At 51.2% G+C, this 140,980-nt stretch overlaps 6 protein-coding genes across 14 annotated transcripts; 3 read left to right on the top strand and 3 right to left on the bottom strand.

Moving 5' to 3' along the window:
* Nucleotides 1–4,735: 4,735 nt before the first annotated feature.
* Nucleotides 4,736–5,818, top strand: LOC308229680 (4-galactosyl-N-acetylglucosaminide 3-alpha-L-fucosyltransferase FUT6-like; the record flags this gene model as incomplete). Its single annotated transcript, XM_080633863.1, has 1 exon — nt 4,736–5,818. The coding sequence occupies one exon, from the start codon at nt 4,736–4,738 to the stop codon at nt 5,816–5,818; it is 1,083 nt and encodes a 360-aa protein (XP_080489989.1).
* A 10,066-nt stretch (nt 5,819–15,884) lies between these two features.
* NRTN (neurturin) lies at nt 15,885–17,965 on the bottom strand (the record flags this gene model as incomplete). The annotated part of the gene is made up of 2 exons (XM_080634232.1): nt 17,710–17,965; nt 15,885–16,333 (listed from the first exon to the last, which is right to left on the bottom strand). Exons 1-2 carry the CDS (start codon nt 17,939–17,941, stop codon nt 15,885–15,887), a joined length of 681 nt encoding a protein of 226 aa, XP_080490358.1. The 5' UTR covers nt 17,942–17,965.
* Nucleotides 17,966–67,950: 49,985 nt separating this feature from the next.
* DUS3L (dihydrouridine synthase 3 like) lies at nt 67,951–74,505 on the top strand (the record flags this gene model as incomplete). The annotated part of the gene is made up of 13 exons (XM_080634218.1): nt 67,951–68,000; nt 68,121–68,409; nt 69,061–69,645; nt 70,137–70,178; nt 70,276–70,428; nt 70,704–70,820; nt 71,159–71,224; nt 71,301–71,411; nt 71,843–71,939; nt 72,425–72,500; nt 72,772–72,960; nt 73,039–73,167; nt 74,433–74,505. The coding sequence occupies 13 exons, from the start codon at nt 67,951–67,953 to the stop codon at nt 74,503–74,505; spliced, it is 1,977 nt and encodes a 658-aa protein (XP_080490344.1).
* Nucleotides 74,506–75,876: 1,371 nt separating this feature from the next.
* On the bottom strand, nt 75,877–85,116 carry TIMM44 (translocase of inner mitochondrial membrane 44; the record flags this gene model as incomplete). 2 transcript variants are annotated; one of them, XM_080634147.1, is made up of 13 exons in its annotated part: nt 75,877–77,137; nt 77,900–78,010; nt 78,479–78,568; nt 78,984–79,034; nt 79,626–79,750; nt 80,205–80,297; nt 81,308–81,393; nt 81,794–81,933; nt 82,593–82,742; nt 82,894–82,974; nt 83,407–83,577; nt 84,069–84,176; nt 85,087–85,116. In XM_080634147.1, the coding sequence occupies 13 exons, from the start codon at nt 85,114–85,116 to the stop codon at nt 77,018–77,020; spliced, it is 1,356 nt and encodes a 451-aa protein (XP_080490273.1). In that variant the 3' UTR covers nt 75,877–77,017. The 2 variants fall into 2 exon arrangements, with proteins under 2 accessions (XP_080490273.1, XP_080490274.1); XM_080634148.1 differs by lacking the exon at nt 85,087–85,116 and adding an exon at nt 84,655–85,008.
* A 1,234-nt stretch (nt 85,117–86,350) lies between these two features.
* Nucleotides 86,351–110,601, bottom strand: HNRNPM (heterogeneous nuclear ribonucleoprotein M). 8 transcript variants are annotated; one of them, XM_080633790.1, is made up of 13 exons: nt 110,457–110,601; nt 98,548–98,665; nt 95,984–96,181; nt 95,698–95,851; nt 94,667–94,716; nt 94,213–94,273; nt 92,161–92,262; nt 91,547–91,591; nt 91,106–91,180; nt 90,650–90,748; nt 87,907–88,688; nt 87,598–87,649; nt 86,351–86,819 (listed from the first exon to the last, which is right to left on the bottom strand). In XM_080633790.1, the coding sequence occupies exons 1-13, from the start codon at nt 110,594–110,596 to the stop codon at nt 86,656–86,658; spliced, it is 2,040 nt and encodes a 679-aa protein (XP_080489916.1). In that variant the 5' UTR covers nt 110,597–110,601; the 3' UTR covers nt 86,351–86,655. The 8 variants fall into 8 exon arrangements, with proteins under 8 accessions (XP_080489916.1, XP_080489917.1, XP_080489918.1 ...); XM_080633791.1 differs by having other exon boundaries at nt 92,161–92,259; XM_080633792.1 differs by having other exon boundaries at nt 98,572–98,665.
* An 11,403-nt stretch (nt 110,602–122,004) lies between these two features.
* LMNB2 (lamin B2) lies at nt 122,005–138,075 on the top strand (the record flags this gene model as incomplete). The annotated part of the gene is made up of 12 exons (XM_080633836.1): nt 122,005–122,205; nt 129,391–129,527; nt 130,930–131,086; nt 131,745–131,870; nt 132,678–132,848; nt 133,247–133,372; nt 134,071–134,291; nt 135,070–135,361; nt 135,859–135,966; nt 136,822–136,941; nt 137,236–137,337; nt 138,034–138,075. 12 exons carry the CDS (start codon nt 122,005–122,007, stop codon nt 138,073–138,075), a joined length of 1,803 nt encoding a protein of 600 aa, XP_080489962.1.
* Nucleotides 138,076–140,980: the final 2,905 nt, after the last annotated feature.

Below are 140,980 nucleotides of genomic sequence, written 5' to 3'. Positions count from 1 at the left end.
GGTCTAAACACTGTCCCATTATCATCGGTACTGCGCACACCTCAGCATGATTTTAGCCTACGCCAAACAGCATCTAGGCATGGCCCAAGGATAGCTCAGGGTAGAGAGCATTCCCAGCAAAAGCCCTGGATGTGGCTTCATGAGAGGCAGTGGGGATGGGAGTCACGATGGGCCACAGCCTCAGGGACAAAACCCAGACTCTGGCCCATTTATTTAGTGATACAGATGAACCCAGTGTGTGCAAACCCATCGTTGTGAACTAACTGCTCTTGGTGACCTCTTTGAAGGTGAATGGCCTCATCCCTGGGTGAGCAATGTCTGCCCCATTGGCTCAGGGAGTTCAGCGCTTGCATTTTCCTGTGCTCAGCTGGGTGAGAGCTCAGCATCCGAAGCTCCACCATCACATTATCCCCCTGGGTCAGCAAGTGCAGTTACCAGGAAGCTTCTCCAGACCAGCATTATTTGTCTTCAGATGCGGGGATTACTGAGACTATTCATCATAAAACAGGAAATCCTCCTGACAACTGCATTTGGTCCTGCCAAGCCTGTTACCTGAATGGCTTCTTTGTTCCATCCATGCTACAATCTCACATCACCTTCTGGACTAAGCAATCAGTCACCAAATGTCACATGTGCCACTGGAAAGAGTTCTCAACCCACAGCTTTGTGACTCTCCCACAGCTTCCCCACCCTTGCCCATTTGTTTCATTCACATTGCTTCCCCTTGCTAAGCTTACATCCCTTATGATCCTAGTTTCCAGCGGCACAAGTCTTGAATATTCCACCTGCCTGAAGCCTCTTCTCTGGTGCTTCAGGATCCTTCAACTTAGGGCTTCTCATGGTGCTGGGAAACTCAAATCTTCTCTTTTCTTCCCTACAGCTTTGAGTAAAATTGCATCTGGAGACATCTGGGCATGCAGGGTCTTCATTTGTGCTGCTGCCTGCATGGAAAGGGCAAGAAATCACAGCTTCTCAAGTATGGAGTTCGTAGGCAGAGCACTTGAATGTATAGGACCTCCTCAGGCCCAGGTGAGGAGCTGTGGGACCTCAGGCTGCCTGGATCATCCCAAGGCGAGCAAACCATGAGTTATGGCCCCCATCCCTCATGCCATGGTTCATTTTGCTGCTTTCACCTGTGCTGGAGCGCTCCCAAGTCTGCGGGAGGCACCAGGACACACTTGATGTGAGCTCCAGCTCTGGCCCAGGAGCTGGACACTTCTGCTGGTAGAAGGCCTAGAAATGTAAAATCTTCCACCCCATATTGCCCATGTGCATCCCTCTTGCTCACCCAAAACACCCTAAACTTATCCCGAAACTCTTTCTGTGAATTTAATTCCAGACCAGAAATAGATCAATTCATATTTACAGCTGAACCTATTTAAGCCCCATGATAACACACGAGTTTTTTATATCCCAGCCAAGTGCAGCCAAGATGCAAGATCAGTTCACTCTGGCCATGGCAAACAAGCAACTTCTCCATGTCTACTGTGTTGTACAACGCCTGTTCACCTGGGCTGGAGACCCTCCACAGCGTGGTCTGCGGTACCGGACACAGGAGGGACCCCCAGAGGGTCTTGCTCAAGTGCTCATCTACTCTGAAGCTCATGGTGATTGCTGGAGTCACCAGTCCCAAGATGTGCTTTAGCTTGAGATGCTGGAAAGGTGACAAGCAGATGTGGCCGGGTATGGGGATGGAGGTGGCTGTGCCATGAAGCCCATTATCTAGCAGGGGGATTTGCAGACCTGATTCCTCTGCTCCATACCAGCTTTGCCCGTCCTTCCTGGAGCTGTCCTCCTGCAACAAAAGGTGGAGAAGAAAGGATATCACAAGCAAATCCTGCCATTGAGACTGACAAAGGAAACAGCCTGGTGCTTGTGTAGAGGTGTTTGCAGTGGGAAGGTACACTTTAACGCAAACAACATCTGAGCTGCTTTATTTGACCACTCCTTAACTGGTCAGAGGATCCCGTCGTGCTTTTATTACAGCTTTTATCACTGGGTAACATGTTTCTAGCTGCAGTGACTGGCACACACAACTCAAGCCACAAAGGAACACGCCACTGATCCCTCCCTGTGCCTGTGCTATCCGTCCTGCCCTTCTTTTCCTGGTTGTATCATCCACTTCAGGGCTCATCATCACAGCGCACCTTCTCACCAGGACCAAGCACAGAGGTGAGCTGCAATATTCCTTGTTTTATTGATCATTATTTGAGGAGGAACCTGGCTGGGCTGCAAGAGAGAGGGAGAGGGTCTGTGCACATCTGTGTTCACCTCTGGTTGTAGGGGGGCATTGCTTTCCTCTGTTTTCTTCTCATGTTTGTCACCAGATGGTGACTGGTGCTGCACCCACCAGGTTTTGATGGGAATCCTGTTGTTTTGGGGAACTTTACAGCTACCTGTAAGACCATGGTGGAGTTCAGGCTGGTGCTACCTGGGTTTCCTTGACCTTAGGTCAACGTTGGCATGCAATCAAGACTGTCCTATTAGTCCTCATTACTAGAAAAGCAGCAAGACCTGGGCTTTGGGACAGAGAACAGCCCCGTGCTCTTAAGAGACCACAGCAAGTGGATCAGTAAAAGCTATGGGGTGTTGCAGACCTGAAAGCCCATGACTATTATCTGGCATAGAGGAATAGCCAGCACGATGTTGGTGATAAAAGCACTGGTTGTTGGTGCTGGGACAGCTGGTTGTTGGTTGTTGACAACTGGTTGTTGGTTGCCTGGGGGCAGCTGGAGGGGTGGTGCTCATATAGGTGCTTGCTGTACTGAGAAGGCTGTGGCTGCTCTTTATAGGGAGACAAACGCACAGCGGCAACCAAGGCTAGTGACAAACAACTGATACAGAGAAGTGGGTTGGAAACGTTCAGTGAGGTCATCGACTAAAATACAAGGAAACACGTCCAGCACCAGCCTGCACAGCAGAATGGCTTACACATAGCTGTGAATCTGTGGCATCCCTGTGTGACACACCAAAATCCATGGGTCTGTTGGCCCATTCTTCTGGTTTGTGTCATCTTTCTGGGGATCCCCTTGGGGCCTTTTCCTTGATGTGCCCTGCACATGTTGTTCTGAGGCTGACGTTTTGTTCTGGTTCTCCACGTTCTCAGCATTGCCCGTGTCCCACAGCCCATGCGAAGGCCAGATTCTGCCCCAGTGCTCCCATTGTCCTGCTGGGCTGGGCTCGGAGGCAGGGGCATGCAACTGGATGTGTGCTGGGGGCCCCTTGGTGGATTCTTTGGAGGGGTCTGTCACTCTTGGGTGCGTTCTGACTTCTCCAATGCCCACCTCCCGTTTGGTCCCCTCTGCCTTCATGAAGTTTCTGCCTGCCACAGGCATGGCAAAGTGGGGACAGCACCCTGGCCATTTTATATCTATGGGTTTATGGCTATATGGTTTTAATCTCTATAGATTTATAACTATATATGTATATATATGTATAGAGCTATGCACATATGGAAGAATATCTAAACCAGTGCGTCTGTGTTTGAATTAAAAATGCACAAAATTTGTACACATCTTTATATATACTTCTCTATATTCCTTTATGTATACGTGTATATATTCCTTTATGCATACTCCTATATATTCTATATATAGAAGTATATATTCTATTATTGTATAGAAGCATATAGAAGTATATGTTTTATATATTGTATAGAAGTTCAAAATATGCATTAATATACATTTTTATACATGAGAATTTCCTAGTCCAAAAGAGGTAGGCAGCCAATCACAGAACCGCTTCTCAGTCCAAAGGAAGCAGGCAGCCAATCACAGCCTGAGCCCATGTGGGTATGAGGGGTTTACGAACTGGGGGGCAGCCAATCAGAGACCAGTATGGTGTTTGCAGGCAGCTCCCTGCTGTCCTAAAATGGTGGCCAAACCAAGATGGCGGGCCCCTGTGGGTGGAGCCATGTCTGATGGGGGCGTGGCCGTTCCTGCGGCCAATCACAAACGAGCACATGGCCGGTGGGCGGGGTCTGTGCTCCACACCTCGAGGTGCCTCGGCTCCTCCAGGGCATGGTGGGGAGCAGGGCTTGAGGGGGCAATGGCGTCAGCCCCGGGCTCAGCGCGCCCCATGCAAGGCGCCCCACACGCCTCTGCCTGCAGGTCCATGGACATCGGGCGTTCCCGCTATCCCGGTGCCTCCAGCCCTGCTGAGCCGCGTGTCCGGAGCCGCCTCCCCCCCAGGCGCACTCATGGTGTCCTCAACATAAAAAGGACATGGAACTGTTGGAACAAGTCCAGAGGAGGCCACGGGGATGATCAGGGGCTGGAGCACCTCCTGTATGAAGACAGGCTGAGAAAGTTGGGGCTGTTCAGGCTGGAGAAGAGAAGGCTGCGTGGAGACCTCAGAGCAGCTTCCAGTGTCTGAAGGGGGGCTATAGGGATGCTGGGGAGGGACTCTTCATCAGGGACTGTAGTGATAGGACAAGGGGTAACGGGTTCAAACTGAAACAGGGGAAGTTTAGATTGGATCTAAGGAAGAAATTCTTTACTGTGAGGGTGCTAAGGCACTGGAATGGGTTGCCCAGGGAGGCTGTGAATGCTCCATCCTTGGCGGTGTTCAAGGCCAGGTTGGATGAGGCCTTGGGTGGCATGGTTTAGTGTGAGGTATCCCTGCCCATGGCAGGGGGGTTGGAACTTGATGATCTTAAGGTCCTTTCCAACCAAACCATTCTATGATTCTATTCTATGATTCTATGGTCTTGTCCGTGGTGTTTGCAGGTCCATTCATGGAGCTGCTGGAAGGGAAGAAGATCTCCTGCAAGAAACTCCTCATCTTCCTGCTCTTCTGTTTCGCCTTTGGATCCTGTCTCTTGGTTTCTCTTCATCAGTTGACGACTTCCATGCCAGAACACTACAATCCCTCTGAAGAGATCTCCTATGTGGGGAATACCAGCATCCCACTGGTGGGCGGACACAGGGTGACCATCCTGCTCTGGAAGTGGCCCTTTGGGCAGCGCTTTGACTTCGCAAACTGCACGATGTTCTACAGCACCCCCAACTGCCACATCACCATCAACCGCAGATGGTTCCAGGAGGCCGATGCTGTGATAATGCACCACAGGGATGTGTGCAGGAACCCGAAGGAGCTCTTCCAGATCCCCAGACTCCCATCCCAGCGCTGGATCTGGTTCAACTTGGAGTCTCCAAGTCACTCGCCAAACTTACGCACCATGGACAACCTCTTCAACCTGACTATGTCTTACCGTAGAGACTCAGACATCTTCACCCCTTATGGAGAGCTGCAGCTCCTTAGCCAACCCCAGCCCTTTAACATCACACCCAAGACCAAGCTGGTGGCTTGGGTAGTCAGCAACTGGAGAGCTGACTCCCACCGGGTAAAGTACTACAAGGAGCTGAAGAAACACATCAACATAGATGTGTATGGATGGTATCATTTGCCCCTGCCCCAGGAGAAGCTCCTTCCCACTATATCCCAGTACAACTTCTACCTGGCTTTTGAGAACTCACAACATGAAGACTACATCACCGAGAAGCTCTGGAGGAACGCCTTGTCCTCTGGCACCGTCCCTGTTGTCCTGGGGCCTCCTCGAGAAAACTACGAGCGCTTCTTGCCCCCTGACTCCTTCATCCATGTCGATGACTTTGCCAGCGCCGCGGACCTGGCGCAGTACCTGCAGGAGCTGAGCAGGGATCCTGAGAGGTACCAGCGCTACTTCCAATGGCGCAAGTGGCTGAGCCCCGTGGAGGGGGCTAGCTGGTCTCTGCACCTCTGCAAAGCTTGTCACTACTTGCAGACAACAGAGGCCAGGTACCGGGTTGTGACCCATCTGTCTAAGTGGTTTGTGTAGCTGCTGTTTGCTCAGCTCACTCCGACCCTTTTGTCCTTGCTGGCAGGTTGCAATTTCACAAGATGATTGAACTTTTGTGAAAATAGAAGGACAAGAAGAGGTTTGAAACGACCAAGGACAAGGAAGCAATAAGGTGTTCGTATGTCTTTGTCTTACTGGAGAATAGGCTGTCAGGTAGAGTAGTACATTTGATTTTTGCTCATTTATTAGTTACCTGAACAAATTGTTGCGCTGGCTGTGGCTTGGTCTTTGGAGAAGTTCACCTATAGAGACTGCAAGCAAACAGCTCTCATCAGCTTCACAGGCTGGAGAGCCAACGCAAGTGACCGAGAAGGGGAGGGGAGATAGCAAATACCTATCGCAGACACGTTTTGAGGACTTTGTACTGTGCAAAGGTGCAGCTCGAAGGGGTGGCCACACCACGAGGCTGCCGTGCTGCAGGAGGAACTGCTCATGCTCCTCTCCCTGAGCCCCACAGCCCCAGTCCTGCCCTTGCTCTGCCTCGGGCTCTCCCTGGCTGCCTTTGGGGTGCTGCATCAGGATGCTGCATTAGGATGCTAAAGGGACAGAAAACAACTCCATTTCTTTCACAAGGCTGGTTTTGGGCAGGTTACAATCCAGCGTGGGGTTAAGGAGGGGTCTGATAACAGCAGACTGGTGCAGGAAAGCTGTGAGGGGACAAGGGTGCCTCTGAAAGAACCTTGAGCTTTAGTGCCTGTGGCAAAGAGATGCTCAGGACCAGCACATGATGAACCACCTCCTCCTCTGTGCCTCCAACATCACAACTCCTGGCAGCGGCTGATGCCTCCAGGCCACGCATTTGAAAACCAGGGAATAATTGGCCTTTATTGAGCTTTCTGCTGCTGTTCAGGTCCTATCTCTGGAAAATGCTTCCTTTTCAGGTTGAGGAGCCCCACTGCATGGAGGCAGCGGACACGGCTGTGCCCTTCCAGGCTCCCTGCCCATACCTCTGGACATGCACTTTGTTTTCCTGCCTGCTACTGAGCCCTGAGCTGAGCTTTTCAAAGGTCTGTCCTGACCCCAGGATGTTTCCATGAGGAAAATCAGCTGGGAGCCCAGCAGTGCTCACAGAGATGTGATTGTTTTCTCCATCGGCAGCACTGAACAAACATTTCCAATGAATTCCCTGTGCGTTTCCTCCTGCAGTCACTTGGTGGGAGAAGGACCATCAGCAAGACCTTGTCTTTAGCACCCTTATTTTCATGAGCAGCCTTTGCCACCTCCATTTTTGCAGATCGTTTGGATACATCGATCAGCAGAAGCCTAACAATAAATCCTGCACTGAAATGCAAACCTTTATCCCTCCCATCATTTCCCTGTCTAGATGGGACCTTCCTGAGGCTGTTTAGTTTTTTGAAGAGCCCTTCCTGGACCTTAGCGAATCCCTTTGGAAAATCAGGTAGAAAGAGGCCGCATCTTCCTTGGCCGTGTGCTTGCTGCTGCTTCAAGGAAGAGCAATGGATTTGTGAGGCATTGATTTTTATTGCCAATAATTGCCCCTGCTTTGTCTGCCTGCAGACACACACCTCTTTCCCTTTAGGGTGTAGCTCCTGGCATCTCATCAACTGACCCTGGTGTTCTTCCCATCTTTAAAGCCAGCTCAGTTCAGAGCAGGTAGAGAAATTTAGGACTTGAACACTGCTGATATGGATGTGGACAGGGGTTAAATAATATCCTTTGGTCTAGGACATCCCCAAGCTGCAAAAACTGGGGGGAAAAGAAGCATCTCCAAAGCGTACACAAGGGAGCCATGAAGCATGGCTGAAGCCTGCCCAACCAGCCCAGGCTCAGAAGCCTCACCATGGAGATGGACCCCATCAGAACTGGCACTGGTGGTGTTTTCTGGGAATGCCACACTTCGGTGACAGCACACGCTGGGAACAAGGAAACGCCAATGGTTTTGTGCCGTTTTGCTGGGAAGAGGCTGGAGTAGGGAAGGGAAGGGATTGAGCTCAAAGCAGATGCTGGGGGCTTGTCAGGGGAGAACAAAGAGCAATTAAATGTGGAAATCTTCTGTTGAGGCCAACCTGAAACCTGATGTAATTCACGTGCAGGGGGTGGGGAGGAGCCAGATGGAAGCTCGGGGCAGCTTTTCAGTGGAAAGAAATGCCTTTCCAAGCTTGAAACGCTCCCCGGTGGAAACGGTCACGGGCAGCCCCTGGCTAGGGAGGGTTTGCTCTCAAGCAGAACGAGTACTTCTGCAAAGCAGAGCACTTTCCATGGCTGGTGACACACACCTTAGAGCAGTGGCCAGCCTCAAGGTGCCCGTGTGCTGGGACGCAGATGGAGGAGGTGTTGAGTAGCAGGAGGTCACCTGAAAAAGACCTGGGCTCTTTAGCATGGGGGACCACAGGGATCGGGCTTGACACATGCATTTGGTAGACATCTTGCATGGCTGAGAGGGCCAGTTCTCCCCAGACTGGGCTATTTACCCTTGTGGAAAACCCCTTTGCCAACTACAGGGAAAGTCAAACAGAATTTATCCATCCTTGCTAATGCCTCCTGCTGCGGCTGTGGCCCTTTGGGAGCACCCGCTTGGTGAAACAGCTGCAAGAAATCCCCAGTTTTCCCTTGCCACTCTCCCAAACCCCGTTCCTTTTGCTTCCAAGACCTGGGTTAATGTAACACCTATTAAAAAGAGATTAATCCTATAGGATTTTGGACTCTCAACTGGGGAGTGGCAGCACCAGCATTGCTGACTCTCCTTTTGCACTTTGGGCTATTTTGGCAGGTGAAGGCCAGACAGGTTCATCGCCTTATCCCTCTCTGGGATCCAAGACCTGTTTGAGGACCTGGGGAAGCAGCAGGGACCCTGAGGCCAGCCAGTCTTTGAGGGGGCAGATTTATGTCTATTGACCTTATCCTCATCCCCCTAAATTGTTCTGCAACCTTCGAAAGGGTGACCAAAAGATGAGGTTTAGTTCTGCTGAAGCATTCAGGGCTGGGGTGTTTGGAGCTTGCACCCAGACAGGCTTCAGCCATGGTCCTTGAGGAGGGGACATGGGGTTGGCAGGACAAAAATCATGGGATCATAGAATGGTTTGGCTTAGAAAGGACCTTAAGATCATTTAGTTCCAGCTCCCCGTGCCTGCAAGAAGTTGCAAGGAGAGCAGAAACACAGATTGATGGGTCCTTTTACAGTCCAGTTGCAGCTCTGTCCAGTGCTGGGAAAGGTCCTCTCCTGCAGTCAGTGCTAACAGGTCCAAAACTGAAGCCTGTGAATCTCACATTCAAGCTTCCCCTCGGTGCAGCCGTGTCCTGGGGAAGGGCTGTGGGTGACGGGGAGCCCCACACAGGCTGATTTCGTTAGGAGATGGGAAAGCTGACACCGCACTTGGGAAACTCTGTAAGGGGGGGGACTCGATCAAGGGAAACATCTGGATGGCTGCGCCGCGGGGGCCCGGCGCTGGGAGACCGTGCTGGGAAGTCACAATCTGGCTTTTGGGGCTTGCTGCCTCCTTGATGAAGTGGGTTTCCCCCTCCGCACCCGGTTGGAGGTACCGGCACAAGGAGTTGCTTCAGTGCCTTGCAGTGAAGATGTGAAAACACCCCAATTGACCCCGAATCTCTCCTCTTTTTCCCTAAAGGTGGTAGGAGGCAGGCTGAAGCGTTCCCAGCTAATGCTTTTGGGTCCAAAAAGCAGAGAAGGGGAGATCTTGATGAGATGATGATCAGATGACGGGGCATTTCCCCAAGAGGTGAGAGAAAGGCTGCTCCTCATGGGAAATCAGTGCGATAATAACTTGAAAATGGAGGGTTTGGAGCAGTGTCGGACTTCAGCTCTGCAGAGAGAGCTCTGCAGTGGGGAGCCAAGAGGAGAGGCAGAGCTGGGGACAAACAAATCCTCACCAAGCCTGGCTCAGCAGAACTTTGCACTTTGGGAAGGGAGGAGGCAATGCTCAGATACACCAAAACCCTGAAAATAGCAGCTGGAGCCTTGCAAGCTTCAGATCTCCATCATCCATCCCTGCGTTTGTCCTTCTGGGTGTGTGAAGGTGCCTGAACCAGCCCTGTAAACTCCATGATTTCCAGCTTTCCTGAGCCTGCAGGCAGATACCCCTGTGCTTCGGAAACCTGCTCCTAGTTTTGTCCAGGGAGGCAGGGAGAGGGAACATGGGGCTGTCACAGAGCTCCTGCCTTCCCTCATGGCAAAACCCCACAGCAGCTGAAGCAACAACTATTATTTGGTAGTGATATAAGGAGAGAAATCGTAGAATGATAGAATAGTTAGGGTTGGAAAGGACCTTAGGATCATCTAGTTCCAAATCATCATCTTTATGGGGATGGGTTTGGGTCTTTTTAAGACTTGCAAACCCCACACTTTTATCTTCACTTTTATTTCATGTTTTCCTCTTTGAAGCCAGGCTGGGTTTATTTTCCCCCTGTTTTTACTGGGAGGCAATTCCGAGCAGCGCAAGCGGAGCGCTGAGGTTGAGCGCTCTCAGCATCCTATTTCCTACTTGTTACTTTTTCCATTTGAAAACCAAACACATGAAGACAGGACGTCATTGGAGAGCTGGGATTTGTAAAGCTGGGGCTTTAAAGCAAGAACCAGAAAATCTCCCATTTACACTGTGAAAACCGACAACATGCACCTCATCTCCAAGAAATTGCACCCAAAATCAGCCCCAGCCCAGCCCAGCTTCACGCTGTTGTTTCCTTTCTGGCTTTTTTCCCCTTGCTCTTGGAGGAGTCAGATTTTCCAAGCATTAAAGCTTCACTTTGTCCTCTTTTTCTCCCTTCTGTTTTTTTGGGACAGGCTGGCAGGAGGATCGCAGCGTTCTCTGGAGCGCACCCGGACGTGTGCGTGCGCGCCCGCGGAGATTTATGAGTCTCAAAAGATGCTTCCTAAACTATTTACAAAGTGGAGCTTCAAGCGTGAAGGTTTGACTCAGCCACGAAGGCTGTCAGGCCTCCGGGTGGGCAGGAGAAGGGAATATAAACAGACCTTTCTTTTCATTCTCCAAAACCCCCCACCAGGAACCTTTGTGGGTCCAAAGTGGTCTAGCTACAAGCACAGGAGTTTGTGCCCACCCTCACCATGGGCTTTAGGGAGTTTCAAGCCTATTTTTCAGTGAAAAAAGAACTAAAAATCATCTTTTTCTGGACAGATTGGGGTGGGATGGCAGTGATTTTAAAGGACAGGCATTCCCCTGTCAGGGACACTGATGCTCTGCACCTTAAATGCCATAATGTGCCTTAAATGAGAGTAATGTGCCTTAAGTTATAATGGCATAATTATAGTAGGTGCTAATTTGGGGTAATTGTGTTCAGTGGGGTCAAATGGGGGGGTCGTGTGTGTTAACTGGAGGTAACCCATGTTAACTGGGGGGTAGCACACGTTAAAAGGGGGAAATGCACATTTAAAGGGGTCAGCGCCTGTTAAATGGGGTTAATCTGTGCTAAAATGGGGCTTCAACAGCAGGTCCCCTTTGGCTTTCATCCTCTGGGGAGCTACTGGAAACCAGTAGCAGGGAGAAGGAGCTGCGGTGGGACCGGAGCGCGTGCAGCCGCTGGGCCCAGCGCTTCCATTTTCCACTTTGAAACACGTTTGTGTCCTGAACTTGGCCAGGCTTTCAAATTGCAGCCTTTCATCCAACCCGAAACATCGTCCACCATCATCATCCTAACGGGAAGAGCAACAAACCCCCGGCCAATGCTGCTGCCGCCTTTGAGGTGTTTTCCATGTCAAATAAAATATGTGTCTAACCTCAGCACCACTTCCAGAGGAGCAACTGAGGCTTTTTGTTTCTGGCTGACCTTATCAAAACCTTGCAATTTCTTTCTTTTTATTTTTCCCTTGTTTTTTTTAATGTGATTTGGCCAGAATTGGCGTTGTCTTTGAGCCGCCCTCACTGGAAGCACCTTCACAAGAAGGGGTAACACAGCCCCATGCAGGCAATGACCCAGATCATTGGTTTCATCAATATAGTTTTGCAACAGATGAAAATGGAAGAAATGGAGCTGTTTGCAGATGTGCAGGGAGGTTCCTAAAGGAAACTGGAACATAAAGCCAAGATCCTGCCATCCTTCAGCCTGCCACAGGGACCTCCTCTGATCTCCCATTTCCATCCCCATGTTGAGGCCATAACATCACCATCGCTTACCCATCAGTGAAAGACAATACATGGCAAGAAATCAATATAATCCTCCTTTAATTTTCACTGTCGTGAGTACGTAACAGCATCACACCCGCGTTTATGGTTGCTTAGAAAAAATACCATCAGACTGCTTTTCTTCTCCCCCCAATGTTCAGAATAAATGGTAAAAACGTCATAAATGTAAACTGCACTTGGCACCACTGGATCAATAAATAAAGTTAAAAAACAAAGAAGAGAGAGAAAGACAGAGCGCGTTACGTAGATGGCACGCTATGGGATCTAAATAAATAACATAAGTTACTTCCAATAAATAGAGAGTATCGAAAATATAGATGCATTGCATCAACCTCTGCAGATGGTCGGTCAGACCCGACAATACCAGAAGGGAAACGGGTTTATCCGGATGGTGCCGAGCGGAGCTGCGGGCTGGGCCGTGTGCTCCTGCCCGGCTGTGAAACCGGGTTCCTTTTTGTCCTGTTTTTTTCCTTATTTTCCTTTTTTTCTCCCCCTTTTTCATCCCCCCCCCCCCCCCCCATCTCTTGGGCCTCACATTGAAGGCTACGCCTTGTTGAACCGAGAAGGAAAACATGTGGTAGCCCTATTTACCAAGGGAAGAAGGCTGAGGTTTTCAATCCCGCTTGATAAATTGGGAAAGTGATTTCTTCCCAGCAAGTCTCTGGACCTGTTTAAATAAGGAACATTCCCTTTGCAAGTGCTTCCATGGAGTGGAAACAATGATGTTAGACCCGTTTCCCCCCTCACAGATACCAAATCGGGAGTGAGACCATGTCAGCAAATGGGATCCCAATGGATGCGAGTGACGGGTGGATCTGAGCCAGAGCCGGAGCCCCGGCTCCCCGGCCGCTCCCGACACCGGCCAGCGTTACACAAACACAGGCTGTACATAGAGCAATGTGTATAGTAAAACACAATGAGACATCCCATAACTCACTGTCGCAGAGCCGGGATAACACAACACTCGTATTTTGCGCTGTCACAACCATGGGAAGAGTTTTAAACATCTCCTCGTGTTTCCAAACCTCCCGATTTTTCCAGCCCTGTGAAGCCCCCCTCATCGCTTGCGGGGTGATGCCACCGCGAACAGCAAAGCTGCAGCAACACAGAGGCAAGCTGCAAAAAACCCAACCTAAAACCCACCCTATGCGGATGCTGCACCCTGTTTATTATTATTAACATTAAATAACGCATGGGATGAGGAGGAAGGAGCCAGATGCGATTTTGTTGTAGCTTTGAGTAGGGAATTTTCCGTCCTTTTTTGCCCTTTCTGCATTGTAGGCATTCTTCCGGACAGCTCCAGCTCCCATTACAGCGGAGAGGGCTGTAGAAATGGAAAGCATTAGGGAAATATCAGCCTTTCAATTGGAACCACATTTCCATGCCCAGGCGGCAACGATGCGGCACGGGATGAGCAGCACTCCTGCAGCGGAGCCGCAGCAGCTCCACGTGGAGGATGGACCTCAATGAGATGCACGATAGAAGACACACAAAGTAAAAGCCACCCTTTGGCCACGGCTGTGATGCCCCAGCTAACCCCAAGACCTGGACAGGGAGTTTTGCAGTTACAAATCCCAGCTGCATCCCGAATCCCAGCTGCATCCCAAACCCAAACATGCAGGCACAGCCGCGGATGTCAGGCGCTTCCCCTGTTCTTCTGGTGCTCAGCTGCTGGTGGGTGAAAGGAAAAAGGAGGAAAGATAGATGAATTGGAGCTATCTGTGTTGGTTTGCAACACACACATTGCACTGGGGGGTTCCCAGTGTGCCTCTTTCTTTGGGGTGCGAGCTGCATTTGCACTGGGTCCCTGATCCCTTTGCCTTTGATCCCTGCAAATCGGGGCACCCTAAATGATATTGCCAAAAACCATTTCCCAAGCCAGCATTTCCCAAGCAAAGGCTCCAAAATCTCCCAGCCACCTCCTTGTGCTCCGGGTAAGGAAACTCCAGGCAGCCGGGCTGCAAACCCTGCTCCCGCAGCACCGGGCCCTGCTTTGCTTCTGCAACACCTTCCCTTGCTTTGTTGCTCTAGTTCCTTTGGGGGGTTTATTTCCTGCTGCAACAGAACTAATTTTAGTTTTATAGTAGTGAGAACTGGAGAGCACCCAAGCCCTTGAGAGCGCCGTCAGGATTAGTACATTTGGGTGCATTTATTCTGTTGAAGTCAATAATGAGCCAACGGCTGTCCCCATCCTGCTCCCACTGCTCCTTGGGCCAGCTTCTTCCTTTCCCTGCAAGCCCTGTGGTGCACACTCTCCCTTGCCGTGCTGCAGCACAGCACCTGCGGCATGGACCATGTTTGTCTGCTCTCAGCAGCGGTTGCATCCCCGTGGTGCAGAATCACCAGCCCTTGTTGGTTCACCAGCACGGATGCTCCCCATGCCTGCGGCTGCCTTCTCCCTTCCCCAGCAGGCAAACGCTGTGTCAGGGAGCCCAGGCTGTTTTCCCAGGGATGCTGGGTGCGTGGCCAGCCCTGCTGAAGGATGCTGTTTATGTTGCCTCACTACATCCTGGCTCTGCTCAGCCAAGAGCTGCGTTGGGATGAAAAAGCAAGATCAAACCCACCAGCCCGGCCCTTTGCGGAGGCTGGGATCACAGGGGGAGCTGTCTCCCATCCCACTCTGCTCCCTCGGCTGCTGTGGTCACCTATATGAGGACTCCTCCTCATCACTACTGCGCTGGGATGGAGGCAGATGGGCTATTTGGTCCCATTTAGCCGGATGGAGGAGCTGGGACGCTGCTGCGACCAGGGGGTGGCAAGCGGAGCCCTTTTCCCTCATGTTGGTTAATGCCCAGGACATGACACCAATATTCTCCTTCTGTTTATGATTTGCTTTTTCTGGGAAGAGGGCCAAGGGGAGAAAGCCCATCAATCCCAGGCAGCAAATATAGCCTGCCCGAGGACGCCAAAGTCTGCGGTCTCATTTATTTCTCCGCAGAGTAAACACGAGTGACACTGCTGTAAATGCGAACCGGAGCCAAACCCCGGGATGAGCCCCCTCTCCCGCAGGATTCCAGCCCCACTGATGGGCAATACTCACACGCCATAGCCGGGAGAGCCCAGTCCGGCTCTGGGTGATGCCGAACCAGGGATGCTCCTGCACCGGCGGCCTCTCGAGGCTCTGTCACCGGCAGGGTGGTGGCTGGGCTCCAGCCCTGCTGCCCGGGCTGGGGCGCGAGGTTAATCCAGTTACTTCAGATCAGTGTGAGCTTTAAAAAGACAAGCCCAGGGCTGTGGTGTGGAGGTGATGGCGAAGGGGGCATCGGTGGGGAGCAGAGCCAGAGCCTTCCCCTTGAGCATCAGCCAGTGCCAGGGCATCTCTGACCCCAAACACAGGGATCCAGGGAGACAAAACTGCCCCTGTGAGTGCAGGGACCGGCAGGGCTCAGCCCCGTCCTGGGGCAGCACGGGCACACACAGCCATCTAATGCACCCCGTAACACACAATGGGCACGCAGCACACCCCGACCAGCACCACACACCACCAGCATCATGCCATATGCAGCAACACCCTGTGAACAAACACACTGCCTGGTGTGCCCCATCACCTCTGCCATGTGTGGGGGACACCCGCTCTGCAACACCCCCTCTGCCTGTAACACAACCTCTACGTGTGACACGCAACGCGCCCAGTGTCGAACGTGCCCTGCGTGTGTTGAGCACCCCCCGTCACCCTCCGGGGAGGCTGACAAGGACCCCATGGCCACCACCGGGGTGGGACAACAGCCGCAAGCAGCCATCACCGCTCCAACAACCGCAGCCTTCACCAGCACCCACAGCCACGTCTCTAGTCCTGTGCGGTACCAAGGGACACACCAGCAGCTCAGTCTCTCCTCCTTGTGCCCGGTCCCTCTGCCCGGTGACCAGCGAGGTTTCGGGGCCGGGGCATCACCTCTCCCGCCTGTTCCTTACGAGGGGACCCCGACCCTTCACACGCAGCCGCACTCCTTGGCCGAGAGCTCATTGACGGTGTAGTAGCGGTTGTAGGCGTCCAGGAAGGAGACGTCGTCGTCGTAAGCCAGCGGCCGGCAGCAGGGTCGCGCCCGGACCTTCTCCTTCTTGATCCTCCTCTTGCTCCTCATGCTCTTCAGCGAGAGGTCGTAGCTGCGCACGGCCGCCTCGCAGGTGCCGCTGCAGTAGCGGAACAGCACCGTCTCGTCCGACTCGTAGCCCAGCCCCAGCTCGCTGACGCTCACCTCCAGCTCCTTCAACGCGCAGGGTTTGTGGCGAGCGCGGGCGCGCTTGCGGCGGCTGCCGGCGCGCGGGAACAGCGGCAGCTCGTGCCCGCCCGAGTTCATGGCCTGGCTGTAGCGCTCCACCAGCGCCGAGATCAGCTGCCGGATCTCCCCCTCCGTGTAGCTCTCCAGCAGGCTGCTGTCTGCAAGGGAACGGGTGCGCGTCAGTGGGTGCCCCCCCGGCAGCGCAGGGGATGCTCCATAGGATGGAGGTGGCTTAGGGCACCTGGGCATGCCCAGGAGGCTCTCAGGGCCATGGGTTAGTGGTGGCCTTGGCAGAGCTGGGGAACGGTTGGACCGGATGCTCTTAAAGGTCTTTTCCAACCTGGTTCATTCTATGGTTCAATGGAGGTGGCCTGGGGCAGGTGGATGTTGTCCACACGGGAGGTCCCCAGGGCAGTGCCCATCTCCTGTGCTGGTTCCCAGTGGCCGTCTTGAGGTGTGCATGAGGTGCCCCAAGGCTTTAAAACCCAAACCCCAAACCCTGAGGCCGGAGCTCCCCCATGGCCTTGGGAGCCCCAGAATGAAAAACGCCAAACTCCTTCCTCTCCTTTCCCTTTTCTTGCCTTATTTTCTTGTTTCCTCCCTACCAGCTCTCCCCTGACTGGAGCTCTCCCAAACAGCCCCTTCCACTCCCAGCACAACACAGAATGGTTTGGGTTGGAAAGGACCTTAAAGCTCATGCAGTTCCAACCCCTGCCACGGGCAGGGACACCTTCCACTGGAGCAGCTTGCTCCAGGCCCCTGTGTCCAACCTGGCCTTGAACACTGCCAGGGATGGAGCAGCCACAATGATTCTGGGGACTTTTACTCCTCTTCCTTGCTAAAAATCAGCCAAAGTGTTTCCCTATGGCCTGGGTGGAAGATCTGCCTCTCCCAACGTGCAGACTGTCCCCAGCCACCACTGGCAGCATCCAAATCCTTTTATCCAAACCCTAAAGCTGGGGTTGGTCCAGCTCAGCTCCAGGGGAGGTGCGGGAAGGATGGAGGAAAGTGCAATTTAACAACTTGTCATCGATTCCCACGTTTCAGCCCCAAAAGAAATTGTTCTGGTTTGGAATGGGAACAGACACGCTGGGATGCTGAGCCGGCTGCCAGCACCGAGGGGTGAAGCTGCTGCCTCCCCGTGGAGCGGAGCCGTCCCCCTTGTGTTCAGCTCCCGTTTGACATGGAGCATGTGTCAAAATAGCACAGAAATACAGAAAAAACCCTAAAAATTAAAGAAGATAAAAAGCCTTTTTGTGCTAAAGAAGCAGCTTCTTTGCATTAAGACGAGCTGTTCGCATGCTCACGGTTTGGTGCCCAGCGCCTGCACTGCAGGACCCCCTCGCTGCATCCCAAGCTCCTCCTTAACCATGCATAAAGGGGTGTGCAGAAGCAAGAGCAGGGAAAGAAACCAGGGAATAAACCCTCTGGAGCTCTGTTTGTGAGCTGGAAGCGTGTCCCAATGGGAGTCTGGGGCCGGATGCTGTGGGATCAGGAGGGACAGTGGCCCCGGCACAGAGGCGCAGCAGCTTACACTGGGCGAGCAGCGAGCTGTGGCGTTGCAGGGCCCGTGGGGATCTCCGGGGAGCCACCGGCAGCGAGGAGGAGGAGGAGGATGAGGAGGAGGATGATGCCCGTGAGGAAGACGGCGAGGAAGGCAAGGGGCTGTATTTCCGGCTTCCGTTGAACATGTCTCTACAAACTAAAATGGATAACATGGAACTGAGGAGCATCGATGCAATGGCTGCAAACTTCCATACCTTCATCTTAGAGCAAGTCAGAACATTGAAACTCTGCAAAACAGGCAAAACAAATATCCTTATTACGTGGCCTTCACCCATGGCCCCCTCTTCCCGCCCCGCATCCCCACGGCTTGGACTGGATGACCATCTCCCATGGTAACACCAGCATCCCCTTGGCTCCATCTCGTCCCCTCTGCCCTCCTGAGACTGGAGCAGTGTTGATGTAGGGAAACTGAGGCATGGAGATAGGGCTGCGCTGCAGAGGGGGAATTGGCCACAGCAGGTGAGGGTGGCCTGGGGCCAGTGGTGGCAAAAGGACAAGGGGTGTCCTCAGCCAAGCCATGCAGCCTGGCCAAGTAGGTCGATCTCTAGTGGAAGGTGTTGGAACTGGATGAGCTTTAAGGTCCCTTCCAACCCAAGCCATTCCATGGTATCCACCTCCCCTCACTCCAGCCAAGTTTCTTCACACCGGGGGCTGGTATCACAATGGAAGGCTGCGAGTAAAGGACGGACAAACTCAAGTCACCCCAGCCCATGACACCTCTTTGCCTCGCACATCCCCTCCTTGGGACGTGGTGAGCAGTGTAAGAAGCCCCAGCTCCATTGTCCTTCCTCCTCCTCGCAGAGCCCCAGTGTGCTTTGGTGTCCCTGCCATCCTCTAGAACCCAGATGCTCAACCAAAGCTCAAATCCCTCCCCGCTGGCACAGGGACACGGCAGCTCCATCCAACCCAGCCAAAATCATGACAACCTCAGGAAAGAGTGAATGGGATGCCTGGAGCATCCCAGCACAGCTGCAAGGCTTCTGGTGGGACCTCAGCCATGCAGAGCATCCAGTGCAGCCCAGCCTGGTTTCCTAAAGCATAAAGGAACCCCACTGGCATTTCCCTCACAGGCAAAGTTCACCCTTACCTTGTGCCATTCCATTTCCTCCATCCAAAGCAGGTTGGATCTGGTGGGATTTTACAACTGACCTTGCAGCCAGGCAGGGCAGCAGGGAATTGGGTCCGTGCTCCCATCAATGGGCTGTCAGGCATTAAATCCCCGTCAAAGATGCTCTGGAAGCTGCACCGACTTGCAGCTGCCTCCTGGCCCCTTGTTTGATTCCAGCTCCTTACAAACTCCAAACATTTCTCCTTTTCAAATAAATTTTCCACCAGGGAAAAAAACCCAAAAAAAGCGGCCCCGGTTCAGCAATTTTTTGCCAAACAGAATTTACCAACGGGGAAAAAAATGTTTATTTCCAAATGGAATTTGACAGGTTCCTGCTCTTGAAGAACACAAGGAGGGCTGGGAACGCCGCCTCCTTGCCAGCAAGCCTTTCTTTGACAGGATGCAGCTAATTGCACATTAGCTAGCAGTGATTATCTGCCCTGTAGGTTACAAGGTAATTGTAGAACCCAGCCAGAGCCTAAATATTTTCAACGGGGCTATAAACAATGCCAAGCTAGGAAAAGAATAGTTTCACCATATAAGGAGGTCAGACCATGCGATCCCGCCGGGAACACGGCAGCGGAGCTGGGGGAGATAAGCACCGGCAGCACCAGGTCAGAGCCTGCAGCCGGCTCGCGGGGAGCATCAGGAGCACCAGGAAGGGGCTGGGATGCTCCCGTCCCCGTCTCCTCCTGCAGAGCCAAGGTGGAGCTGGTCACCCCATCCAGGTGCGAGGAGGGCGATGGAGGCGCTGGGTGTGTTGGCACCTACATCCATCATTGTGATGAGATGGGCTCTTATTCAGAAGCTCTTCCCTGTGAGGGTGCTGAGGCGCTGGCCCAGGGTGCCCAGAGAAGCTGTGGCTGCCCCATCCCTGGCAGTGTCCAAGGCCAGGTTGGACACAGGGGCTTGGAGCAAGCTGCTCCAGTGGAAGGTGTCCCTGCCTGTGGCAGGGGTTGGAGCTGGATGAGCTTTAAAGGTCCCTTCCAACCCAAACCAGGCTGGGATTCTGTGATTCTATGAATTGAGTGCCTTAAGTTCAGATTTCTCCTCTGAGATAAGAGCAGGAGCAGGGAAAAGGCACTAAAAATGCTCACCAGAATCAAACGGTTCCCAGCAATGCAGAGGGGGTGGGTGCCAAAAGGTGAAGGTCGAGGAAGCTGCAGTTTGCTCTTGGAGACCTGGTGACAGTTCAGGAATGAAGGACTCGAGAAGGAGCAGCAGCCCCAGGTGATGCAGATGCAGGGGTTTGGGCAGTGGGAAGGGACCCGCTTGCAGTGATGTTAGATGGGAGGACAAGCAGCTTTTGGCAGCTGATGTTTGGCCATTCTGGGAGGCGAATACCGTGGTGGACAACCAGGATGGGATCACACATGGCCTAGACCTTCATCGTCACCTCCTGAGCTGCTCACAGCTGCATTGGGGAGGGAAGGGCTGTGACCTTCAACCCATCCACCTGCGAAAGTGCCTCTGGCTCATTGCAAGCCCATAAAATGTCAGCAGAGCGGTTTCAGCCCTGCTGCACATCCCATAAAAGAGGCTGCTATTCCAGCAGCCAGGCAGCCTGGCCTCCACCCATCGCCAGTGACCTTTCAGAAGGCTGAAATCCCAGCTCCAGCACTCAAAACAGCATCAAAACCCCAACATTCCAGGCTTTGCCTTTGGTTCCTCCTGCTCTAAAAAGCCTCGGACCACGTGTGCCAACCTGCAGTGAGAGCTGAAGGTCGGGCTGAGGGGAAAGGAAAAACACACACAAAGAGAGGAATCGGAGCCGTGACTCAGCCGGGGTGGTGCTGGAGCTGCCCTCTCCCATCTTTCTGGTTTCCACATAGCTCAAACCTGCCCCCAGTGATCATAAATGGTCACATGGGGACTGAGGCACGGGGCACAGGTTGCTGCCAACACATCCTGGGATGGACCAAGGGATTCTCCCCAGCTCCATGAAAGGCCGAAGTCTCCATCACCTGCCCCGCTCTCATCCCTACCTAGAGCTCGCTGCTTCCCAAGCAGAGGAGAAACCACTCCATGCCCTGGAGAACTGGAAATCCTAGGGAAAAGGAACCAAAGCAGCACGGCCAATTCCTGTTGCTTAGTCTGGAGGGAGCAAATTGATTGTCTTGGTTTCCCCCGCTGCTGCAGACCCCTCCATGCTCCTCTCAGCTTTCCTTTCAAAGGGGATCCAATGAATCCACCCCACGGCCCTAAGGAAACTCTTCCAAGCCTCACTTTTCAGCAGAAATCCCATTAAATAAACTCAAACCAATCCAGTCTTGTTTCCGGTTGGAGTTTCCTTCAGCGCCCAACTGTCGGCATTTCCACTGCTTTTTCCTGCTAAATCCAAATGCAGGGACCCCTTCCCTGCGGATGCGTTACCTTTGCTCACAAACCAAGAGCATTTGGGGCTTCTCGGACTTCCCTCACTTCTCACACTCTCAGTTTTTCTCATTGCTCTTTTCTAACCCATTCCTGATGCTTCAAGCAGGGTTTGCTCCCAGTATCCACTGACTTGAAGCCTCAGCTCCTTGAGTCATGGGATGAGGAGGGGAAAGCAGAGATTTCTCTTTCGTACCCTTCTTGCTGGAGGGAGAAGGAGGAGATGAGAAAACTCAGCCCTGATGCATCAAAGCCCAGGGACCAAGAGAACCCAAAGGACATTATATTCTAAGTAAGTGTGCCATAAATTTGCAGCAGATTCATGCTTCCGGGCACTGATTTATTACTTTCAAGCACTTGGTCTCAGCCACGCTGTGCAACAATGGATGAGGCCATGGAGTGGCCGAGGGGCTTTTGGCACCACAAAGCAATTGGAAAGACGAAGGCCTTGACGGGACATCAGAGAGAGCTTCCACCTGCCACACACTGTTTATTTGAGTGCCTTACATGGGAGCCAAGCTGCTTTGAAATCCCGGCTCCTCATGACTCATCCCACTGGAATTAAACAATTTCCATCCAGGCTCATGGGGAAGCAGCTCCAGAGGCTGCTGCAAAGTGGCTCCTCCAGCTCAAAGCCCACTCCGAGGACAGTCGGAGGGGACAGGGATGGTGGAAAGCACCCAAGCAGGGCTCATTGCAAGCTCTGGTGGGAGTTGAGCCCCCCGAAGAGCATCAGTGTGTTTGACACCCCCAAGCAGGGTTGATGCTGCACTGCAGGTACCAGTCTGCAGCAGGATGCCCCGGGGTCAAACCAGCTCCAAAATGGCAAAACTGGCCCCAAAGTGAGGAGTGCTGAAAGGGAAAAGCAGCCCCAAACCCGGGTCTGAGCTGAGCTGGGGTTTGCTGCGTAAGGGGGGTTAAACTCCACAATGTCCCCTCTCCAGCTCTGCTCCAGGGGTGATTCCTGGGACGCTCAGAGCCGCAATCTCAGTGCAGGCATTCCCTTGGCTGGCGACACAGGGCAGCAGCAACCACGTCCCCGCTGGCGGCTCTCCCACAGCCTCGTGCTTTGAACGCCAAGAGCGCTGATGGCCAATGGCACATCCCGCAGCCCTGCAGCCTCTGCTCATCCCTGCCCCTCCTTCTTCCCCTTCCCCAGCTCTTCCCGCTCCCCCATAAGCAAAACCAGAGCCGCGCACAGGACACATGGTTCTGCTTTGCCTAAGTGAAAACCAGCCCAAGATGAGAAACTCCAAAGCTCTTCCCTCAGCCCCGGTCCTCTCCCAAAAGAGCCCACCACAAACAAGCCAGACCCCGATCCCTGGGCCACGGCCACAGCCTGGATCCTCTGGGAATTCCTCTTGGGGTGACCACCAAACCCTATCCCGATGAGGAAACGGAGCCGGTCCCGGCCCCATGGGATGGTGGAGGGGGAGAAGGGGCCATGGTGGGGTGGGGGGGGGAGCATCCGCATTCCCGGGATGCGGGGAGCCCCTCGGCTGACACGCCAGCCCACGGGAAGCTGCGCCGTTCCCACGCTGACATGACATTTACATTCGGGCTGAATTACGGCGCCTTGGGTTTACGTCTCCGCAAACAGCTTTGGGGGGAGAAGAGACCCCCCCAAAACCAAAGCACAGCCCCAGCACCGCGAGGGAAATGAGGAGAGAAATCAGATTTGGTGGCTTTGCCACAGCCGGGATGCTGCGTCCCAACGTGAGCTGCAGGGCTGGGGTGCAGCTCTCCAGCCTGAGAGCCGAGCCCCCATCAGATGGAGCAGCCCCCATCCATATCCCCTCCATTTCCCTCATTTCAGGCTCCAGGGAGTTAAAGCAGCTCAAAGGGAGATGGCACCAGGAGGTGGCAGGGATTCAACACATCCCACATCCCAAGGCACCTCCAGGGATGTGCCTCACTGAAGGGCATCATCTTCTCCCCATGGGCTGGGAGTGAGCAAGCACGAGACCCCTGGCAGCCCCCACAGCATGGCCAGTGCCCCGTGCCAAGGAGGAGATGCCCTTTCCTGTGTCCCACGTTCCATACCCCATGCCCCGTGTTCCTGAGCTCCCGGTGCCAACAGGAACTGAGAGGCTTTGGGAGCTCTTCCAGGAGGGGATGGAGCAGAGGGGGATGAAAACCTGATTTGTGCCACGGCCAAGGGGCACCTTGAAGAGCCACCCCTGCACGGCAAGGGAAAGCATCTCACTGCACTGAGCTGCACTGGCTTGGACGGGCAGGAGAGGCCAAACTCACCAGGTTGGAAAACCCATCACCAACACCGTATAAATCACCTGGCACCATCCCAGTGCTCCCAGCCCAGAAACCCCATCTCCAGACCCATTCTGGGGATGGAGCCCTCACAAGCCGGATGCCAGGATGGTACTGACCGCTCTCACCATCTCCTGTCCCTCCCATGGGGTTCCTGCTCTCACCATCCAGCGCGTGCCCTGGCACGGCGTGCGGCTGCGGGGAGGCCATCGGCCCCGTGGGATGCATCCACGCTCTGGGAAGCAGCACCAGCTCCTTGGATTCCTTCCCCAAGGGTCCTGCCCGGGCTTCCATGCCATTAACAAACAGGGAAGAAGCAGGGAGCTCCCATGGGATGAATCCCACTGCAGACGCAGCCCCGAGTCCTGCGGGTGCCCGCGCTTGGATCAGCTCAGCCCTGGCTGGGTTCAGCTGATCCCTGTGAGGGCACATAAAGATCATGATGTCCTCATCTCCCACCCCTGCTGCTCGCTCCGTGGCTCGCCGGGCCAGGGCAGAGGCAGAAACGCAGCTGCAATATCAATCAGCAGCAAAGGACAAGGAGAAAGCAGTTTCAATGCAGCACGACTCTCACTGCAGCGCTCAGGGACACAGAGAGGTGCCTGCCTGGGGGTCTGAGGACACCAGGACATAACCAGCACCCCCAGCACCCCACAGACAACCATTTAAACCATCAAAGTGCCATAGAATCACAAACGGTTTGGGTTGGAAGGGACCTTAAAGCTCATCCAGTTCCATGGGCAGGGACACCTTCCATGGAGCAGGTTGCTCCAAGCCCCTGTGTCCAACCTGGCCTTGAACACTGCCAGGGATGGGGCAGCCACAGTGATTTTGGGATCTTTATTCCTCTTCCTTGCTAAGAATCAGCCGTGATGTTTAAATCAGGCTGGACACGGGTGGTGTGATCCCAGCTCCGGTCCTCAGTGTGTCCCTGTTGACCCTGGCAAGGGCAGCAAGGCCACAGCAACCCAGCCACCTTTGTAAGCTGATTCAATCAGCTTTAAGCAGCAGCAAGAGCCGCCCTTTGTGATAAGAGATGAGTAATCAGAGATAAATGATGATCAAATGCTTCAGGTGGTATCACTCAGCACATCAGCTGGAGCAGAGCAGGGCTTGCGGCTGGAACAGGGAACGAGGGGGAAATACAAACGTCAAACCCAACCCCACTGATGCAGTGATGGGCAGAGAAAATACAAGTGGATCATTCAAAATCACACTAAATCCAGGAGGGTTTTGTAGCCCAGGGCATAAAAACCCCACAAGCAGATCCCCACCAGTGCTGGGCACCCATGGGTGCTGCTGTGCCCGCATTGTGCGCTACCCAGCACTGTTCCTCCAGCCCTAAGTTCCCCCCTCATGCCAAAACCTGATGTCTGGATGTCAGTTCCTATTTTCCCTCGGTGACAAAGCACCCCCCGTGCACTAAATCACTGCACGATGCCAAAAAGGGCTGGTTTGTTGGAGGAAACCAATTACTGTGGCTTGTTTGGACAATCCCAGTGCCTCGGGAAACAGGGCTGAAAGCTTTCATTTTGGCAGCGGGATGGAGCCCAGGCCCCAGATGTGCTCTTCTCTGGGCTGGTTTCAACACCGCTGGTATCTGTGAGCTGCCGCAGGGGTAAAACCTCCTTCAATGCATCCAGGAGGGAAAATACAACAGAGGAAGGAGGGCAATAGGGCCCTAAAGGCATCGTCTCCTCCCGCTTGGGCCACTTTTGCCTTCCCTGGTTTGTAGTTTTCCTTCTCTGTGGATTTGGCTGGCATCACGGCATGCTCGGCCCCTCCAGATCCCTAAGGGATGTCACTGGGCCGCAGCGTGCCTCAGTTTCCCCTTTGCAAATACACCCTGGGAGCACGATGGCCCTTGAAGACTCCATGTGTTAATTCCCTATTTTCCCAGGGTGCCCGTGGGAGCAGAGAGGCCACCTCCGGCTTTTCCATGTGTCTCCAGTGGGCTGGCATGGTCCTTTCATTCCTGCTCTCATCCCTAAAGAAACAGATCCTGCCCTAACCCAGCATCCCTGCGAGCAGGACAGGTCGAGCCAGAAACGAGCCATGCCAGGGGCAGACAGGGGAGTTACAGCCCCTGGATGCTCCATGAGGGATGAGCACCCTCCACATCCCTCAACAGGCTCCATCTGCATCCCTCAACAGGATCCCGAGCAAGAACCGCCCGTGATGCTGATGCCACCTCCAGCCCAGCAGTGGGAATTCCTCCCTATCTTCCCTCCTTTTGTCCCTCTCTATATGTCTTTAATTCCTTTCTGCACAGAAGGAGCTGCCTTGTCGAGGCGCCCGCCGGGGATTACAGCGCTTTTCTAAGGGCAGAGAGACCCAAGAGATGTTTGCAAATCCAATTTGCACTAAACCCTTCCAGTGGGATTTGGACGGTGCACAGACTAATATCCCATTTAGCATTTACTGTCCGACTCCAGCAGCAACTGCCGACATCTTGAACCACTTAGGGCTGCTCCAGAGAGAACAGATGAGGAATTCCTGCTGAGACAGCTACGGAGATGGGCTGGGAATGGAGATTTTGGGTGGAGAAAGTTCCAAACTGAGAGATACTTGGGATAAAGAGGGCTGGAGATGATGGGAATTGCTGGAGGCAGCAGGTCAGCATCACTTGCACCTTTGCATGCAGAGATGCTGCTATGGTGATGCAGCATCACACCAATGGACATGTTCCCTGAGCTTTCCCATCCAACCTGCTTGGGATGCCCTCAGGGACCGGAGGCTTTCCACATGGAAGAGCCACACAGCTTCCAAACCAGCAAAGCTTTGCCACCTGATGGCAATCAGGAGAGCTGTGGTGACACTGACCTTCCCATCCCGCTGCCATCTCCTATGGCTCCAGCTCAGATCTGATCGAGCTATAGATGAGAGTCTGGGATCATTTATCCCACCCCGAGCTGATGCCGTGGTGCTCTCCGTGCTGCTGTAAAACACTGTTTGCAGCCACACAGCTCTTACAGAGGGGCTGGCATCGGCAGCCAGGTCCCCGTCCCTGCCCATCACCAGGCAGGGACAATCCCTTACACCCTGCCAGTGTCCCCAGGCTATCAGAGAGCCCTGGCACAGTGATGCCACCTCTCCTCCATCACCCATGGCACACGCAGCCCATCCTGCTGCAGCTTCTGAGCCGGCATTTGGGGATGGAAAAGATCAATTGTTCTGGAATCTGTTCTTGGAGACAGGCAGGGGCCAGACCCCTCTCTCCTCCCACCAGTCCTCTGCCATGCAGATCCTATCAAGGCCAGGTTGGACACAGGGGCTTGGAGCAAGCTGCTCCAGTGGAAGGGGTCCCTGCCCGTGGCAGGGGTTGGAACTGGAGGAGCTTTAAGGTCCCTTCCAACCCAAACCATTCCATGACACCACAAGCAATGCTTTTGCAGGGCACAGCCCCTCATGCCCACACTCTGCCCATTCTAAGAGGATGCTCTTGCCACCCAAATCCCGGCTGAATCCTTCCAGCCTCTCCTTTCCCCCCTCAAAACCTCCCTTGGGCACTAAACAGGCGCCTATGTCCCCTGGTTCGGGGCCATGGGGTGATGCCTCCAGCCCCAGCCCTGCCCTGCAGAGCATTGCTGCCAGCAGCCGCCTCCTGCATCCTCCCGCCACGTGCGGCAGCTCCGCCGCTGGCACCATCGCTCCCAGACGGCTCCATGGAGCTGCTAAGCCTCAAGAATGTGCTCTTTAACAACCAGCACCACTTCAGAGAGCAGCTGCCCTGCGAAACGGAAGGCGAGCCTCTGCCCTGGGACACTCAGAAGATGCTCTGGTTCATACCCAAGGTTTCAGCTGGCTTTGGCACAAGGGCACAGCATCCCTGCCTGCCCTGGGGAAGGCAGCAGAGAGGGAAAACCCCAAAAGGCCACTCCAGCACCTTGCTGGGACCATCCCCTGCCTGTTCCTCCCAGCACCGGAGCTGCCCATGGACCACAACCACTAGGATGGACCCTAAGGATTCCAGAGGTGGTTTGCAGCCCTGTGGCACAGGGACAAGCTGCCCCTGCTCTGCTCCAGGAGCACAGCGTGAGGCTGCCCAGGGCAGCAACACTGGGGGCTCTGCCCCGTTTTATGGGGCCAAGAGGTCCTCTGCCTTCACCAAGTCCAACAGCCCCTGTGTTTGACAGGGGAGGGTCAAGGAGCAACAAGAGCAGCAGTAAATGCACCTCATGCATGCAGGGAGCGTGGCAGCCAGCTCCACCTGAGCACAGCCAAACCCAACAGGATTAAAGGCAAAAAGACCACCGCAAGCTGTGTAGAAACCCATGGCCAGCCCTTCCCAACCCCCCCAAATCCCCCAAATCCTCACCTATTTGCTTGGTTTTAAATAGGCTTTGAAACTTGGCCTTCATTTGGGACCCATTTTTCACCCTGGGAAGGACTAGGGTGGGCTTACAACAGCTCACCCCTCCACTGCAGCCTGAGAAAACACAGATCAAGGGCAAATCAAAGGGCTCCCTAAAGCCCAGAGCCCTCCTACAGCCAGCTCCACAAGCCTGGACCCTGCTCAGCGCCGAGCATCACCCAGGAGAGCTCACAGATGGCAGATCTAAGATCTAGAGGTGGTGGAGGCTCCATCCCTCCAGACATTCCAGGCCAGGCTGGATGTGGTTCTGGGCAACCTGGTCTAGATAAAGATGTCCCTGTTCATTGCAGGGGGTTGGACTGGATGAGCTTTGAAGGCCCCTTCCAACCCAAACCATTCCGTGATTCCACGATCCCATGGGATTTAGCTGCAAGAAAAGCTGGTGAAATAGAGAAAACTGCAACTCCTGCTTTGGATTATTGCAGCCTGGGAGTGATGCTAAAGGAGGAACTGCCCCTCCTGGGCCATGTGCTGCATGGGGATGTCAGCCCCTCAGCCCTGCCTCCCTCCCGGCAGCCTCCATCCATCCCCTTACATGCTCGGTTTGGACCAAGTTCAAAGGAAACCTTTTCTGCTGGAATCAGAACAGAATGTGGTTCCATCCGAATCAAAACCCTCCAGGAAAGCAGGGCTGATGTGACTGACATTGCTGATTAGGGGAGCGACGCGCAGTGATGCGGCTGCACAAGGAAATGGTTTCTCCTCATCGTCCCACAACAACGCGGTGGCAAAGAGATTGTTTCAATTTAGCTCTTTGGATGTCGAGTTACAAAGTGAGCCCGGTTTGGGTTTCATGGGGAAAAAGCAATGGGAAGGAAACTGCTCGTGGCATTTCCCTGCCCAGGGCGATGGCGCAGGGAGTTGCTTCATTTAGGAATGAAGCTCTTGGGATGCTCCTTCACGAGAACACCTCTGCACCACGCCTGGCACAACCAGCTTGGGTTTCTCTTCCTCTCCTTTAAGTTTAATGGGGAAACATTAGGCCAAATCCCAGGAAAAGCTGGGTTGGGTGAGATTTCTCCAGTCCAACCGGAGCAGACGGCTCACCCTGACCGAGGGACCAGCCCCATGGCTGCATCGCTGCAGCAGCACTCCAGGGATTCCAAGTGATCCCTGGCATGGTGATGGTGGAAGAACTGTCTGGTACCCAGATCCTTGCCCCCTCCCCATGCCAAAGCAGGAGCACGTCCTGCTGCCCCCGACAGGCTCAGCAAGGGCTCTGGAAGCAGGATTGTGCTTTAGCTTAGACCAGCCGTCATAGAATCATGGTTTGGGTTGGAAAGGACCTTAAAGCTCACCCAGCTCCAACTCCTGCCATGGGCAGGGACACCTTCCACTGGAGCAGCTTGCTCCAAGCCCCTGTGTCCAACCTGGCCTTGAACACTGCCAGGGATGGGGCAGCCACAGCTTCTCTGGGCACCCTGTGCCAGCGCCTCAGCACCCTCACAGGGCAGAGCTTCTGCCTTATCTCCAACCCCAACAGCCCCTGTTTAAGTGTCACCAAGGAAAAAACCAACCCACAGCAGTAAAACTTGCACCAGCCTTGAGAGGCACAACTGCATCCCCTGCACCAGCACCCACACAGGGCCCCAGGACCATCCCTCCTCTCAGCATCTCCCTCTGTGCCGAGGCTCAGCCCCGCTGTGAGATGCTCCACAGACAGGGGCTGACATCAACAGGCAGCTGACGGCTCTTTGTGCCCCTCTCAAGCCCACCCCTGCATGGCCAAAGCATGGGATGGGGTTTTCCTGGGTAGGAAGCTGCTTGTCCGTGTGCTGAACACCTCGAGGACAGCAATGCGATGCCTGCTCTGTCCTATGCACTTAGGGCAGCACGAGAGGTACCTTGACCTCAGAAAGTGCATATTGCACCCAGAGTTGAAAAACAACCTTAAAAGTGCACCCTGGAGCCCCTGAGCCACGTAGGGCCACAGGAGAGCAGCCCAAGGAGGGCTTGGAGGGCAGGGTGATGGCAAAGCAGAGCTGTGATTCACATGTGCACCGTGGGAGGGCACCCAGTGCAGCACAGCCTGGGTTGCTCCAGCGCTCAGCACCACCCAGCCCTCAGCACCAGCACCCCGGGGTACCCAGGGAGAAGGCACACTGGAGCAGTGCCAGCACCTGCATGCCCCCCCCCCGCTGCGTCACAGCAGAATGGACCAGCTCCTCTTATTTCCAGCCTACGGGCTGGATGCTGTGAAGCCTGGAAGGTGCTGGATCTCCCCTTGCCCTGATAAACTCTGTGGCTGTGCAGCCCAGGAGAAGCCCGGCTCTGGTGCCGCATCCTGCTGCAAAGTAGCTGCAACCACACACAGACTGATTGCAAAGCAGGAGGGACGGACAGCTCGGCATTCCCTGGGTGCTGCAGCTGCATTGGGATGCGCTGCACCTTCTCTGCTCCTTCCTCCAGGCAGCGCAGGAGCTGGATCAGGACTGAGCAAGAGCTTCGAGATCCAGCACTATGTAAAAGTCGAGATGCAGAAACAGGGAAATCTCATTTCTCCTCACCCTAAGCCCAGCCCCGGACCTGCTGGAGCTGGAGGAGCAGGACAGGCCCCGCAGCTGCTGCCATGGGGTGATACTGAGGATGCAAATCTCAAGAGCAGCATCACCAGCTCTGCTTTGCAACCCAGAGTCAGGGCTGCAATGGGACTGAACCAAAGGCCCACTTAAAACCAGCAGCTAAAAACACAAATCCAAGAGCTCAAGCCTCCTAAAACCTTGCACAGACCCCCCCTCTTCCCTGCCTGATTCCTCTGCTCTGCACCATGCAGCACCTCGCCAGCTTCTGCCATTAAATCTAGGAGCACCCACGACCCTGAGAGCCTGAATCTGGGATCCACACACGATCCTGGCTTCAGCCCCACGACTGCAGCACACATCCAGGACTCCCACACCGCTTCCACCAGCCGCCAGCCCCTTCTCCTCCTGTGATAAACCGTGCCCTCGACCCAGCGCCTAATTGTGGATTGGCTCCCGAAGCAACGATGGGATTTAAATCAGTGCTGGCTACAAGCTACCATATATGTGCAATAAAGACACCCGAGGTCTAGGTTGTTTTTATAAAGCCTCCGTGCAGACCGCAGCAAGAGTGGGAAATTCCCTCCCTCGATGAACTCGCCTCCCAGCCCCTGCTAAGGGCTGGAGATGGAAACCGCAGCTCGGCGGTGGCCGAAAGCCGGCGGCTGGAGCCGGGAGGAGGTGACGGGGTTGCAGATGCCGCAGATCCTTCCGTTTCTTAAACTAATATTTAGACAGGACACGTTCTCCCCCCCCCCCCCCGGGACAAACTGCACCCGGAGCCGTCCCTCGCCGTGTTTGTGTTCCTGCGTGGCGGGACGCTCTCCAAGTATGAAGCCAACTCCTTCGGCAGCCGCAACGGCCGCCCCGACGCCGAGCGGGAGATGAGCGGCGGGGCCTGATCCTGCTCCCCCCCGCACCGCGCCGCCGCGGCCCGAAGGACCCGGTTCGGCCGCTTTTGCGGGTCGCACCATCCAACCGCACCGCGCTCGGACGGGACGCGCGGCCCCGGGAGAGGGAAACAGCGGTGAAGCCCCTCCCGGGTAGGGGGGAAGAGGCTCCTCCGGGACCCCGCCGGCCCCGCAGCGCAGGGCGAGGGGCAGGATCAGACCCGCAGGTGCCCGGGGCCGCCCGCGGCGCTTACCTGGACGCCGGGCCGGTGCGCAGCGCTCAGCGGCGGCTCCGGGACGGGGCCGGGGCCACGACACGCGTGGGGCCGGGGACCGCCATGGGCGAGCGGCGGAGCGGCTCGGGGCTGGCTCGGCTCGGCTGGAGCACGGCGCGGAGCGGCTCAGCGGGGGGGAGCTCGGCCACCGCCTCCTCCCCGCGGCGAGGGGCGGGTTTGGAGCCGGCCGGGCCCGCCTCCGCCCGGTCCCGAGCCGGGCTGCGCTCCGCTGCCGGTCCCGTCCCAAAGCCCTCCCGGTGCCGCCCGCGATCCGCAGCTCCCCCGGCGGAGGCACCGGTCGCTTCTCGCAGCGGAGCCGATGGGGTCTGCCCGGCCCCTCCCGGCCCGCCCCGCCCCGCCCCGCCCGGGCGCGGCCACAGCCACGGTCCTGTCCCGGAGCCCCCGGTTCTGCCCCAGAGCTCCGGTTCCTGCCCCGGAGCCTCGGCGCTGTGCCCCGCGTCCCCTCCGTTCTCTGCCCGCGGCCCTCGGTGCTGCCCCCGGTGCCACGGCAGCATCGCCGGGACCGGCGGGGGATCCGAGCCGGCCGGGACAGGCTGAGCAATGAGGAACGAGTTGTCCGGACACAAGGAATGGTTTTATTTCCTGCAGGAGAACCGAATTGTCGGGTTGGATTCGCACCCGTTGCACACGCGGCTCCTGCTTTGGGGGAGTCCCAGCCAAAAAAGGTGCATCCAGGTAGAGTGAAACTCAGTGATTTATGTTGGTCGGAGCTAAAAACCCCAGGAGTGCATCCCATTCCCCTAAAGATTCTCATTAAATTACACTTTCCCGGTTATTAACTAATGTTCTCCCTCTGCAAAATACTTTGGGTTGCAGTTGCATCACTTTATCTCATCCCAAAGGTTTCTTTTCTCTGGCAACTTCTTGGTGTGCAGAAAGGAAAGAAACATCCAGAAGGGATATTCTGTCTCACACAAACATGTCACAGATCCCTGCAGGGCTGGGGACAATGATGGACCAAGGTGACAAACATTCCAGCTCTGTGATCCTGGCCCCAACCCAGCTGATGGATGCTCTAATAGGGCAAAGTTGGGAGAAGTTATTTCTAATAGTAAATAAATCAATCCAGGCCTTGGTAGGGATGCTTGAGAAGAGCCAGGGACACCCCCTGCTTCATCTCCTAATGGGACAAACCCTTCCCCAGCCTCATTCATCCCCACATCCTCACCCTGCGGCTGGTGGGACTGATTTAAGCGTCGCCATCACTCCCCCTGCTCTTTGTGGGTGGGTGAAGGCACTCACTTTGGGACGAGCACAGGAAGACACCTCAGTTTACAAAATGCAATGCAAAGTATCACTGCTCCTTGGTTAGAAACGAGACAGTTCCTGCTGCTCTATGCCCTGACATCATTAGTCTTCAGAGTTAGCAGCCAGCTTGTGGGTACAGACAGCCCCTACCCCTCTTGTAGCCTCTTTGCAAGCACCGGCGCGTGCTGCAGCCCCAGGTTTAGAGCTGGGAGAAGCTTTCTGATGTGGGGAACTGGCAGGAGGTGCAGACAGACACGGCCGCAAAGCTGGGCTTGATGATTTCCTTTCATCGCACGGGAGCGTTTCACTGCAACCCTCCCCTCCTGCAGCTCCCCAAAAGCAGCACCGGGTTTGTCTGGAGGCAGGTTTGGAAGCAACGTGATCCCTGTTTCCGTCTGCGTTGTGTAAGCCGGAGGGGTGCAGGTCGGGGCAGGCGGCGTGTGCCGGGGGGGGGAGGAGGCACGTGCGTCCCGGCTGGGGCACCCCAGGCACCTCAGTGAGGCTGCAGAGGCTTCGGCTCTGCTGGAAACCATCACAGATGTCACAGAGCAAACAAACAAACAAAGAAAAGGCCCAAAATAGAACAGTTCCAACTGGAAAACTGCGTGCGAGAAATCCTGTTTATACGGGTATCGGTGGAAGAGGGGAAAACAAAGAGGGAGGTGAATGACCTGGGAGAGAGGGGCACATTGAAGCCAAGCTGGGTGCCGTGTGGGGGGTGGCAGATCTGACCCACACCGGAGCAGAGCAGGGGGAACACCCAGCCCCATGCCTTGGGGCAGTTTTGGGGCTCGAGGAGGGGACCAGCACACTGAGTAGTGCCAGTGCTCTGGGCACAAGCAGGGCTGGGAGCACGATGGCCACGCTTGGGTTTAATCAACCCAGAAAAGGGCAGCACAGGAATCCTTTGGGCACCCCAACACCTGGGGTGTAACGATGGCTCTGCACCTCCAAGGGAAGGGAGCCCATCTCTGCCTCCAAAAGCCCTCCGGCCACAGTGGCAGCACGGAGCAGCCTGGAGCAAGGAGGAAGGAGCCCAGCCAGGGCTGGAGCCAAGTGGGAATACAACCCAGATGTGTCTGCTTTCATCCAGCTGTGTGTCTCCAGGACCCCTCTTGCAGGGCTGGGGCTCGGAGGCATTTTCAGGCCACATCCCAGCACAGATCTGGGGGGATACTGTTGCACAAAGGCCTTCATCTCCCAGCTCGGGATGCTCATGGCCCCCAGAGCCAGGGGTGGCTGAGCAGAGCATGGAGCAGACACATGTCACCGTCGTGCCTTGTCCCCAGTGCAGCCAGGTTGGACACAGCTTGGAGCAAGCTGCTCTAGCAGAAGGTATCCCTGCCCGTGGCAGGGGTTGGCACTGGATGAGCTTTAAGGTCCCTTCCAACCCAAACCACCCTGGGATTCTATGAATTCATGATGCCTCAGCCTCTCCTCCATCAGCCCTAGGGCACCACTGAAACCATTTACAGAGGATGCTGATGGCACAGGGCATTCAGGGAGGCAACAGCCATAGGAAATGGAGGGATTGGGACATTTAGTGCTCCCTTAATGGCTTATTCCTTCTCCTGCCTTCCTAGTGTTTGTTTTTGCAAGTATTAATATGCTGGGGCTGCTTCCTTTAGAGCACGTCGGGTCTGGATGGTTCCGCTGTGGGTCTGGGATCTGGATGACCTTGGCTCATCAGGAAACCTTCCCAGGAGCGGTCTCTAGATCCTGACCCATGGATGTCCCAGTCCCTATGGCCCTGCCACAATGAACCTGGGTGCTGCGTGATGGTGAGACCTATGGGGCAGGCAGCAGCAATGGTGCCTATGAAGTGAGGAGGGTTCACCTTGCCGTGCCTGCCTGCTCTGCAGAGCAGCGTTGCATGACACCCTCCTGCTCTACAGCCCGCAGAAGGCAGCAGCTCTCCTGCCAAACCCCTAGTAGCTGCTAAACAAACAGTTTAATGCAAACCAGCCTCAATGGAGCAGGAGCAAACGTGCCCAAGAAAGCGTCGAAGCCATTAGAGAGCCGCAGCGAAAGCACACGGCGTTGCAGAGGCTTTGCCGAGCGCTCCGGGAGCACAGCCTGGTGCAATTTGCATCTTTCCTTGTAACTAACGTTTTCCTAATGACGTGTGTAATATGGTTTGGGATGTGCAGCTTCCATCCTGCGGCGCTTGCTAAGAGCCCAAATGTCAGCCTGTCCCCACACCTCGCCTTGTGGGATCTGACAGGGCTGGTACCAGCATCTACTGCCTCCAGTCATGAGGCTCTGAGATCCAGAGTGTAACTGGGAGCTTGGGGCTCCCAGTTGGAGTTGCTCGGCAGCAGACAATGTGCAATGACATCTCCGACATCTTCCTTACACAGAGCCAGCAGTGGCCTTAGATTCCCACATCGTTTGAGCCAGGGAGGGATGTGCAGGTGGATGTTGCCTCTCACTCGCCCCATCGACCTGTTGGGAAAGGATGGAGTTCAGGGACATGATCTGCATTGAGAAGAGATGTGAACCACTGGGATGGAGTGAGACATTGGAACCAGCCCGAAAATACATGGTACATAATGTCACATCCCAAATCCCCTCTGAACAAGTGTCCATAAACACTGAGGGGGGATATCTAAGCAATTAAGTCATTTTAAATGTCAAATAGCCCATGGACCCCACATTTGGACATGACAGATGAACAGACACGTAGACATGAAAAATTCCTGAAAGCTAACAAAGGAGCAGTGATTAATTTCTCCCTGTTCCAGGGCAATCGCATTATATACACACAAAGGAGTCATAAAAATTCCAGGATGACGGAACAAAATCCTTACAGAGCTCCACAGATAAAATACAACCATACTGGAAGGAGCTGGAGCGGTCCAGGGAAGGAGCACGCCTGGGGCTGGCTCCTATACATTGTGCTGGATAAAACACCTTCTCTGGAGGATGGGAGTGTGAGATTCCACCTGGTTGAAGTCCTGGTGATCATAAACGTCATGGCTCAGCTTGAGATGGGACAAATCCTTGCTGATGGCAGTGCTCCATGTAAAGACCTGCATGTGAGATGAGCCGGGCATTGTAAAACCCAGTCCCCATGCGGGAATTGAGGGTGCGGATGCATCAGTGGTGGCACGAGCAAAGGACAGGGCAGAAGATGTCAGGAAAGAAACAGGTTAAAGAGGCCAATTTAAGACTCCTTTGGAGCCCTAGGTGCCGGGGCTGAGCGTTTAGGAAGGCAAGAAAATGAAGGGATAAAGGCAAATCGTTTCAGTCCAAGAGGGGAACTTCTTTCTTCGTTTAAGAGGAGGATATTCCAAACCAAAACCACAAAGCAAATATCATTAGGAGAGGCCGCGGTGTTGCTCGGTGACTCTTCATTGCCTTTTTGTGGGGTGTTTTTCATCAAAACCAGCTGGGTCGTCTGCAGAATGGATTAAGGAGGGTGCTGAGCAGTGCCAGGGGCAGGGGGGGTGTTTAGGGGCTGCCCCCATGGGCCACAGACCCTGAATGATGAGAACAGACCCTCAGAGTGCAGCAAACACCCCCCTTGGCTCTGCAGTGATGGTGCCCTGGGACAGGCAGCCACAGAGCAGCAGCAACCAGGAATGGGGGTCCCAGCATCCCAGCACCTCCAGGAGGTGCATCCCAAGTGATCCCATCCTCATTGGAGGCTGCAGCCTGGCTCTGAATTCACTCCTGGCTGCTCCACAGCCCGTAGCGGTGAACCCGGCCCATGGGGACATCATTCCCTTATCCTAATGGGCCGTGAAACTTCAGCTCAGGACACCCAGAGTCCTGTCTGGGGAAAGATAGAGAAGAAAATGTGGGGCCTGTGGCAAAATGGTGTGGACCAGCTCAAAATGCATTAGAACAAGAGGGTTGGAACAGGGACACGGGGCGCTGGTCTTGCCCATGGTGCGGGGGACCAGCCATGGATGCTGTACTAGGGGTCCCCATGTCCCTGTCACCTGGAGGTGATGGCAGCAGCCGTGCCTTGTGCCTTTCCCATCCCAGTGCTCCCATTCCCCATCCAGGAGAGGAGCCAGGCGAGAGCCAAGGCAACTCTGACACAGAGTCAACAGGAACCAGCGAACTAATGACTTTCTCCTGGAACTCTCCAGGGAGGGAAAAAGGCTCCAGGGCAGTTCTGCTGCCATAAACCAGGCTCTCACTGCAGCAGAGCCTGCTCCAGCCCAGCCTGCTCCTCCCATAGGACTGGGAGCAATGGCACGGATGGTTGTGCCAGTCCTTGCACTCCCCCTGGCTACTCCAGCCGAAGGATGGATCTTGGATACCAGCCTGGAAAGGTGGGAGAGAGTCACTGGATCAATCCTGTTTTCTTTAGTTTGGCATCCACCTTCAAAAACTATTTTGTGTTAGAATCATAGACTGGTTTGGGTTGGGAAGGAGCTTATGATCATGCAGTTCCAACCCCCTCCCCGCCATGGTATTAAACCCAAATCCAGTGGTTTCCGAAAGAAAATCTTCTTTTTCTTTCCTTTTTAATGGGAAAAAAATCCATGTAGGAGGCGGGTTCCTCTGCTGGGTGTGAAATGCATCCCCCCCCCCGGCTGTCAGGGGCAGACCTGCACCTTCCCTAGGAGCAAAGGCAACGCTGAGCCCTGCTGCTCAGCAGGGACTCAATCACACACATGGAGCTGACCCGGCCACAGCGCAGCCCTGAGGAGTTTGACACAAAGTTGGGAAGAAGCCAAGAAACTCCTAATTGGAAGTGGTTCCCGCAATGCCTGTCAGTGGGGTCTGTGCTGGGGAACCCTCCTCTGTCACCGTGAGTTACGAGCGCGCTCTGCTTTGCAATGAGGCAGAGGAAATCTAAGCATGGGTTTATGACCCCCTTTTCCTCCTGCCCGCGCTGTGCAGTGGGAGAGCGGCGGCTCTGCCTCTTCCCAGAGCCATCGCCCTGCTCCGAGCTCCGCATCAGGTTAGGAGCGAGTTCCAGCTGTAAGAAACCGAGTCCCCAAAGGTGAGTTGCAGCCACGGGCTGCAGTGATGGGCAGAAGGACACAAGTGATTGCCAGCAGCGATCACTCACCTTCTCCCCATAGCATGGTCCAGATGGGATGCTTGGAAGGAGCTGGGATGCAGAGCTGTTAGGGGACACAAGCCGTGTGGGTCACTGAGCAGGGCTGTTGAGAGGTGAAGCAAGAAGCGCTGTAACGTCGCCAGTGCTCCCATCGGATGTGCCTCAATGCCAGGCAGCAGGGCTACCCCGGACACTTCCTTCACCTGAACCTGGACCACCGTGGCCAAGCTGCAGCCCCCAGCAATCCCCACAGGTCCCCAGAACCTTGCCTTGGGCTCTGCGCTGGAGCAGTATCAGCCACTGTAAAGCATCCTGCCTGCTGCGGAGCTACCTCCACCGAGTCATTTCACACCTCCTCGGGTGGGAAGGTCACACACCAGATGTTCCCCATCAGCAGTCAGATCCCAGGCCATTTTACACCGGATTTAAGCCCTGCAGTCAAATCACCTTCATTTTCTCAGAGGCAAGCGATGCTTGTTCTTGGAGCAGTATTTTGGCTGGGAAGGAAAGGGGATGAACGCTGATGTACAAGGAGTACCATCCGTGGGATGCAGAGCAGAGCCTGACTTCCCCAGGTCTCTTCCAAGACAACTGCCAGCAGGCAGAGGTGCCTGGCTCTGTGTTAGCATCCAGGACACCGACCTGACCAGCCACCACAGCTCAGGGTACCAAAAGCAAATGGGTTTCAACACCCACCTTGGTAGAGCAGGGATGCAGTCAAAGCTGAGCTCTTAATGCCATCAGGAACGGCTCAGCTCCTTGCTGGAACAGTGCCTGTTTTGGCACCGGTCACCCACAGCCTTGGGGACCGCAGGGATGCGGTCCAGCCTCATCCCTGGTGCTGGAACTGCAGCAAACAGAGTCTGTGACTCGGAGGCATGTCCAGGTGAGGGGGTCAGCATTAGGTAATATCCCTTCAGGCAGGAGCAGCCTCTGCTTCCAGCAGGACATCCCTTTGGGAGCTCAGAGCCTCATGGATCTATCTGCAGTCAAAGGCCTGGGGGCTGTGGGATCAGCCTGCAGCAGGATCAGTGCCAGTGGCACAGGGAGCAGCTATTGGTACTATGGTGACAGGTAGGAAGCATCAGCTTAGAGCAGAGCCTTGCACTGCAAGCACAGAGATGCTTTGCTTCAAAGAGATGCAAAGCAGTCAGAGGGAAGGACCTTGTGCATCGGGATGCAGGCATAACCCAGCCTTGGAGCTGACCTGAGCCACATCCCTGCTGTGTCACTGTGAGGAGAGGTGGGGGTCAGCCCTGAAACAAGGGCTGGCGGGGACACACAGGCAGTGAGCGGAGGCAGGTCCCTAGCAGCGCATTTAACCCCCCCTCAAGCAGATCTGCAGTGCTGGGAGATGCTGCCTGCCCTTAGCTGGGACACGGGAGCGGCTGCACACACACAGGCAAGATACAATGGATTTGCTTAAACCTCCCCACACCCAGCCCACAGCCAAAGCAACCTGCCCCCGGGACACACAGAGCAGGAGCCGGTTATCTCCCTTCCTGAATGTGCCTCTGTTCCCAGCAGAGCCTTCCCCCAGGGCACATGAACCCCAGCTTTGGGCCAGCCCTCTGCTTCCCAGTGCTGGCACATTGGGATTCCAGCTCCTCAGCTTGGAGCCATCGCTGCTCCTGTTGGGAGATGCTGGCAGCACATGGGGATTGCTGGTGCTGCAGCAGGGACAGGCGAGCGTCTCAAGGGTCCCCTTCAGAGGGTAAATCACTGCTGACTGTAGGAAGGTCTCTGGATATGAGGCATTTTAACACACACAGCTCTGTTAAAACGCATGCAAGCAGAAAGGCAACTGAGCCCATAGGGAAAGCTCTTTGCTCCATGTGCATACTCCATAAAGACATTTCAGCTCCAGCCTTTCCTAGCCCTCTGGGCTGACATCTACCTCCTTCTGCATGTGCCAAAGAGTGCCGCACACCGGCTCCCCAGCCAATAAATCCTCTCCAGCATTAAAGAGAGCGGGTCCCAGTTAATTAAATGAGCACAAGCACCACCACCGTCCCCTCAGCAATTAGAGAAGTGGGTGAGTAATTAGATGGAATGCTAATTTAATTTCCAGGAGGGGGGAAAGCAAAAGAAAGGAAAAGGAGGAGGAACAAATAGGATTACATTTGACGAGAGGGAAATTGAAAGTCACTTAATCATAGAGCAATTAAAGTTCTCCAAACTATGGAGCTAGGAAAAACAACCCCAACAACATAGAAGGACAGGACCACCAGCATGTATTGTGGATGCTCACCCAGGTAAGGTATACGCTCTAAGCCCCCTGTGTATGTGGATTTGTATAACACCCACTTCAGCTTAGCTTTGCCTTTCCCCTTCCTTAGGGAACAGGGAGAAGGCTGTTGCCTTGCAAACAACTGCTTCATCCTGGCCATACCTCCAGATAATGCTCTTATCAGCCTTCCTCAGCTAAGTAAGATCAGTTGTCCTCTGCCAGGAGAAAGAGGAATGCAAGGCGAGCAATCCCTGAGCCTCTGCTGCAGGGACACTGGGGCTGGTGGGACAGGGCATGAACAGGCAGCTCCAGTGCCACCCCGCACCAGCACCGGGGTCTGAGCGGCTGCATCCCCCATCCACGTGCCCTCCCGGTGGATTCTCTCCTCTCTCTCCGTTTTCCATCTGTTTCTGGTTTAAACATTGCTTTGCAGCCATTTAGAGCATCAACAGGTACCAGGTTTCACCCAGGACCCTTCCAACACACCATGACAAGTGATGCTCGGAGCCCATCCAAGGTTTTCCTAGGACTGGAGGCTGAAGTGGAAAATCCCCCCTTGGCCACAAGATATGGACAAGACCACCAGGGGCTGGTGTCAACGGAGGGGCTGGAGCAGCCCAGCCTGTCCCTTTCCTGAGCTGCCTTTCGGGATGGCACATTCCCTATCCCCTCCATGCTCAGTGGGATGCAGGGGTGGGTGCCAGGCTCTTGGGTGCGATGGAGCAGCTGGATTTCAGCTCTCAGTGGCCTCCTGCTTTATCCGAGCCGGCGGCAAGGTTGGAGATAAAGGTGGGGTTTGTTCAGTTTAATTAGAGCTGGCGTGGCAGAGCTGCTTGCTGCCAAGGGCTGACAGGCACATGCATTAATCTGCTCACCCTTGTCACTTGGAGACAGCTCCTCAGCAGCAAAGTGAGGAGCAGAGAGCCTCAGCAGCACAGAAAAGGTGGGGAGAGGGGACAGGGGGAGGTATTTGCTCCCTGTGGATGCTTTTCCCCTTTTCCTCCTGCCCAAGCATCACCCTGAGGCTCTGATCTATGAAAACCAGAACTCTTTCAGCCGCAGGGTTGGAAGACTCAGACCCTCCACCGTGAAACCATCCGGGGCTACGGCGGGAGTTTTGCAGAGGGTAAAACAGGGAGTGAATGCCCCTGCAGACCTTTGGGAAGCAGCAGATGGTTTGCTAGCACGAGAAGTCTGCTTTTATTACCGAAAGCCACGTGAAATAAAGCAGAGCAGAAGCCTCGTGCGAACGCCCCTGCTGCCGTCAGGCTGCAATCACCCCTGCTAATTCCAGCACCACAGCTCACTAGCTCTTCATCACCATGTGCTGCACCCACAGCAATCCAGGAGGGGAAGTAAACCCCTCTTTTCCACCCAACAGTTGTGTCTGAAACGCTGCTTGAAGGCTGGAAGCAATCACAGCAGTGAATGGAGCAGGCGCTCCGATGGTCACTCAGGGTTAAGTTAGATGCTCCCAGCTGCACTGACATGGCATGGGGAAGGTTTAGTGCTCTCCCCATCTCCAGCTACCAGCCCCGTGTGGCCACAATCCAGCCTGGCAGGACTGGGTGCTGCAGCAGGCACAGACTTGCTCGGGAGAAAAGAGCAGGAGGAGAACTGGGACTGAGCCCTTGGGAAGGCTCAGGGGGAACAATTGTGGTCACTCATGCTCAGGAAAAATAAGGGGAAACTGGGATGGATGAAGAGAACTGGGATTCTAAGAGTGTCCAGCTTGCAGGAGGTCTATGGGAGCTGGGAAGCCGAGGAGCAAGGAGGTAGGATGGAGATCTGCAAACATCCCTGCAGGCAGGGGACATGCAGAGGTAGAGGGGGGCGATTTAGGCTACAGATGAACATTGGCACTGGTGTAAACAGGCACTGTCTGGCTGCACATAAACCTGGAGGACAGCTCCCAGTCATTAGGGAGATAGAAACAGCTTTGCTAGGCAAAAACCTGGCTGCTCTGGGGTAAAGCCATGCAACACATGGGCTCCATCCCAGAACCCTTTCCCCTCCATCGGCTCATCTGCATGTCCCCCCATAGACAGCCCGTCCCCAGTGTGCTCCCTGTGGCAGCACCTGCACCCAGACTGTCCCGGTGCACCATTCCCTGGCTTCACTCCTGCATTTCCCTTGACCTCCAGCACAGCATTGTCCCAGCCTGGGTTTAGGGAGACAGAAGTGCAGCATCTCCAGCAAGCCCTGCTGCATCCTCCTCCTGGGGGTCACATCCCCTTCCAGCAGCTCAGGGGCCCACTGCCCTCCCCAGCTCACCCCAAATCCCCTATGAGGAGTAAATGAGTGTGTGAGTTGTGTTTCTAAGGTACAAAGGTCTGGCCTGTGTAGGTGAGGGCATGCCAGGCTGGGTGCTCTACCTGTGTACCTTCAGGATGCAGGAGAGAGGCTGGATCCTGTCCTGCATCCCTTGGCAATGCCCCCTGCCTTGGGAGATGTGCCATGGACCATCCCCAGGCACCTGGCAGGGAAAGGGCAGAGGTGATTCCTGCTTGGCTGCATTCCATGGGATGAGAAACTCATCCCTGGCTCCAAATAGCCCAGAAAGGGAGCAAAGAGGACTCCTGCCCCGCAGAAAGGTGTCCTCGCTGTGCAAAACACACAGAGAGATGCTTCCCTTTCCCAATTCCCATCTCCTCGGGCTGCCCGCGTGTGAGCCCAGGGCAGGATGCTGTAAAGTGAAGCATTTGCTCCAAGTGCACCCCCTTCCCGGGGGGGACACACAGGATCTGCTCCCGGGTTTTGCGGAGGTTGCACAAGCTTTGCGTGCCTCCAGGATGCTGCTGCTCTTTGGGGTTTATTTACTTTGCAGTAATTATAATCAGCGCTCCCTGACAGAAGGAATCCCTTTGCTCTGGCTTTTGGGCCCCCCTGCTCTCAGAGCCATTTGCCAAGACAAATCCTGGGAGCACAGGAATCAACATAACACTAGGTCCAGGGAAATGGAAAACAGGAGGGAAGGAGGGTGAGCCCCCCCCACCCCCCCCCCAGCCAACCTGGACCACATTTGTCTCCGGACAAAGTGCTGGAGGGGGAAGCTGCGAGCACTGAGGTGTTTCTGTGCTGTCAAAGGGGATGGTGCAGCCATGCTACACCTTTTAGCTGTGAGTGAGCAGCCAGCCAGCCCCATCCCAGCAGGGAATGGGTCTCTACAGACTGGGGGGGCACCGCTCCTGTGCGTGCTCCGTGCTCCCTATAAAAACCAAACTTGTTTATGCGGGATCAGGCATTTGGGCAGGGGCCAAACTCACCTTTTCATGTGCGTGCAGCAGCCAGAGGTGTCAGCTGAGGACAGGTTAAAAACAAGTCCAGAGACACGAGCTCATCCCGAGTTTTCTTCCTTCCCTGCAGCAAGCGGCTTGGCTTCCCTCCTGGGAAATCAAAACCCGTGGATTAGGTTGAGGTTTTGAACAGTTCCCATCTGATCTTTTTCAGTAAACCCCAGGTTTTTGAGTGACTCAGTTCAGGGCTGCTGGAAACAGAGGAAAACCAAGACATTTTCATCTACAAGAAACCAGAGATGAAAACATCTGCATTTTCCTCTGTGCTTCCAGGGCTTGGTTGGTTTCATTTGGGAAAGCAGCTTCTTCGGGGGGGGAATCCAAAAGCCGATTGATCTCTTCCAAAACCAAATAGGTTAGAATAAAACCAGCAACTAAAACCTTCTGGGTTTAAGATCGGGTGTTTCAAGAAGCATTTGGAGAGCTCCTGGTGTATCTGGAGGTTTCACACTCCCATCTAAATCAACTCTTGCCCTCATCTCTCCACATAAAGAACTCATCAGAGGTCCTCAGGAGCTCTATGAGAGTTGGGAGCCAGGGATGGGTGGTGTAGATCAATACCTACATGCTGTCACATGCCAGGAGAGGAACATCAGCTTCCCCTCTGGCAGCCTCGGTCATGTCTCTTGGCTGTTCCTCTGGACAAGCTGGCATGAGCCAAGATCACAGACTCCAGAATCACCCTGATTTGATGCTGGGGTTACATCGGTTACAGGCAAAAAGGGACTGAGTCCCTTTGCCGGGCTGTGTGAGCCTGCTGCCCTGTTCTGCCCGGGGATGGACCATGCCTGAAGCCCACCTCTTCAGACCCCTCTCTTCTTCCCCTTCCCCAGGATTGCTGCGGTTTAAGTGCTTCCCCACTGCTGGCTGCAAACGACTTGTGCCATTCAGAGCATCCACACCCCCCTTCCAGCATCCCCCCTCTCCCTGCAGCCCTGCTCCAGCACGGAGGAGGTGGGAGGCTGAAAGCAGCAGCTCTGCTCCCCATCCTGTGCTGATAAACACTCCTTGCTTGCCTTTTGGGAAGCGAGATCCCCCCCACCCCTCTGCAGGGCACAGGGCTGGAGCGGTGGCACAGGTCCCTGCTGCCTTCATGCCCTTCTCCTGCATCCCAGGAGCTCTTTGGCTTTCCTCCTTCGGCAGCCAGTGACTTGGGGGGGGGGGGGGTTGTTTTTCCCAGGGCTTTCTTTGGGATGTAAATAGGATCAGGGAGGCAGGAAGAGCCGGTCACAAGGGAGAGGATGTCTGTGAGTGCCTGCCTCAGGAGAGCACTTGCCTGGCTTCCCGCTGCTCAAACCCCGGTCTCTGGGATCTGTTCTTTGTCCCGAGTGGTGCTGACAGGCTTTGCCTCGCTCCTGGCAGCCACATCGGGAAAGGGTATTCACCTTGAGGCCGGCCATGGGAGATGAGGATGGTTTGCCTGGAATTCACGGCAATTGCATTTGAAAGGAAGACATTCCCAAATCCCACTTCTCCCCCCTCCCCAGAAACACCATCTTTGCTCCGGGAGATGCCCTTCCTGGCCAACAGCCCTGCATTGCTGCTGTGCTCAGCACACCTCTATAGACAGAGCAGCACCCAGTGAGCGGCTTTGAGTCCACCAGCAGTTACTGAAGAGCTGGCAGGGCTCAGACATGGAATAAGAGTTTCTGAGGGTGCTGTTCACGTTGCAGAGGTGTTTTCCATCACCCAGCACGCAGGTGAGGCAGGCCCAGGGGGCAGATGAGGTGTCTCCAGATGAGCTGCAGAAAGCAGCCATGCGTGATGAACCAGCCCAGGGTTCTGGGTTCAACACTGATGCATCAGGCTCACGGAATATGACTTTTGGGAAATAAACCAGCGGAGCTCATCATTCCTGCAATTCCCAGCTCCCAAACCCAGTGCAGAAGGTACCAGTGGCGGCGATCAGAGCTGGTTTGTAAAAGGGTTTGAGTAAGGCAAGGCTGGAAGGCAAGGACTCCTGCCACAGACCTGGGGATTCGGTGTCCCAGTGCCAGCAGCAGCTCTCCAGCAGCAGGTAGCTCTTTCTCCTCTGTGAATTCGGTTCCCTCCCACTACACTGACTCTTCCCAGGGGCCATAAGGCAAAAATGTGCAGGGTTCATGAGTTAAAATACTTTCACCCTGACTCACAGGCAGCAGCTCATCCTGCGGCACAGTGAGACCCATGCTCTAGGGTGTCCAGGGCAGGGGGATGCAGGAGGATGCTCTCCCGCTGCCACCATCCCTTCCTCCTCACTCACTTTCTTTAGCACTGATCCTTCCTTTGGGCCTGGAGCCAGAGTGAAATCTCATCTCCGGAGGAGACGTTTTTAGACAGTTTACAGAATCTGGCTTCCTGCTTCTAAATATCTTGGGTTCTTCTGTTTCCCGTCACCTGGAAAGGAGGTGTGAGAAAAGTCAGTGTCCCCGAGTGACTCCGCACGTGATCTTGCCACGGGTGGGCAACCAGCAGCCAGAAGCAAGGCATCGAGGCACGCATGAGCCTGCACCCATCCCAGCACTGCCGTCACCTCCTGCTTCTGTGCTGGGGTACAACCTTCTCCCCTGCACTGTGATGGACAGACCCATAGAATGGTTTGGGTACATCCAGGGATCATCTAATCCAACCCCCTGCCATGGGCAGGGACATCTTCAACTAGACCAGGTTGCCCAGAACGCATCCAGCCTGGCCAGGACCGCCATCGGAAGGTGCTGAGACACAAAGCTGGAATCAAACAAGCAGCAGGACCCATTGGTGTCAGTCCTGAGGCTCCCCCCTGCTCCCCATGGACCCCAGGAAGGGCCAGCACCGCGGTGCTGTATCAGACCCCAGCGTGTTCCTGCTGTTCCTCCTTGCCCAACAAGCCCGGGCCCGGCGGGACACAAAGCATGCTCTGTCTCGCACACCCTCCTGGAGCCGGGTGTGCTGGCACAGCACCACCACGGGAAGCTGCTGCGGGGGGGACTTGGCTACCCCGAGGCAGGAGTCAAAGGGGTTTTGCCACTTCAAGGCTCCTCTTCATGGCTGCTGCTTAGAGACGTAGAGATGCCACCATCCCTGGAGCATTTCTGTCTTCAGGACTGCAGCGCGTGGTTTCCCCACCAGCAGTTGTACATCCAATGGGGTTTGCTGGAGCAGAAAAAGGGAAACAAGGCTCTTTAGAGGCTGTCAGCAGCGTGGCACTGGTCTGAGCCCAGAACCCAGCCCAGGCTGGTGAACAGCCCCTGCAGCCAGGCAGCAGCGTGGCACTGGTCTGGTCTCCAGCCTGAGCCCAGAACCCAGACCCGAGGGGATGCTGCTTCGTTGGCAAGACATCTTTCAACCACAAGCTCAGCAGCAGCTCCCCTGCCACAGCACTAAGCGAGGACTAAACCCAGGGATAGCACTCAAGCTTTTGGAGCAAAGGCACTCAGGAGCTCTGCTCCCAGGGACTATGAGTGGAGGTGCCTGAACATCTCTGCTTATGGGATCTTCAACTGAAGGAGGTTGCCCAGAACCCCATCCAGCCTGGCCAGAACAGGAGAGGACCACGTTCAGAGCAAAGGTGCTGAGACACAAAGCTGCAGGACCCTGCTCCTGGGATCTTGCTCAGCACAGAGCACGAGGTGAGGGGGGTCCCCTGGTGCAAAGCCACGCGAGGGGCCAGAGCCACCCCTAACCCTGAGCCACAGAGGCCACATCCTGGCCTTTTGTTCCTGAAGGAGAGCGTGCAGGCAGTTGGGTGCCAGCCACCAGAGCTTGTGCTGTGCCTGCTTCCTCCCTTGGCACGCAGCGGTGCCCGGCGCCTCTGGCCAAGGCTCGCTTGCGTAAACAGCCCCAGTAAGGAAGATGAATGAGGCTGAGCGGCAGGAGGGCAGCACGGGGCTGCCAGCCAGCCCTGCCTGTGAACCCAGGCACGCTGCACTGCCCCAGGGCCACGCTCCTGCTCAGGGACCGCAGCATCCCGTGCGGTGCTTTAGGAGATGCTCCCCCACGTCACCGTCCTAAGAGCGTGAGCAGGGGTTTTCAGACGGGTTAAATTTACTCATGGAGAAACACTTCACATAAAATACTCCAGCTCAGTGACAAAAAATGTCCCCTGAGTTGCAACCATTCCTCAGGCATTTCACAGAGCCAGCCTCTGCCACACGTGCTCATAACCACAGCAAGATTCCCCATGGCTCTGGCTGGAGCGGGTTCAAAGCCTGTTTTCACCAGGCAGAAGGTTCCTCCTACTCACTAGGTCTTGCTGGGTGCTCCTGGTATGGAGGGAGGCTGACATCTCGGTCCAGGGTGGCACCCAGAGGAAATCAACCCCTGCAGCGATGCTGATGTTTCCCACCAGTGCAGAGCCGTGATTTGCTGCCCCAGCCCCAGTGTCTGTGTCTGAGCTGCATCTTCCAAGGGATACAAGAGGTTAATATTAACAAACCCCTGTCTTGAGCCATGCTAATGCCACAGCAGAACAGAGCACCCCTGCCAAGAAGCTTATCTGAGGCTCTTTGTGAACAAAGTGAACCCTGGAAGGTGGCGAGGCTCAGTGACAGGGAGCAGGGATGCAAGCCAAGATCTCTGCCTCTGGCCAGAAGAGAAATTTCCATCTTAGAGAGGAGCCACCCCATCCTGATAACCCTGCTGTTCCCAGCACGGCGAGGGGCCTTGGGGGGCCAGGACCCTGCTCCCTGGGAGCTGTTGGCACAGCTCGGCTCTGCTGTGGGAGCATCTCCAGCTGCACAGACGGACACTTGGGCTAAAAAGCATCTTTAAGGGATGCAGCACAAGGCAGGCAGCCCTGCACTGAGCTCCACGGTGCCTCTGCCTTTCTGCTTGGCTCCTGCACCTTGTAAACTGGGACAGAAAAGAGCCCCCTCACCCAGTCGTTACCCACTGTTAGAGCCTCTCTGCTTCACACACCATAGGTCTGAGCTCCCGCAGGACCCAGCTATCACACCAAATAGATACAATGAGCCTTTCAGCCCTTCAGACCTCTGGCCATAGACTTGAATGAGCTGTATGTGGGAATATCTCAGAGCAGCCAGGACTCGAGGCCATGCGGATCGGGAAGCGAAAGCTCCAGCCCAATGCTCTTTCCATCCCAACGCGCAGCCGGGTCTATAGAAATCAGCGGTGACTGAGCACAGCCCATCTCTGCCTCTGTGTTTGTTCTGAATTGGGGGAGTTGGTGGCTCCAAACTGAGCTGGGCCCCACCAGTTCCTGGGGATTTAATCCACAGATCACTCCTCTGCCGCAGCAAAGGGAGCCCAGGCTTCAAGCCCTCTCCCTGCAGCTGGGAGGCTGCTCTGCTTGGCCTGTGACTGTGCTCAGCAGGCAGAATAGAAGGGAAACCCTGTGCCCTTCAGGCAAGGGAAAGGCAGAGAGAACAATGCAAGGGGAGGGACCACCGGGCTGGACTAAAGGTGAGGGTGGCTGCATCCCACTGCTTCAGGTACAGGCAAGCAAGTGAAGCGGTGCAACAGCCCTTACGGGAGCTCCAGGTGGGCACTGAGCTGCTCCCAATGCCTCCTCCTCTCCAGCGGGCTGGAACTCACTGTCCTACGTTTGCTTTACTCTCTAAAACCAGTGTAGGAAGCTCCCGAAGCGTTTCTTGCTCCTTGGGGCACAAGAGAAAGAACAGGTCTGTCTGCTCCTGGAGAGGGACAACAACAGATAGGACCTGGTGTGTAAAGATCCCAATTAGACTTGGCAGGCAGCACAAGCTGCAGGAGCTCCCTCTTATCCTCCTGCGCCCTGCCATCGGCAGAGCTCTCCCGCTGATCCTCTGGAGTGACAGCAGGGTTTAATCTCCATGGAGATGGGGCTAATACAAGCCTGTGATCTGCTGCAGGTGGTGGCTTGGCTACTCACAGTGCATCAGGAGCCAGACTACCTTTTTCCTTCTGTTCTCCATCCCTTTTGGCAGCTGCCCTGGAGCGTGTCTGGATGCTGGGACGGGGTTCAGGGACTGCAAGAGCTCTCATTGCCTCCAGCCTGTGTGGAGGAGAAGGGCAGAAGCTGTGGGTGCAGCAGGGGAAGCCTGCAGCAGGGGTGGGACCTGGCTGCTCATACCCCCGCAGTGGTCAGTATTTGGCCAGCTCAGAGATGCTGTGTAGGGATGATGCGGTAATGCTGGAGCTGAGGATGCTCCTGAGCATGCAGCTGGGACACACAGTGCCCACATCTCACTGCAGCGCCAGGAATGGTGTTTGACTTTCCCAAAGGATTCTCCGTTCATGATAGATTTCTCTTAGGGTTTATTTTCTTTCCTTTGCAAAAGCCTTGTTTGGACACTGCACGGCAACATCCTCGCTTAGTACAGACAGGGATTAAAGCAACCAGATGCTTGTTTGCTCGCACTGGACCTAAAACATTCAACAGAGTGAGTTTGCCTTTTCCCAGCTGGAGACTCCCCTCTGTGTGTTTTGAAGCCAGGCTCATGCTCTCCATAGCCCAGCAGGTCCCCAGCACACAGAGCTGAGCCCCCCAGTGTGTGGTCCTCCAGCACCAGCCTCTGAATGCACCTGCACATTGGACCTTAGAGAAAGAGACCTGATGAGGCTGTGTTGCCCGTGGCTGTAGCTACACATCACTCTGCAAGCAACAGGGATGCAATAAACCTTACGTGACGTAGAGATGCAGCACAACACAAGGATTTTGGAGGTACTGATGGACAGGGAGGATGCCAAGGTTCAGAGCTGAACCCAGGGCGAGTTGCTCTTCGCATCAGCTGCAGCTGTCTCATTGCCAAAGCTGGATGGGTTTTATGGAATCAGAGTTGAAGGGGCTGCTCTTGGCATCCTCAAAATCAGTTGCCATTGCAGAAGCCTCCCAAGAGCCCAATCTTACTGCACTGGCACCCATCTGCTCTTCCTTCCTGACGCCTGTAAAGGGGGAGCAAAGGACCCAGCAGGCAGGAGGGTCTTCTGCAGCTGAGGTTTCCCTCCTCGTTCCTGTGGTGTCAACAGGACAGACAAGGAGGACTGAAGACATTTGCTATGAGAACAAAAAGCATAAAGAAGTCGTGCAAAGGTGCTATAATGGCTGAACTCTAACTGGGAGTCTCAGAGAAGTCTGCTCTTTCTGGGCTTATTCTCTCTCCTCGGCCAAAAGGAGACAAAGGCTTGGCTTTGGCTAAGAGCTATGAATACTCTCAGCTGTAGACTCTGCTCACACCCAGCAGGGTGGTGCAAACCTTGGCACACGTGGGAATGAAGCAGGAAGGAGGAATATCAATGCCTCAATAGGAAAACTGGCACCCATCAGCAAGCAGAATGCAGCAGGGGTGGCTGTAGGAGGTCTGGGCTCACCACATCCCCATCCCATCCTGCAGATACCAATGCACTGAAGGAGCCTGCTCCAGACCCCTCGCAACCAAGGATGAACCGTTGCAGGTGATAGGTAGCAGCTGCAGCCCTGCAAGAGGCTCTTCCATCTCAGTCACTGGTTTCCAGGCTGCATTCCCATCCCCATCACAGCTGGCTCCAGGGTAGAGCACAGGGATGTGTGGCTGTGTGGATGTGCATTGCAGCACGGCTGCGCCTAACCCACTGTGGTCCAGCTTAGCGTGGCTGAGCCTCCCTGGCAGGTAGCCCTGATGGGCTAATGGCTGTGTCTGAATGTATTAACCAAAGGACTCTCTGCACTCCCTGTTTTCCTAGAGCCCCAGCCAGACCCCAAGACTGTTTGTGTTGGCTTTGAACCCTCTGCCCATCTCTGCGCAGCATGAGCACATAACCACAGGGATTTGCTAATAGAAACCAAAGCAGAACTCACCAGCAAGGCTTGCAGGCAAGGGGCCTGTCCTAGAACAACAGCTCAGGGCTTTGCTGTCACAAACGGGATCTTCCAGGGCTTCTGGAGCTCTCCTGGACCTTCCTCTGGAGTGACTGTAGAACAACAGCAAACCCCAGGCCCATGGTAGCAGGGTTCCACTCCACAAGTTCCCCAGTCTGATTTTAGGCAGCTCAGATGCTAAGGTTCCCTTTGACTCCCTTTAGGAGACAAAGGCCACGTCTACATGATGGATTTTATGCTGCTTTTCCTCACCCACTTGGACTTGAACCCAGCTGAGACCATCTGGTGTCAATGGCTGTGCAGAGGTTCCCGTTTCAGTTGAAACAGGATCTGAGGTTTGCTCAGCCTCTACCATACATTGGTCTGCAGCAGTTTAACATCAAACCAAGGTCAGGAACAGAGTGTACAGTGGGCCCCGAGTCCAAGCTCTTAGCCTCACGTTGGTCATGCAAACCAAGGGGACAGGGAGCAGGCTTTGTGCTGGTTCCCTCCATTGAGGGCTGGATCTTTGTCACCTGCCAAAATCAGAGGCTACTTGTACAAGGGACAAACCTCTCCTTAGCAATGTGTTTCCCCACCAGTCTCCTCGCCTTCTCCCATAGCCAGAAGCTACAATGAATGCAAGATGTGCACATCCCAGTGGGGCTCTGGGGCAGCACTGCTCAGATCACAGCTCAAGATGACCCTGGGTGCAGATCTATGCACCCAGGGCTTAGTTCCCAGCAGGGAGGCAAGGATCTCGCACTCATTCCCCATGTGTGAATGCAATCTGCCTTGAATTTAAATGCAATAATCCCAGCCCAACCCCACAAACCACAATTGACACTTCGGAGGGAAAGCCAGGGTGTTTGGGATAACACATTGCCAAACATTTCCCAGTTCATAACACTCCCAAACCAGTGCAAAATGCACAGGGATCCAGGAGGGAGGAATCCTGGGTAAGTGGAAGTGTTGCTGGGAATGTTCCTTATTCACAGCCAGGCTAAATCACTGCAGAGCAAGGCTCTGCAGCCTTTTCATTAGCTCCAAGGACAACAGCAGAGCTCCTCAGCAGGTGTAAATTGCAGGGCTTAATTCTGGGTGCGATTCTCTGATTTACCCCACACTGAGGACTCAGTTCCACTGCTGGGACAGAAACATTTGCCTTAGAGCTGTGCGTCCATCCAGAACTGCCCATCCTTAACAGCAACCACAGTGCAGTGATGACTGAGCTGTTACCGGAGGACTAACACCATCTCCAGGGAGATTCTTCTTGGTTCCAGTCATTCCTACCTGGCCTGGGTCACGGAGCTGTCACCCCAGGTCTATGTCCCTCCCACTTACGCACAGCACAAGAGATGCTCTTCAGCAGCATGGTGATGGTGATGGGGCTCTCCGGCTCTGATGGCAGTGGGAAAATCTGGGACTGGAAAACTTTCTCCCACTTCCAATTGGGATACATCTTTCCTCAAATCATCTCCCATCCTGAAACCTTGTGACGGGACTGAAACAAATGAAGTGTGTTACGTTTAGGCAACAGGCAATGAGAGTGCATGAAGGGAAGCAGGGGTTTGGCAGGATTTAACACAGCTCACGAGACTCTGCAATGGCCAAACTCAGCCCAGGCCTGGGCAAATGCCTCTGAGCTGGCTGAAGACATGGCTCAGTTGGCTTTGGTAGGGTTTGGATTGCATCAGCCATGCAAAAGGTGCTACTGCTGTGCTGGGGTTTTCTCCCATGAACTGAATTGCCAGACCAAGATCAAAGTCCCTCAGTATGATGGAGGTGCCTGCAAAGCCTTGTGCTGGCCAGTACCTGGTCCAGGGCATCCCTCTGATCCCTGCTGGAAAGTGGCATCCAAGAGCTCTGGAGCTCCCTCTTCACCAGGAATGCTGCCTTCTTCCACATGTTCCTCACTATCCAACAGGGATGGAAGCTGCATTCCTTCACCCTGCAGCTCTCACAAATGAGGTCATTTGATTTCCTGAGCAAGAGAGTGGCCAAAGCCCCCAGAAGCTCACAAACACCCCTTTAATTAACGTCCTTATTCACAATAGAAGTCCCAGTTAATATCTGGCATGAAAAACTCAAAAGAGAATGTGCAGATCCCAGCGCTGAGCAGCAGCATAGGAGCTGACTCCTTTTAGTCTATACACACACGTATGCATGTGTACCTACAAAATCTAAATATATATGGATGTATATACGTACATTCATATATACAGAGAGCAAGAGAGCTTTTACCAGCCTGCTTGGACTCCCTAGATGTCCAAAAGCCACAATCCAGCAGCCCTCATTGGAAAATCTCACTTCAGCGACTTTCAGAACCATGAAGAGCCCCGTGTTTGCTGGCACCACCAGAGAGGATGGGTGAGGACATCAATCTTCATTGCCATTAGCACTGGAAAGAATGTCCAACTCCATTTAGGATGGAGAGCAGCATCTCACACGTTACGGGCTGTTTCCTTGCTCATAAATCTACCATCACCATACAGCACCGTGGCTGGTTTGCTTTGCTGGGCTCTGCTTAACAGATATTTTTGTAAGGCCAGACTTGGGTAATCCAAACAGAGGCATCCCCCATTGACTTCCACTTGCTGCAGAAAGGGCTAAAAGCAGATTTCTGCATCCTAACCTGGTGTAAGGAAGGAGTAAATCAAGCCGGGGTGGCAAACGGGGTGTAAAGGAGAGGAGGATTAGCTCTGTATAGAGGGAAGGACACACAGAGCAAGAGCCATCAGTCACCAGCATGGTGCTGAGCCCCCTTTCATGCAGTGAAATGACTTTGGAGGGGCAACAGGGCAAGGGATGCTGGAGCCAGGTCTCAGGAGGAGCTGGTAGGGACATGGCAGCACCAGTGGCACGTTGCACTCCTGGGTTTGTGCTCCACAAAGCCTCTCCCAGAGCAGAACGGGGCCATTCCACACTCTGCGGTGCTGGGGCAGCTTTGCTGGAGCACTCCATGCCCCTCAGCCCATTCAACATAGGAAATCTCTGCCTGAAAATGAGCTCAGAATAACAACCGTCAGGCCTGTTCCTAACCTTGGGTGGCTTTTGCTGTCTGCTTTTGCCATTCTCTTCTTAATGACTCCCAGAGCTGGGATGCCAAGAGCAGGATTGATATCCAGCCTTGCACGGTCAGGGATGTTGGGCTGATTTCTTTATTGGAGCCAGGAGGAAAGATTTCTATTATCCCAAGACCAGGGAAAGCATGTTCAGGCTGATAAATATCTGTCAGCAAAAGCCATTAGCTGATTAAGTGAACTACAAGGGGAACATAAAAGACAAAAAAGCCCTGTCATTCCCAGGAGCTCAATGGCCTTTTCCTCCATGCAGGATTTCTAATGGATTTCATAGAGTGTTTTCTGCAGGTCTGCACATGTGTTGGTCTATTAAAGGGATGGATCATCAGAATTAGTCTAAACTAAACCTCATTCTCAGAGATCATAATGAAGGAACTGCCTAGCATCAGCTTCCCCTTTTGGGTCTTTCAAGCATCAAGTCTGGGCTCAGCTTGGCTGCAAACCCTGCACCAGGAAGGGTTGGCATCCTCTCCAGGACAGGTTATGGACCAAACGTCACATGAAGCCGCACAGATCCTTGCTTCTAACAGCAAGGAACGTCACTCGTTGTGCCTCAGTTTCCCCCTCTGTCAAATAAAGATTATAGCACCTCTGTCCAAAGTTAACCACTCAAGCCTTTAGCTTTGAGTCCCATTTAGGTGGTGGCTGTTGGTGGTGGAAGCCCTTACCAGTGTGCTGTAGGTCCCGTGAGTTTCAGTGCCAGTCTCGAAGCCTCAGTTCCTAGAGGGATCACACACCTTTAGGGGAAAGGGCTATAGGGAAAACCTCAGAAACATCACCCCAAAAGCCCTAAGAACTAAAACGCAATGAAAAGGATGCTCATTATTTCCTCCTTAACCTGCTCGGTCTTCAGTACAACTCAATAGTTGCTGGGGGATCAGGTGGTGGTTTCTCACTTGGAAACGACTGGGGTCAGGAATACTGCCCTGGGAAGCACCAATCTCCAGTGGCCCTCCTCTGTGCTTAGCTGGCAGCAGTGAGAACCACGATTTCCTGCGCAGCCACGCTTTAGATCCCATCCTGTCTCCAATCTTTCACTTGAGGAAACTTCAGGATATTGCGGGTGAGAAGCAGGCTCAGCCTTAATCCCAAGTCTTGCAGGAGAGCAGCGGGTCACGGCAGGGCTGAGCCTCCATCGCTGCGCACCACCGCTTGCGCAGGATTATGCCTCCACCTGGACTCTGGACAGGCACGCAATGGAAGGAGAAGGATGGATGCAAAGCTTGACTCCGCACCTCCTGCTTTCCCTACCTTCTTCCCCAGCACAGCCCCTCCGTGCCAGCTCAGTGAGAAAAGCCAGGCACGCCATAAACCAGGGAACTAATTGCCCCCAGATGTCTCATTAAGGCCACAGGAAAATCCTTCCAGGGTCAGGAAAGCACCAGGGTCACGCTGCCAAACCTCCCCTGGGGCTACCAACAAAGCAACAGCTTCGTGACACCCGAGCACACAACCACGAAGCCATGGACCAGCCTCCTGCCAAGGAAAGCAGCAGCTCTGCAGAGCAGGGGCACAGACCTTCGTGTGGCTCAGGTCTTGCACTGCAGAAAGCAGGGTGGATGGTACAGCAGGAGAGGAACGAGAGCATCCTCCAACAGCTTACCAAGCCTGTCCGTCCTGCTAAAGCTGCTCCCAGCAAAGCCAAGCTTCTCAATAGCCCCTGTCCCCATGACACGAGGCAGGTTTCACTTCCACCCCATTAGTCCTGCTGTGCTGTTATCCCATGGGATAATGGCCTTGTGTCCTGCCTGGGCAGCAGGAAGCCTTGGGGTGACCGAGGTAACGCTGCTTATGGAGGCTACTCCATCTGCAACTCGTCCCGTGCCAGAACAGCAGCGGAGAGATAAGGATTCTCAAAGGTCTCATGGAAAACTCTGACAAGCAGGCTATTTTGAGCTGGCCTGGCTCGCTTTTCCTGCCGGCTGCTCCCTGTGTGCAGGCATGGGATGAGCTGGACCTTGGGGCTCTGGAGGGCAGGAGAGGGGAGGAAGCTGTCCCCTTCAACAGGAGGCAAGCAGGGGCAGCAGCAGCGGGCTCTGGTGTGCGTGGGAACGTGTCCATCCAGGAGAAGCATCCCAAGCTGATGAGCAGCTTTCCAACGGGAAGGACGTCGAGTGATGCAGTGTCCTGGTCTCCATCTGCATCCATCTGCATCTCCATCTGGGGAAGGGGAGGAGGATGGAGTTCCAGGCAGGAAGAGTGCAGGAGGCAGGAATTCAAACTCTGGATGTACCCCTCTGAGAGGAGCAAACTCTGCCCCTCATCCAGAGGCCACGCAGAGCAAGAGCAGATCTGTTCTCACCCACCCAGACCCGCTCGGGTTCCACCCCAGTGCCATGGCCAAGGAGGGCTTTGCTGCAGGGAGCCACCCCATCGGCTTCCCACCTTAGCTCCTGCCTCCCTGTTTCCAGGCTCAGCATTCCCTGCCCTTTGGCTGGCCTCACTGCTGCTCTGCAGCTTGGCACGCGCTGCATCCCTGGCTCCTTACAGCTCCAGTACAGCTCTGCTGGGCTCACTGCAGGACTCCTGTGTAAGCCCTCACTCGAGGAGGTGGGTCCCCGACACCAGGCTCCACGATTTGCTCTAAGTCAGTCTCAAACCAAGGCACTGCATATCCCTGTCCCACTCGCCTTCTGCTCACCATTCACTTGCGCTCTGATGGCTTCAGTCCCCACTGGCACATGAACGTCAGCTTTACTTTGCTTGTTTGGACGCAGAATACGGCTTCAAAGTTCAGTTCCTTTAAAAACACCTCTAAAAAGCCACGGAACTGCCCCAGTGCTGGAGGGGAGCGGAGCTGGGATGCAGCCAGCGCTGCTTCCTCACCACTCCCCTGCATGGATGGGAACTGGGGTACTTGTGCTTTGGAGCAGAGCAGCCTCTTTGGGGAAGAGCCGAAGGGAAACCACGACAAAGGCTGATACGGAGAAGTGGCTGCAAAGCAAGACGATGACATTTACTTGGTGCCAGGGAGATAAGCCTGGGGCCAGCACGTGCCAGCAGCTCCCAAAGCCGGCAGGGAAGCTCTGAGCACAGGCTCAGGCCCACACTGGGTCTGTCCCAGCGTGCAGATGACAGAGGGCTTGCTTCCAGCTTGGGATGCTCATGAGAGAGGCAGGGGTCTGCTGCTGGCTCCATAGAAAACAATGAAGGCTGAGAAGGAGGAGGACTTTGTGACTGAAGCACTGCAGTGTCTGGGAACAGGGCTCCTGGGATACGGGAAGTATGCAGCAGACAGCTGGGGACAGGGACTGTGATTTATCCTGGAACCTTAGGAAGCAGGGAAAGGAAACAGGGAGCCAAGGCGGTTAAGTAGGGATATAAGAAGGAGCACAAGTAATGGGCCCAAGGCTTTACAAACTATAAACACTGTGATGGAGGAGCTTGGTATTCAAAATAAGCAAAGGCAAATGAAAGGAGGGAATGAGGGGAAGGGAAAGACAGCCGGCAGGAGAAAGAGACTGAGCAGAGATGTGTGAGCAATGCCACGTGAAGAGAAAGCTCTGCCCAGGGTCTGGAGAAGTGACCTGCTCCTTGCTTCCAGAACGACAACAAGGCTGCTACAACCCCCCCCATAAGCACACATCCCCTTCAGCCTATGAGGGGAATCAAGAAGGAGGCACCAGCTTGCCCAGCATTCAGAACAAAGGTCGCTCTCATGCTATTGCTCCACATGCAGAGCAGCCTGCTCCCACAAGACCTGTTTTCCACTCCTTTGGAAGCCCGAGGTGTGTAAGATGCATCGGAGAAGTTTCCAACCTTTCCATCCTTATACAGCCCTATCCCGATTGTCTCTCCCTCCTCCAGGTCCCAGCTCCATCCAGAGCCCTCTGTAGACAGTGAGTGATGCTCCAGAGGTCACCTCTGGAGGGAGAAGAGCACAAATAACCCAAGTGGCTTCTTCAGCTGCAGGAGACACCAGTGACTCTGCAGGACTGGGAAGGACCCACCCAGGAAAGATGCTAATGAGAGCCACAGCAAACTGCTGAGTCAGCAATGCAGCAGCATGGGATGCACTCGCAGGAAGCAAAGAGCCAGATGCCTTCACATGAACGCCCCTTTCACCCAGCCCAAGAGGCTCCAGGACTCCTGTGACACATCCCTCCGGGGTCCCTGAGCCCCAACCCAGGGCCTGGGTCTCTTCAATGAGCCCTGCAAGCTCTCCGCAAGTCTTCACGCTGGACCTGCACTGATCTGCCCCAGCTCTTCAGTGTCTATCTCCATTTATCAGGCCTTCGCGTTCTTTTAATCCCATCTCAGCCCTCCCCAAAGGAAGGAGATAAGAGGCAGGCTGGAAAGGCTGATAAAAGGGAACTGAACAAATCCATTAATGCAGTTTCTGTGCCAGGAATTACAAAGCTCAGCTCCTGTTAATATGCTTGCCAGCCCAAGTCCCAGCCCACCAGAGCCCAAGCAGCAAGTCAGGCTCACTACTAACCTGTCCTGAGGATAAAGCAACCCCTGGAGGACCAGGACACTGATTCTTATGCTGCATGAGGCACTGATTTGTTGTCTGGGCACAGAAGTGGCTCAAAGCAGGGTGCCCAAACCTGGAAAGCTACAGCATCACTTCCACAGAAGCCTAAAGCAGTGCAAGTGCTGCTGCCCCACGCTGCCCTCTTGGCTGGGCACCCGCCCTGGCCCACGCACTCTTCACACCCTGTGCTGAGCCATTCAATGTGCTCAACCAGCAAAACAATTCCCTTTGGCTTCAGGGCCAGCAGCAAAGCTTGGTTCCAAAGAGGGAATATGCTGCAGAGCCGTATGGACCTCAGCGAGAACACAGCGCAGGAATCAGCAGCCTTCACAGCAGGTTACAACGGGGCTACAAGGATGCTGGAGAGGGATCCGCCATCAGGGACTGTAGCGATAGGACAAGGGGTGATGGGTTCAAACTGAAACAGGGGAAGTTCAGGTTAGAGATAAGGCAGAAGCTCTTCCCTGTGAGGGTGCTGAGGCGCTGGCCCAGGGTGCCCAGAGAAGCTGTGGCTGCCCCATCCCTGGCAGTGCTCAAGGCCAGGTTGGACACAGGGGCTTGGAGCAAGCTGCTCCAGTGGAAGGGGTCCCTGCCTGTGGTTGGAACTGGATGAGCTTTAAGGGCCCTTCCAACCCAACCTATTCCCTGATTCTATGAATTAGGTTCTGAGCCTTGGCCAGGAGGTGCTGGTGATGAACAAGAGCTGAAAAACCCAGGATCTGAAGCACAGCATTGAGAACATGCAGAGACCTTAACAGTGCTGAGCTACTGCATGCCTGCTCATGCAGGGACACAAATGTCACCCTGCAAGATGCTTCAAGACCTCTAATGTAAAAAAACCAACTCACCAAACCCCAAATCACAGGAAAAGCCCAATTCAGGCCATTTTGTCAAGGTACTAAATCAAAGAGCGGAGGAGAACTTCCCACCCGGCCCAAGTGGGACAGGTTTTAATTGTGCCCTTTGGAAAAACAAATTTCCTCGTATAAATGGAGATGAATGGGCACTTCAAAAGACAAGGTTGCTCTAGTCTAACCCTCCCCATCTTCCTTGGAATGTGGCTTAATGATGCATCAGCAATGTAAAAAGCCACAGAAACTAACTAAATAAATGGAGCTGCTCACCCAACCGACAGCCCCTCTGGAAGAGATCCAGGCTCTGTTTTCATTGATAGCTTCAAATAAAACAAATCCTTTCCCAGGAAAAATAAACCACGGCCACTTCAGGGCAAACCATCACAAGATTTGCCAGGGATCCCGCACTTTGTGGGAGGCAGAGGCAAGAATCCAGGTCAGGATCACAACACTGGGCACGGTGGCACAGAAGAGCACAGAGAGTCAGAACATACCCGATTTCATCCACGAGTTCTCATCCTTTGGGGCTTTTCTCCTTCCTGAGCAGGTTTTTGGGCTCCTGACGTTTGGGGATCCAGCAATGGGGGGTCTGCATCCTGCCCTGGAGCCAGCTCCAGCACTCTGGAAGAGCCTCTTGGTTCTTCCCTTTCCTGTTGACAGCGTGCTCCATCTTCCTCTCAGCTCCCACTCGAGCAGTCCAAAGGCTCGTTAGGAAATGGACCTAATTATGTTTGATGGATGGGGGCTATTACTCAGCTCTGTGCAGCACTCAGCCCATGAAGGATACCTCAGAGAAGAACTGCACAGCATGTACCTGGCCTGATTCCACACACCCAGAACCTCTCCCATTCCCAAGGCTTCGAATCCTGAGCAAAAGGCCACGGAGTGGGGAGGACAAACATCCAGTTCTTGTCCCAACATCCCAGATGAGACCAGGACTTTACTGGAACTGCAGGGCCACAGAGGCAGATGTTATGGAAAGCTTTGGAGCAGGAGCAAATTAAACACAGGAGCCAAAAGAACACAGGGACTGCAGCAGAGAGGAGGAAAAAGAGGTCTTTGAGTAAAAGCAAGGGTCTCCAACTCCTGTTGCAGTACAAATACACCTGATGGAGCAGCTCAGACCTGTGCTCCCCCCTTCGGAACCAGTCCAGGTCACCACATGGCCTCCAAACACTTAATGCTGTGCTGAGGCCGTTGGCAGTGGCCTCAGGGCAGGAATAGGGGGGTTCATTGAGAACTGTTGCTGGGCCAGGCTGGAGTTTGAGCCCATTGATCAATGACCAGCCTTGCTTCAATGTGCTTTGTTGGCTGAAAAAGCCTTGGGCTCACAAAAGCAGGGACATCACAAAGCTGGGTCTAAAGGTTTAGGTCCAGCAAACATGAAGTCTTCTCCCCCTCAAAGAAGGAAGAGAGTCTCTTTCCTCTGTCCAACCTTCTCTGATGATGGGAGAGAATATCCCTCATAGGAAGACATTCAAACATCTAAGCTCAAGCACGTCAGTGGGCGTGAAGGCTGCAAAGCAGGGGAAGAAAGCAACAGAGAGAACCCAGAAAACAACAGATTAAAGCCCAGGCCTCTCAATTCCAGGCAGTTTGCAAGCTGAAAGCAAACCACTCTCTAAGCTCTTCCTCCACGGATCCACCTCAATGACTTGAAGCTATCCAGGAAGAGAAATTAGAGCCTTTTGTATTACAGCAGACAAAGGGAGAGGAGAATACACCAGGCTGATTAAGCTGAAGCTCTGCTGGCTCAGACCCCAGAACACACCATTAGGGTTAGGGTTAGGTTCCTTCCTATGAAGGGAATATCCTTGTCCTGGGAAACAGGGAGCAGCCAGATCAGTTCTACAAAGTGGTTCTCTGCAGTCACACAAGGAGCTGCATCAGAGCAAAGGAGGGAATGGAAAGGGGCAGGGGAGGCAGCTCAGAGGGAAACACGTTCAGGGCAAGTATGCTTTGAGCCAGACTAGAGAGGAAGGAGGGGGTGGAAAACCGCTCTCTGCTTTAGGTCTCCCACATGAGGCCATCTGGGATCCAAACCCTGCATCAGCCACACGGGCTCCAACAACTCCTGCTGAACGCCACATCCCACTTAACCAGCCACCAGCACTTCCCAGGCCTGATCTCATCTTAATCCACCGTCATCCCATCCTTCCTAGGGAAAAGGGGATGAAGCTGCCGCAAAGCCTGTGCAGTGAGATAAAGGCACACCAGGGAGGCAGCACACACACCAGTGCCGCCGGAGGGTGATGCTCATCCCAGGCAGGACCCAGGAGCACCCTGCCCTGAGCCGCAGCACCCTCAGCACCCACTGAGGCTCCCGCAGGCTCATAACCCCCCCTCGTGGCAAACACGCAGCTCCCTGACCCCGCACGGGAAAGGCTTTTCCAGGGCTGGATCTGCTCCGCATTCCCGGGGCCCTTCGGAGGCCCTGCCATGAAGCACGTGAATAATGATGGTTTGCAGGGATGCGGCAGGAAAAGCCGCTGCAGGAGACGGAGAGCCCAGGGCCGAGCTGGAGAAGGGACCGGGAAACATGGAGCTTCTGTGGCGATGCCCGGATCAAGCCTTTCAATAGCACTCAGGGCACCCCATTCCTTGTATTCCTTCTTAAAGCTGAATGGCTCTCTGGGATAGCAGCTTTACAGCTGGACAGACCTGCTCGTGTCAGCAACCCTGCCTTGGAGGTCAAAGCCACCACCACCAGGCTCTGGCTGCCTCTCCCTGATTCGCCTGCAGGGATGTATTTACAGCAAGGTTATATTCCCAGCTGCAAGTGCTTTGGAGCTGCACACGGACTGGCATCACCCAAGACCTCCCTTAAAGAGGGCACAGATTTGGCTACTAAATCCCTATGGAACTTGCAGGAATTCTACCCTTTGGAGACATTTCCTCTCTGCCAAACACTGCTGACACGAGCCAGAGGATTCAGGTGCTGTCAGCAGCGGGGAGGAGCATGCACTGGTTCAGAGATGCAATCTCACATCAGTATGGAGCCAGCCTAGAAAACAAGTGTATTAGTCCCTGCTGCGGTGGGATATGGAGGCAGAGGAGGAGAACTGAATGGGACGGAAGTTTCCCAGTTCAGAAAGGGGAATGTTAAGGCTCATTGCAACCTCCCTACCAGGACAGCGAGTTCTGGTAGCACAGCTCACGTTCAGGCTCCCACCCCTCAGCCAAAGCCCTTTTGCTTCCTGCTGGACTTCCCACATCCCAGACATTGCCAAGGTCTTAGTTGGGAGAAGCCAGTGGCTGCTCTCAGTGCTGCTGGTCCTTCCCCCTCCAACAGCATGAGCAGAGCTGCCAGCAGCTCGGAGAGCAGCAGAAAGCCAGAGAGGATGGTTTGTCCTGCATAAGCTCACATATGATATCTATTATTGCTAAACCAAAGCTGCTTCACTCCTATGAACATCCTACAGCATCCCCTTGGTTTTAAAGGCCTACGGTGAACCTTCCAAAGCAAAGGCTGGGAAGCTGAGACAGCATCACACTGAGACAGGGCAAACCTGGAGGTGGTCCTGTGGTTGCTAAAGCTCATTTGCTGCTCCAGGTTCAGATGGCATTGCATTGGTCCTCAGTACCTTCTAGTCAGGAGGAAAAGATACACCTACATCTGAACACATCAGCTGCGAGCAGGGCTTTGGGTAAACTGAGGTGTTATTTAACCAAAACTACACGAAATTGCAGGGGTTTTTCTTGTAAATGTGTATTTTCAGCAGGATGCTGAAGAGTGAGTGAGGGAAGGAAAGGGAAGGAGTGACCCCCCTGCCCGTCCTGAGCTGTATCTGCTTGTCCCACAGTCACAGGCTCAACAACCAACTTGTGTAGAAGGGATCAGGAGAGAGGTGATTCAAAGCAGCCCTTTCATCCAGGTGCCCCAGGAAGAGGGGTGAGCAGAATGGGGCCAAAGGATGCTAAGAAACAACTGGCTCCAAAAGGGAGCTAAGGCAAGCCCTGTGCTTGTGGGCAGTGCTGCAGAGCACACGCATGAGGACAGGGTTGTGAAGCTCTGCTCCTAGCCCTGGATGGAGCAACATCCATCCTGGAGCAAGGCCCACTGGATGGAGTGCACCATGGTTGAGGTGAGGTAGGGTCCAAAACTGACCAAGGCAAGAACGTGTTACCCTTTAGTTGGTGAAGCCTCCAGCAGTGCGCAGCCATGCGTCAGCCACAGGCCACGCTATCACAAGCAAAACAGAACCATCTGGGCCCCTAAAACTCAACACATGTTGTTCCCCTCTGAGTCACGCAGGCAGAGCAGAGGCAACCGCAAAGCTCCCGGCTTGTTCGGTATTCCTCAGTTTCCCAGCTCATTCCCAGGCCAGAGGAGGCACCATGCTCATAGCAGCCAGGTTGCGGGGAGGATCCGACCCGTGCTGTGCCAGCAGCTGGGAAGAAGCTGGCACGGAGCATCAGCCCAGGTATGGCATGGGGTGCCATGATGGGACAGCACGGATCCTGCTCCATCACCGTGTGGACTGAGGCTCCATGCACGTGTAAGAGATAGAGATGAGCAAAAGTAGAATCACAGAAACAACCAGGTTGGAAAAGCCCTTTAAGCCCATCCAGTCCAACCATTCCCAGCACTGCCAAGGCCACCCCAATCCATGGCACTGAGGCCTCGTCTCCACGGGGTGTGAACCCTTGCAGGGACGGTGCCTGCAGCCCTGCCCTGGGCAGCCTGTTCCAATGCCTGAGCACCCTCTGGGGCAGAAATTGTTCCTCAGCTCCATCTAAACCTGCCCTGGTGCAGCTTGAGGCCGGTTCCTCTTGTCCCATCCCTTGTTCCTTGGGAGCAGAGCCCAGCCCCTCCTGGCTCCATCCTCCTCTCAGGCACTTGTAGGGAGCCATCAGGTCCCCCTTGAGCCTTCTCTTCTCCACACTGAACCCCCCAGGTCCCTCAGCCCTTCCCCATCACACTGTGCTCCAGGCCCTGCACCAGTGAAGCAAACCCGCAAGGAAAGCCCCTGGTGTGACCAGGGACACGCACCCCACTGGTGAGCAGGGCAGAGATCAAACCTTTATTCATCAATGACGGGAAAAGGCACCAAAATAGAAGCTTGGGAAGGTTCTAAAGCTATTTGGGAAGTGAGGCCAAATTGGACCGATAGCTTCAGCCAAAACGGAGAAAATAATTAGAAAAACATTGAAATTGTGTCATTTTTAGTTCTTCTTGATTTCTTTTTTTCTAACTTAAACATTTCGCTTCGGAAATGATGAAACCTTTCAGTCCCAGCAGGATCTTGGCGCCTTCGTCCCAGAGAAACAGGAATGCTTGCTGGGTTTGTCACTTACTGACTGAGTTAAATGTCAGGAGGAAACCTCGGCGGTGCTGTTCCATGCGAAAACACAAATGAGAAATGGACAACAGATCTTATCTGGTGTGCAGGGCACTGGAAGGGGCCAGCTAAAGGCTTGAAGGCTCCTTTCCTGTCCAGATCCTCTGCTCCCCTCAAGTCCCAGCAGAGCCAACCTCCATGGGAGAGCAATGGGAGAGGTCAGGGAGGGGGGTCCCCCTCTGGAGCCCAAGGAGCTGCCCCAAAGTGGCCCTGAGAGCACGCAGGGACATTAAAGGCTGCTGTGAAAGCCCCTCAGAGCTCCCAGCATGGGAGAAGCGGGGCTGTGCCGTGCCCAGGGGTGCTGGGAAGCCACATCCTGCCTCTCCTGTCCCGCAGAGCAGCCTCTGCCAAGGAACGAGCCTCTCCCGTGACTGCTGCTTTGGCTTCAGCTTCTTTTAGGGGCTGATGAAAAGCCCTGGGGTCTTCTCCAAGCTTCCCTAATGAAGGGCTGAGGGCCACAGCCAAGAGGCTCAGCATCCCCCACTGCTCCCACCACTTCCACACGAGCACAGATGGCCCATACGTTCCCTTCCATCGCTCCCTCCTCTGTTGGGAATCCCTGCCCACCCATCCCACAGAGATGGTGCAGATCCAAGGGTTTATTAGCACACATTATCCCTGCCATAGGTAGTGCGAGAGCCACCACAGAGCCTGAGCTCCAGCACACCGACAGCTTGTCCCAAAACCATGCAGGCCTTGCCCAGATAGTGACCTTTAACTGCTCCATCTTAGCCAAGGGCTAAGTCAGCGCTCTGAACAGCTCTTAAACTGGCCTAGAGGGAGCGACAGCAAGAGCTGTTTGTCTAAATCCATCACACCACTGCCTGCCCAAAGCCTGGCTCAGCCCTTTACATTAGAGGAGCATTAGAGGAGCACAGCCCCTTTCCAAAGCATCCCATCACAGGGCTTCTTGGAGCAGATGTGGCACAGCACCTTTCGGAGTCCTGATGTGGGGTATGGAGACCCCAAAGTGTGTCCCCATGGAGCTGCTGGGAGGAGCCTGAGACCTGGTGGTTACAGCAGGGAGGGAATTAGGAGCTGGGGCATGAAACTGGAGAGGGGAAACGTTTGAGCTTTCATCTTGGAACCAGCTTCCTCATAGTAGATTTATGAGCAATGGGAATAGTCTCCTTTGCAGCAGGCTGGAAGTTCTGCTGCACGGGGCTTGAAAAACAAGGCTGGATTAAAGAAGTAGACAGCAGACACGAGGGACGGATTTTGTTTTGACCAGAAGATGGATAGGACCCAACGGCTCCCCTCCAGCTCCAGCTCCCCTGCCCCATACATCAGCAGCAATCTCCCACCTGCCTCCTGTGGCCTTTGCCCGCTCCACTGTTACCCAGCAGAGGTTGTCAGAACATTCCTGCACCGCTCTGAACGGCATCCAAACAAGTGTGAGCAGCCCAAGTTTCCATCCCAGCTGTGGAGGTGACCTCTCCGGGCTGCTGCAGAGCCTCATTTGTCAGCTCACAAACGGAGTACCCAGAACGAGGGGCTTGACACATCCCAACCTTGGTGCTGGAGCGCGGGGAAGGGGCAGGTCCATTAACACACGTGGCTTGTTTAACTTGGACGTTGAAGCAGCTGAGCTTTTCCTGCCTTAGTTCTCGCTGTTATAGAGCTCACACTTTCCTGTAGCCAACCTTTCCTTTCTTTCCAGCCTCCTCGGCCTTTCCCAGCCACTTCTTGGGTATTGGTTTTCTTCAAAGCTGCTTTAGTGCTGCTGAAGGGGACTGAGGTGGCAGCACCACACTCACCCATGGAAGCCATCCAGCTTCTCACTCCCCGGCCCCTCGTCCACCTTCAGAATGCCCTGAAACCAGCAAGGGGTGAAGCAGCACCGAGAGCATCACCTCTCTGTACCAGGGCCCCGGCATCCTTCACCCACATCCTGCACCAGCCACGGGTGAACACGAAGCTGCTTGGCTGCGTGTGGCTGAGCCCCTGTCACATCGGCCCGTGTCCGGCTGGGATTCGGTGCCCAGGAGGCTGCGGCAATCCCACAGGATCTGTTGGGAAGTTTGCCCAAGGCTCAGCCTCATAAAGCTGCCCCCAGAAGGGATCAGATACGAGTCTGTGACCTCAGCTGAGTGCGGCGAGCCCAAGCGCTCTGACTTCAGGCTTCTTGCCCTCTGACAACAGCAATGAAATCACTTCATTAACCCCCAGGGCCTCATTTCCTCCCTTCCTGCCCTCAGCCAAGCCGACACTTGAAATAGCACTTTGCATTCCTCGTGTTGCACTCCCAAACCTCAGCCCAAAGCTCATCTCAGCAGCAGCCTGGCTCCATCACACAACCTGCCCACCCTTGGCAACAGCAGAAGCACCCTGCCAGGCTCCCAGCCCTTCCCGAAGGGCGTTTCTGATGGAGAGCCTGGACAGAACCGCACTGAGGCAATAGAAAACAGGAACACAGAGGAACCGAAGCCCCATGCGCACACACACAACCCTCCTGTGCTCATAAACCAACCCAACACGGGGGTAATTCCCCAAGGCCATGCGCAGAGCTGCTCTTCACCAGCTTCTAGCAGCACCTAAAGGCAAAAAGTACACGCTAGCATCTGCCTCCTCTTACACCGCGACGCAGGGCTGAGAGCACACTCGCGGGAACAAAGAGGGCATTCCTGATGGAGCTGAAAAGGCCTCCAAGGCCCTTAGAGGGGACAGGAGCGATGCTTCTCCGTTTGGACACGCGCGCAGCACCTCAGGTTTGTGTTGGCTACAGCCCTCATCAGAACACAACCCAGAGCGGCAGGGACGGAGCAGCCTCCTCCATCCCTCCGCGGCAGGGGAAAGTGCCAGGGCATGCAGCAGGGAGCCCTCCCATGCTTTTGCCAGGTTGAGCTTGGAAATGCGCATCCCCACAGCTCCGGCTGAGCACCCAAAGCAACCGGACCTTGTATTTACCGGTTAAACCCCTTCCCGATGCCTCCCTCCCGCTCAGCACCGATAACCCCCCTCGCCCTCCGCCGCGCGGACACGGAGCCGCTCTGAGGCCGCACCGCCTCAGCCGCCCCTTTTATACCCCTCGGCCAGGCCCCGCCCCCGTCACGTGGTCCCGGCGCGCCCCACGCGGCATCTCTGCGCGCGGCAGCATGGCGGCGGTGGTGGCGGCGGCCCTGGGGGTGGCGCCGGTTCGAGCCCGGTGAGTGCGGGCCCAAGGCCGGGTCCCCCCCATAACCCCTCCGGTACGTGCCCGGCCCCTCCGAACCCCTCCGAAGCCCCGTTCCCCCCGCCGGGGCCTCACGGTGCTGGGTCTCGGCAGGTTCCTCACCTCCAAGGAGCAGTTCCACGGGTACCTGCGGGACCGGGGCGAGGAGGAGGAGAAGGAGGAAGAGCGGGAGGAGGAGGAGGTCGGCATCGGCCAGGGCGAGCCCCCCGCCAAGCGGGTGAAGGCAGAGGGCACCGGTCGGGATAAGGAAAGCCGGGAGGATGCTGGAGCCGAGGAGAAGGAGCCCGTGGAGCGGAAGCGGGCGCGGGGGCAGAACAAGAGCAGACCCTGCATGAAACCCAACCACTACGAGCAGAACCGGCTCTGCCCGTCCGTAACGCAGGTGGAGCACGGGGGAGCCACGCAGGGAATGTGGGATCCGGTTTGGGATGCAGGAGAGGGGCTCTTCATCAGGGGCTGGAGCGACAGGACAAGGGCTGATGGGTTCAGACTGAAACAGGGGAAGTTCAGGTTGGAGATAAGGCAGAAGCTCTTCCCTGTGAGGGTGCTGAGGCGCTGGCCCAGGGTGCCCAGAGAAGCTGTGGCTGCCCCATCCCTGGCAGTGTTCAAGGCCAGGTTGGACACAGGGGCTTGGAGCAAGCTGCTCCAGTGGAAGGGGTCCCTGCCCGTGGCAGGGGTTGGAGCTGGAGGAGCTTTAAGATCCCTTCCAACAAAACCAATTCCATGATTCTACGATCCTTTCCTGCCCAAGGGCTCCATTTCTTTTTAAGCACATTGAAGCTGCCCTGGGGCAGGGATTGCGTAGCAGGGGCTGTGCTGACTGGGAAGGACGAAGCAGGATTTGCTGAGCAGGACAAGTCAAGTTGTCCCTCTAAAACATCCCCACGTGGGTGCATCAGTGCCCTCCTGCAGCATCTCATGGGGTACCCAACATCCCTGCGTGCTCAGAGCAGCTCTGGGCCGGAGCAGACGCAGCTCAGCTGGGTTTGAAGGTGCTTGTGCAGAGGTTTTCACCCCTCGTTCCTGTTGCAAGGGCTGTGCAGACAAGTGCTTCTTCGGGCCGCGGTGCCGGTTCCTTCACGACGTCGGTGAGTACATGGCCCTGAAGCCGCCGGACCTGGGCCACCGCTGTGTCCTCTTCGAAACCTTCGGCAAGTGCACGTACGGGGTCACTTGCCGCTTCGCCCAGGCCCACCTCGGGGATGGCTTCCAGAACATCATCAACACGGAGCTGGCCAAGCAGTGGGAAGGGAAGGCGCTGGTGAGGAACAACCTCTCCAAGGAGCTCCAGCACCAGCTGCGCAAGAGGAAGTTCAGCTTCAAGAGGGCTGAGGAGTTCCTCCGTGCTCTGGCCAAGCCCCGTGGTGATGGCAGGAAGGGAGGCAAAGCCACCGGGTGCTCTGCAGAGGAGCAGGAGGTGTCCGACTGCACAGCACCCCAGGAGGGCCATGGGGAGGATCCCGCCTGTCCTGTGCTGCCAGAGCAGGGAGAAGATCCCAAAGCAGATGGTTTGCAGAGTCCCAGCCCCACAGATGATGAGGAGGCTTCCTCCATCCAAACAGTGGGCCCAGTGACCGATGAAGACGTGATAAAACTGCGGCCATGTGAGAAGAAGAAGGTGAGAATTTGGTTGAGGGCTGCTCTCGCTTGGGTACCTGATAAGAGACCCCTTAGCCTGGGTGAGAGGCAGGCAAAGGACAGAGCTGCTTGGGAACCACGTCACTGTCATGACGGGAAGGATGCAGGGATTTGGTGCTGTCCTTGGGGGGGTACTGCACAGAGCATTGCCTCCTGCCTCTCCTCCTCATCACCTCCATCCTTGCATCCATTACCCAGTCTTGCATTTACTCAGTCTTGCATCCTTCTCTGTCTCTAACTGCTCTGAGTTTCCTCCAAGCTGAGCAGGATTGAGTGGTTCAGGTTTCTGGTTCTTCTGTCTAAATGGTAGATGCTCAGGGAATAGTTGAGGTTCTCCAACAAAACGCTGTTTTCCTGGGTTACCCACTGAGTTTCACCCAAGGCAAGCGATAACACTGCTAACAAAGATCTTCCTGTTTAACCACTGCTGGTTCAGCTCTGCTAACGTGCTCCTCCATCCTTGTGTTCCAGCTGGAAATCCAAGGCAAGCTCTACTTGGCTCCACTGACCACGGTAGGTGGATAATTCTGTCCTTTCTTCCCAAGTTGGTGTCGCCACGTTTGGAACAGAGCCGAGCTCCTGACAGAGCATCTCTCTGTGTCTCCTGCAGTGTGGAAACCTCCCTTTCCGAAGGATCTGCAAGCGCCTGGGGGCAGATGTCACCTGTGGAGAGATGGCTGTGTGCACCAACCTGCTGCAGGGCCAGGCCTCCGAGTGGGCTCTCCTCAAACGCCATCACACCGAAGACATTTTTGGGGTGCAGGTGAGTGCTGTCATTCTGACAACCAAACGTGTGATAGAGCATGGGATGGGGTGGGCTGGAAGGGACCTTAAAGCTCCTCCAGCTGCAACTCCTGCCACAGGCAGGGACCCCTTCCACTGGAGCAGCTTGCTCCAAGCCCCTGTGTCCAACCTGGCCTTGAGCACTGCCAGGGATGGGGCACCCTGTACCAGGGCCTCAGCACCCTCACTCCTTCAGATGATACCTCACCTCTGAGGTGCTGCTGCTGAACTCCTGCCCCTGTCCCTCTTTGGTAGCTGGAGGGAGCGTTTCCAGACACGATGACCAAATGCGCAGAGCTCCTGAACCAGACAATTGAAGTGGACTTTGTAGACGTCAACGTCGGCTGTCCCATTGACCTGGTCTACAAGAAGGTAAGAAGATGTTCTGCAGCGTGGTTTGCTTCCTTCATTAGATGCTTGTCTTTTGCCTCATTCCTCGCTACCTGATCTGATCCAGAGCTCCCGGTTCATTTATGGGCACTAGGCTTCAGCAGGAAGGCGAACAAGCTGTTCAGAGATGGTTGCCTGTCTCTGGTCCAAGCTGGGAGGGAAAAGGGCTGTGGGTTTTTAGTTGAAGAGTCCCGTCTCCAAGTCTTGAGATGCTCCAAGTCTTCCTTGCATCCCTGAGGGCTGCTATGGAGCAACTCCAGGAGGCTCTTCCCTATGGAAGGAGGCAGCAAGGCCTGCCCGTGCCACGTTGTGTCCCGCAGGGAGGAGGCTGTGCCCTGATGACTCGGTCCAACAAGTTCGAACAGATCATCCGGGGGATGAACTCGGTGAGTGGGGGCAGCAGGAGAGGAGCTGATGGAGCCAACTCCTGCCCCAGCCCGGCCTCATTCTCCTGTGCTGCAGGTGCTGGATGTGCCGCTGACCGTGAAGATCCGGACGGGGGTGCAAGAGAAGATGAACGTGGCTCATAAACTCATCCCCAGGCTCCGGGAGTGGGGAGCAGCACTGGTCACGGTACAGGGATCCCTGCTGTGGTGCTTGGGGAGCTCTGCTTCCATGTCCCAGAGCACAATGGGGGGGTGACCTTCCCCTTCCGCACAGCTTTCAAACCCCTTTGACCAGCTGCCTCCTGTCTGTTAGCATTTCCTGCTAATAACAGATGAAAATGGAGGTGCAGAGAGCATCTTCCTGGGTGCTCCTGAGCCTTGTATCCATTACAGGGGGGAGCTTGTTCCTTGCAGTGCTCTGGGAACAGAGGTTTCACCCAAATAAGCCTCATTACGGCAGGGTTGGGAAGCGATGGGGCCAGCTCGGGTGCATGGGGATGGGCAGTTCCTGCCCACAGTGAACGTTCCCTTTCACTCCTGGGCTGCAGCTCCAGAGGGATCCCTTACCCCTGTTCCTCCTGGCATTCCCTGAGCTCTCTCTGTGACTTCCCTCCCCAGCTCCACGGCCGCTCCAGGGAGCAGCGCTACACGAGGAGCGCTGACTGGGACTATATAGCAGAGTGTGCTCACGTAGCCAGCCCCATGCCTCTGTTTGGTAGGTGATGCTGTTGTGTTGTCTTGTGGACTGCACCAGGCACCCCCACCCCAAGGACATTTGGCCTGGGGGAGAGGTTGGGGTATCCCTGATGGTGGTGATGACAATGGAGTCTTGTGCCCATGTGCCCATGGGCCTGGGGCTGTGCGTGATGAGCACTGAGCAGAGGAGGAGATGGAGGAGGACAAGGAACAGGCACCAGCCACTGGGGTTTTAGCAGATGCTTTCTCCCGTGGGTACCGTGGCACAGACAGTCCCAGCTAAACCTTCAGGGCAGGAGTTGGGAGAGGAAGAGGGGAGAAGGCTCTAATGTTCCCCTTACAAGGAAGAGGAATCGGATACATCCCTGAGGCGTTTCTGGTTCAGAAACAGAAGCCCCAGAGCCTCTTTTGGCAATCTGGCACTTGATCCCTGTGTCCATTCTGAGCTTTATCCCATGCCTGGACATCACTTTGACCTCTGGCTTCTCCCTTCCTTCTGGACAGGGAATGGTGATATCCTGTCTTATGAAGACGCGAATCGAGCCATGCAGATGGGAGTCTCAGGAATCATGATTGCAAGGCAAGTGCCTGGGTTTCCCCTTTGCTGTTGCTGCAAGAGTCCAGAAGGGATTGAAAAAAGATACTTTTAAACCCAACCCGTGAGAATTTCCCTCTTGGTGAAACTCCTTGGTGGAAATGGGTAAAGCCAGTTTCCATCTGTGGGAGCATCCAGCAGCTTCCTGTTTGGGAACTGGGCTGGCAGAGAAGTGCTGGGAAGTCTCCTCAATGAGTTGGCATCTTCAGAAGCCTCAGTCATGGCAATAACGGTGCCCCTTGGGTTTTGGCTGCAGAGGGGCGCTCATCAAGCCGTGGCTTTTCACTGAAATCAAAGAACAGAGGCACTGGGATATCTCCTCCGGCGAGAGATTTGAGCTCCTCAGAGACTTCACCAACTACGGCCTCGAGCACTGGGGCTCCGATACTCAGGGAGTGGAGAAGACCAGGAAGTTCCTGCTGGAATGGCTCTCGTTCCTGTGCAGGTGATGGCTCCCAGCTGAGAGGGAAGCCGGTGCCACCTGCGCACGGCAACGCTGCCACTGCATTGCCTCCCATTGCAGGTACATTCCCGTTGGCTTATTGGAATTCCTACCTCAGAAGATTAATGAGCGGCCGCCCTACTACCTGGGGAGAGACTACCTGGAGACACTGATGGCGAGCCAGAACGTGGATGATTGGATCAGAATAAGGTCCGAAAGCACTGAAGTTCATTTCCGTTCCTACCAGGGACATCCCAGAGCCCTGCAGTGATTGCGTGCATCTCCAGAGGGGTGGTTAGGAAGCAGCAAGGGTCAACCAGGGCTTTACTGCAAGGGTTGGACTGAGTCTGGAGCTGTCATCAAGAGCTCTCCCAGTCCCTGCATCAGCTTCAGCAGGTCCTGCAGTGCCTCTTGCTGACCTCTCATGCCAGGACACACACAGGAGCCAAGGGAGGAGGCACAACCATGGGGTGTCTCAGGCTTTCAGCATCAGATCGCTGCGTGCTCTGCCTGGGCAGTCCCACCCTGCCAGGCCTGCATCCTGTTCCCATCCCCAGGCTGGGAGAGCTGAGCACGTTCCCCCTTTTCCATGAGCTGAGATCTGAGTCCATGCAGCAGGGTGCAGGAAACCGGTTTTCCCCCCGTCTCCAAGTCCTCAGGCACTGGCTTGAGCTCTCTTTGCAAGCTCAAAAATGAGACCTGGAGCAGGCAGCTGCTATTCCCCAGCTCATGGAAACAGAGATGAGCAAAACCAGAGCTTGGCTACAGCCTTCGGTGGCTTTGCTCATCCTCATCCATTCTCTTAGCGCTGGGACCAGCTGCCTAAAGCCACGTTACGAGCACAGTGAGTTTTGATCAGCACTTTTAAATGCCATTTTCCAAGCAGAACCTGCCCACACGAGGCTGCTCAATGTCCCCTCTGGTCTTTGCAGTGCCATTTATAGCCAGAACTCCTCAACATTTTAAAGCAGTTGAGGTTTATTCATTTAAGCTTATTTTAAGGAGACACTAACCAGAAGCAGGGCGCTCTTGCTTTCGCGCTGGAGATGGAGGCTCTTGCTGTGCAATGCTCTGCCCTGCTGGGATACTCTGACATGGCTTATGGAAAGCTTTAGTGATGCTAAGGCATCCAGGAAATAAGTTAAACCTCCTGGACTATAAAGCAGATGACTCTGCACTGAAAAGGCAACGTGTGAAACAGTTGTTAGTCGTAAGCTAGGCTAAATCTGAGCGTGGGAGAACTGCTTTCCATCATCGTAGGATCTGCCCTCCAATGCTTTTTGGCACTAAGAGGGGTTTGGCTCTGCACAAGCACCGTGAGGGCCCGGGAGGAGCTTCTAAGAGGCTGGGGGTGATTTCCAGGTTTAGTTGACCCCTGTGCCTGCGCTCACCATGGCTGCAGAGCCCCCAGGGTACCAGTGCCTCTCGTGCTGAACCCCAACCTCACCTGCTTTCTGTTTCACTCTGTCTTCCAGTGAGCTGCTGCTGGGCCCCGTCCCCCCCAGCTTCACCTTCCTGCCTAAGCACAAGGCCAATTCCTACAGATAGGGCTGAGGAAACCCTTTCCCATGGCCGGGAGTCAAGAGGAGGCGTCGGGATGGTGCGGTCCAGGCTCCCTGGGCTGCGCTCTGAAAGGCAATAAAGCTTTCACGTTTGTAGCAGTGTGGCTGCTTTCACCCCCAGTCCCTGCCCCAAGTTGTGCTGCAGCCTCGCTGACACAGAACAAGCTGTTAAGTCACCAGGATAGAGGCCAGGAGGGATCTTTGGCCCCCGGTTCCCAGCAGGAGTTGTCCCGATTCCCCCACACCACACAGTGCTCGGAGCAGCACCGAGAGGCCTCTTCCTACCACGATGGCTTTGGTAGTGCCAAGTCCTCCCAGTACAAGGAGGGGATGTTCTAACCCAATCCCTGGGGGCCTGTAAAGCGCGAACGGCCCCAGCATCCCATGATGGGATGTTGAGCAGGATCCAGCCCCTTCCAAGGGGGACCTACAGCTGCTTGTTTCCTATCAGGAGCCTGAAGGACCTGACAGCACTGCTCGAGGGGGGGGTTTGTGACACTGCAGCACCTTCTGTGTGCCCCGGACAACGCAGCAGGGGCAATGGGCACAACTGCATTGACCACGTGGCACAAAGAGGTACAGATGGAGCTGGGTCCCCACATGGCTCTGCTGAACCAAACTGTTCATTTTCCCCCTTAAAATGACTCCAATAAGGCACTCACAGCCCCTGAGGGCACCCCAGGCCCCCTTAACACTGTAGAGGTGTGGGGAAGCAGAGCTTAGGGAATGGGAGGTGTTGGAGATTTAATGAGACCATGCCTGTGTGGGGAGGGAGGGAGCCCAGGGGACACCAGGAAATGGTACTGGAGGTGCCAAAGCCCCTCTGAGCCCCACATCTGAGCTGCTGAAGGGCACTGAAGCACCACCAGTGGGGAAGGAAATGGGGGGGGATCCCCTGTCCCCTTCCCTGGGGGAGCCAGGGCAGACCCACAGCCATAGGAGCAGCTCTGGAAGCTTCCACGGCACCAGCCAAGACCCCTCCGCACACACAGCAATGCCTTTGAGCAGGCCAGCAAGCCCAGGCCTACCCGGTGCTACTGGACCATTAGAGCCCGATTTACAGCTCACTGAGCAGTATTCCAGACCAGTGGAAAATCCTCCTCCTGCTCCTCTCTCCAAACTGTCCGGACCTGCCAGGAGTTTGCTGCTTGTAATTTACCATAAATAAAACAGAAGCCCCCAAGAGAATTCATTATCCCAAGAGCTAGAAGCAAAATGAAGTTCCACTTCAAAGGAACTGATCTGAACACTCGGAAGAGAAGGAAGAACTGGGAATGATTCTCTTTAATGGCAAGGAAGTGCTGTCCCGCATTACCGTGTTCCGTGCAGGGGCAGAACATAGCAGCAGGTCACTCCTTTGACTTCCTATTCCCCCAACAATACTCTCCCCCCACAACCACACTTCCCATGAAGAGGCAGTTGAGGAACTGACCCACATCACAGCTCCCAAACCCAGAGTCTCTGTGAGGGTACCAGCAGCTCATCCCCCACCACCTTCCCATTGCCACCAAGGGGGTGCTGTTCCTATGGAGCACAAGTCCCCCTGGTGACAACAGCCACGCTCAGGAGCCACTTCACACAGGAGGTGTGTGGGTCACACCCTCTGTTCTCATCCCATGGAATAAATACCTGAGCTCCAGAGGTGATGTTCTACCTGTTACTGCATTTATTGACTCCTGTGTTGCTGCTCTGTCCATCCCCACCCCTGAGCACCATCCTAGCACCCTGCCTGCTGCCCCCTCCCAGTTACAGCCTGTACCCCCCAACACCATCACATTAACCCAGCAGAGAAAGGCAGTTGTGCACTCCTTAGTGGTACCAGTGGACACAATGAACACAACACCCAAACCAACGTTCCCAGTGCAAAGCTGTGGCTGTATGGATGGTTATCACTGCAACCAGCCTCAAGAACCTGCCTGATGATGCCAACCCCTCCACACCAAGAGCATTACATGCAAACTGGATTGTATTTGGTTTGGTAAAGTGCAAGACACTGCAGCAAGAGAAGGCTTCTTGGTGCGACTCCACAAGAGTTAGCCAAGACCAATGTGCCTTAAAAGCACCTCTGAGATATTCTGGGGGATGCTTTGAGGCCACCAGAGGATGACAGCAGATGGGAATTAGACCTGGCATGTCTCACTCTCCAATAGCCACCTCTGTGCATCACTGGAAGCACTGGGAAACACACAGGAGCCAAGCAGCCTCCTTCAGCCACGATCAAAAAAGGAGCCAACAGCAGCTGCTCGTGTCTCAAGACCTTTCACTCACTGGCAACCTCCCTACACCCTTACAGTGCCACAGCAAAGCAGAAGGCAGGTACTCGTCCAGTTCATGACTGGGATTGGCACAATGAGGGCACACGGAACAGCCCCCTCTTGCCAAAGGAACCAGTCCAGCCTCTTTCCCTCATCCACAGTCCATCCCACAGCAGCTGGGTGCGAGTGCAGAGATGGAGCCACTTCCAGAGAGGTACAGGAAGCCCCTGAGTGCAACTGTCCTCAGAGAACCTGCTCAGTGCTCGATGAGGAAACGTCCAGTAGCCTCCATGCAGCGTAGGGGTTGAGCTCATCCTGGTCTCTGCAGAGTGCCCACACGTACAGCATCCGCAGCACCTTGTCCTGGAAGGGAAATCCTGCTGTTAGAGCCTGCGGGATGCTCAGAGACCTCACCCCATGGGGACAGGCTCCAACCTCCTCCAGGGACTGTTCTACTGAGTTTGCTCTCTGGTTCTAAGCCTGAAGGTGCTGAGTAAGCGACTGGAAACAGGTTACAGATAAACCTTTGATTTCCAAACACAGAATGAAGGTTTCCAACTTAGAATCATAGAATGGTTCGGGTTGGAAAGGACCTTAAGATCATCCAGTTCCAACCCCTTAGAGCCTGGACTAGAGACAGCGGTTGCAAAAAGCCAAGTCTTTATTAAATGCATGTATTAAGTCAGTCATTTTCTCCATTCCCTGCAAATGAGCTGACTCCAGCTCCCACCCTGTCTGCCAAGCATCTTTGTGCTCTCCTCTTATAGTGCCCTTTGTGAAAGGAAGAACAGACCAGGATCAGGTGGAAGCTCTGGGATGGAGTTTCAGTGTACAGCAGGACAGTTCAGTTCTGTCCCAGAGGAGCACAACTCATGGTGATAACTGCAGGCAGGGAGTTACTTAATGCTGTTAATGGGGTTTAACACTCTGAGAGTCTGATGGGGAGAAACAGCCCACACTGAGCTGCACCAAGGACCTAACCCACAAGGTGCACTATTGTTCCTACCAGTCAATGCAGTATGTGTGACACCCCCTGCTCCAGATGCACCAAGATGAATCCTAACACCCAGGATGACTGACAGGGGACTAAGAGAGAAAGCACCTCCAGCAGAGTGCATTCCTTACCGGGTCACCTTCCACCACTTCCCCTTTCTGGTTCTTAATTACCAGCACGACCTGAGCCTGGAAAGTGATGATTAAAACTGGTCCCTGCTCCATCATCTTCCCCATGGCCAGCTGCAATGGAAGAAAATTCCATCAGGAAACAATTCCTGCAGATTAGGGTACGAACATCAAGTATTTAACACTGCTGCTCTGGCCTGACACAGCTAACACTGACAATCCCACCCTCTCCAGAGCTGCACCTGGGTATTCCAATCAGGTTATACCTTCTCCTCAATTCTAATGTCACTCCATTCTGTATTTAAAGAACTTCTTAACTGCAGCGCAGAGAGGAATGGAGAGCTGAGGTTTGTTTCCCAAAGCTGTGCTCTTATAATATATAATCCTCTTCCTGCCTCTCTTTGTGGGGATGCAGAATGCTCCAAAGGATGTTGCTCTTCAGGAACTCTGGAGTTACCTTTTGGGTAACCCAGCCAGTAACTACCTCCAACTTAAGTCAGAGAAAAGAAGAAAACCCCTCCTCAGGTCATGAGTTTCTAATTCATCCCCCCTGCAAAGTGAAATACAGGAAAGGGCACTCACATCAATGTTGTCAATGTCCAGAATCCTGGAGTGGAACTGGAGCCCCATGGCTTTGGCTTGCTGGATGGGATGAGCCAGCTGACTGTAAGTCTAAATGAAGCAACAAACTTGTGTTACACGTTTGAACTTGTTCTGTCACAAAGAAAGAGGGATTTTCTGCTTAGAGAGAACCACCACCAATGACAATAAAAGTCAGGTTTTTGCAGATATGCTGAACACAGAGGTTTTGCCAAGCACCAAACAGCTACAGCAGATGCCCTGGGCTTCACAGAACCAAAGGCTCACTAAAAACCCCATCCTTCAGCTCACAGCCAGACTATTCCAGAACTCCTGCCCATATACTTGCCTGCATTAGTGTTTTCTAGTATGTTCCCTGGGGAAGCAGCTGGGCAAAGCAGGTAAGCAACATCCCAGATCCAACAGCTTGCAAGCAAAGGTGGCACAATACACCTACTTACAAGGGAGAATCATCACCGCTCCCGAGAGTCTGAGTAGCTCTACTCACCGCTTCATAGCACCAATCTTTGAGGATATCAAGCTCTCCAGACATCATAGACTGAAAGAGGAAATGGAATAAAATATTTTTCCTTTTAGCTCATCCTATAATGCTACCTCATGACTAGAAGCATTCTAAACACTTCTATAGGTGTGTTAGCACGTATTAAGTGAGATACAATCATTCCCTGCACTGTGTTTTAGGATGAGAAGATCACACTTTGCTCTCTCTTAGCTTCTTTCTCTCTTCAAGCCTCAGCTTTTCCAGTCTCATACAAATCTCAACTGCTGTACTTCAATTCCACTACTTTCACTCTGTCTTTCCTGACACTGTTACAGTGAGAGCAACTACATCCATTACACCTGAAGTCACATCCTTCGGCAGTGCTGTCCTCTGAGTGGTCCTTAAAAACATGAAGTTCCACAGAACTTCCTTGATTAGGACCATTTCTCATGACCTCCTCTCTTCCCAAGCAGTCACAGACCACTTAGCATCCACTAGTACCTACACACCAAATTCCTTCCCTTATCAGTATCTGATAGCACCATTTGCCCAGTGCTGTTCATTCATAGAATGGTTTGGGTCGGAAAGGACCTTAAGATTATCCAGTTCCAACCCCCTGCCATGCATCACACTGCAGCCCCTCCTCACCTCCAGGACATTGGGGATTATATCAAACTCGCACTGCTTTAAGAACCGGTCTTTGTCAAAGGATGGATCCACTTTGAGTATCTCTGTCAAAACCTCCGACATTTCTGTCTTGGAGAACAATCCACCTGAAAAACAACTCAATGAGACTGGTGGCACGACAACTGCCACAGGGAACAAGGGAAAGACGTTTGGGGAGACAACAGAGGGAAGGAGGAGGCACTTGGGACCCTCTGCAGTTTAAAGGTAAGCTTCAGCTTTATCCCATACAAGCACTTGTCACGGCACTGCACGTCTGATCCAGCAGCAGCCTGCTACTGCATGATACTGGGTAATGATCCATGCCAAATGCTGTACAGCTCCAGAATCAGGCAATCCTGCATGGTTTGTGTTGGAAGGGGCCTTAAAGTCCATCCAGTTCCAACCCCTGCCATGGGCAGGGACACCTTCCACTAGAACAGGTTGCTCCAAGCCCCTGTGTCCAACCTGGCCTTAGAAACACCTGGAGGACAACAGCAGTAGCAGGCACTAGAGCAGAGCTGAGGCCAGTGATGCTCTTCCACAGCAAGGGTGAAACGTTACCTATTAAGTCCGTGACTTTGTCTGTGACGGCTCTGGAAGCTCGAATGAATGCGTTATCACTCTCATCATACTTCATCTTCATCTCAAAGAACCCTGGAAGGAGAGGAGCTGTGAGCAGCAGCGTCCTTCCACTAAGAAACAACATGCAGTGGACTGCAGAGCAAACCCGCTGCTTCTCTTCTAAATCACTTCAGTGATTTCAACAGCTATCCACTCCAAAAGTTTCTTTTCTCCTCATCTTCCTGCAATGTTCTTAACTACCAATAACTGTAATGAGGAGAATGATGCTTTCTCTGACTGCAGCTGCCAGAAACTCTGGGCCTTCTATTCAGATTTCCAGGTAGAAAATACACCAGACTTGCTCACACCAGTAACAGCCTCCTTACACCCTTGAGTCAGTCTGCTGCAAGGGGCAGCAAGATGTGGAACCAGCACCAGAAAGTTTAACTGAGGTTGTGTGTTAAGAATCAAATCATAGAATCACAGCATGATTTGGGTTGGAAGGGACCTTAAAGCTCACCCAGCTCCAACCCCTGCCACAGGCAGGGACCCCTTCCACTGGAGCAGCTTGCTCCAAGCCCCTGTGTCCAACCTGGCCTTGAACACTGCCAGGGATGGGGCAGCCACAGCTTCTCTGGGCACCCTGGGCCAGCGCCTCAGCACCCTCACAGAGAAGAACATTCACTAAGTTCAGGGTTTGGCTTAAAACCAGGCGGAAGGCAAAGTTCCACAGGTTCCAGAAACCAGCTCACTCAATACAAGATCTTTCCTCATCACAAGCTCAAGGTCAGGAAGAAGCAACCTGCCCTCTCCCTGCTGACATGCATGCATGAGTGCCCTGGCCTCTTTCCAGTGCCAGAGGGAATCTGACTAGAAAACAATGGAAAACAGAACAGAGTTCAGGTCTTTAAGCAGTGCTGAAAGCAGGATCTGATACCTGCAGGGAGCAGGGACTGATCAAAACCAACCCCTGACTGAAGAGGGGGCTGAACATAGATGGAGCATCATGTTGAGCCTAGTTGCACATATGGCAGGAGATCCAACCCAGCAAGAACCACAACTGGGAAAGTAAGGTGCTTTTCCATTGTCTTTGGAACACTTACTATTGAAGACCACGTTGTTGTCCTTGAAATCTTTCCACTGCTGATACCATTTTGAGTCTTTGTGCAGCACCACACCCATGGCCTCCCTAGAAAGGACACAAGACAGGGGTGCTTGTGAACAAGTAACTTACAACTGAGTGAGAATAAGGAGGAGAACATCCCGAGGAGGATCAATGCAGCATCACTGAAGCTGACACACCACAGAAACATGGCCTAGTGTGGCAAGGCAACAGAGGAAGCAAAGGAGCTCAGACTTAGTGCTGCCAAACGTAATTCAACAGCAAGATGTTAGAACTGAGGAAAGAGGACACACAGGCCAGCCAGGAGTTCACATCGGAACCTTGTGCACCCACTTGAGCATTTTAAGTGCCCAGTTTTGCTATTGCAGCTTCTGCTGGAAATCTGCTCTCAGACCTACCTGTGCTGCCAGGTCAGGCCTCACCCCACAGCCATCCTGTATCACCCTAAATGCCATCCCATACTTACTCATTAGCCTCAAATATTCGCTCCTCTTTAATACTCTCTCCTGAGAACTCTGTTCTTTTCCGTAGGCGCTCCGGACGTTTGTAAGGACCGGTCTGTCCTAAAACACTTTCATCTATTTCCTTCTTGACTGTTTCTACTCCCTGAAAGGAAAACATCCCCATTAGGTTGATTTACTGTTTCCTCCCATTCCCCAGAAACTGAAAATTACTTCTGTTGAAGGAAGAAATAAATACATAAAGAGGCCACAGGTTATTCTCCTCTCTCTTAGTCACCAAATGCTTCTCTGCTGATGTCTACTGGCATGCACACCAGTACCAAGGCCTTCTGCTTAAGAAGTCAACAGTCTAACAGTCTAGAACACCAACTGCATGGTTGTATTGTACCTACCTGAAGAAAAAAGTCCCATACAGTAGAATCATGGAACGGTTTGGGTTGGAAGGGACCTTACAGCTCACCCAGCTCCAACCCCTGCCACGGGCAGGGACACCTTCCACTGGAGCAGCTTGCTCCAAGCCCCTGTGTCCAACCTGGCCTTGAACACTGCCAGGGATGGGGCAGCCACAGCTTCTCTGGGCACCCTGGGCCAGCGCCTCAGCACCCTCACAGGGAAGAGCTTCTCCATTATCTGTAACCTGAACTTCCCCTGTTTCAGTTTGAACCCATCACCCCTTGTCCTATCGCTACAGTCCCTAATGAAGAGCCCCTCTCCAGCTTCCTTGTAGCCTCTGTCAGATACTGGAAGGCTGCTCTGAGATCACCACGCAGCCTTGGACAGTCAAACCCTACAGCTGACAGGTACCTGAGAAATAGCTTTGAAGGCTGCTGTCCTGCCCAGTTTCTCCCCTCCTTTTGTCACTGACTCTGCAGACTGCTTTGCTGTTTTTGCTGCTCCTTCCACACCTTCCTTTATTTTCCGGCCAATATCACTCTTACTGACTTCATCCAAACTCTGCAAGAAAACACAACATGAAAGAAAGAGCTTTATGTCCAGCTCATAACTACACACACAGCTGAGCCACACCAAAGCGCATTTACACAGACGGAGAAAGAAGGAGAGGAGCAGAACATGGGGACCGGCTTCTTGCACAGCTGCCTTTTACCTCTTTCACTGTCCCAGTTATTTCTCCAAGTTTCTTTTTAATCACTTCTGAGGTCTTCACTGTTTCAGATTCAATGGTTTTCTGTGGGGAAAAAAAACCATGCTGCAGGTAACTGAGAACAGAAAACACTCAAGCCCAGTTTAGCACACAGCACAGCCCCTTAATGCTGTCACCGAGAGCAAAACGGCTCCACCATAGGGAGCATCCTCCTTGAGGAACTGCCATCAGAGGTTCATTTATGCAACTTGTGCTGTTTATAGTTCTTCAAAGACTGCAAAACAAGGGTTTAAATTCTAATGCCTTGTTCTTTCATCTACTTATTATTTGGGGAGTCCAGTGAAGGGGCTGCTGGAAAGGTTTGTCACTTAATCCCACTATCTCCAGCCAAGCAGAACTTCCCATGAGAACAGACATGCTGAATTCAGTTCATCTGCACAAAGACTCAATCTACATTCACAATGGTAACAGCTCAGTGACTGGGCAATGAAAGCACCAAAGGAATTCCTGACTTACATATTTCCTCCTTGCTTCTCGAAGAGCATCAGATTCTTCCAGCTTTTTAGCTTCATCTCGGAATTTCTTAATGCTTTCTTTCATCTCCTTGTTTTTTGCTAATTCCTGTTTGATGTTCTCCACAAACCCTGATATAAAACCCTTTCTTCCTCCTGAAGAGTAGCATCTAGACTAAAGAAAAGCATTCCATGTTGTAGGATCCAACGAGACATTAAATTAGGCAGGAATCAAAGCCAGCAGGTAGATTTACTTAAGCCAAGCACTGAGTCACTTCTAACAGAGTAAATGTTGCGGGGAATCTAAAGCCACCATGAAAAAGAAGCAGCTTACTCTCAAAAGAGTCAATGTCCAACACAGTTCTAATGCCCTGGGAAGCACATCTACACAGCCATTAACAAAGATGCTTCGCCAGAGGAAGCTTAACTCCAGAGGTTAGTTCAGGCTTAAATAACTTGGTTGACAAAGTTACCAGAGCATCACTCCTGAACTGTGTCACCTGGACTCAGTTACTACAATATTCCTTGATCAAACACATCTTAACAAGTAGAAACTTTCAACCTACAACTGGTGCTTCTCAGAGATCCAGCCCAACCGAGCAGATCAGTGCTCTAAGGAGAAAGCACTTCTGACCCGAAATAAGACGAAATCAGCTGTTAACCAACCTGATGGGTCTCTAAACCAGGCGGCCTCATGCCATACACTGTACCCCTGGGGACTGCAGCAACCGGGTATCTTCTGGATATCAGCCACATGCCATTGATGAGACATTTCTGCAACAAAAAGGTAAGGTTTGGTGTACAATACAAGATGACAGAAACCCAAAGAAGCCCAAGAAGAAAAGAAAGAACACCGCAAACAGACAATATTGACTGGGCTTCTGTGAAAACATCCCAAGTGCTGCTAAGAAACACTGGAGACTGATTGTAAAATCACAGCATCCCAGCCTGGGTTGGGTTAGGAGGGACCTTAAAGCTCATCCAGCCCCAAACCCTGCCACAGGCAGGGACCCCTTCCACTGGAGCAGCTTGCTCCAAGCCCCTGTGTCCAACCTGGCCTTGAACACTGCCAGGGATGGGGCAGCCACAGCTTCTCTGGGCATCCTGTGCCAGCGCCTCAGCACCCTCACAGGGAAGAGCTTCTGCCTAAGAGCTCATCTCAGTCTCCCCTATTGAAGATTAAACTTCGGGCAGAAAACACCAACCACCTCCACAGCCCATCACACGGCAAAGCGGCTTTTAAAGCCACAACCTCTGCATTCAGCTCAACACCGGGGAGAAACTCCTGTGTAGATTTAAGCTCGGCAAGAGCCCGGTAGAGCCGCGCTCCAGCGGCCTGGGCTTGCCCTGCGCTGAACGGCGACAGAGGCGCCACGGCCCGGTTCCACCCGCGCCGCAGCCCTCGCTACGGGCCTGACGGACCCCCGGGCACGGCCCGAGTCGCAGCTCCGGTGCGGCAGGGACAGGGGCTGGAAGGGAGCCGGTAACCGGAGCACTTCACCGGCGGCACCCTCCGCGCCGAGCACTCCCCGCGCGGCCCAGGGCGCTCAGTCCCGCGCTCCGCCTCAGGGCATCCCCAGCTCGGTGCTGCGGCCCAGCGCTGCCTCCCGCCGCCCCTCGGCTCATCCGCGGAGCAGGACCGAGCCCCCGGCGGAGGCGGTCGAGGTCCCGGCCCCGCTCTCACCCGACAGCCACCGGCCGCCGCGGCCGCCATCTTCCAGCGCAGCGTGTGACCTTCGGGCGGCGCCGAGCAGTGACGTCATGGGTCGCGCTGCCCACGTGCACCGGCGCAGGAGGCGCGGAGGGAGGCCAGGGATGGCGGCGGTTCCCTATGGAGCGATCCCGAGGGAGCGCTTCCCGCTTGCAGGATTCCCGGCACGGCTCCGGGTCCCGCAGCGCATGTTGTGCTTGGAGCGCTGTGTGCGGGGCTGCCGGGCCCAGCGTAAGGACGTGGAGCTGCTGGAGCGAGGCCAGAGGAGGCCACGGAGCTGCTGCGAGGGCTGGAGCAGCTCTGCTCTGGAGCCAGGCTGAGAGAGCTGGGCTGGGGCAGCCTGGAGAAGAGAAGGCTCCTGAAGGGGAGACCTGAGAGCAGCTCCAGTGCCTAAAGGGGCTGCAGGAAACCTGGAGAGGGGCTTGGGACAAGGGCCTGTAGGGACAGGCCAAGGGGAATGGCTTTAACCTGCCCGAGAGGAGACTGAGATGAGCTCTTAGGCAGAAGCTCTTCCCTGTGAGGGTGCTGAGGCGCTGGCCCAGGCTGCCCAGAGAAGCTGTGGCTGCCCCATCCCTGGCAGTGTTCAAGGCCAGGTTGGACACAGGGGCTTGGAGCAAGCTGCTCCAGTGGAAGGTGTCCCTGCCCGTGGCAGGGGTTGGAGCTGGAGGAGCTTTAAGGTCCCTTCCAACCCAAACCATTCCATGGTTCTATAAATCCTGTCTTGGGCACAAAGCTTCATCGCTCCTGGCACAAGAATTCCCTCTCAAAAAGACCCACTTTTGCTATTTGTGTTTTTAAAACTGTGTTCGTTGCAGGCAGTGAAACACTCCACTTTCTGCCTTCCCCCTGCTGCACATCACCCTGCCTGGGACCTGGAAACCTCCACCATAAGGAGCTGGTTTAAATCCCTTTTCAGTTCAGGCCTTCAGAATGGCAGTGACACACCTGAAGGCAGAGGATAGTGTATTTATTCCTTTTGCTTTGAAATGAGCACTGCCACTGGAGCAAAATGGAAGTACCAGCCTTGCACCAAGAGTGGGCATTGCTTAGGTCTGAACACAGGACAGGGGGGTCCCCTGCACCCCAAAGCCATCCAAACCCCAACACCAGTGTGCATCACGGTAAAGACACAACGGAGAGGAACAGTCTTTCTTGACACTTCACAGGACACAAGTTCTAGTTTACTGAAGTTACAGAGAGCTTTGCAAGCAGAGGACGTGTTGCCAGGACCAGATGCTGCGTCTGAAATCTTGAATGTCATTTATTATCAAAGTCATTACTGTTTACATCTGTAATGTCAACGAGATGCCACAACTACAAAAAAAGATTGTGCACGTTGCAGTTCCAATGCAAAAACCCAGTAAAATGGAAATCCATTCGTTAAAAAAGTAATTAAAATTACTCCCAGAAAGCAACTGAATCTTTTTTTTTTTAAACACCTTTACATCCAGTCAAATTAAAATGGTTAACAAGGGAAAAAAAAAAAAAAAAAAAGTACAAATTCCAAAAGTGTGGAAGCAGTGTTAAAAAGGCAATTCCTTCTTAAGCATTCCTATCGATTCGCACGTCAATCTCCCTGCCCCGGAGCTGGATCCCGTTCATCATGCGGCAGGCGCGCTCTGCCACCTCCGGGGACTCAAACCTCACCACCCCACAGCCTTTGGACTTCCCATTCTCCATCTTGATGTCAGCGTACAGCACATGGCCTGGGGAGGAGAAGAGAAGGAGTTTGTTGAACCCTCTCTACCTTTAAATGTTCCCAATGGTTGATTCTGCTGTCTGAAGGGGGCTACAGGGATGCTGAAGCGATAGGACAAGGGGTGATGGGTTCAGACTGGAACAGGGGAAGTTCAGGCTAGATCTAAGGCAGAAGCTCTTCCCTGTGAGGGTGCTGAGGCGCAGGCACAGGGTGCCCAGAGAAGCTGTGGCTGCCCCATCCCTGGCAGTGTTCAAGGCCAGGTTGGACACAGGGGCTTGGAGCAAGCTGCTCCAGTGGAAGGGGTCCCTGCCCGTGGCAGGGGTTGGAGCTGGACGCGTTTTAAGGTCCCTTCCACCCAAAGCAGTCTCTGATTCCATGAGTTTATGATTTAGAACTTCAAGCTGCAGGACAGCTTTCCCAAGCTGTGGTCTTAAAGGAGTGTTCTTGGTTTAAGAGATGAATTAATTCAAAGTGGTTCTCTTGATTCTCACTCCAGCAGCAGCAGGTGAACAGAGCACCCAACAAAGAGCCTGTTGCATGATAAACCAGCCCAAGATGGAGAAGGGCACAAACACTTAAGAGAAAGTAGTGTGTTAATGGATCATCAATTGCTTCCCAACACTCAGAACAGACATCCTCATATGGCTTGACAATTGTTAAGATACAGCATTTCAGTAAGTCTGAGTGAAACTTCAGTTCAAGATACTGGTGCTGGGGACACAGAGAGCCAGGAATTGCTGTTTAATTCCTATTCCAGAGTAATAACCAGCAATAAAATAACTTACCACATTCATTAAATTTATCTTTCAGCATTTTCCATGTAAAATCAAAAGGCAGCTGTGAAAAGAGAAGAATAGACCATTACTGAGGAGCTCCTGAACAACCTGCAGGCACTGCCAGCTCTTCAGAACACGTTTTCCATCCTGGGACAGAGCTCTGATCCCACTAAAGAAATGGCTTCAGCTCACAACAGCTTGAACTGCCCCTCTGGCTGCAGTCAGTACTGGATGTTGTGACTGGAGCACAGAGATGAACGTGTCAGTACGGATCAATTGCACGATGAGTGAAGGACAGGTAGGAAAGGGGCTACTCACGTTTCTCACAAATATCTGACACGCTTTCCTGGCCACCCCAGGTGCAGGTCCTCCAGTTCCTCCAAGGGAGCCTGCAAAGTTGCCTGCAAAGTTTCCACGTTCCATGTCCATTGTTCTCTCAAAATTGCTTCCCATGGGCAGTCCCATTCGCTCTATGCCTGCTCCCATGCCCTGCCCCATAGCAGGGCCCATCCTCTCCATATTAGTGGCTCCAATGCGCTCCAAGCCCATCCTCTCCATGCCAGCAGCTCCCATACGATCTATTCCTATTCTTTCCATAGGAGCAGCACCTATGCGATCCAAACCAGCTGGCATCCTCTCTATCACCTGACCCATTCCAGTTCCCATTCCAGCAGGGACCATACGCTCGATGCCTATACCCATTCTATCCATGCCAGAGCCCATTCGTTCTACGCCTGATCCCATTCTGTCCATAGTGGCGCCAACGCGGTCGATGCCAGCCCCCATCCTCTCGATGCCAAAGCCTATGCCAGAGCCCATCCGTTCCATGCCAGCTCCCATCCTCTCAATAGCTGGGCCCATCCTCTCGATGTTGGGAGCAATGTGATCTATGCCTAGAGGGGCCATTCGGTCAATTCCTGACCCCATCCTCTCCACGTTGGAGCCCATGCGATCTAAAACAAGCCCCATCCTGTCCATTTCTGAGCCTACTCTCTCCATCCCATGCCCCATCCCGGAAGGGATTCTTTCTATTCCTGAGCCCATACGATCAATGCCAGGTGCCATCCTCTCAATCCCAGGAATGCTGGCATTTCCACCACCTGGAACACAACACACAGGTTATCAGTAATCACACAGTGACAAACCACAACCCTAATGCATGCTGAGACAACTGAAATGCTTTAAGCTTCCTCATCACTCTAAAGCAACTGCCCATCACATGCTCTGCTGCTGCAGGATGTGAAACAAAGGTTTCTTTTGGATGATAAGAAGAGTTCTGTTGTTAATTACACACACCCCATAGTGACTACAACCTGTTCAAGGTCAGCTTGGATGGGGCTTGGAAGAACCTGGTCTAGTGGAAGGTGTTGGAAGGGGGTTGGAACTGGATGATATTAAGGTCCCTTCCAACCCAAACCATTCCATGATTCTATGATCTTGTCCCAACTATAGTTTGGACAGAGGAAAGTTTATGTGTTCACTAAGGAGCTTAACTTGGGTACACACAAAGAAAGCCTTCCCCCCCAAAAAAGAGAATTCTGAAGGCATTTGCAAACCTGGGAGAAGATCAGGTGGCAAAAGCTGTGTTTTAAATATACTCTTAGCTGGTAGCTGTCCTGTGCAGCACACTGCAGAATACACAGCAATAGTGAGTAGTAGCTCAAATTACAGTTCAAATAGAGACTGCTTGGAAGACGAGTGAAGCCACATCCTCCTTGCCATACAGCTCAAAGGTTACTTCAGCCAAGCCAGGGAGACTTCTACAAGCAAACCTTCCCCAACCCTGAAAGCCCTCCTATCACTAGATCTCTGAGAGAAAGAAAGCCATTCCCTCACTAGACCCACAGCACAATAACTGTTACCGTCACAAAGCATGCTTGGCCTTTGCATGTGCAAAGGAACACAAAAAGGCTGCCTGGGCCATAAAACATAAACTAAAACTGGGTTCCTGCATCTGCTATATAAAATCCCTTGACTGAGTTGTCCTGATTCTGCTGCAGAGCCTTTGCAGTGATTCCTGCAGTAAAAGGACCACTCCTCTATGGTTTAGGCCATTTTGCTGTTGTATGAAGGCTTTGAGCTTATCTAGCAGATGAAGTTTAGCACCGCAGCACTGTAAGAAGAAAATCATGGAGTTTGATTTCTGTTTGAGGGGAAAAAGCCTTGTAGAAAGGTGTACTTCAGTTACCTACATATATTTAGCGAAGAGGAACAAGATACATAACTCTGAATTGAGTCTATGGCTCAAGGAAACCAGTGTGCACATTTACAAGCAGCACTTGGACCAGTTTTAGAGAGTCACCTGAGTTGTATCAGAAACTCAATTTCTTTACAACTGAATTTCAAGTTAACAGAGCACAACAGTGAGAGCATCACCAGAGCTGTGTGTACACATGGGACAGACCCTCACATAAGACATGAAAAATGTTCATGTTCTGAATCTTCCCACAAAGCATCATCAATCCCTTTTCCCATCTCAAAGCTGCTGGAGACACAGCAGCACTGTGCTATTCCTGCTCACTTCAAATCCCATTTTACACACTCCCTATATTGACAGTCCTGGCATTCCAAAAGGTAAAACAGAAGAACACTAATTTTAGTGCTGCAGATGAGCGTGCTCTCTTCAATCAGCTGATGGGCGAGGAAGTACCAGATTCCCAAAATGTGTGGGAAGAAGGGAAGGAAATTGAGGTTTTGCCATATTTTTCCTCCCTACTATCTAGGCCCCAGGTTCTGTTTTAGTGACAGGATTGGGTCACAGACCACTCAGAACCTTCCTCTTTGCCACACATGTGTACAGGAGTTTAGCATGAAGCCTCAAGACACGAGACAGCGTGTCAAGGCTGTCCAAAGGTTTCCTGTCACATCTGACATTCCATTCACAGCGCCACAGATGGATCCAGTGGATCCACCTGCTTCCTGTACAGCTCTCAGGGAGTTGATCAAAACCAGACTATCACAGCAAAGGCACATGAAATATAGGCTGGTTTGTTGTAACAACTCACACCCAATTGGTACATACAGTTTGGGTAGGAGAAGCAGGTAGTGGAAGTGTACTCACCTATTCCTCTCTCCAAGGTATCTCCAAAACTACGAGACATTCCCATTTCATTTCTTCCAAATTCTCTTTCGAATCCTCCACCCATGGCACGATCCATGTCTGCAAAGATCAAGTTTGAGATGTCTTACATGGCTCCCAAGAGAATGTTTTAATGTGGCATCAGTTTTAAAGATTAAGATCAAGGCAAGTTTGTTCTTATGTTCTCCTGAGCATTTTACCATGGCTTCTTGAGATGCAAAACCCAACCCAACACTGGACGCATCTCTGCATGGACAAACACATTTGAGGTGGCCACTTTGCTCTGGAGCCACCTTTCTGGTGCGTGCAGAGAGAGCAATTTCTCTCTTCCTAAACTAGTCCTTAAAGAAACCCCAGTGAATCACTTGTGGCCTGAGCTGCAAAAAAGCTTTCACGAACACAGCTCAAGAGTGGGCTACAACAACCCCCAATGCCTACCGCTCATTCTGCCCATGTTCATTCCAGCTGGGAAGCGGCCAATGTTCTCAATGCCACCGAAGGGACCTTCCATTCCTGAAAGAGAACATTTTTCAGGGATTCTTTAGCAATACATTTCAACTTAATTTCACACTTTCCCCACCAGCTGCCTTCACAGAACATTCCCCTGGGCACCAAGACAAGTGGGTATCACAGACTCACAAACCCCAAAGTTTGGTCAGACTTTGGTCGCAACACACATGACAAACACTGGTTGTGTTTTAGGTGAGGTATGAACCCAGCCCCATACACCTACAGCAGCTTTCGTCCTACTCAAAAAGGGACCAGTTACTGCTATATCAGTGATGATCTCAAAGAACACAAATGCTGCCAGATACATGGCTGCATTAACATGACTTGCAGAAAGCCCAAGCTAGAGACATGCCAAAAAACACAGCTTACCTCCCATTTTATTCATTCCAAAGCCCATGCCTTCCATTCCCATTCCTCAAAATAAAAGAGAAAACTTTATATAGCAGATGTAATTCTACAACACTTAGCCATTAGCAGAAAACAAACACCATACAACATGTCCACAGCTTACATGGGATAACTCTGAGGAGATTGCAACATTCCTTCTCAGAACACAAAGCAGCAAAGGGGAAAAAAACCCATAGGCATTTATCAATTGAAAGCTGAATGTGTGCTACTTTTTAGGTGGCTCTTTCAAACTTGTGCTATTGAAACAGATCCTCAACAAAAGATTTGCAAGCCCACTAATTGGTGTTAAAAGTGAGAGATGGTTTTCAAAGTTTCCTGTATGCTTTGCAGTGTCTGCTGCTCATGCTCAAGAGTCAGAAAATGAGAGCTGTGCCTTGACCACAGTGAAAAAAAAATGGAGCAGTTGGTTAAATTCAGGTTTTCATTATCAAGCTCATGACTTAGCCCAACAAAAACTCATTTGGCTTTAACACTCCTAATACACTTGGACTTTTTGTGTAGGCAGAACAAAGCTAGCTACCTTCTACACAGCTTAAAGCTCTCATGAAACAAAAGCATAGGAGTAATCTTCTTACCTCCAGGTCCCATGTTGCCCATTCCCATGCCTTTGTTTAAATGATTTGCATCAATAGGTTGACCTCCAGGTCCTAATCCCATGCCAATACCACCAAGACCATCTGAAGGAAATATTCAGATATCAAAAAAGCCTTCTTTCCATAGTTTGACAAAACAGCAAGTTTTATTCTTAAGTAATTGACTTCCATTCTCCAAAAAGCTTGCTGTGTTCCCACTTTGGGGCATGTACTTAAAGCATGAAAGTGTAGAGTAAATCAGAGTAGATGTGTCTTGAAATAAGACTAAAAACTAGCTCAATTTTTCCTCATCATCCATTTGCCATCTTATTGCTGAGAAAACTTGCTTGGTTGGTTGGTTTTAGGCTGACTCCTGAAAAATAACTGGCTAGAACACTGCTTGTTTTGTGCAACTCCTCAATCTAAGGAGAAAAGAGTGGGCAATTTAGGATAAAGATCTTCTAACCTTTGCACAATGTTACCCTTGGCTGACAATTGGTTTATTTCCACCTTTGCCAAGGTTCTTTCCTTATAGAATTTAACCACAAAGTTCAACCTATGGTTCTGACAGCCACCTATGGAATTCAGAGCACACAGCCAGCCTCTTCTCTGAGCAAACAAAGCATATGATTCCCAGGCAGGATTTGGAATCTTCCTGTACCCAATTGAATTAAGGATTCCCCAGTCCAAAAAGCAAAAAGCCCTCAGATTTTCCTTCATCAGGAAGGAATAGTTCTCTGCTTGCATCTGCAGCAAACAACACCTTAATGGCACTCTGCCTATGAAAAGAGGACTTCCTCATTTCCAGCTCAGCATAATAAACACGGGACGTGTTGACTCTTGGTTTAAAACCAACCCAGGGTATCCCTTCCCCACCCCAAGAAAGGCCAAGAAACAGTTTTCCATTGGCATTTGTTGAGTTTCATAGAAAGAGAACAAAACTGAAAGCCAGGGACTTGCTCTTGAAGAAGAGGTATATCATTAGAGAGAGTCAAGGCAGCAGTAACCCCACAAACAAAACTGCTGCTGAACAAGGCTTTGACAGAGACACAGGAAACTAATTCAGGGATGGGTTGGTTGATGATCACTACAGTTGTGTAAGTGAGCAGCACACCACAGGTTTGGTTCCCATCCCAAAGGAAACAGTAACCAGCTGGATGAACAGGATGACATTAACATCCCACTGCACATTTCTGCTGTGTTTAAGTATGTGAAGCCTGTGCTCTCCTGCCTCTAACTCTTCCCTTCCAACCCAGACTCTTCCTGTTCAATACTTTCAGTATCTCATCACAGCAGGGCTGAAGTTGGAAGGTACCTCTGGAGGTCTTCTACTCCAAGCCCACCAGCTCAAACAGGGCCACCTATAGCTGGTTGCCCAGGACCATCTCCAGACAGGTCTTGAGTACCTCCAAGGATGGAGACTCCACAGGCTCTCTGGGCAAGCCATGGTTCCAGTACTCAGTCACCCCCAACAGAAATGGTTCTTTATATTCAGCTGGAGTCTCCTGTGTTTCAGTTACAGCCTCTTGCCCTGTCACTGGGCACCACCGAGAAGGGCCTGGCTCCCTCTTCTTTACACCCTCCTTCAGGTATCTATATACACTGATAAGATCCCCTTTAGAAATGTGAAGACCTGGAAGATTCTCAGGTCCTCAATTCAGCTCTTTCAGCTGAAGAACATCAGATATGAAGAATATCACCCCATAAAAGGAGGCACACCTTTCCCTACTGACTAACTACTTTGCCATTAAACCCCACTATTAACAGTGGTTCTACAAGGCATGGGGGGGGGGTCTCTGAATTGCAACTGAGAGATCTGGAAGCCTTAAGCATCCTGTTTAAGACAAGCGTCTAGCTATGAGCTGAAAGGAGTATCCAAAAAGGCAAGGCTGAGCAGCTCTTCTTTATCATTTCCCCCTTTGATACTAGTCAGACCATTTGGATCCCAGCTTTCCAAAGTCTGAACCAGAGTCTTACTGGGGCTGGGATCAGGCCCCAGTTGCTGAACAGCAAAATAAAACCAGTAACATGTTCAGTCATGGAGGAGAGACTTACGAGGGAGTTGCTGGGGTCGCTCTGGCGGGAAGAAGTCTCCTTTGGGAAAGGCTCGTTCGTCCTGAAGACAATTCAACACATGGAAGTTTGCAAGAAAAGGAAGAAATTAGTTCTTGCCCTCTCCTTGTCTCCAGGGACACCTTCCACTACAGCAGGTTGCTTCAAGCCCCGTCCAACCTGGCCTTGAACACTGCCAGGGATGGGGCAGCCACAGCTTCTCTGGGCACCCTGTGCCAGCATCATCTATCCTGAATCTCCCCTGCTTCAGTTTGAACCCATTGCCCCTTGTCCTATCAGTACAGTCCCTGATAAAGAGTCCCTCTTTGGCATCCAAAGTCACAAATACGTGTGTGTGTGTCCCACCCCAATAATTCGACCCGACCTTGAAACCACCCATCACCCAAAGCCAGCAGCACATTTACCACTTCAGAAAGCAGGAAGAGTTTGAACATACCATTTTTACGTGCATCGGTCTGTCAAACAGCAGCTGCCCATTAAACATCGCTGTGGTTTCGTTAAGGATCATTACTCAAGACCTAGGACCAAAGTCTTAAAGCTTTAAGCACTGCCTAATGCAGAGAACAAAAGCCCAGTCAGAAACCACCACCTTTCTAGGCCACTTCTTCAGCTATTAGTCACACATTATCAAATATCCTTCTGCTTGTTCTAGATCAAAAAAAACTTTGACATCCAGATAACTCAATAGTCAAAGAATGGCTTTTTCAAATTAAAATGAGAGGTAAAAAACACTCTTCTGCTTAAGTTCATCAAGAGATCACTCAAAATATGCTTCCAAACCAGCCTAGGTGTTCACATGTCTCATCAACAACTTTAGCCATCTGAAACAGGAGAAAATAGGCAAAAGTTCAATGTTTCCAACTCAACCAATAGCCAGATTTGGACGTAAGCCACATCAGAGAATCACACGAAATTGTCTAAGTCTCACTCCCACAACACTTTCCTTATAAATGTGCACATGCAGAATGGAATGAGCATTTAAACAGCACCTTGGGGAGGGGAAAGAGGGAAATATTTTCTTCCTTTCCATAGCACAGCTCATGCACACAGCAGTATGGTTTGGGGTTTGTGGATTGCTGTGTAACACACCAGTCAAACCATCTTACACAGCAAGTGGATTTGGTGTTTCTTTCTTTGCCTTCACCATAGGAACTGAAGACAAATCCTTTCTCAGCAATTGCACTTTAGTACTAGCTACAACCTAGAGAGAGAAATTGACTATTTGGGCTAGATATACATATATTCAGGTACGAAAGAGAATCAGGTTTGTTATTGATTCTGAGCCTACAGCAACAATTCTTTCAAGATGGACCTTCTTGTTTTCCAGTTTTCATTTTCCATTCAGTGCAATGAGTTGGCTGTGCCAGGGCAACATCCTCACTTATAATACTACAGTTGAGATTTCCATCCTGCTTTGTTTGCTAAGTTACTTGCCTACTGTTTACCCCCATTACTCTTCAAGGATACATATGGCCTGAACAGCCTCTATAGCTTGCTCGAAAGTGACAGTGCCGATGCCACGACTTTTGCCATCTTTATCTTCAAGTATGTCTGCCCGAACCACAACTCCAGCCATGCTGAACACCTCCTTCAGTTTCTTCCAACCAACCTTGTAATCCAACTAGAAGACAAGAAACATTGGGAATAGGAGAAAGATTTCCATCAAAACCCAGTTTTAGTGCTCCTTTGTTTCCTTTCCTGCTGTGAGGCAGCTCCAGAAACAAAGTCTTCACAGAGATTACACACCACTTACATTTGCAACGAAGACGGTGCTCCCAAGTCTTCCTGCCTGTAAAGCATGGATGATCTCATTGGGTATGTTGGGGTTGTTGAGGATACTGGGAGGGATATTGATCATGCCGGGGCCACCTGGGCCTGGACCAACCCCCATTCCACTGGCTGCTGCCATGACCTTCTGCATCGCTCTCCTGGCGTGCTCCCCATCAGGGTCCTGCAGACACAGAAACAACACACTCTGTTCCCTCTGTACTGCACTAAGCGCCTGGGCACTTACTGGCATGACTAAGACATGCAGAAGAAGGGGCTTTCCTTTACCCAGGGCTTCCTGTTCCCTAGAGACCCCCCAGCCAATCACTTCAACCATTACTGCCACCCCCCACACCCCAGTTTATTTTCTCCTAACCAAGATGCCAGCAGCCTTCAAGTGATCCCAACTCCTGCGCTTCCCCTGAGTCTGAAAGTGATTCTCTATTATTCTATTATTCAAGACCAACAATAAGCCTCAGTTACATCTGTTCCAAAGACTGACAAACCCAGAATGGCATTGGGGAGGCTTCAGAAGACAAATGCCAACTAACTCTTGGCATCCTCAAAACCATGCAACAACTCATTGACCTTGCACCTGGACTTCTTGACAAGCAAAGACAGTGTCTACATCAAGAAGATTGGTTTGGGCAACGCTTCCCCCATCCCCACTGGCTTTCTAACCCCAAAACACCTTTTAATGCATCCCCCTATTACTCCATAATCTCACGACTTCAGGACACGCTGGGAAACAAGAAGCAAAGGATGAAGAATTCAAGGAAGGAAATAAGATTCATTTTTGCCACTTTATACTCATGACTGTAAGCACCTTCACAATAAAAGGTGAAATTGTTGATTAGGTTGGAAACATCACACTGTATTCAGAAAGCAAAATGCACCAGACTGCTGAAGAAGGTGAAATATCAAATAGAATCAGTCAGAAATACAGACTGTTCTTCTTTTATTTGAGTCTTGATCTGAATTTGAAGACTAAACAACAGCACATTTTGAGACAGGAGCAAGAATAGCTTCCACAGGAGTGTTTCAGCTACAGGAAATCACAGCAGTGTGAGACAGAAAACACATTAAAGTGAATCAAGTCACTTCTCAAGTTTAATTTCCCATTTCACTGTTAAAATAAGGTATCACTTTGTCATGGTTTAAGCACAGTTGGTAACTCAGAACCACGCAGCTGCTCGCTCACTCCCCCCACTTCTTCCTCCCCCGGCTCCCAGAGGGATGAAGAAGAGAATCAAAAGAATGTTACTCCCATGGGTTGAGATAAGAGCAGTCCAGTAACTAAGGTGTAACACAAAACCACTACTGCTATGACCAAAAATAACAATGATAAGCGAAATAACAAGGGGAGAGAATACAACCACTCACCACCCGCCAATTGATACCCAACCGGACCTGAGCAGCAATCTAGCCCTTCCAGATAACTGCCCCCAGTTTATATACTGGGCATGACGTGCTAGTTTGGGTCAGGTGTTCTGTTCCTGCTTCCTCCCGGCTTCCTCTCCTCCCTGGCAGAGCAGGAGACTCAGAAAGTCTTTGGTTGAAGTAAACATTACTGAGCGCCAACTAAAAATATGGGTGTTATCAGCGCTGTTCCCAGGCTGAAAGTCAAAAACACAGCACTGCACCAGCTACTAAGGAGGAGAAAAACGACTGCTACTGCTGAACAGTAGGTGGCTTATTCCAGAAGCAGGCTGCTGCTCCCATCTTAGGAAACCTGAGAGATCTGAGAAGTACTGCCACTTGTCTCATCCTTGTTCCCAAGTGCTCCTCCGACTATAGCAAGAAGCAGGTTACAGGGGAAGACCTACTGCACCCAGTTCTCTGTGTTATACTCGTGTAGATGTCTTTCACCCCACCATTAAATGGGCAGGGCACAACAGAACATGGAGTCTGCTTAGCCAAGAGCATTATCTCCCATACCCCAAGGCCATGTCAAAGCCAACACTGAAGTAAATAGTTTTTATTGTTGTTTAGTCCAACCTTCAATGCAGCTACAAGTTCCAACCTGCTGGAATAAACCTTTAGACTTCTCAATGGTCAAGTATTAACTCATGGCTCAGTTGAGCATGTCATACTGGTTAACAGTGGTGCAGCTGAGCGTGTCATAGTGGTTGACAATAGCAAAGCCATTAAAATGGAAATGGAAAGGATTTCAGAAATCAGCTTGTTCTATGGATTTGTGTGTAATACATTTGTTAGGATGCAGAATTAAAAGGGAATGCAGCCAAGAACAAACAGTATTTATGCAGATTTCTTCTTAAAACCACTAAATAAGAAAGTAGGCCTGCAGTTAAAGCTAAACTCTTGCTCTGTCCAAGCTGCGCCCAGTGAGCATCAGCACATACTCTTTAAAATCAAGCTTAGTCTTGATCATCATGTTCAAACTCAAGCTCAGCAGTACGTGCCAATGGTAACAAGTGGCTGACTGTGGGTTTTCAATCCTATTTTATACGTCCTAACTTTTGTCAGTTATTCTTATCTACAAATGCCATAAATCCAAGAACTACCCCTTCACCTTCAAATTCAACATACTGAAAGAACAGATGCACGTCTTACTTCTTTCACTTTCAATGGTCTTCCACCAAGACTATGCTTGTTCAAAACCTCCGCAGCCTTTTTCATGCTTTCTTCCATCTTGAATTCAACAACACTGTGGGGATACAAGATAGCTAAGAACATTGCTGATCTTTAAAGAGTCTCCTCATTTCTTGCTATAAATTCAGAAGTGAACTTACGCGCATCCCTGATGAGGTGATTTCACAGGCAAGGAACAGGGAGGAGGGAAGAAAGAAGAAATCAAGTCAGTAAAAAATGCAACACACACAACTCGTTTACTTTGTTTTAAAGTCAAATCACATTAGACAGCCCTAGTAGCAAAACCAAATGTAATCTTACCCAATAAAGCCTCCAATACTTGAATTCCATAAGACATAATTTGTGTTAATGGGGTTAAACTGTCAATTCTGAAGTTGGAACAAACAGAACTAAGTCCCGATTCTCCAAGAAAAATACCACACGCTTCACGTGACCTGATCTTCCCTGGCATCCAGCAAAGCCCTCAGCATACTCTCTCACCCTAAATCCATAACCTTCTGTAGAGTAAGTGTGCTCCTAGTGGGTTTTTCCCTGTGAGATACTGTCACTGGACTAAAGGACTTAAGGACCTATGAAGGCACTATACGTTTATGCATAGGAACTAACTTCCTGGCACAGGAAGTGTACTTCAAACCTGCTCTTGCACACTAGCCTTCCAAATTCAGCAAACCACTACAGTGACGTTATCCAAAACACAAGGATTACATTAAATTCCATAACACTATACATACTGCTAGGGTCCCTGGGTCATTCAAACAGCCAACGCCAACTGAACACAGTGGAAAACCACCCTAACGCTGGTTACGAGGCCCCATCCCACCTCCACCCACCCCAAAAGCAGCTTTAAGCAACCTTATGGTGTAGCCACTAACCATACACACTCTCTGCCTTCCTGACGCCACCATACAGTTACATTTGGCATGTAGAAAATCCACAGAAGAAAGCTCTCAAACACTTACCCTTGACTTTCCTTCAGCGTCCATTAAGAGCTCCACGTATGTTACCTCACCAACTACAAATCAGATTCCAGACGACACATATACCAAGGGAGAAAAGCCAAGAAAACAATGGGAATTTAGAACAATCAACAACCGTGTATGGAGCCTCTGCCTTATAAGCAAGCCCAGAAACACTCCATGTTCTCTAAACCACAAAACTGGACAATTACAGGTATGCAGTGAAGTCTTAAACCAGTTAAATATGTTCTTGATTTTCCTCCATTTCAAAAGCCAGCTATTGCCACAGTACCTCTTGCCTTGATCTCTAGTACTCACTCCTTACTCCAGGCAATCCAAATCCATAGGAAAGTCTGCAAGAACAAGTCTCCTTCACTTCGCTAGTATGAAACCTTGTCTCCATAGTCCAGGACTTGAAGTTATGTGCTTTGCTCTGGACTTAAAGACCAACTTCCACAAAGGGGGTCACACTGAATCAACACACAGCTGACTGCCTACTATTTATCTCAGCAGGTTTTTGGCCTTTAGTTAAGCCACAATCAAGTCTATTTCCCAGCTTCAATAAGTAGTATGAAACAGTTCGACGTATTTGCTCTCAATACAAAACCATCTACAGCAAAATACACCGAAACACAACATCTGCACCTTTCCTCCCAAGATCAGGATTGCCTTTTTATGACCACAGAACCATGTCATGTACCTCCAGAACACAACTCCAAAGCGGCTGCTGCCTGTGAAGTGACTGCCACACAGAAGGATCACAGAAGTAAATGGGTTTTTACTTCTTCTTTGTGGTTTTAGAAAGTCCTAGCTTTTCAGTTTAAGACAGGAAGACTCCAAGTTGCATTAGCTGAAAGGTGGGAAGCAGTCTGTGGAAAAACACTTCCCAGCATGAATACTGACAGCAAACTTTGAGTAAGGAACTGGAATCTCACATTCAGGAGTCTAGTTCTTAGCAAGGGACAGAGGGAGGAAGAGGTGACCTGACCTCCCACAGGACCAGTCGTCTGTAGGACACCCAGTGTCATGATGTAAAACGAACATACGAAGGCTCTGTCAAAGCTGGAAGAAAAGGAATGCTTTGTGAAATCACCACTTTAGTTCCTTGCTTTTTATTTAAATACATAAATAATTAGCAATAGCAGCATTCCAGCCAGAGAACAGTTCATGGAATCACAGACTGGTTTGGGTCGAAGGGACCTTAAAGCTCATCCAGTTCTAGCCCCTTGCCATGGGCAGGGACCCCTTCCACTGGAGCAGCTTGCTCCAAGCCCCTGTGTCCAACCTGGCCTTGAACACTGCCAGGGATGGGGCAGCCACAGCTTCTCTGGGCACCCTGGGCCAGCGCCTCAGCACCCTCACAGGGAAGAGCTTCTGCCTAAGAGCTCATCTCAGTCTCCCCTCTGGCAGGTTAAAGCCATTCCCCTTGGCCTGTCCCTACAGGCCCTTGTCCAAAGCCCCTCTCCAGGTTTCCTGTAGCCCCTTCAGACACAGGGAGCTGCTCTAAGGTGTCCCCAGAGCCTTCTCTTCTCCAGGCTGAACCAGCCCAGCTCTCTGAGCCTGTCTCCAGAGCAGAGGTGCTCCAGCCCTCAGAGCGTTACCTAGAGTTAACTAGAGGGAATAAACAAGCTCTGATCCATTCATGTGTTTGTGAGGATGGCATCTGAGACTGGTAGAGAGTAACAAGTCCCTTTGAAAGGGACAGAGTAGATGAGTGTCCCATTACTACCCATAGCTCCACTAGCCAAACAATACTCCCTGAAATAAAGCCTAACAAAATTAATTCCATCCTATGATCTCATCAGTGTGGGATCTGATCAGTATGGGATCCCATAGTGTACACAGAATTGTTTCCATAGCCTCTGCAGTCAAAGAGGCTGCACTGTAACCAGCCCTCCTGGCCTAGCCTTTGATGGTACATGGCAGCCAGGCACCAAGCCCAAGTCTTTGGTGTTACCAAGACATTCTGAAGCCATCCATTCCAACAGCAGCAGCCAGAATCCAACCCAACTGTGTTCATAGAATGCAAATGTCATTCATCAACGTATGTAGTAAGAAATTCCCTGATCACCTGCAATACCAAACCACTCCATCCCACACAGGCCAGAAATCCCTAGACTGAGGGCTCTCTTTTCCCAATCACTAATAGAATTCAGCTACAATTCCTACTTCAGATCCACACACACACCTCCAAAGGAGTTTGCCAAGCTTGAACATAACATTAAATATAGATCTCTGCCCTCTGAGCCACAAGGTTTTAGGAGTCTGCACAGCAGCACTTGTCCATCACTTTGAAGATCTTTTATGTGCCACTTTTGCTAAGTGCTTCATGTTCAAGCCTTATAGACACCTCTAGTAAAAACTAAGTGTACATCCTGAAGTAGCTGTTCTCCTTCCAAGGAGATGTGAACTTCCTGAAGAACCAGATTAAGGAAGCAAAAGTGGAACACACAAGTCATGTACCAACTCAGTATCCGAGACACCAAGTCCAGAGTACAGAACTACTGCAAGAAAAATGCCTTCCCCCCACCACCACCTGAAAAAACATATAAAACAATTCAACATGACCCTTGTTCCAAGGGACTATTGTTTGAACCTGGCAAAGGAAACTTCTTTAAGAGCCTGTCCTGGGTCACATCTGATTTGGCTTTCTTCTAGATCCCAAAACCACTGGATATGAGGTTACAGCAGCAAGGGCAGTCTACAACAGTGCACAGGCAATAAAGCCATGGCAAAGTACCCAGAGCAGACAGCCCAGTACTAAATCACTTCAGAGGGCAGACGTAGTGCCCAGTGATCCAGGCAGGTTTTCCTTCTGCCAGAGAACAGTTGGCTTTTATCAGGAAACAGATCCTGGATCCATAAGTGAAGGAATTTCATTCAAGCACATGAGACTTAAGTAACTCAGGTTTCTCACTGGAGATGAAACTTGCATGAAACACTAGCTGCAAGTCAATGCAAGTATCGCTAAGAAACACATTCCCCATGGTGTCCTTAAAACTCAGAGCAGACTGATGAGTTTCTTTATTAACCTCACACTCGAGACAAGTTCAGACACTCTGTTTCCTGAACAAGGGACTGAAGTAGAAATCACTGCAAGAACTCAAAGCACAAACCAAAGGAATCTCCAGTGTTCCTTACTACAGCAGTTACCCCCCCCCCCCAACTTTATATCCATTTCCCAAAGTTTATCTTCACAGAAAGTGAAGCTGTTCAAGCCAGGCTGGTCTGTCAGAACTCAGATACTCCCCAGTGACTGCTGAAGCTCAGATAAGTTTGTCCATATGGTGACTTGAGGCACGGCTCAGATGGCTTTCCCTGGTCCGAAAGACAGGGCAAGTACCTAGGATACAAGCTCAGACACAGATGTCAACCTCAAAGACTCCTAAGTTGGGCAAGACGAGTTGAACAGTGACAAACCAAGCAGCAGTGAAAGGTGCGAAAAGTGCAGAGGCAAGTCTCAGCAAAAGGAGAAGCACAGAACATGAAGAAAGGATAAATGCTTTCTATCAGTTATGTCTTTGGCCTAGAGGGTCAAAAGTGAATACTAAGTAGAGAAAGAAGACTCTCAAGACATTATCAAAACTATATGGATGTCTCATCCTCTTCTGAAGTAAAGAACTACAAGCAGCATGACTGATTGAAGAGGACCCCGTGATCAGGAACCCAGTATTTTCAACATGAGGCAATTCAAAGTTGGTCACAGCTCCTCCTTCATCTACAGTTTAAAGCTCATGACAGGCAACCCCTAAAAACTTATGTGGGGGTTCGGGCTGGGGAGAAAGAAGAGAAACACATTTTATACACTTATAAAGTTGTAGTTAAATAGGGAGAAGGAAAACCTTCTTCCCAAAGTAGAGACAGAGAAGAGTTCACAAGCTGTTCTTTTACAGCATGGGAAGGGAAAACCCTCGCACAAGAACCCAGGGAAAACCATGGATAATTTTGGCTCTTTCAGAGCTGAAGCAGGAAAGAGGGAGTGAAAAGGCTCATTGCAGCCACTGGCGAAGAACAGTGCCTCCTTGAAAAGATAGTTAAGGCCAATGACATTAAAGCAACTCCTCAGCACACATCCTGAAAGTAAGGGGAACAAGTCAGATGGAAGCAGCACTTCCACATTGCTTAATTGTCCCTTTCTCTTTACCCACCTAAAGCTTCAACCTGCAAGCACATTGCATAGAATCCTGGGCACCCAAACCCAGGGACTCTCCAGAGCAGCTGTCTGCAGGTACTGCCGGAACAGAAGTGCTCTCTAGTGGTAACATCTGAGAGCAGTACCAACCTCTGGAGCAAGTATGACAGCAAGAGGTACTTTTTAGGAGGCCACAAAGGTTCCAAAAATTCCTGAAGATGAAGCAAGAATGAAGGCAGCACATGAAGTTCAGCAGCTGCTGCTCTTCAAAGGAAGTTTAAGCTGGGAAAGCTTTGTGGCTTCTCTTCCTTCCCAGGTTTTGATCCGAGGATGGTGGTGCCTGCTTCGTACTCCAGCTCTGCCCTACAGAATGGTAGATACAGCCATGCCAACACCAGGAGTCTCTGGGGTATCCTGTATCCTCTGAATTGTTTCAAATACAAAATCCTCTATTTCCTAAAGGAACCAAGAAATCTCTCAATGCAAATACAAGTTCTTTTTCATCACATGGTACCACCTCACTCACCCAGCTGTCATGAAGCATTACCACTTCTCTCCTCCAGACAGAGCTGTCTGTTGGGGGGACAGATTAAGACACATTCCCACTCAATCATGTTTAGACTCAGCTTCCAGGCTGCCCCATTCTTCTCCTGAAGCCATTCACCAATTGCCAGCTCGATGCTGATCATGTCACTTTAGTAGAATCTTGTACTCATTAGCCAATACGAGGGAGTTTCAAACAAGAACATCTTTTAATATCATTAATAACTGTTGTACTGCATACCTGTAATTGAGTTTCACCAACAGATACACTGAAATGCCTGGACCAAGGCATTACTCTTGCGAGATGGCACCTTTAGAAGACTGTACGCATCTGAAGCAACCAGGTTGCAGAAATGTGAGCAGACCTCAAAGCTCACGTCTCCTAACCCATACTTACTGCCACAAACCAGCTGGAGGGGAACTCCTCCACGTTCAGCAACCTGCTATGCCAGTGCTGCTAACAGCTGAAGCCTTCACGACTGCCAAGCGCTGGAGCAGTCCTGAAACACCTAGATTTCCCCTTTGTGTACTGTTCCACATGCTCCCCAAACTTGGAATGGTTGGCCTGCAATTCTTACACTTACAAAGCAAGAATTCTAACGTTTAGATTTTACCACAGCCACATTCCTGGTTCTTGGAACTACTATGCCTTGTATCAAGAAGTCCCAATTGAGCAAGTTCAAGCACAGCCCAAGAGCACCAATTTGTTAGAAGTCAATGACTGATTAGAATGAAGTCACAACTACACAGCAGATCTAAACCAGTGGATTTTAACAAGCAGTCCCAAAAACCACGAACAATGCCTCCCAGGCTTTAGCATAACAAGCCCTGAAGACAGAATGAAGAGGTTTCAATGTTCCCCTAGGAGTATCTGCTGGAATGAGCAGCTGAACAGCAAGGCAGGAAACAATCTCACACCGGACTTTTCCATCCACGTGAACTGGAGAGAAACCACAAGACACTTGGAACGGAATTCAACAGAGTACTTAAAATTAGACATCTACACATACAGATACTCCTATTAACCAATGATCTTGGGCAGCAAAGTGAAAGCATAGTTTGAGGCAAGGGACCATTCCTAATTAGGGCCTTGTAAAGCAGTCTTTAAGACTAATTCTTCATATTAAAGAAAATCATTGCTCAGTCTCAAGGATGGACATTCCGCGGCCTCTAATTATGGAATCTTCCCAGGGCTCACATCCTGACTGTCCTTACGAGACTCAAGTTCCATTTTACCTCCAAAGACAAAGATTTTCAAACCCTTTGGAAATTTGTTTTCCCCTTCAGGAGGCCACACCTTGTAAACACATTAACTTTCATTCCTTCCCTAGTGCAAACACAAGTGAACACTAATCACTCTTTAGGACAGATGCTATGTATTTTAGCAGTGACCCACAAGAGGAATTGTTGCCTTAGTTACTCTTGTTTTGAATCATTTTGATGATGGAGAAGCTATGCATTTTCTTGCCACTCCACCGCATTTCCAAGGTGATTCGAAAATTAAAGAAGTTAGGCATCAGCTTAAAGAAGTAGCACTACATTTAGGCTTGCCACAACCCGAGTAGCAGCTCAATGTCTTCATCGTCTCCAAAAGATAATGATGCTAAAGTCAAACTAAGGCAACCCCCATTTCCATGGGACAGTTAAATCCAAGTGGGGAAGGGGGAAACACCATGAACACCATTTCCGAAGCCCTGACTGTTTTGCAGCACATGACAAAGCACAAACCTCCTTTTTCTTTTGTGCAGGTCACCCTTAAATAGATTTTACTGCAACCAAATGGCAGAATGGATCTTTATCTAAGTACAAATCACTATGAAGCTGGGGACACAGCTATATATACACACACCAGGGCAGCAGTAAGGAGCTACCTTTATTACCCATAAGACAGTAAAACGCTTCAGGAATTTTGTTGCACATCAAGGCTAAAACCAGATAAATATCTCATTTCCCCCCCTAAGAACAATACTCTGTTAGATCTCCGATAAAGCACTATCAGCTCTATGCCAACATGACTAGAAAGATGCATCCATCTGGAAGGCTGCCAGGGAGCAGATGCTGTGCAACACCCAAAAAAGCTTCGAGAAGACCTTTTACGAAGCTCATGGCACTAAGTCTACCCAGCACGTCAAGTGGTAAGTTCACAAACAAAGTCAGCCACAAGTAAGATGACAGACATCACTTGGCCACCTGAGTTGTACATTACCTTTCTCTTTGACCAGGTCTTTCAGAGACTGCCACTTCACATCAAACGGAATATTTGTAATAAAAGCTCGGTATCTCTTAGCAGGATTAGCATATGGCTCAAAGCGATTTCCTCCTCTTTTGACACTTTTCTCTTTCCTTTTTTCATTTTGGCTTGGTCGTTCACCTTCACTGCAAGCAAAGAAAGACAATCACATACATTAACTACTCTGGCATTGGACCAGTGTCATACCACCTCTGGGAACAGAACTTGTCACATTCTTAACACTACAGCAAGACTTGCAAAGTTCCATCCATTCATCCTGGCACAACTGGACATCTCTCAACCAAAGCTGGTGCTCACAGCACCAGAGCTACACAGTGGATTGCAACAAAGATTTCCTAATAGCAGACAATTTATGTCTTGAAGACCCACTGGCTCCTCCCACGTTTATCCAATGTAACTCAAGGTTGCTATTTCATAAGCTGAATGTCTTTAAAGCCGACCAAGCCTCAGTCCATCTCCTCCAGACCAGACAGTCCACCCTAGGTATGTTCTCCTCAGCCACTCCACTGCTGAAACACCAACTAGGTCAAGTAATTAAACACCATTCCGTCAGGCAAAAACTGACCCACCAGAACTGTAGCCTGATACTAGAAGAATTGTAACAAAATAATCCTGGATCTAACTGAACACTCGGGTCAATGACTCTTACCTAAACCCACCTTTTTCTCCTCTAATTAATAGAGGTTTTGGATGACGAATTCAAAGCCTCTGTGCATTGCACCCAACAGACTGAATAGTGCTTTTAGCTACTTCAGAATCCAGCTCCAACAGGTCAAAAATGGAAAAGCATTAGAAATTAAGACTATTTCTCTACCAACCCAGTGACCTTCAAGGCTCAGCAGGGCACAAATGCTGAATAACAGTATTTAAAACCCAGGAGAATGAAACACTTCAGCCTCAGCCAGACACAATTTCCTTCACTAATCCAATTCATCTCCTTGTTCACTTTATGCTGGTTGAGAAGATGCAAAAACACACCTTTAGAAAGAATCCAGAACACAGAAGTCAAAAGAGCTGGCCAAGTTTCTCAACTTGTCTGTACATACACTGAGCTTTTGCTCAACTTAAGACCTACAAAGTGCAAACCATGTCAGAAACACTGTCTCTGATGTTAACACACTCCTGCACCAGCACTGCCCTTAGAACCATTTCAATCACTGCACACATACAACAGCCTGCAGGGGAATACAGCAAATACGTACACAGACAGCTATGAAGCTCTATATTTGAGCAGGTTCCCTGTTTTATCACTTCTCAGCCACAAGGATATGTTACAAGCAAACACAAAACAATATTGTATTTTATGGATACAGCCAGAACCACAAACAGAATTTGGCTTCAAGTACGGCCATCGTTTATCACTTTATGCCAAGAACAGGTTCTGCATGCAAGTAATAAGCTGGAAAAAGATATCTACTCAAATAAAAAGTGCTTTTAATTACATATAGTATTTACTTCACCAAAAAATGATATTTGTTAGACCTTCCCTCACTGAACTTCTTAAAAGAGTCTTGAATAATGAAGTAATTAAAACCCTAAAAATAGATTAAAAATAGGACAATCCTTCCAAGATCTTAACTTCTGTTTGGCTGAACAAACATTTACTGCTTGTATGAAAAGCTACATCCCAGGTTTTATGGTTATTCCTCCAACTGGAACTAGTTACATTCCCCCTGAGCTGAAGCACTGGATAACATGCTCTGAAGTAATGTGGTACAATGCAGGCCTTTTCTGCAGTCCTGCATTTAAGGTTTCCAAGTCAGCTTTGGAACACCTCAAGCTTTGACATACCTGGGAAGAACTCAGACAAATCACAATACCTGCTGTTAAAGACAGGCATTAACCTAAAACACATTCCTTATTTAGCATAACAAACCCCAGCAAGGTCAAAAGGAAACTACTGCAGCTGCAAAGTTGTTTTCTTCTGCAGGATTTCAGGCAGCTCCTCCAGGGGTTTCACACACAGGGACAAGGACAGGCACAGGTCCACAGAGATTGCTTAGATGTGGTTACCAAGTGGCAAACCCAACTGTTTAGGGCTTCTTTCAAGGGAGTTGTAGACAGCAGGAAGAAATAAGCCCCACATCACCTCCAAAATACACCATAGGAGTATTCCCACGCATCTGTATCCCTAAGAAGGGCAAGGGAGATGAAATACCGTCAGCAGCTTTGCCCATCCCAAGAAGGAAGCACCCTGAATAACAGGGCTCCATTTACACCAAGGCTTACACAAGACCTACAGAAAATAATGTATTGAAGTGGCTCTTTTCAGAAGATATTTTATTTACTGTGGGGTTTTTCCCTTGGGTTACAGAACTAAAATGCTTCATCCAAAAATCCTTTGTGATGTGTGTAGAAGGAGGAACTGAAAGGGGAGCTCTTATCTCCTCCAAAGAAATGAACTATTACGCACATTCCTCTCCAAATTTTCTTAAACATGCCACCTCTGCCCAACAAATGTCCCAGAAGTCACTAGGAATCAAAATCCATATAGGCACATCCTCCTCCCTCCTCGAGGACGCTGAAAATACATTCATATGAACGTTGGCGTTACCACTGGAGACATGTCAGCTTTGCCACATGGAGCTCAATGTGACAGACAGAACTGTCCCTGGATAAAGGAAAAACTCTCTGGAGAGATTCCAAACATAATGGGGGCTAGGAGTGAGATCAGAACAAAGTAGTAGACATCTTTACTTGTATGAGGAGACTATTCCTGAAGTGTAAGACAATTCTGGAGAAGAAAATATAATGGGAAGATACTTCTCCAGCCATGGCTAATGCGTTATATGTCACCAGAGCACAAGCCATTGTGGCACTGGGATCAGGACATGCCTGTTCCTGCCTGGCAGGAATTGTTGCGTGTGCTGGTATTGTTTCAGTTGTCATAAGCACAATTTAACTATTTTGTGTTGGAAAAAGAGAGCTATGAACATTTTACTCCAAAAAGCAGCACCTGGGAAGCTGGCTACCTTCTTGCTCTTGTGAAACAGCACCCACAAGCTCAGCAGCAAAAAGCAGATGAGAGTGGTTTCCCAACTCAAGAAACCACCATCTCTCCTCCATACCCAGTTACTTGGTTACCTATAGACTCCCGAGCCAGTCTCACTCAGATCTGTCAGCTCTGGGCCAAGCTACAGGCACACAACATGCCTGGGTGTAGCAGCCTGCAGCAACCAGCAGACGGAAGGCACACAGGTATGCAACACACCTCAGGAACAAAGCTGACCTCGAGTCTCAAATGTTACTCACAGAACATCAGGTTCAAAATCCTGATTCTTATCTCCACAGCATACAAGGCCTGCGGCCAAAAATTAACTGGAGAAAATGTGCTCTTCATTCAACAGATTTAGTATTAGCTAACGAATAGCTTCGCTAACTATGAAATTTTCCAGAATTAGGTTACATGAACACAGGATGGCAACAAGCAGTTCCAGCTTCCTCATCTCCACATTTACAAGCCCACAGCTGTAACCCCTGCAGGTTCCTTTTTAAGTTTCTGTACCATTTATCGACATCGGACACACATGGATAATCCTGCGCCTCCAGAAGAGGGTTTAAGCTGTCCGCTAAGGCTCAGCACAAACATCTTCCAAGCGGGACAGAGACCTCCAGGACTTCCCTGGCGGCCATACACCGGGACCTGGAGCTACACAAAGCGCCGAGCCTTGGCACCAGCTCCTTCCCCGCTCCCCCTTCAGGCTCCGGGAGCCCCCGGACGCGCCTTCCCAGCGGGTAGGCCTCGCCCGGGGTCCCAGGGCGCGCCTGGAAGCGAACAGGGGCTCCAGCCCCAGCAACGGCTCTGGTTCCAGTGCACGCCCCGCCGAAAGAACCCCTCGAGAGGCGGCGACGGCGGGCCCGGTTTCCCTCCCCGGGCCCGGCCAGGCCGGGCCGGCGGTGCGGGCAGGCCGCATGCGGCGCCGCAGGCCCAGGCGGCAGCGCGGTCTCACAGCGGCCCCCCTACCTCTTAGGGGGCGGCCCCACAGCACCCCCGGCCCCGTTAGGTGGTTGCGGAGCCGCCGCTGTCGCCGCGGCAGCCGCAGGTGCCTCTACTTTGCCGCCGGCGTTCTCCGTGGCCGCCCCGACCGCCGCTGTAGCCGCCATTTTCCCAGCGCTGCGCCTTTGTGTGAGGAGAGCCCGCCCCGCGGGCCGCGCGCGAGGCATGCCGGGACGCCGCCGCGCAGGCGCACTGCAGGTTCCCCGCTTCCCGCGCACGGCTGAGGGGACGAGAGGGAGGCACCGAGGGTCTGAGCCGGCCACTCCCGCAGAGCGAGTGTTACCGTGCCCCGCAGGGACATGGGGCGGGCTGAAGGGAGCTTAAAGCTCATCCAGTTCCAACCCCTGTCACGGGCATGGACACCTTTCACTAGAGCAGCTTGCTCCAAGCCCAGTCCAGCCTGGCCTCTCTCTCTACAACTGCCTGACAGGAGGATGGAGCCAGGAGGGGGCTGGTCTGTGCTTCAAAGGAACAAGGGGTGGGAAAAGGGGAAACGGCCTCAAGCTTATTGGAATGAGATTGTATTGTATCAGGCTAATCGTATCTTGGGCTGCATCTCCGTGACCTCTGGGCTCACTCCAGCAGCTCCAAGTCCTTCTTGTGCTGCTGCCCCAGAGCTGGGTGAGGAGTGCGGGGGGGTCTCCCCACAGTGCAGCAGGATTTGTTCCTGCCATGCCAGGCCCGTTGTCCTGACGAGGACACAAAGCCTTGTTGGATGCTGTCACGCAGCTCAAGGCACAAAGTCAAGCGGTGAGGAATATTCATCCCGCGGAGAAACAAGTCTGGCTCTAAGTGCTTTCCTCCACTGGAGGGCAGATCATGCACAGACATGTGCAGGGTGAGGGGGCCTGTCCTGTTCAGACACAAGGACCCCCCCAGGCTGCTTCATGCTGACATTTCTGAAAGTCATTCAACAAAATCAGAAATGAGGAATGCCAGATTAGTTATCTGCACCTCTAGAATCAACCCAGGTTTACTAATGAGAACCATCATATGGGGCAGCCGAAGGTCCAGCCATCCACAGGCACTGGAGGAGCCTTCCCATGCCTGGGGCGTGCAAGTTCTGCATGGAGTTTAAATGCAAAAATTAAGAGCGTGGAAGATGGGAGCAGCATTGAGCTACCCAAGAGCCACACACAAGCATTGCACGGACATGCAGAGACAGAACTGGAAAAGCCAGAGTTCAGCTGCACCTGGCTGAGGACCAGAGGAAGAAGGGTAAGTTCAGCATGTGAACACCTTGCCCTTCTCCCATCTGCCCTGGGTTTATAAAGGGCCATTCTCTGCCACAAGGCAGTTGGGGTTTATCTTAGTGTCCCTCCTCTTTTCCAAGTCCAGAATCAGCACAGTCCATGGTCCACCTCACATAGACACAAGGTGCACAGCTGAGTTAATGACACCTTAGACCCCATCATCTGCTGAACCCAAAACTCATCCTGCTCACTGCAGAGGTAAGGACCTTTAAGGCACTCAGCCAAATCAGGTCCAAACTCATTTCTACCTGCACGTTTCACTGCACCCCTCTTTCAGCCAGCCCCCTGCATGCTGTCATGGCCAAAAAGCCAGACACACTTTCTGAGATCCACCACTCGCATCCATGGAAAGGCAGAGCTCCCTTCCTTCCTGCTAGGGGAGCCAGCATTCCCAGAGGATCATTTTGGAGCTGATACTCATCAACAACATCGGGTTGAAGATGCTCTCACAGGATGCAGTTCCATAGATGGCACAATGGTGGAGGCCCTTGACCCAGTAATTCCAAGCATGAACTTAACCACCTCCCCAGAAGTGAGGAGAACATCTAGGAAGCTGTAGCCACCTTCTTGTCTTACCCCTCCTTGGGCAAGGCCTTGCAAGATGCAGGTGTTTGCACTTGCCAAGATCCATCCATATGCTTCTGGCAGATGTTTTCTAGCAAGCAGTATGGGCAGCAGACCCAGGCAGGCTCATAGAACCAGGCCCCAGGAAGGCAAGCCGGAGACAGACTCAGCTCCATAGTGAAATCCGGGCTACTTTACATTCAGAAGCTACTGACTTGTGTTAATAACAAAACTGTGCATAGCAAACAGTGCAAAAGCACCTGAGCACCATTCCCATAGGTTGCCAGAGGCCTCCCCTTCGAGCTGACACCTTGTGGCTCTCAATGTATTGTTTTTTTCTGGAAGTGCCTTTACGAAGGCATCCTGGCTGTCCCACTGGAGGCTTCTGAACTTCAAACACCTGAAAGCCCCACTCACCTCTGCAAGGCTCAGGGCTGCTGGGTTCTGCACCGAGAGATGCTCGGTGCTTCGATAGCTCCATTCCTCAGGCTCACACAGGGAGTGTCCCCAAGTGGTGAAGCCTCACACTCTGCCAGGAAATAATGACTCACTACAGCAATCAGCAAAAATCCCTGCCCAGGGCTCATTGTACGCAATATTTCTGCAACTGAGGCCCTCACAGTCAGGGATGGAAACACCCCCATGCACTAAGATAGAACAGAGCTCTGAAAAGAGGATGTGGGGACAGCAGAAATGATAACATCTCTCTGTGTCAGTTAAGAAGGGGCTGTAGCTGTCACACACACACATTTGAGACTATGAGCAAGGCCCTCTCACAGGCATGTGGTGCTGTGCTGGCACTGCTTGGGCACTTGGTAGTAGTTGCCATCAGTGCTCCACTGTGTTCTTTTGAGGGGGCAGGAGAGAGGGAGGGAGGGAAGGGGTTCATCCAACCACTGTTGGTGGGATGCTGGAGGTGGAGGAGTCCGTGGTGTGTAACACGGCTGTCCAGGGAGTTATCAGACCCAAACCAAGGTGCCCACTCCACGCTTAAGCTTTCCAGGAGGGAAGTTCGGAGCAGGACCAGGGGAGGTCACGGAGATGCTGTGAGGGCTGAAGCAGCTCTGCTCTGGAGCCAGGCTGAGACAGCTGGGCTGGATCAGCCTGGAGAAGAGAAGGCTCCTGAAGGGGAGACCTTAGAGCAGCTCCAGTGCCTAAAGGGGCTACAGGAAACCTGGAGAGGGGCTTGGGACAAGGGCCTGTAGGGACAGGCCAAGGGGAATGGCTTGAACCTGCCAGAGGGGAGACTGAGATGAGCTCTTAGGCAGAAGCTCTTCCCTGTGAGGGTGCTGAGGCGCTGGCACAGGGTGCCCAGAGAAGCTGTGGCTGCCCCATCCCTGGCAGTGTTCAAGGCCAGGTTGGACACAGGGGCTTGGAGCAAGCTGCTCTAGTGGAAGGTGTCCCTGCCTGTGGCAGGGGTTGGAACTGGATGAGCTTTAAGGTCCCTTCGACCCAAAGCAGTCTGGGATTCAATGAAGTGAAGGTGCTGCAGAGTCCCCACTGCTACCTCTGTTAATGAAAACAACTCCTCTCCACTGGAATGACTCCGCTCCCTTTGTACACTTTGCCTCTCTCCCACATAGCATTTGCAAAACAAGTCCCACCACAGTGGAACGTGCCGCATCTGTCTCATCCCAGCCAGGCCAACCTCTGGCTGCCTTCACCTGGCAGTTCCCATGCTGCTCACACAGCTCTAAAGGCCTCCGTTGAGGGAATCAGAGACTCAAACCACTTTGAGGGTTGTTTATTAGTTAGGTTTAGGCCTATTTTTAAACAAAACACTTTGCACATCATGGGGCAATTTTCACATTGGTCTTTGGTTCCAGCTGAAGTAGTTTGAGCCTGATTTTGAAGATAACTCTGGTCTTGGTACATAAAGTGGGGTGCAGACAACATCCCTCATAAGTATTTGGTAATTTGCAAGACCTTCCACAGCAAAATCAGAAACCAGCAGCCTCTACCACCAAAACCAGGAGAAGAAACAGTAGGCAAAGTCCTTCTACATCATCACCACCCAAGGGCACCAGCTGCTCCACTCAAGACGCGGTCCCCCTCTGATGCAGCACATGTGCACAGGCAGACACACACACAGAGGACATGGAAACTGCACCCCTGAGAGAGAAAAGGCAGAGGAACATGCAGCAGTTCCCCTATGGCTACATGCAACACCAATGCCCAGGGGAGGGTACGTGTATTTCTGACATTCTGCTCTGTGTAAAGGCTTCTTTCATGACACAGACGCCGTGCTGGAGCTGTCACCCACGCTGCCACTGACTGGCATCTGTCCCTGAGTCCACCTGCTCCAGGAAACACTGGGAAACAGCCCCTGTCTGTTCCTCAGAGCTGCTGCGGAACTGTGGTCTTCTTCCACCTGACCAGTCCCACTGCCTGCTCTGCCTGAGCATAGGAACCATCTGCAGCTGCCAGTCCACGCTGCACCCATCTGCTGAAGGGAAGGATTTAACCCGTCTGGGCCTGCACTGAGGCTTACAAGGCTTGTGTTCTACAGCCTGGGCTGATCTGCTCCACTTCTGTTGCCATGCAATGGAATACCTTAGTTTTGTATTGTGAGGATACGTCACCAGTGGTTCTGGTTCAGGGGACATCCACCCAGCTTCCCAGTGGCAGGGGTTGGGTCTGCAGGACTGGCTTGAGGCCAGGGGGGAGAACATCTCCACCTCACATCTGGCAAGGATCTGGGAGTCCTTCCAGTGGAGCAACTGGGATGGAGGTGTACAGAGGTGCTCAGCCAACCTCAGGACGTCTTTGGCTGCATGACCAGAAAGGAGGACTCCCACAAACAGAAAATCCCATGTAAAGAATCTGCACTTCAGAGTGAATCAGTTACCTCGGAGCACTGTGGCTGCTCAGCCCTTTGCTGTTGCTCTGTCTTTACATGAATCTCTTGAATTCTGTTTACTTTTCCTTCAAATAGCTTCGTCCTCCCCACCCTGCACATTTCTCCTTTGGTGTCAAGAACAGGCAGCACCTTGACCACACCAATTCATGACTGCTTTTCCTGTTTGTTCTTGTAAAAAATGCCTTCTTATGTAAAAGAAAACCAACATTTTCTTTCTGCAGGACTCTCCTGTTGGCATGTGGACAAGGGAGGATTGACACCTCCTTGGAAGGTGGATACCCCCATTACCTTGCAATCCTTGGCCTGTTGCTGTGTCTTCTTCCAGAAGAACCCACTTTGATAAAGGCCTCCCCTTTGCTGTTCCCCCATCTTCCTCAACCCTTGCACCATTCGTGCTGCTTTTCTGCACAGGTCACAGCAGTTCACAGCCATCGTCCTGCCTACTGGCTGTGACTGCTGCTCACATCTTTTGTCCATGCTGCAGGCTGAGCACCTCAGCCCCTTTAGGCACTGGAGCTGCTCTAAGGTCTCCCCTTAAGGAGCCTTCTCTTCTTCAGGCTGAACAAGCCCAGGACATACAGACATTCGCCGAGTGAATGGTCATCTGAATTTTGTTGAAAGATCGTTATAAAGATTGGTAAATGATCCTTTGTAAAATACTTTGAGATCTTGGGTGGAGCACCCTTTGCAATGGCAGAAAGCATTCCTTCCATCTCATCTCCTTTGTTCATGATGTAATATGCACAGGAGAGACGGATTCCATGCACATACCTCTTTATCTCCACAGACTGTCTTCTCCCCTCTTCTATACATTTACTTTGTAAACTCTGCCTTTGATGGCGGCTGTCTCTTAAGGAATCTCAACACTTCCAGATGCATTCCTCATGATATAATGTGATGGGCTAATGAGTTTTCAAAGGGGGACCAAAGGTTTCTGCTTTCACCTTTGCTGCAAACTGAGCTCTGAATGCACTGAGAGAATGAAATTAGAATCTTAACCCATCTGCAGTGAGACCGTGACAGAGGCTGAGCCAGACAGGAGGTACAGAGCAGGTTACTGCAGCTGCTGGAGCAAAATATGTCAACAGCTCTATGGTGATGGGCTCGGAGCCAACCGCAGTTGGTCTGTGGGTTTGAAAATCAGGCGCCAAATGGTTGTTTTGAAAAAGCCACACGGGGTTTGTTTGCATTGGCTGGAGACCAGGGCCAGGTTCGATGTAATACCAGTGCGGGGGAAGACCGTCCATGCTGCCCTCCCACTGCAGCAGCAGTGATGGAAGAGATGAGCAGAGCAGAGCTGGGATTCCTCCTGGCTGATAAAGCTCAGAGGAGCTGTGGTTCGGAGCCAGCCCCCACCCTCCTCCACTCTCCAAACTGCCAAATGACTAAAAGATTAGGGGATTGCATGTGGTAGGAGGGAACATGAACCCCATGGAGCTATCCTGGAAGGCTGCACAGGAGTCTTTTATCTTTGGATCCCCGAAAGTATAACTAGAATGAGATTCAGCTCTGTATGTGGAAGTCAGAACTCATAACATTAGAGATTATTTGCCCAATAGTTCATTAAAAGTGGTATGAATAATCCCTTCCCAGAGAAGCTGTGGCTGCCCCATCCCTGGCAGTGTTCAAGGCCAGGTTGTATGGGGCTTGGAGCAACCTGCTCTAGTGGAAGGTGTCCCCCTGGCAGGGGGTTGGAACTGAAGGAGCTTTAAGGTCCCTTCCAACCCAAACCATTCTATCATTCTATGATCTTAGATTCATTTTGCTCTGTATCTATATAAATAGCAGCTGGTTATGCACACAAATGCCCCTGGCTCCATCTCCACAGACTCCAGGGCTGCCGGCAGCCTGACTAGAAGGAAAGGGTGATTCTGTTCTTACCTGGACACCTCATCTGTTTTCAGTGATGTTTTCACAGTATTTTACTGCCAAGAAATCTGCTTTCCTATTACTGTGAATTCCTTAGCTAGGGGGACCCAGTGAGGGGAAGAACTCAGTAGCTAATGCTGTGCTAAAAGCTGTGGTGTATCATGCGCTACAACGCTCCCTTTGCCTGATGTGAAGGTGCTGTACTGTTGAAGACCTCTCCACTGCTCGTGTTACAGCCCTGGCTCTCATTAGCATGTGGTATTATAAGAAAATCACTACGTGGAAAAGATTCAAAGTGGAATTGTGGAAAGTTGAGGGGCCCTGAGCACTGACACCCACCACCAAGCCCCCCAGCTTCTTCCTAAATGAGGAGGAACAGGGGGGAATAACATTGGAGGGGTTTTCAATGAGATTCTCATTTCTTTCTGGGCACATGAGACCAAGGTCTGGTTTCAGTACACGAGTCCCTGACCATGGCCCTCCTGACCGTGAACGTCGCTTGCCTTCCTGCCACAAAGGAGCAAACATCCCAAGCCCAGACCTGAATTCTCCTCTCCAGACTTGATTAATGCTTCCCCCAGTGTGATACAGGTTTAATTCTGCATCAATAAGGACACAAATGCTGTAGCAGAACAATATTACTGTTCAAGGCTCTTGCCAAACATTATATGCCTGGAATTGGACATAAATATGCTCTCTATGCCTTACAGCATGGTGTTTTGTCTTGGAAAAAGTCCTTTGTCTACATACAGTCTGCTGTCTGTCTGCTTTAACCCACAACTGTGCACTGTGTTCCTCTGCTCTTCTTTAGGTATCTCTTAGCAAACTTTCTCATAGCAGATAAGGAAGATCTCGTCCATGACGCATGGCACACTATTCATTTTCTCTACTTGCTTTGGTGCTTTCTGTCCTGATGCTGCTGGATGCAGTTTTATCCAATGAAAGATGAAATTCTGGAGCAGAAATCAGTGGCAAGGGATGAGTGCTTCTTCCAGACGTTCAGTCATTGCTAGCAATTATTTAAGCACTAATGCTGAGGCTGGACTGAATTTGGACTGATAGGAAGATGTCCTGTGCTGTCTGTTCAGTCCTTGCCTGTTCCTGAAATGAATGAAAATGTCACAATTGATTAAACATTGCCACGTTGTTCAGTGACAAAAGACAGAAATAATCCTGCTAGTAAAGACACACAAATCATACAGTGGAGGATGAGAAAGAGGAGTGCATGGCAGCAGCTGCTGAGAAACTACAGCAGTTGAGATAAGAAATAGCAGTGGAAATCCTAAACCCCAGATTTGTGAACACGTCAGAGTCATTATGAAATCCCAGCCAGCGTCCGAAAACTCGTTACACCCAACTGTATGCAGGAAACTGGTCAACCACTGAGGAGATGCTCTGCATCATAGGGTATGTGAGCTTCTCCTTTATTACATACTGTAAGTAGTTTATTGGTTTATCTGATGGGAGAAGAACTCCCACTGTCTGTGTTCTCTGATATCCCAAAAATATGCTGATACGGTGCAAGTACCTTTGAGCTAGAGCTCCATTACAGAGCTCAAAGTTCCTGACTTTATATCAGGGTGGAACCATTGCATGCACAAGCATTCTCCTGTTCTCTGCTTTCTACAAAGACTAAACATGGTGAAGTGGGTGAGGCAGGAGCCTTGGTATGCTCCAGACAGGTTCCCAGTCTGAAAAGCCCAGGGAACGTAGCCCCAGGGATTGCCACTCCAGTCAGGTAAGGCTGACACATCCCCAGATTGTCCCTTTGTTAAACACTAAATAACTGGGTCACAGAATCCCAGACTGGTTTGGGTTGGAAGAGACTTTAAAGCTCCTCCAGCTCCAACCCCCTGCCAGGGGGACACCTTCCACTAGAGCAGGTTGCTCCAAGCCCCTGTGTCCAACCTGGCCTTGAACACTGCCAGGGATGGGGCAGCCATAGCTTCTCTGGGCACCCTGTGCCAGCGCCTCAGCACCCTCAAGGGAAGAGCTTCTGCCTAAGAGCTCATCTCCATCTCCCCTCTGGCAGGTTAAAGCCATTCCCCTGTGTCCTGGGCTTCGGAAAGCAGAGAGGTAGCACTGAACTCTCAAGGTCCTTAATGAAAACCTAATTGCTAAATACTGAGAGACAAATGACCACATGGACTGTTGTTCAACACTAACCTATATCATCAGAGTGATCCCAGAGGACGAGCACTTGAACAGATGCTAATTCCAGGACTAAAGCAGGCATTGTGCTCCCTGTAAAACACAGTTGTCCAGTGGGCTGTCAGCTTGTGCACTTCCCCTCCTCCCCTTGATGCTTTCCTCTCCCTACCCCCATTGCTTCCCAAACTGTTCTCTTCTTTTTACCAGAGACAGGAAAAGTGAACAAACACGTTAACAAGGGAGATTGGTGCCAAGGGTGAAAGTGTGCAAGTGATAAAGAAAGGGACCTCCTAAAAACATACAGAATCCATCAGGTATTGATATTATTGAAGTAAAAAAAACCAACCGAAAACGCCCAAAACGAACCCTTGAAACACTCAAACTTAACCATGATCTAAAACATCTGTCAGACAAAATAATGGGGGAGTTTGGGGTGAACTTCCTGAACCAAAGGGATTTCCATCTGGACTACATTCACAATCAAAATGAGGCGAAAGGTTTAAAAGGTTTTCCAAACTATGACAGATGCACGGAGTATCACATCAAATCACAAGAGATGAAATGAGCTAACCCCAAAATACTTATGCCAAAGCTTGCAGCATTCCTATGATATTTTTTCATGGCTTAACATTACTGAAGTTTCAAACCGGTCTTCCCCGAAGTTGGAAACTGCTTGTTGGGAGGGAACAAGTTCATTCCAAGGGCAGGGCTCCGTACTCACACACGGGTTTTTATTGCCGTGCTTTGCTTTGCTTTGCTCGCGGGAAGGCAGCGAGGTTTGAAACGATGCAGATCGCACACAGGCAGCGCCGGCCAGGGGCTGTGGCTGGGGCTGCTCCGGAGCTGGGGCTGATCCAGGAGCTGCTCCGGGGCTGGGGCTGCTCCGGGGCTGGGGCTGGAGCTGCTCCAGGAGCAGTTGGTTTCCCGTTTGCAGCCAGGCGCCAAAATTCAAAAAACGCCCCGCACTTCAAATCCAAAGATGCGGCTGAAAACAATGAGGAAGGAGGCGGCTCCAGGGGCTCCTGGGCTGTCCTTGCTGCAGCTCCCAGCCCGGAGCAGGCAGACGGGGCAGGATCTGACCTCCCTGCTCAGACAGAGAGGCCGCAGCACTCTGGGATTTGTAGTCTCTTCTTTCTGCCGCCTTTTCCGCTAAATTGACGTTAAAAAAACCCAACCTTTGAATTCAATCGGAAAGCAAAGTTTCACCCCAAAGCTGTATATCGGATTATCAGGTGTCACTGATAAAGAGCTGATTGCAGACCCCTTCAAATAGGGGGGTTGTGTAAATGCCTACAGACTGAGCACATGGAATGATCCCCAGGCTTACTTTCATACCACTTCATAACTCCCTCCTGTTAACCGAGTGATACCCACGGCTTCACAGACATGGTGTGGAAATCCCCAGCTCTCTGTAGGAGATAGAGGTGAAGGAGGAATCAATGCTGTCCTATGGGAGATGATGCCCAAGTCATGTGGGGTGGGCACTTTGTTGTCTACAGCACAAGCCAGGACAAGCCTTTCATACCGGCTGCATACAGGCCAAGGGGAATGGCTTTAACCTGCCAGAGGGGAGACCGAGATGAGCTCTTAGGCAGAAGCTCTTCCCTGTGAGGGTGCTGAGGCGCTGGCACAGGGTGCCCAGAGAAGCTGTGGCTGCCCCATCCCTGGCAGTGTTCAAGGCCAGGTTGGACACAGGGGCTTGGAGCAAGCTGCTCCAGTGGAAGGGGTCCCTGCCCATGGCAGGGGTTGGAGCTGGAGGAGCTTTAAGGTCCCTTCCAACCCAAACCAGGCTGATTCTGAATTCCTGGATTTATTCTGAGGTTTTTCAGATTGAGGTGTACTTGATGATCCCAGATGTGCTAACATGAGGATCATCTAGCTTCTGCTCTGAGGATAAACCCATTCACACCTATTGGTTCAGTCTGGCTCCCTACCTTTCTTTCCATGTATCATGTGCAGTGTTTCCCCTGCTTGCTTTCCTGATTCTCAGGCTCTGCATTATGCTCATGATGCTTTTCGTCTCTGCAGTCCATGGATACAGACAACGGACTCTGAATCTGGTTTTTCTTCTTCTCAGGCAGAAAATCTCCCTTTTCCCAGCCTTCCCTCGTAGCCCAAAGGCACAACGGCAGGAAGAGCTTTTCAGCCTCCAGAATTTTGGGACACGAGGAATGGATTCATGGGAATCGTAATCCCATTTATGTTAATACTCAAGAACTGGCAGGAGGGGGGGTGTATTTGGTAAAAATATGTTTTGGGAAAATGAATAGTCCAGCTCTTCAGGAATGGAAAACTTCCCAGTGGATTTGAGTTGACAGCAAACAGAATCAGCTCAAAGCAGCGTTGTATGTGTTAGATAACTAACACGAAGATATGTCAGTTAAATGCTACACAGATCCCAATACCAGCACCCGTCAAGGACTAAGCAGCTGCTCTGAGTGCGACTGGGAGCCCCTGAGAAGTGCTTCTTTAGCAACTCTGGTCCCTCCTGCTTTTACTACTAAATAGGCCTTCCCTTGAAGATTGTCCTCTCTCTTCGTGCACTCACCGCAGCCTAAATCAGTCTTTTAACACACGGCACAAGCTACACTTCAGGTTAAAGAACAGACCGGGCCTCCCCGGCCGCTCACAAAATGGACGGCGGGCGAACCTACTCCTCCCGGCGCTCCCTGGGGCGCGGCCATCTTGGCCCGAGTACTTCATTTCCCATGCGGCCCCGCGGCGGGGGAGGCGATGTCCGCCATCTTGCCGCTCCCTCCTCCCCCGGTGCGGCTGGATTGAATGAGCGCGCTGCCCGCCCGCCCGCGAGCTGAGCGCCATGTCAGGCACCCCGAGCCGCGGCACCCCCGGCGGGACCCCGCTGTCACCGACTCGCATCTCCCGCCTGCAGGAGAAGGAGGAGCTGCGGCAGCTGAATGACCGCCTGGCCGTTTACATCGACCGTGTGCGGGCGCTGGAGCTGGAGAATGACCGGCTGCTGGTGAAGATCTCGGAGAAGGAGGAGGTCACCACACGGGAGGTACGGCCTGCTGGCCCGCGGCTCCGGGGCGGGAGGGCGAGCGTTAGCGGCCCGTTGGAGCCGTTTCCCCCGCTCCGTCCTGCAAAGCGGGTCCGCGGCCCAGCGGCTCGGCCGACCCGTTCCCGCCCGCCCGGCGAGGGGCGCGCTGTGGCGGCTCCGTGCGGCCGCGGGCTTGGCGGCGCCATTCGCGTCCCGCCGCGCTGGTCCCGCCTCGCCTCGGCGGGAAGCGGGTTCCGGCCGACCCCAGCCGATGGGCTCGGGGCTGAGGGTGAAAGCTGTGGGGGCCGGGCCGAGCTGAGGGCGCGGAGGGCGGGGTGTGTGTGGAGATTCGACTCCTTCCTGTGCGGCCCCTCGGGGGCTGTCAGGGGCTCTGCGGCCGCGGAGTGACACCTTGTAGGCGGCTTACGCGGGCGGCACCGGTACCTGGAAGGACTCCGGTGGCGGGAGCGGGCCGGCCGTGCCAGGGAACGGCTGAGGGCGGCGATTGGAGCCGCACGCTGCCCGTCGCGTTCGGGCCAGGTAGGGCCCGCTGCACCGAGCACGGGGGCCGTGCGGGTCTCAGCGGCCGCGGGGTGGTTCTTTGCTGTAGTTTGTGGTGTGTTCCCCGTGCGGGCTTCTAGGTGTACAGTACCCCGTGCTGAGCACGCGTGTTCTGGTTGAGTTGTAGCAAGCTGAACGTTCCTTTCCCTTTAGGGTCCCTGTCCTGATGGCCGCATCTCGTATGGGATACGATGAAAAATTTGAAAGGTTTGCTTCTCAGCAGAGGAAGTGTGGGAATGAAATCCTTGTAGTGTGAGTCATCGAGTGGACGGTGTCCCTGCCTATGGCAGAGGGCTGGAACCGAATGAGCTTTGAGGTCCCTTCCAACCCAAACCATTCTGTGGTTCTATGAACTACTCCCGTGATCTTGGAGGCAAAACTGGCACATCCTTTTCCCTAAGCCATGTTTTGCTTTTCCCTCTTCTGTTTTATCAACTTTCCCCCAGGACTCTCCTTCCCATATAGAGGAAGGATGTAGTCAGTGACACAGCTGGGGCAGTTCCACCCATCCTGTACCAGTCCAAACCCCCTCTACCTCATGTGGTGGACATAATGTGCAAGGTAAGGTGGCCCACCTCTGAGATGAAGTTAAACTTCTGTGGGAAGCCTGTAGATAGCAGCCTTTACTGCAACTTGTGCTGTGCCACTGTGTAGGCTTTTATTTTTTCCTCCCTTTTTCTTTTTCCTCCCCCCTTTAAGGGGCTGATTTGATGCTGCTTGGGCTGGGAGGAGGCTTTGAATTCATTTAGTTTAAGCAGACTGGATATGATAGTGTCTTGTTCTGGGAATGGTTGCCCTACCTGCAGTCTGTGCACCCAGGACTGAAGTTCCTTTGAAGTCCCTTTGTGCTACTTAATGATATATTATAACTCCCGTGTTTTCAAGATAACTAGATATTGCTAACCATAAAGCATGGCTGCATCACTTATCCTATGTGAAATCGTGCTATAAACAAAATAACCACCTCTGATTCAGGGAGCTTAAGTTGTAGATTGCTGGAGGCTGGAAAGAGTTTTACTGCATTTTAAATGCAGGAGGCAGGATCTAATTCTATTGACAGCACACATGTCTGCTTGTCCTGTTGTTACTCATTACAGCATAGATACAATCTCATTTGACTTTTAATACAAGCATAAAACAACTCCTAATGGCAGTTCTCTGTGTTAACAATTCTGGATGTAGTAATCAGAAATTAAACTTGATGATTTTGATAGAAATTCTTTGCTTGCTTTGCCCTTCAGTTTTCCTTTTTCACTATGCACGCTGGTGGATGGTGGTTTAGGACTGTAAGAGCACTAAAACTGTCAGATTTGGGGTTTACTGCAATAGAGGAATCCTTTCCTTTCACTTTCAGGACCTATCTAGTCAACTGGATTTTCTGCTGACAATTCCGTTTTCCTGGCACACTTGGTACGATTTAGTGGAAATCACGTTTATAAAGTGATTAGGCTTAGCATGAAGTAAGATATTAATCAAAAACACCTCCCAACCAAACAAAAAACCCCATAAAAATACATCCCAAAGCAACTCTGTGTAAAGCACAGTTAAGTGTAGTCCTGTGGTAGTGGCACTGTTCTAGTTACATCATTATATATATGCACCTTTATATTATTCTACATGTTTGAAATAGAGTATTTTCTTTTCCCAGGGTGTTCAAGGTAAATTCCCCTTTGTTGTCCTCAACTGTGTGTAAATTTTATTCTGTTTTTTTTCTGTTTTATTTTTTTTAGCTGTCTAAATATTCTAATACTTTTGGCTTTTTTCTAATAGTGGCAGGGACCGTCATCTGCTACTCTGGTAGATGGAATGATGGATGTTGTGGGATGGCAGACAGGGGTGACTGCTCACCAGTGGGCTCTGTGTTGACACCTGAGCCTTCTGCCTTGAGTGCAGGTGGTGGATCTATAGTGAAGGCAAATGGGAGGCTGAGGATTGTGATGACCAACAGTAGACAAGAGCATGGTCTCATAAGATGTTTGTCCATTGCTTGTCACTCCAGTATCCCACAGTACCCATGTCTGAGAAAGGGGCTGGGATGAGATCATTTCTGACACGCTCCTCCCCACCCCTGCATGCATGGGAACAAAGGGGTGGCATTTCTGAGCTTGTTCTCAAAGCTCTGGTTTAGGGGAATATCTTTGAGATGAGTGAAGTCCTGCTTGATGCTGTTTGGGCAAGGACCATAGTCACTGTTGTGCCAGACTCTTTAATCATCAGCTGCTTGGAATGTTCTTTTTCCTCATTGTTTTAGTCACCAGTCTGCAGAAGGTAAAAGGAAGCAGCCGCTTTCTCCTCTGTTGGGCAGTCTCCTTAGTCCTACAGACCACAACTGCCTCATGGCTCTTTTTGAGGAACACAAAGCTGCCACCTCTTAACAGCAAAGAAAAGAAACTTTACAGAAGTTGATTAATCCTAATTGATTAATTAGTCCTCTACTAATTATAGCCCCTTTTCCTGCTTTTCCCAACTGTCCAATGCTGTTCTATCTCTACTTGTGTGCAGTAGGCCTCTAGAGAACTAAACATGTATACAGTAAGTCCTCAGACAAATGTAAAGAGTACTTTGTGTGGCTGGACGAACCTATGGTTGTGCTGATTTCTTGTTTGCTCTCTTGCATGAATCCCTTTAGCTTAGTCTGACAAGAGAAATTCAGCTCATCCCCTTGCTTTTCTACGTCCCTGGTATATGACTGATGCTCTTCTCACTGTGCTGGGGTTACTGTTACAATAACCTCATTTGTGAGGCTGTGAGGGGGAAATACTGGAAGGGCTAAGGGGAAAAAGGTCCTAGAGGTCTCCTCAGTTCCCTTTCTACTAAGTCCCCCTTCTCCCCTGCAATGCTTATGATTGCAGCCCTCCAGAAAAGATGGCTTGATGGGCATGGGAGAGACATCCCGCTGTTGCCACCCACAGAAAGGAGAAGTAGAGATGTAGTAGGTGTAGTGTTGCCACCTGCAAAATACGTATTCAGATGCTGCCATGGATGTTAGCTCACTCAGGAGTTGTAGCCTCCAAGATGCAGGGTTAAATGGTCTTCTGGCACTGTAGGCATCATCTAGGAGGTGATGGTGATGGTCCACAACACATCATAATTGTTCTTGAGAACTTGACTCATGTTCTGGGTGAGTCTGAGCCATAGCTGCCTGGCAGCCCTTTGTCAATCCAGAACTGCGTGAATAAGAACATATTGAGCCACACATGGTGGGAATACACTTAACGTTTAGCATGTTAGCGAGATTAATGTTTTATTACTAAATTTGTCTGGACTCACTTGTAGTTGGATGGGGCTTCTTGCTTAGCATGTTCATTGCCTTCTTGGCATGTTTCCTGTGTTTTCATTGGGAAGCCTTGCAGCTTCTCTCGAGATACTGCCATGGGAGGGTCTGTGTTCTTCTGTGTATCCTTGAACTGCTGCACAGTGAGCTCAGAGTGCTCCCAGCATAGGTTGATAGGTTGAGGAGCATCAGCACAGCCTTTCAGACTGTGCTATGGAAGCACCTCTAGTGTCTTGGTCTCTATATGCTCTATTTCCTTGTCGTGTGTGTGGCCCAATTACAAACTTACAGATTCTTTTCTTGGCAAAAGAGGGGAAAAAACATGAGAGCACCTTCTTAGTGCAATTTGTAGGATGCTCAACTTGGCCTCTGTAAAGGAAGAGAAGGCCAGGTTGGACAGGGCTTGGAGCAACCTGCTCTAGTAGAAGGTGTCCTTGCCTGTGGCAGGGGGTTGGAAGTGTATGGGCTCTAAGGTGCCTTCCAACCCAAGCACACCTGTGATTCTGTGATGGCTGAGCAGATCCTGCAGAGTGACACTGGGTTGTGTGACTGCTGGTGACAACAGGATTTTGGTTTCTACCACCACAGAACTGTCTTTCAGGATTGATGACTGCTTCAAAGAGAGAGAATCCACCTAAGTAGGCAAACTTTTCCTTGCCAACAGGGCTGGTCAGCCTGCTAAGAAGAACTTTATATGGGAATGATGGCATAGGGAGAGGTTCTTCTCAGGTGAGGAAGTGGTAGATGGGGAAAGCAAGCAAAAAGGGCCTGGGGTTGTGCAAACAGAAGAGAAAGCAACAGAAAAAGGATGGAATGGGAACACCCCAAGCATGGGTGCATGAAGAAGGAAGTGCCTATTGGACAGTCTTGTTGGGGAAAGCTCTCCTGCCCTGTGTGGAGAGTCCTCACTTGGGTGCTTCTCTGAAAAACCAGTGTGTGCAGCATGGAGAGCAGACAAGGAGCAAGCAGTCTGTGGGCAGTTACACATCTGTGGTCTCATTGGGATGAGGGATAGCTCACACAACTAGAGTGCTGGGATGGATGGATACAGGCTTTTCAGGAAGGTGGGGTGGGAAAGCAGTGGGCATGCTGAGAGCTCTGCCCGAGGACAGGTTATGAGCTAGCTGGGAACCTGTTGGTCTGCCTACTAATTCTGACCAAGATGGGGTGATGTTGTGCTATGTGTCTGCTACTGACCTGATCAAGAAGAGGTAAATGAGGCCTCCTCGGGTCAACTGGGAGAAGCCTTACATGCCCTAGTTTTTGTGCTCTGCTAGGTATTTTGTGCTACCTAATATTTAATAAATAAGGAAGGGCGGTGACCATGATGTGGTCGAGTTTGGGATCTGTAGAGGATGGAGCAGCGCAAAAAGCAGAACCACAACTCTGGATATGAGGAGAGTAGACTTGAGCCACTTCAGGTGTCTGCTTGGAAGAATTCCATGGGTTACAGCCCTGGAGAGAAAAGGGCTATCAGGAGAATCAGAGCTGGGTTGATATTCAAGGATGACCTCCTCCAAGCTCAAGAGTGGTCCATCCCAACAAACAGGAAATGAAGCAGAGGTGGCAGGAGACTGTATGGATGAGCAAGGAGGTCCAAACTAAACTCAGACATAAGGAAGGCTCATGTACTCATTGTCTTCTTATCAGACCAGTCTTCAGGAATCCCAGGCCCAGGCAACCAGAAAGTCCGGTGCAAGGAAGACTTTATCTTGATGGAGGAAGATCAGGATGAAGGTGTTCCTGCTCATTGCTGTCTGCTGCCTCTGCTCAAGTTGCACTGTGTCCTTACCTCTCAGTTATTTCTGGCTGTTCAGTGCTTTACTTTAAAATGCCAGTGAAAGTGGCTTTTTGACTAACGCTTTGGCCTTGGAATTGGAGTTTTTTGTTTCCTTCTAATGTTTGTTACTGGAATAAGAGTGGAGATGAGGTTAACATGAATAAAATCCATACTAAGCTGCCACACTGGTTATGCCATGAATGAATCAGTTCTTTCTAATTAAGAAGCACAGTCTCTAGTTCTGTTTTTACCAACAGGTTCTGAAACAGCTTTTGTCAGGCAATTTTCAGCTCCATCTAATGACATTCTCTCTACACAGGAGTTGCATGAAGTGTTATTCTCTGTTCAGAATACCATTGTTTTGGTGCTGTTTGAGAGAGTTCAGCACAGTCATGGTACACCTCTTTGTAGAAATTCGTATATCTTGTAATTGGTAATACGGAGTAGAGTTGGCTTGTGCCATAGACAGCCTCCAACTATCAGCTATGGGGTAAAAACCTCCCAAGCTTAAGTAGAATAAAGCTTGAAAGAATTAATTCTTTAAAAAGAAAGTAGTAAGTTTGCATGGGTAGACAGCCAAGTCAGATCTGGTGTGTGGTTTGTTTATAAACTAAGGCTTCTCAGCCCTTACACTGTCATATTTTAGTTAATTTCAGAAGCTTTATGAGACTATAGTCTATATCAGGAGCTGTCATTATATCCCGACTGCTTTTAATCAGTCTTTTTGAAGACCAGATGGTTGAGTCTGGCATTGGAGCCACTCTGATGTTGGAATAGGCACTCCAAGGAATAGCACAGTTTGCTTTGTTGTTCCTGTGTTTTATGCTTTGTAATGAAATTTCTCTTCCTAAAGATGGTGCATTCTGCTTCTGGCTCTTCTCACTCCCTGATTGCTCTGTTTTCTGAATTTACATTAGTAATAGTTGTTCTGGTGTCCTTTCATAGAAGCAATAGCATGGAGCAGCCCAGAACCCCCACGTGTGCTGGGCTGCGTCCCCAGAGCATGAGCAGCAGGTTAAGGCAGGGGATTCTGCTGGCCTTGGGGAGACCCCCTGCAGTGCTGAGCCAGCTCTGGGGCAACACCACAAGGGGGAGACGTGGAGCTGTTGGAGCGAGTCCAGAGGAGGCCACGGAGATGCTGCACGGGCTGGAGCAGCTCTGCTCTGGAGCCAGGCTGAGAGAGCTGGGCTGGGGCAGCCTGGAGAAGAGAAGGCTCCTGAAGGGGAGACCTGAGAGCAGCTCCAGTGCCTAAAGGGGCTGCAGGAAACCTGGAGAGGGGCTTTGGACAAGGGCCTGTAGGAACAGGCCAAGGGGAATGGCTTGAACCTGCCAGAGGGGAGACTGAGATGAGCTCTTAGGCAGAAGCTCTTCCCTGTGAGGGTGCTGAGGCGCTGGCCCAGGGTGCCCAGAGAAGCTGTGGCTGCCCCATCCCTGGCAGTGTTCAAGGCCAGGTTGGACACAGGGGCTTGGAGCAAGCTGCTCTAGTGGAAGGTGTCCCTGCCCATGGCAGGGGTTGGAACTGCTTTAAGGTCCCTTCTTGAACTGTTAATCTTTAGGTTGTTCTCATATCTGAATACTTTCTTCCCCTTAGGTGAGTGGAATCAAGAGTCTCTATGAATCTGAACTGGCTGATGCTCGAAGAGTTCTGGATGAAACTGCCAAAGAGAGGGCCAGACTACAGATTGAAATAGGAAAACTGAGAGCAGAACTTGAGGAGTTCAATAAAAAGTAAGGAAAATCTTCCATGATGCAAGATGATGATTTTTTGCATTGGAACGGGCAATTTTTGCAGTGGGAATGATACTATTGGTTCTTCCTAATGCCTTTTGGATGCATCACAGATCAGTGAGAAGATAGAGGCTTGTTGGTACAGCTCATCCAGGCAGATAATCTGACCAGTATATTCACAAATGTATTTGTCTCCCATCTCACTTCATTTGCATCTAAGTAGTTATAAAAGGAATCATATAATCATAGACTGGTCTATGATTATATGATACTATGACTCCAGTTCTGATTGTCTGCAGCGCATTTACAGTGAGTTGTTTTACTGCATAACGCATGTGATACAGGGGCCTGTGTCTGGGGAGTCTGTTTTAAAGACTTTCTGATTGCTACTGAATAGCTGTTTTTAAGTAGAAGTTGTGTTTTGTCTGTATACTTCCTGCAAGCTGCTGAGCTCGAAGACACTGCACATATGTTGCAGAACAGGATTCATACAAACAGATTGGACTAATGATTAAAAGAGTTGGTTACAGTGAAATGAAAACAAATTCAGAGATTACACCAAGGAAGATGAATTTTAAGATGGTTTAAGAGGAAAACACAAGCCATTCCCTGCTTTCTTAGTGGTGTGAGATTAAAGTGAGCTTAAACTGCAGCAAGGACATATTGCTTCATAGAAAACCCCATGTTTTTAATAACATAATGACATACACTCAGAGAAGCTGCAGAAAGTCAGTATGTTAGAGGAAAAGGCAGACAAGTAATTGGTGGGCAGGAGGAAGATGACCTTGATAGTGTCTGGGTTGGATCTAACAGCTCAAATAATCATATTCAAAGTGACCAGAGCTGCTTTGCTCATAATGAATACTGCTGAGAAATACTGGTTTATTCCTATGACCACATTTCCACAGTGAATTACTTTACTGCTTTAGGTGGGAATACATCTTGAGGAATGGGCTTGGCCACATCAAGTACAAAACACCGGGAATGCTCATGTGCTTCTGAAGGAGATGCATGTGCTCTGCTTCTCAGGGGCTGTAGTCCAAAGTGATAGATGTCAGCAATTAAATGTGCTGTGCAGCACTGAGATGACAAAATACTCTACACCTTGTGTGTGAAGCTGCTTTATTGTCATCTTTTAGCTGGCAGAGTTGCCTTCTTTTATTCTTGCCTGCCCATGACATTCCTTACTAGGCAATGCACAACACATTGGTGCAAGCTGTGAGTTTTAAGAGGCATTTACTGTTCCTTTCATTAGCTGCATTTGCAGGTTACTATAGGAGCCATGTAGTGGTACGCTTATCCTAATAAAATGTGTATCATAACAAAATACCTGTAGTAGTAACCAAGGCATGTGCCAGATGTGTGCACCCACTTAATAAATGTAATGAACTTTTGTTTTTAGCTACAAGAAGAAAGATGCAGATTTGTCTGTGGCTCAGGGTCGCATTAAGGATCTTGAAGTGCTGTTCCATAGAAGTGAAGCGGAACTCAACACTGTCCTGAATGAGAAACGCAGTCTGGAGGCAGAGGTGGCTGATTTGAGAGCCCAGCTTGCTAAGGTATGGCTGTGACTGCTACCAGGCTCTGTATTGTCACATGTGGTGTTCTTTGCAGTTAATTTGCAATCTGAATGTAATAGATCCATCTCTCTTACTGCTGAACCTTTACCTGCTCCTCTTGAATATAAAACTAAATAGTAAGAAATATCTAAAACAACCAGAGCAACATCATGGTTTAGAAATGTTACTAGTCAAAAGCTTTTATTTAAAACTTTCTGGTAGGTGTTTGTATAGTCATGAGATATCAGATACTAAATGTTGTCCTTAGTAATGTCCTGCATAATTCAAACTTAGGTTGGAGTACCCAGTAGGGCAATGCTAGCAAGAAGAACATACAGAATGTATTGTGCTTGAGGAATTAATAATCCTCAGCTCCATTATCATCCTGTATTGAAATAATCCTATGTTTTTGATAACCAGTCTACAAACACAAAAGCTTGTTTAAATATTCATAAGCCTGCACACACTTTCTTTTGTTGTGGTGGGTTTGGTTTTGTTTGGGGTTTTGTTGTTGGGCTTTTTGTTTGTTTTAAATGACTTGTCATTAGATGTGTGAATAATTGGTCCAGAGATGTCAAATGAAGACCATAAAGGGACTATGGAACTAGAACAGGGGTCCAGACAAAATTAGACTCTTACCTTTAAAACTGTTGCCTAGGCTGAAGATGGTCATGCTGTGGCTAAGAAGCAGTTGGAGAAGGAGACGCTTATGCGTGTGGACCTGGAGAATCGGTGCCAGAGCTTGCAAGAGGATCTGGATTTCAGGAAGAATGTGTTTGAGGAGGTATTGTCAACCTGATAAACTCATAATAGTCTGAAGTTTAGGCAGCTTTTACTCAAACTGGCTGTAAGCAGTTACCAACTAGTCCAGGTAGGGAAAATCAGTATTGCCCTTGCTGTGAATGGATGGAGTAATAAAATAGTCAAAGGTTTTGCCAGAGTTACATGGTAAATCAGTGGCGGAGTTGAGTTACAGGGGTATTGCTCCATGGGCATGTGAGTTTATGTAGTAGCTGACTACTGTGCGAAAGGGAATGTCTTGTTCCCTCTCTGGACCTCTTTGCATGGCCCTGTTCCTTACTTGCACCAGCTGTAATGAGTAGAGGTCATCCAGTGTATAGAATGAGACAGGAGATCTGCATGTGCTTAAAAGTGAAACTTGAAGATGCAGATTTTCTCTATAATAACATGCAGATTTTTCTCTATATGCACATTCAGTATGTGTAATGGTCACAAAAGGGGTTAACTAGTATCTGACTCCTTTGTAGACTGCTGTTGTACTGTAGGGATGTATACTGAGAAAGAAAGGATTTGTAATGCAGCAGATGGGATCTCTTTGCCATATAGAAAATCATGTTCTCTTCTCCCCATTTCCCCCTGTTTTAACTTCTGTAGATCCCTTAAGAATTAGATCCTGCTAAATGAGAACTGTAATTTGCATCTGTTAGTACATGGAGCAATGCTTAGGCTTAAATGCCTTTAGTACTGTAGGTCCTATATACTAATTAGGATTGAAGTAGTTAATTGTTGTCTGAATGGAATTGCTTGTACTGTTTACCCTCATGTGGTAATTTGTCCCCCTCATGTGTAGGAAATAAGGGAGACAAGAAAACGTCATGAACATCGCTTAGTTGAGGTGGACACGAGTCGCCAACAGGAGTATGAATCCAAAATGACTCAGGCCTTGGAGGATCTGCGAAATCAGCATGATGAGCAAGTCAAACTGTACAAAATGGAGCTTGAGCAAACCTATCAGGCCAAGGTAACTCCTGCTACCCACAGTCTGACAGGATGTCCGTTGCTGAGATAAAACCATTTCCATCAACACTACTGTCTTTAAGGAGACAAGTAATTATAACTGGAAGAAGCTTTGTCCCATTGTTCTAATGCCTCCTCTGGTGCTTCTGCACAGATGCATTTTCAGGGGGGTAATAGCCAGGAATAGCTTTAGCCAAGAAAGGCCTCGTTGTGAGATGAAGCGTGGAAGTGTTGGTCACTGCAGAGGACACAGTGGGAATAGTGGATGTCATGCAATGGCCAATGTGACAATGTTTCCTGCTGTAAGGGCTTTTGATGTCAGTAGTCCAGTTCTTCCTCCAAAAGGATGTTTGCAGATTATCTAAATCAATGCAAGTGACTTGCCTAAACCTTGCCTTCCAGCTGGAAAATGCCAAGCTGTCCTCTGACCAAAATGACAAAGCTGCTGGTGCAGCTCGAGAGGAGTTAAAGGAGGCTCGCATGAGAATAGAAACTCTCAGCTACCAGCTTTCTGGCCTTCAGAAACAGGTAAGGGGACTAAAACTGCTTTCTCCTCTATTACAGAGCACCGTGTTGTTTGGATATATGAACTTACGTCTTTTAATACTTCTGGAATTTTACGAAGCAAAATCATAGAATCGTAGAATAGTTTGGGTTGGAAAGGACCTTAAGATCATCCACTTCCAACCCCCCGCCTCACACTAGACAAGGTTGCCCAAGGCTCTGTCCAACTTGGCCTTGAATACTGCCAGGGATGGAGCATTTACCACTTCTTTGGGCAGTCTGTGCCAGTGTCTCACCATCCTCACAGAGAAGAACTTCTGCCTTATATCCAACCTGAACTTCCCCTGTTTCAGTTTAAACCCATTGCCCCTTGACCTGTTGCTACAGTCCCTGATGAAAAGCCCCTCTCCAGCATCCTTGTAGGCCTCTTTCAGGCACTGGAAGCTGCTCTGAGGTCTCCGTTCAGCTTCTCTTCTCCAGGCTGAGCAGCCCCAGCTTTCTTAGCCTGTATTCATATGGGAGGTGCTCCAGCCCCCTGATCATCCTTGTGGCCCCTGGACTTGCTCCAACAGTTCCATGTCCTTACATTGAGGGCACCAGAACTGCACACAGTGCTCCAAGTGGGGTCTCGCTTTATGTTCATTTGGGAGGGAGTTGAATTTTTGCCTTGTTTCCTGTACCCACATAGATACCAAGTGGGTTTTCCTTTGCTATCTTCCCAGGCCAGTGCAGCAGAAGATCGTATTCGTGAACTGGAGGAAATGATGGCTGGCGAGCGGGAGAAGTTTAGGAAGATGCTAGATGCAAAGGAGAGGGAAATGACAGACATGAGGGACCAGATGCAGCAGCAGCTCACAGAGTACCAGGAGCTGCTTGATGTTAAATTAGCACTGGACATGGAGATCAGCGCTTACCGCAAGCTCCTGGAAGGAGAAGAGGAAAGGTATGTACAGATTCCATGTGCTTTTCTTAGGATTCACAGGAGTTGCTTTCATTTCCTATTCTTTTGGTTTCACTAAAGTCATATTGGCTTCACACTACAATGTGTTTCATGGAACACTTACATAAAACACATGCAGGTGTTTTCTGAACAGTGTATTTTGTTTTTTATAATGGTCTCAGAGTACAGTGCAGTATATCATTCCATGCTTGACATTCACAGAAGCACAGAATGGTTTAGGTTGTATGTTAAGTTAAATCTATTCTGCCTTGTCCTGTCCCTACAGGCCCTTGTCCAAAGCCCCTCTCCAGGTTTCCTGTAGCCCCTTTAGGCACTCGAGCAGCTCTAAGGTCTCCCCTTAAGGAGCCTTCTCTTTTGCAGGCTGAGCAGCCCCATTTCTCTTAAAAGCAGAGCAGACATTCATCTTCTCTTTTTATTCAGGTGCTTATACTTCTAAGTTTTTAAATCATGTGGCCCAAGAACAGTGTGGTTTGTAGTAGATGTACTGGAGGGGAGGGTTAAGCGATCTGTCTTGCTCTCATTAGCACTGCTTTGCAGGTCACATTATCATGCTACCAGGCAATTTCTTAGAGATGGATAACCACGTTCTGCCCTTACCCATGCTCCTTTGTATTCAGCCCTCTTGACACACACAGTGAGGCTGCTTAATGCTTTGATGCTTTGCATATTACAGCCTGGTTCCTGAGTATATTGTGGCATTCCTGCTTGGTGTGCAGTCCCCTGGGTGAGTTAATTAAAACTCTTGCTTCCTTATGTTAAGGTTGAAGCTCTCTCCAAGTCCCTCCTCCCGTGTGACAGTCTCTCGGGCTACCTCCAGCAGCAGCAGTAGCAGCACTTCACTTGTTCGCTCTTCCCGAGGCAAGAGAAAACGGCTTGAGACAGAGGAGCTTTCAGGCAGTGGAACCAGTGGGATTGGCACTGGAAGCATCAGCGGCAGTAGCAGCAGCAGCAGCTTCCAAATGTCCCAGCAAGCTTCAGCTACAGGAAGCATCAGCATAGAAGAGGTAGACCTGGAGGGCAAATATGTTCAACTGAAGAACAACTCGGAGAAGGTGAGTGTCAGCAAAACTCCTGGAGACCAAGGAGGAGCTGAACTGAAATGGCACAGCCTTTTGTAGCACAAGCAGGTGGAGTCAATTGGAGAGCAGGAGCTGCATCCCAAGGTGCAGCATCCTGCGGTATTTAACAGGGGCAGGAGTCCAAGTTGAACCTTACAGTATACTAACGTATGGTGTTTGCTGCAGGAAGAGAACATAGTTCGTGGCCCAAATGTCCCTGTGCTGGTACCTCGCTCATGTAAATAGCCTTGCTGGCTCTGGCAGAATGGTTTTGTCTGAAATTTGTGTCTTTTTAAATTCTGCTGAATGACCTGATGGAATTGACACTTGAGACTATGAGTGGGTATAGAAAAATACTTTCAAGTTAGAATGCAGATGTTTAACAACCATGTAAATCTATATTCACATTATTTTAGTAACAGCGAGACCTAGAGAAAGCTCTGGTACTTTGTTTTGCTCACCCTCAATAACCTGATGACTCTCTCCATTAGGATCAGTCTTTGGGTAACTGGCGACTGAAAAGACAAATTGGAGATGGAGAAGAAATTGCCTACAAGTTTACTCCTAAGTATATCCTCAGAGCTGGGCAGACTGTAACAGTAAGTTCTGCTCACAGAATGTCAACCACATACTCCTTTTAGTGATACTGTGGCAGTTGTAAAACGTTTGGTACAGCCTGATTCAATGTGTAACTTAGGATTTCATGTATCTCACCTTTGAGGAGCAGGATTTCAGTTACAGAAATGCAGAACAGAAATTTCTGTGTGAAGCACTTCACTATTTAAAAACACTTTGGGCACAAGAGAAAGTTGAAGAAAAAGGTGTTTTGGGGGGGTGGGTGTTGGTTTTCAGGCACCTTTGCCCAGGTTTGGAACAGGAACCCTGCTCAACCTCTTAATGAAATAGAATGCTTCAGAGCATTCCTTCAGTCTTGTAAAGCTTAGTTACAACTGGGTGTTCTCAGCATTAACTGTAGTAGAACAGCTGCTTTTCTATGGTGGTGTACTTTGCTTGCATAACATGTTGCATATTATTGCAACATATGCCATTTCAGAGGAAAAAAGATGACTTTCTTTGAATCAATTCCATCTATTTCTATATGTATCTTACTCGGGTACGTATTAAGATGAAATTGCTACACTAGAAGCTGCAGTTTGCCTTGGCTCCATGCAGTAGGCTTGTTGAGACGGGGGGGACGAATTTGTGTGTTAAGAAAAGAATTGATAATTGCAATAGTAGAGAGTTGTTTTTTCTTTGTCTTTTTTCTTATGGCCACTGTTACCTTTTGTTGTAGACAGAATAGTATCGTACTACAGGTAACGGTGTAAAACTGCCATTGGAATTCAGAAACAAAACCAGAATGCAAAGAAGTAGTAGGAGAATTAGGGGGTTCTGTGTATATATAAAACTTAAAGGTGCATCACCAGCTAATTACAGAATGTCTTTCTCACTAGATTTGGGGTGCAGATGCAGGAGTATCCCATAGCCCCCCTTCTATTCTCGTGTGGAAGAATCAAGGCAGCTGGGGCACCGGAGGCAATATCCGCACATACCTTGTCAACTCTGAAGGAGAGGTAGGAAGAAGCTATGGGCTGGGTTAGCTCCCAGAGCCCTTCATTTGGAGGGCACTGCTGGGGGCATGGCAATGCCAAAATCCTGATTTTCAAGGTCTCTCCTGCTGTCTTCCAAAGTAAGTTTCTAACACTGAAAAATAACCCGTGGGTTTTGGAATTGTTTTTAATGTTAAATCTAAGGCAAGTTGCTTTAAACCTTCCAAAATTTAATAGGGGTATTGTACTTTGATGGGATTTCTATAGCTACCTCAAGCTTTTGCTTACTGCTGTCTCCTTGTCTGTCTTTTTGTGTAGGAAGTTGCAGTGAGAAGTGTCACTAAATCAGTAGTTGTGCGAGAGAATGAAGAGGAAGAGGATGAAGCAGAGTTTGGAGAGGAAGACCTTTTCAACCAACAGGTAGTAAGATACAGGCCAGATATTTAACTTGTGCCTCATTTGTTGGATTAATCAGGCGTAAGATTTAGTCAGGGTCTCTTAAACTTGAGCTTTCTGGTCCATTCTTTCAATGGATGCTTGCAGAGGACAAACTTGGAATGCCTTGCAGCATTATTCCAGTGCACAGAGAGTATAACCTGTGTGACTGCTCCAGGAGTTGCTGCTTGAGCTGTACAAGAGTACAGTTCCTGTTGCTGCAAGCTTCAGCTCAGTGGTTTATTTTTGATAGTATTTATCTGCCACATCTGAAACGAACTTGATTTTCTTAATAATACCTTACATCTTCATAAGCCTTAGTTATATATTCATTATACATATATAATATTATATTCATAAGCCTGTGAAATACCTGACCAGTAGTGGCAGAGTATAGAGCAGTTGTGCAGCACAGAGCTCTTTCCAACAGAAACATCCTTTGAGCTTGCTGTAAAGCTAATGCCATCTCGACTGTCATTTGTCATCTGTATCAGTGGTGAAAGGATGGAGATTAACCAGCAAACCACAAGGAAACCAGCAGTGTCTCAAACCTGGCAGGAGGCTGTGATTTACGTGGTGCTTTCTCTAAAGTTGTGCTATTACTTCAGTATAACCAGAGTCCAGGCTTACAACATGAAAAGCCAGCAAGAATTGGGTTCAGCTTTGTCTGTCTTCTTTTAGGGCGATCCCAGAACAACCTCCAGAGGATGCGCTGTGATGTGAAGAAAGAAACAAAGAAAACTACTATTTGCTTCTTTTCCCCATTTCTTTCTTTTTATTTTGGCTAATTTTTTTCCCTCCAGAGCCACTGAAAACTATTTTTATATGCATCATCTGATTTCTTTGAAGTTTACTCTTGGTACATTTTTATAAAAAGAAAACACAAAAAAAAAGCCCTTTTCCTGAACCAAACTGCCAGAGTTTTTAATAGATATTTTTTTCCTCCCTCTTTGTTGAAACACTAGAGTGGAATGGTTTTTTCCCCCATCCAGAGTTTAAAGTCTTATGTACAAACCTGCAGCAGAAATGGGTTGAGACTCCTGGAGCGTGTGGTAAATGTATAATTGCAGATATAACCAGGATAAACTCCAAAAGGAAGTTTAGGAAAGCATGTTCACCTGCAGGGCCCCGGGAAAGATTCCCACAATGTTACTACCATTGCTTAAATCATGGAGCAATCTTGCCTGGTATCCTCAGCAGTGCCCAGCTTAGGAAAATGAGACCCAACGTTCATGTGAAAGTGCTACTGCAGGGAAGGAACCAAAGGGAAGTTGTGCTGGAGACTTGGGACCAGGACATCTTGTCCTACCCCAGGGTTTGACACTGGTAGAAACATCTGAGTGTCAACCTTTAGCTCCATATCATTATTTCGGGAGATGGAGGATGAAGGCTTCTGCTTACTGAATATACACTACACCTTCAGGTGTGGAAGTGTCAAACCCAGAGTTTTAGCTGTTTTGCTTTTGGGGGATTTTGACATTGTCACCAATGAGACCTTGTTAAATCATGGATGCAAGTTGTGATGTGCAGTCGTTATGACATGAAGCATCATGATATAACACTTCTGACGTATTCAGCATTAAGCAGAATGATGACAATTTTAGATGTTGAAAATATTTTTACTTTTGGCAGTGATAAATATTAGGGATTTTAAAGGTTATCCTGCATAAATGTTCTCTTTTTTAAATTAGAGCTGGATGCAGCTTGTCCATGCTTGAAGTCAAAGGGGCATTGTCAGATATCTTAAGGAGCAGCATTTGCAGAATACTACAGAGACAGTTTAAGAACCTCTTTAAAAAGCTAAGAGGAACTGCTGCTTAGGATGTTAGCATTGCTTTGTGGTGTTCAAATGCTCAAAGTCAAGTCTAACAGGGAGTGAAGGGACAATAACGCTTTTTACAATAAATGCTTTCTATGAGTGGCAGATGGGTTTTGGTTCAGGATGATGCATTCTGTGTCTGACAGTGTCCCTTTGAATTAAGGTTTCTCCTGCTGCACTTCTCTGTGAACTCTTGATTCCCATCAGGGTTAGTACTCCTATAGTAGCACATCTTTAAGCACTTGGAAAAGGCCTTGACTGCTCCAAAGAATGTATTTGCTGCTGTACAAGCAAATGTGGGGTTTTTTTTTTCCACTAGTTACTAGCTTTGGATACAAAATTTGGATACCAGTTGATGCCAGCATAGATGCCTGTTTTTACCTGCATTCTTGAACCCTGATCTTGTCCTTCAAGTAGTTTAGATTCATCAAACAAGCTACAAGGTTTGGATGTTTTCGGTGGCTTTTGGACATTATGTTCTCTGAACATTATTGTGACTGACAGATATAACCTAGAAAGTCAGTTTAGTGGCTTTGACTGATGGCTTTGTAATGCAAGCAGGGTGGGAACAAAAGGGGGGGGGTTTAAGCTCATGGATTTATTTTGCCATTTAAAAATAAATCAAAGATGCTACTTTCTCTATTTGAGTGGGATGACTGAAGTCCAGAAATTAATGGCTATTTACAATTACATTGTAAACCATTATCACAAGGTCCATTACAGAAAAGCACTATGAAAGTTTGGCTGTTTGGGCTAATGGGATAACTCCATTGATGTACTTGGCTGGTTTTCTAATGTCATTTTCCCACTCTGCTTGAGTAGAAGGTTAAATATGTAGTAAATCACGTCTCTGTCAAATGTATTTAGTGGAATTATGTTTCTCAGACATACTGTGATCAATTACCTTTTCTAAATTTGGTGTTAGACAAATGAATGCAATCAATGTAAAAGCATTTTTGCAATGCACCTTCCAACCACTGGACAGCATTTCCCTTTCTGACCCACAGATTCTAGAACATACTTAAATGATGGTAGAGGGCTTTTTGCCTTCTTTTTTTTTTTTTTTCCTTCTTTTCCCTAAAGATCTGTATTTATGTGGGTTTTTTTACATTGGCCAGTTTTCAGATTGCTTGTTCTGCTTTAAGATTGTCCTGTAAACTGTTCTGTGATCTTTAAATACTAATGCAGTGAGCGTGTAGTTAATTTGTATTTTTTCCTGTGATTTTTGTTCTTTTCTCCTGTAAAGAATGGGCTGGGAAAGGCAGCTTCAACGAGGGAAAACCTCTTTGCTACCTGAGCCATAGTTTTCTTAACAGCTACTGTATGGGGAATATGTCGTCTTGCAGCCTTAAGGACTGGTGCTTGCAGATCTTGTGATGGGCACTGTAACCTTCAGGAACAGTCTGCAGGCTACTGAAAATCTGATCCATAGTTCCAAGCTGTAAATTACAAGACATAGAAAAACTACTGTATTCCATGGACTTCCTTTATTGCGTGTGCATCTTCTCTGGGTGTCATCCTTTCTTCTTGCTTTTGACGCTGAGTTTCAGTATAACAGCACTATCCCTTTGGAGCTGGTGCTCCATCCTGGGAGGTTTTTTGGCTTTACCGAACCAAAAAGCATTGCTTTGTTGTGGGTTTGGTTTTTATTTTTTAAGTACTTTTTTGTCTTTCAAGAATTTGTTTTTTCAAGATAATGAAAGTGCCCCCTTACCCTACTTCTTCAATCCTATGTGTGAACCATTCTTGAAGTTGGAGCATAGTGAGTGTTTTTTCTCCAGTGTCTGATACCTGGTGCAGAGCTTGAAG

Source organism: Psittacula echo (assembly GCF_963264785.1).
Source record: "Psittacula echo genome assembly, chromosome: 24".
NCBI lineage: Eukaryota > Metazoa > Chordata > Aves > Psittaciformes > Psittacidae > Psittacula > Psittacula echo.
The sequence above is the reverse complement of the archived record's forward strand: the minus strand, read 5'-3'. Positions and strand labels throughout refer to the sequence as shown.

Bases quoted from the DNA above. Each gene is read 5' to 3' on its own strand.
- HNRNPM (XM_080633790.1), bottom strand. From the start codon at position 110,596: ATGGCGGCTACAGCGGCGGTCGGGGCGGCCACGGAGAACGCCGGCGGC. The intron at 91,181-91,546 runs GTAAGCTGTGTT...GTTCTCTTTCAG, and splicing joins TGGAATGAATAAAATGGGAG to GAATGGAAGGTCCCTTCGGT. The intron at 87,650-87,906 runs GTGAGTAGCCCC...CTCTTTTCACAG, and splicing joins GTCAGATATTTGTGAGAAAC to CTGCCTTTTGATTTTACATG.